The sequence below is a fragment of the Fistularia commersonii genome, chromosome 28 (genome assembly GCF_037954325.1).
Source record: "Fistularia commersonii isolate RoL2024-O1a breed Wild chromosome 28, RoL_Fcom_v1.0, whole genome shotgun sequence".
Lineage (NCBI taxonomy): Eukaryota > Metazoa > Chordata > Actinopteri > Syngnathiformes > Fistulariidae > Fistularia > Fistularia commersonii.
Genome location: NC_141311.1, coordinates 13,413,871 through 13,558,049, shown reverse-complemented (window position 1 = coordinate 13,558,049; position 144,179 = coordinate 13,413,871). Strand labels below are relative to the sequence as shown.

The window sequence follows — 144,179 nt, the reverse complement described above, 5'->3', positions numbered from 1 at the left end:
TCAAAATGTTGCAGGATCACAATGATTCTGACTTATATTATGCAGAATCAAGCCCTTTTCAACATATTTCAGCACCAGCAAGCTGCTAGAAAGGAATCTTTAGTTATTAACGCTCTGTTGCAAAAAAGCTTCAACTCAGTGAGATAAACACTTTTTGACCGTATGGCTATATCTTTTCAAAATGTTGCAGGATCACAATGATTCTGACTTATATTATGCAGAATCAAGCCCTTTTCAACATATTTCAGGACCAGCAAGCTGCTAGAAACGAATCTTTAGTTATTGACACTCTTTATCAAAAAAGCTTCAACTCAGTGAGATAAACACTTTTTGACCGTATGGCTATATCTTTTCAAAATGTTGCAGGATCACAATGATTTTGACTTATATTATGCAGAATCAAGCCCTTTTCATCATATTTCAGCACCAGCAAGCTGCTAGAAAGGAATCTTTAGTTATTGACACTCTTTATCAAAAAAGCTTCAACTCAGTGAGATAAACACTTTTTGACCGTATGGCTATATCTTTTCAAAATGTTGCAGGATCACAATCAATTTGACTTATATTATGCAGAATCAAGCCCTTTTCAACATATTTTAGCACCAGCAAGATGCTAGAAAGGAATCTTTAGTTATTGACACTCTTTATCAAAAAAGCTTCAACTCAGTGAGATAAACACTTTTTGACCGTATGGCTATATCTTTTCAAAATGTTGCAGGATCACAATGATTTTGACTTATATTATGCAGAATCAAGCCCTTTTCAACATATTTCAGCACCAGCAAGCTGCTAGAAAGGAATCTTTAGTTATTGACACTCTTTATCAAAAAAGCTTCAACTCAGTGAGATAAACACTTTTTGACCGTATGGCTATATCTTTTCAAAATGTTGCAGGATCACAATCAATTTGACTTATATTATGCAGAATCAAGCCCTTTTCAACATATTTCAGGACCAGCAAGCTGCTAGAAAGGAATCTTTAGTTATTGACACTCTGTTGCAAAAAAGCTTCAACTCAGTGAGATAAACACTTTTTGACCATAAGGCTATATCTTTTTAAAATGTTGCATTATCAAAATGATTTTTACTTGTATTATGCAGAATCAAGCCCTTTTCAACATATTTCAGCACCAGCAAGCTGCAAGAAGGGAATCTTTAGTTATTGACACTCTATTTCAAAAAAGCTTCAATTCAGTGAGATAAACACTTTTTGACCATATGGCTATATCTTTTCAAAATGTTGCAGGATCACAATGATTCTGACTTATATTATGCAGAATCAAGCCCTTTTCAACATATTTCAGCACCAGCAAGCTGCTAGAAAGGAATCTTTAGTTATTAACGCTCTGTTGCAAAAAAGCTTCAACTCAGTGAGATAAACACTTTTTGACCGTATGGCTATATCTTTTCAAAATGTTGCAGGATCACAATGATTCTGACTTATATTATGCAGAATCAAGCCCTTTTCAACATATTTCAGGACCAGCAAGCTGCTAGAAACGAATCTTTAGTTATTGACACTCTTTATCAAAAAAGCTTCAACTCAGTGAGATAAACACTTTTTGACCGTATGGCTATATCTTTTCAAAATGTTGCAGGATCACAATGATTTTGACTTATATTATGCAGAATCAAGCCCTTTTCATCATATTTCAGGACCAGCAAGCTGCTAGAAAGGAATCTTTAGTTATTGACACTCTTTATCAAAAAAGCTTCAACTCAGGGAGATAAACACTTTTTGACCATATGGCTATATCTTTTCAAAATGTTGCAGGATCGCAATGATTTTGACTTATATTATGCAGAATCAAGCCCTTTTCAACATATTTCAGCACCAGCAAGCTGCTAGAAAGGAATCTTTAGTTATTGACACTCTTTATCAAAAAAGCTTCAACTCAGTGAGATAAACACTTTTTGACCGTATGGCTATATCTTTTCAAAATGTTGCAGGATCACAATGATTTTGACGTATATTATGCAGAATCAAGCCCTTTTCAACATATTTCAGTACCAGCAAGCTGCTAGAAAGGAATCTTTAGTTATTGACACTCTGTTGCAAAAAAGCTTCAACTCAGTGAGATAAACACTTTTTGACCATATGGCTATATCTTTTCAAAATGTTGCAGGATCGCAATGATTTTGACTTATATTATGCAGAATCAAGCCCTTTTCAACATATTTCAGCACCAGCAAGCTGCTAGAAAGGAATCTTTAGTTATTGACACTCTTTATCAAAAAAGCTTCAACTCAGTGAGATAAACACTTTTTGACCGTATGGCTATATCTTTTCAAAATGTTGCAGGATCACAATGATTTTGACTTATATTATGCAGAATCAAGCCCTTTTCAACATATTTCAGCACCAGCAAGCTGCTAGAAAGGAATCTTTAGTTATTGACACTCTGTTGCAAAAAAGCTTCAACTCAGTGAGATAAACACTTTTTGACCGTATGGCTATATCTTTTCAAAATGTTGCAGGATCACAATGATTTTGACTTATATTATGCAGAATCAAGCCCTTTTCAACATATTTCAGCACCAGCAAGCTGCTAGAAAGGAATCTTTAGTTATTGACACTCTTTATCAAAAAAGCTTCAACTCAGTGAGATAAACACTTTTTGACCGTATGGCTATATCTTTTCAAAATGTTGCAGGATCACAATCAATTTGACTTATATTATGCAGAATCAAGCCCTTTTCAACATATTTCAGCACCAGCAAGATGCTAGAAAGGAATCTTTAGTTATTGACACTCTTTATCAAAAAAGCTTCAACTCAGTGAGATAAACACTTTTTGACCGTATGGCTATATCTTTTCAAAATGTTGCAGGATCACAATCAATTTGACTTATATTATGCAGAATCAAGCCCTTTTCAACATATTTCAGGACCAGCAAGCTGCTAGAAAGGAATCTTTAGTTATTGACACTCTGTTGCAAAAAAGCTTCAACTCAGTGAGATAAACACTTTTTGACCATAAGGCTATATCTTTTTAAAATGTTGCATTATCAAAATGATTTTTACTTGTATTATGCAGAATCAAGCCCTTTTCAACATATTTCAGCACCAGCAAGCTGCTAGATAGGAATCTTTAGTTATTGACACTCTGTTGCAAAAAAGCTTCAACTCAGTGAGATAAACACTTTTTGACCATATGGCTATATCTTTTCAAAATGTTGCAGGATCACAATGATTTTGACTTATATTATGCAGAATCAAGCCCTTTTCAACATATTTCAGCACCAGCAAGCTGCAAGAAGGGAATCTTTAGTTATTGACACTCTATTTCAAAAAAGCTTCAATTCAGTGAGATAAACACTTTTTGACCATATGGCTATATCTTTTCAAAATGTTGCAGGATCACAATGATTCTGACTTATATTATGCAGAATCAAGCCCTTTTCAACATATTTCAGCACCAGCAAGCTGCTAGAAAGGAATCTTTAGTTATTAACGCTCTGTTGCAAAAAAGCTTCAACTCAGTGAGATAAACACTTTTTGACCGTATGGCTATATCTTTTCAAAATGTTGCAGGATCACAATGATTCTGACTTATATTATGCAGAATCAAGCCCTTTTCAACATATTTCAGGACCAGCAAGCTGCTAGAAACGAATCTTTAGTTATTGACACTCTTTATCAAAAAAGCTTCAACTCAGTGAGATAAACACTTTTTGACCGTATGGCTATATCTTTTCAAAATGTTGCAGGATCACAATGATTTTGACTTATATTATGCAGAATCAAGCCCTTTTCATCATATTTCAGCACCAGCAAGCTGCTAGAAAGGAATCTTTAGTTATTGACACTCTTTATCAAAAAAGCTTCAACTCAGTGAGATAAACACTTTTTGACCGTATGGCTATATCTTTTCAAAATGTTGCAGGATCACAATCAATTTGACTTATATTATGCAGAATCAAGCCCTTTTCAACATATTTCAGCACCAGCAAGATGCTAGAAAGGAATCTTTAGTTATTGACACTCTTTATCAAAAAAGCTTCAACTCAGTGAGATAAACACTTTTTGACCGTATGGCTATATCTTTTCAAAATGTTGCAGGATCACAATGATTTTGACTTATATTATGCAGAATCAAGCCCTTTTCAACATATTTCAGCACCAGCAAGCTGCTAGAAAGGAATCTTTAGTTATTGACACTCTTTATCAAAAAAGCTTCAACTCAGTGAGATAAACACTTTTTGACCGTATGGCTATATCTTTTCAAAATGTTGCAGGATCACAATCAATTTGACTTATATTATGCAGAATCAAGCCCTTTTCAACATATTTCAGGACCAGCAAGCTGCTAGAAAGGAATCTTTAGTTATTGACACTCTGTTGCAAAAAAGCTTCAACTCAGTGAGATAAACACTTTTTGACCATAAGGCTATATCTTTTTAAAATGTTGCATTATCAAAATGATTTTTACTTGTATTATGCAGAATCAAGCCCTTTTCAACATATTTCAGCACCAGCAAGCTGCAAGAAGGGAATCTTTAGTTATTGACACTCTATTTCAAAAAAGCTTCAATTCAGTGAGATAAACACTTTTTGACCATATGGCTATATCTTTTCAAAATGTTGCAGGATCACAATGATTCTGACTTATATTATGCAGAATCAAGCCCTTTTCAACATATTTCAGCACCAGCAAGCTGCTAGAAAGGAATCTTTAGTTATTAACGCTCTGTTGCAAAAAAGCTTCAACTCAGTGAGATAAACACTTTTTGACCGTATGGCTATATCTTTTCAAAATGTTGCAGGATCACAATGATTCTGACTTATATTATGCAGAATCAAGCCCTTTTCAACATATTTCAGGACCAGCAAGCTGCTAGAAACGAATCTTTAGTTATTGACACTCTTTATCAAAAAAGCTTCAACTCAGTGAGATAAACACTTTTTGACCGTATGGCTATATCTTTTCAAAATGTTGCAGGATCACAATGATTTTGACTTATATTATGCAGAATCAAGCCCTTTTCATCATATTTCAGGACCAGCAAGCTGCTAGAAAGGAATCTTTAGTTATTGACACTCTTTATCAAAAAAGCTTCAACTCAGTGAGATAAACACTTTTTGACCGTATGGCTATATCTTTTCAAAATGTTGCAGGATCACAATGATTTTGACTTATATTATGCAGAATCAAGCCCTTTTTAACATATTTCAGGACCAGCAAGCTGCTAGAAAGGAATCTTTAGTTATTGACACTCTTTATCAAAAAAGCTTCAACTCAGTGAGATAAACACTTTTTGACCGTATGGCTATATCTTTTCAAAATGTTGCAGGATCACAATGATTTTGACTTATATTATGCAGAATCAAGCCCTTTTCAACATATTTCAGCACCAGCAAGCTGCTAGAAAGGAATCTTTAGTTATTTACACTCTGTTGCAAAAAAGCTTCAACTCAGTGAGATAAACACTTTTTGCCCATATGGCTATATGTTTTCAAAATGTTGCAGGATCACAATGATTTTGACTTATATTATGCAGAATCAAGCCCTTTTCAACATATTTCAGCACCAGCAAGCTGCTAGAAGGGAATCTTTAGTTATTCACACTCTGTTTCAAAAAAGCTTCAACTCAGTGAGATAAACACTTTTTGACCATATGGCTATATCTTTTCAAAATGTTGCATGATCACAATGATTGTGACTTATATTATGCAGAATCAAGCCCTTTTCAACATATTTCAGCACCAGCAAGGTGCTAGAAAGGAATCTTTAGTTATTAACGCTCTGTTGCAAAAAAGCTTCAACTCACGGAGATAAACACTTTTTGACCATATGGCTATATCTTTTCAAAATGTTGCAGGATCACAATGATTCTGACTTCTATTATGCAGAATCAAGCCCTTTTCAACATATTTCAGCACCAGCAAGCTGCTAGAAAGGAATCTTTAGTTATTGACACTCTTTATCAAAAAAGCTTCAACTCAGTGAGATAAACACTTTTTGACCGTATGGCTATATCTTTTCAAAATGTTGCAGGATCACAATGATTTTGACTTATATTATGCAGAATCAAGCCCTTTTCAACATATTTCAGCACCAGCAAGCTGCTAGAAAGGAATCTTTAGTTATTAACGCTCTGTTGCAAAAAAGCTTCAACTCAGGGAGATAAACACTTTTTGACCATATGGCTATATCTTTTCAAAATGTTGCAGGATCACAATGATTCTGACTTATATTATGCAGAATCAAGCCCTTTTCAACATATTTCAGCACCAGCAAGCTGCTAGAAACGAATCTTTAGTTATTGACACTCTTTATCAAAAAAGCTTCAACTCAGTGAGATAAACACTTTTTGACCGTATGGCTATATCTTTTCAAAATGTTGCAGGATCAAAATGATTTTGACTTATATTATGCAGAATTAAGCCCTTTTCATCATATTTCAGGACCAGCAAGCTGCTAGAAAGGAATCTTTAGTTATTGACACTCTTTATCAAAAAAGCTTCAACTCAGTGAGATAAACACTTTTTGACCGTATGGCTATATCTTTTCAAAATGTTGCAGGATCACAATGATTTTGACTTATATTATGCAGAATCAAGCCCTTTTCAACATATTTCAGCACCAGCAAGCTGCTAGAAAGGAATCTTTAGTTATTGACACTCTGTTGCAAAAAAGCTTCAACTCAGTGAGATAAACACTTTTTGACCGTATGGCTATATCTTTTCAAAATGTTGCAGGATCACAATGATTTTGACTTATATTATGCAGAATCAAGCCCTTTTCAACATATTTCAGCACCAGCAAGCTGCTAGAAAGGAATCTTTAGTTATTTACACTCTGTTGCAAAAAAGCTTCAACTCAGTGAGATAAACACTTTTTGCCCATATGGCTATATCTTTTCAAAATGTTGCAGGATCACAATGATTTTGACTTATATTATGCAGAATCAAGCCCTTTTCAACATATTTCAGCACCAGCAAGCTGCTAGAAGGGAATCTTTAGTTATTTACACTCTGTTGCAAAAAAGCTTCAACTCAGTGAGATAAACACTTTTTGCCCTTATGGCTATATCTTTTCAAAATGTTGCAGGATCACAATGATTCTGACTTATATTATGCAGAATCAAGCCCTTTTCAACATATTTCCGCACCAGCAAGGTGCTAGAAAGGAATCTTTAGTTATTAACGCTCTGTTGCAAAAAAGCTTCAACTCACGGAGATAAACACTTTTTGACCATATGGCTATATCTTTTCAAAATGTTGCAGGATCACAATGATTCTGACTTATATTATGCAGAATCAAGCCCTTTTCAACATATTTCAGCACCAGCAAGCTGCTAGAAACGAATCTTTAGTTATTGACACTCTTTATCAAAAAAGCTTCAACTCAGTGAGATAAACACTTTTTGACCGTATGGCTATATCTTTTCAAAATGTTGCAGGATCACAATGATTTTGACTTATATTATGCAGAATCAAGCCCTTTTCAACATATTTCAGTACCAGCAAGCTGCTAGAAAGGAATCTTTAGTTATTGACACTCTGTTGCAAAAAAGCTTCAACTCAGTGAGATAAACACTTTTTGACCATATGGCTATATCTTTTCAAAATGTTGCAGGATCGCAATGATTTTGACTTATATTATGCAGAATCAAGCCCTTTTCAACATATTTCAGCACCAGCAAGCTGCTAGAAAGGAATCTTTAGTTATTCACACTCTCTTTCAAAAAAGCTTCAACTCAGTGAGATAAACACTTTTTGACCGTATGGCTATATCTTTTCAAAATGTTGCAGGATCACAATGATTTTGACTTATATTATGCAGAATCAAGCCCTTTTCAACATATTTCAGCACCAGCAAGCTGCTAGAAAGGAATCTTTAGTTATTGACACTCTGTTGCAAAAAAGCTTCAACTCAGTGAGATAAACACTTTTTGACCGTATGGCTATATCTTTTCAAAATGTTGCAGGATCACAATGATTTTGACTTATATTATGCAGAATCAAGCCCTTTTCAACATATTTCAGCACCAGCAAGCTGCTAGAAAGGAATCTTTAGTTATTTACACTCTGTTGCAAAAAAGCTTCAACTCAGTGAGATAAACACTTTTTGCCCATATGGCTATATCTTTTCAAAATGTTGCAGGATCACAATGATTTTGACTTATATTATGCAGAATCAAGCCCTTTTCAACATATTTCAGCACCAGCAAGCTGCTAGAAGGGAATCTTTAGTTATTTACACTCTGTTGCAAAAAAGCTTCAACTCAGTGAGATAAACACTTTTTGCCCATATGGCTATATCTTTTCAAAATGTTGCAGGATCACAATGATTCTGACTTATATCATGCAGAATCAAGCCCTTTTCAACATATTTCAGCACCAGCAAGGTGCTAGAAAGGAATCTTTAGTTATTAACGCTCTGTTGCAAAAAAGCTTCAACTCACGGAGATAAACACTTTTTGACCATATGGCTATATCTTTTCAAAATGTTGCAGGATCACAATGATTCTGACTTATATTATGCAGAATCAAGCCCTTTTCAACATATTTCAGCACCAGCAAGCTGCTAGAAAGGAATCTTTAGTTATTGACACTCTGTTGCAAAAAAGCTTCAACTCAGTGAGATAAACACTTTTTGACCGTATGGCTATATCTTTTCAAAATGTTGCAGGATCACAATGATTTTGACTTATATTATGCAGAATCAAGCCCTTTTCAACATATTTCAGCACCAGCAAGCTGCTAGATAGGAATCTTTAGTTATTGACACTCTGTTGCAAAAAAGCTTCAACTCAGTGAGATAAACACTTTTTGCCCATATGGCTATATCATTTCAAAATGTTGCAGGATCACAATGATTCTGACTTATATTATGCAGAATCAAGCCCTTTTCAACATATTTCAACACCAGCAAACTGCTAGAAAGGAATCTTTAGTTATTTACACTCTGTTGCAAAAAAGCTTCAACTCAGTGAGATAAACACTTTTTGCCCATATGGCTATATCTTTTCAAAATGTTGCAGGATCACAATGATTCTGACTTGTATTATGCAGAATCAAGCCCTTTTCAACATATTTCAGCACCAGCAAGGTGCTAGAAAGGAATCTTTAGTTATTAACGCTCTGTTGCAAAAAAGCTTCAACTCAGTGAGATAAACACTTTTTGACCATATGGCTATATCTTTTCAAAATGTTGCAGGATCACAATGATTCTGACTTATATTATGCAGAATCAAGCCCTTGTCAACATATTTCAGCACCAGCAAGCTGCTAGAAAGGAATCTTTAGTTATTCACACTCTGTTGCAAAAAAGCTTCAACTCAGTGAGATAAACACTTTTTGCCCATATGGCTATATCGTTTCAAAATGTTGCAGGATCACAATGATTTTGACTTATATTATGCAGAATCAAGCCCTTTTCAACATATTAAGCACCAGCAAGCTGCTAGAAAGGAATCTTTAGTTATTCACACTCTGTTTCAAAAAAGCTTCAACTCAGTGAGATAAACACTTTTTGACCATATGGCTATATCTTTTCAAAATGTTGCAGGATCACAATGATTTTGACTTATATTATGCAGAATCAAGCCCTTTTCAACATATTTCAGCACCAGCAAGCTGCTAGAAGGGAATCTTTAGTTATTGACACTCTTTATCAAAAAAGCTTCAACTCAGTGAGATAAACACTTTTTGACCATATGGCTATATCTTTTCAAAATGTTGCAGGATCACAATGATTCTGACTTATATTATGCAGAATCAAGCCCTTTTCAACATATTTCAGCACCAGCAAGCTGCTAGAAAGGAATCTTTAGTTATTTACACTCTGTTGCAAAAAAACTTCAACTCAGTGAGATAAACACTTTTTGCCCATATGGCTATATCTTTTCAAAATGTTGCAGGATCACAATGATTTTGACTTATATTATGCAGAATCAAGCCCTTTTCAACATATTTCAGTACCAGCAAGCTGCTAGAAAGGAATCTTTAGTTATTGACACTCTGTTGCAAAAAAGCTTCAACTCAGTGAGATAAACACTTTTTGACCATATGGCTATATCTTTTCAAAATGTTGCAGGATCGCAATGATTTTGACTTATATTATGCAGAATCAAGCCCTTTTCAACATATTTCAGCACCAGCAAGCTGCTAGAAAGGAATCTTTAGTTATTGACACTCTTTATCAAAAAAGCTTCAACTCAGTGAGATAAACACTTTTTGACCGTATGGCTATATCTTTTCAAAATGTTGCAGGATCACAATGATTTTGACTTATATTATGCAGAATCAAGCCCTTTTCAACTTATTTCAGGACCAGCAAGCTGCTAGAAAGGAATCTTTAGTTATTGACACTCTTTATCAAAAAAGCTTCAACTCAGTGAGATAAACACTTTTTGACCGTATGGCTATATCTTTTCAAAATGTTGCAGGATCACAATGATTTTGACTTATATTATGCAGAATCAAGCCCTTTTCAACATATTTCAGCACCAGCAAGCTGCTAGAAAGGAATCTTTAGTTATTGACACTCTGTTGCAAAAAAGCTTCAACTCAGTGAGATAAACACTTTTTGACCGTATGGCTATATCTTTTCAAAATGTTGCAGGATCACAATGATTTTGACTTATATTATGCAGAATCAAGCCCTTTTCAACATATTTCAGCACCAGCAAGCTGCTAGAAAGGAATCTTTAGTTATTGACACTCTTTATCAAAAAAGCTTCAACTCAGTGAGATAAACACTTTTTGACCATATGGCTATATCTTTTTAAAATGTTGCAGGATCAAAATGATTTTGACTTGTATTATGCAGAATCAAGCCCTTTTCAACATATTTCAGCACCAGCAAGCTGTTAGAAAGGAATCTTTAGTTATTGACACTCTGTTGCAAAAAAGCTTCAACTCAGTGAGATAAACACTTTTTGCCCATATGGCTATATCATTTCAAAATGTTGCAGGATCACAATGATTCTGACTTATATTATGCAGAATCAAGCCCTTTTCAACATATTTCAGCACCAGCAAACTGCTAGAAAGGATTCTTTAGTTATTTACACTCTGTTGCAAAAAAGCTTCAACTCAGTGAGATAAACACTTTTTGCCCATATGGCTATATCTTTTCAAAATGTTGCAGGATCACAATGATTCTGACTTATATTATGCAGAATCAAGCCCTTTTCAACATATTTCAGCACCAGCAAGGTGCTAGAAAGGAATCTTTAGTTATTAACGCTCTGTTGCAAAAAAGCTTCAACTCAGGGAGATAAACACTTTTTGACCATATGGCTATATCTTTTCAAAATGTTGCAGGATCACAATGATTTTGACTTATATTATGCAGAATCAAGCCTTTTTCAACATATTTCAGCCCCAGCAAGCTGCTAGATAGGAATCTTTAGTTATTGACACTCTTTATCAAAAAAGCTTCAACTCAGTGAGATAAACACTTTTTGACCGTATGGCTATATCTTTTCAAAATGTTGCAGGATCACAATGATTTTGACTTATATTATGCAGAATCAAGCCCTTTTCAACATATTTCAGCACCAGCAAGCTGCTAGAAAGGAATCTTTAGTTATTTACACTCTGTTGCAAAAAAACTTCAACTCAGTGAGATAAACACTTTTTGCCCATATGGCTATATCTTTTCAAAATGTTGCAGGATCACAATGATTTTGACTTATATTATGCAGAATCAAGCCCTTTTCAACATATTTCAGTACCAGCAAGCTGCTAGAAAGGAATCTTTAGTTATTGACACTCTGTTGCAAAAAAGCTTCAACTCAGTGAGATAAACACTTTTTGACCATATGGCTATATCTTTTCAAAATGTTGCAGGATCGCAATGATTTTGACTTATATTATGCAGAATCAAGCCCTTTTCAACATATTTCAGCACCAGCAAGCTGCTAGAAAGGAATCTTTAGTTATTGACACTCTTTATCAAAAAAGCTTCAACTCAGTGAGATAAACACTTTTTGACCGTATGGCTATATCTTTTCAAAATGTTGCAGGATCACAATGATTTTGACTTATATTATGCAGAATCAAGCCCTTTTCAACTTATTTCAGGACCAGCAAGCTGCTAGAAAGGAATCTTTAGTTATTGACACTCTTTATCAAAAAAGCTTCAACTCAGTGAGATAAACACTTTTTGACCGTATGGCTATATCTTTTCAAAATGTTGCAGGATCACAATGATTTTGACTTATATTATGCAGAATCAAGCCCTTTTCAACATATTTCAGCACCAGCAAGCTGCTAGAAAGGAATCTTTAGTTATTGACACTCTGTTGCAAAAAAGCTTCAACTCAGTGAGATAAACACTTTTTGACCGTATGGCTATATCTTTTCAAAATGTTGCAGGATCACAATGATTTTGACTTATATTATGCAGAATCAAGCCCTTTTCAACATATTTCAGCACCAGCAAGCTGCTAGAAAGGAATCTTTAGTTATTGACACTCTTTATCAAAAAAGCTTCAACTCAGTGAGATAAACACTTTTTGACCATATGGCTATATCTTTTTAAAATGTTGCAGGATCAAAATGATTTTGACTTGTATTATGCAGAATCAAGCCCTTTTCAACATATTTCAGCACCAGCAAGCTGTTAGAAAGGAATCTTTAGTTATTTACACTCTGTTGCAAAAAAGCTTCAACTCAGTGAGATAAACACTTTTTGACCGTATGGCTATATCTTTTCAAAATGTTGCAGGATCACAATGATTTTGACTTATATTATGCAGAATCAAGCCCTTTTCAACATATTTCAGCACCAGCAAGCTGCTAGATAGGAATCTTTAGTTATTGACACTCTGTTGCAAAAAAGCTTCAACTCAGTGAGATAAACACTTTTTGCCCATATGGCTATATCATTTCAAAATGTTGCAGGATCACAATGATTCTGACTTATATTATGCAGAATCAAGCCCTTTTCAACATATTTCAGCACCAGCAAACTGCTAGAAAGGATTCTTTAGTTATTTACACTCTGTTGCAAAAAAGCTTCAACTCAGTGAGATAAACACTTTTTGCCCATATGGCTATATCTTTTCAAAATGTTGCAGGATCACAATGATTCTGACTTATATTATGCAGAATCAAGCCCTTTTCAACATATTTCAGCACCAGCAAGGTGCTAGAAAGGAATCTTTAGTTATTAACGCTCTGTTGCAAAAAAGCTTCAACTCAGGGAGATAAACACTTTTTGACCATATGGCTATATCTTTTCAAAATGTTGCAGGATCACAATGATTTTGACTTATATTATGCAGAATCAAGCCTTTTTCAACATATTTCAGCCCCAGCAAGCTGCTAGATAGGAATCTTTAGTTATTGACACTCTTTATCAAAAAAGCTTCAACTCAGTGAGATAAACACTTTTTGACCGTATGGCTATATCTTTTCAAAATGTTGCAGGATCACAATGATTTTGACTTATATTATGCAGAATCAAGCCCTTTTCAACATATTTCAGCACCAGCAAGCTGCTAGAAAGGAATCTTTAGTTATTGACACTCTTTATCAAAAAAGCTTCAACTCAGTGAGATAAACACTTTTTGACCGTATGGCTTTATCTTTTCAAAATGTTGCAGGATCACAATGATTTTGACTTATATTATGCAGAATCAAGCCCTTTTCAACATATTTCAGTACCAGCAAGCTGCTAGAGAGGAATCTTTAGTTATTGACACTCTGTTGCAAAAAAGCTTCAACTCAGTGAGATAAACACTTTTTGACCATATGGCTATATCTTTTCAAAATGTTGCAGGATCACAATGATTTTGACTTATATTATGCAGAATCAAGCCCTTTTCAACATATTTCAGCACCAGCAAGCTGCTAGAAAGGAATCTTTAGTTATTGACACTCTTTATCAAAAAAGCTTCAACTCAGTGAGATAAACACTTTTTGACCGTATGGCTATATCTTTTCAAAATGTTGCAGGATCACAATGATTTTGACTTATATTACGCAGAATCAAGCCCTTTTCAACATATTTCAGGACCAGCAAGCTGCTAGAAAGGAATCTTTAGTTATTGACACTCTGTTGCAAAAAAGCTTCAACTCAGTGAGATAAACACTTTTTGACCGTATGGCTATATCTTTTCAAAATGTTGCAGGATCACAATGATTTTGAATTATATTATGCAGAATCAAGCCCTTTTCAACATATTTCAGCACCAGCAAGCTGCTAGAAAGGAATCTTTAGTTATTGACACTCTTTATCAAAAAAGCTTCAACTCAGTGAGATAAACACTTTTTGACCGTATGGCTATATCTTTTCAAAATGTTGCAGGATCACAATGATTTTGACTTATATTATGCAGAATCAAGCCCTTTTCAACATATTTCAGCACCAGCAAGCTGCTAGAAAGGAATCTTTAGTTATTGACACTCTGTTGCAAAAAAGCTTCAACTCAGTGAGATAAACACTTTTTGACCGTATGGCTATATCTTTTCAAAATGTTGCAGGATCACAATGATTCTGACTTATATTATGCAGAATCAAGCCCTTTTCAACATATTTCAGCACCAGCAAGGTGCTAGAAAGGAATCTTTAGTTATTAACGCTCTGTTGCAAAAAAGCTTCAACTCAGGGAGATAAACACTTTTTGACCATATAGCTATATCTTTTCAAAATGTTTCAGGATCACAATGATTCTGACTTATATTATGCAGAATCAAGCCCTTTTCAACATATTTCAGCACCAGCAAGCTGCTAGAAAGGAATCTTTAGTTATTTACGCTCTGTTGCAAAAAAGCTTCAACTCAGTGAGATAAACACTTTTTGACCATATGGCTATATCTTTTCAAAATGTTGCAGGATCACAATGATTTTGACTAAATTATGCAGAATCAAGCCCTTTTCAACATATTTCAGCACCAGCAAGCTGCTAGATAGGAATCTTTAGTTATTGACACTCTGTTGCAAAAACCTTCAACTCAGTGAGATAAACACTTTTTGACCATATGGCTATATCTTTTCAAAATGTTGCAGGATCACAATGATTTTGACTTATATTATGCAGAATCAAGCCCTTTTCAACATATTTCAGGACCAGCAAGCTGCTAGAAAGGAATCTTTAGTTATTGACACTCTGTTGCAAAAAAGCTTCAACTCAGTGAGATAAACACTTTTTGACCGTATGGCTATATCTTTTCAAAATGTTGCAGGATCGCAATGATTTTGACTTATATTATGCAAAATCAAGCCCTTTTCAACATATTTCAGCACCAGCAAGCTGCTAGAAAGGAATCTTTAGTTATTGACACTCTTTATCAAAAAAGCTTCAACTCAGTGAGATAAACACTTTTTGACCGTATGGCTATATCTTTTCAAAATGTTGCAGGATCACAATGATTTTGACTTATATTATGCAGAATCAAGCCCTTTTCAACATATTTCAGGACCAGCAAGCTGCTAGAAAGGAATCTTTAGTTATTGACACTCTTTATCAAAAAAGCTTCAACTCAGTGAGATAAACACTTTTTGACCGTATGGCTATATCTTTTCAAAATGTTGCAGGATCACAATGATTTTGACTTATATTATGCAAAATCAAGCCCTTTTCAACATATTTCAGCACCAGCAAGCTGCTAGAAAGGAATCTTTAGTTATTGACACTCTTTATCAAAAAAGCTTCAACTCAGTGAGATAAACACTTTTTGACCGTACGGCTATATCTTTTCAAAATGTTGCAGGATCACAATGATTTTGACTTATATTATGCAGAATCAAGCCCTTTTCAACATATTTCAGCACCAGCAAGCTGCTAGAAAGGAATCTTTAGTTATTGACACTCTGTTGCAAAAAAGCTTCAACTCAGTGAGATAAACACTTTTTGACCATATGGCTATATCTTTTCAAAATGTTGCAGGATCACAATGATTTTGACTTATATTATGCAGAATCAAGCCCTTTTCAACATATTTCAGCACGAGCAAGCTGCTAGATAGGAATCTTTAGTTATTGACACTCTTTATCAAAAAAGCTTCAACTCAGTGAGATAAACACTTTTTGACCATATGGCTATATCTTTTTAAAATGTTGCAGATCAAAATGATTTTGACTTGTATTATGCAGAATCAAGCCCTTTTCAACATATTTCAGCACCAGCAAGCTGCTAGAAAGGAATCTTTAGTTATTGACACTCTGTTGCAAAAAAGCTTCAACTCAGTGAGATAAACACTTTTTTGACCATATGGGCTATATCTTTTCAAAAATGTTGCAGGATCACAATGATTTTGACTTATATTATGCAGAATCAAGCCCTTTTCAACATATTTCAGCACCAGCAAGCTGCTAGATAGGAATCTTTAGTTATTGACACTCTTTATCAAAAAAAGCTTCAACTCAGTGAGATAAACACTTTTTGACCATATGGCTATATCTTTTTAAAATGTTGCAGGATCAAAATGATTTTTGACTTGTATTATGCAGAATCAAGCCCTTTTCAACATATTTCAGCACCAGCAAGCTGTTAGAAAGGAATCTTTAGTTATTTACACTCTGTTGTAAAAAAGCTTCAACTCAGTGAGATAAACACTTTTTGACCGTATGGCTATATCTTTTCAAAATGTTGCAGGATCACAATGATTCTGACTTATATTATGCAGAATCAAGCCCTTTTCAACATATTTCAGCAACAGCAAACTGCTAGAAAGGATTCTTTAGTTATTTACACTCTGTTGCAAAAAAAGCTTCAACTCAGTGAGATAAACACTTTTTGCCATATGGCTATATCTTTTCAAAATGTTGTAGGATCACAATGATTCTGACTTATATTATGCAGAATCAAGCCCTTTTCAACATATTTCAGCACCAGCAAGGTGCTAGAAAGGAATCTTTAGTTATTAACGCTCTGTTGCAAAAAAGCTTCAACTCAGGGAGATAAATACTTTTTGACCATATGGCTATATCTTTTCAAAATGTTGCAGGATCACAATGATTTTGACTTATATTATGCAGAATCAAGCCCTTTTCAACATATTTCAGCCCCAGCAAGCTGCTAGATAGGAATCTTTAGTTATTGACACACTTTATCAAAAAAGCTTCAACTCAGTGAGATAAACACTTTTTGACCGTATGGCTATATCTTTTCAAAATGTTGCAGGATCACAATGATTTTGACTTATATTATGCAGAATCAAGCCCTTTTCAACATATTTCAGCACCAGCAAGCTGCTAGAAAGGAATCTTTAGTTATTGACACTCTTTATCAAACAAGCTTCAACTCAGTGAGATAAACACTTTTTGACCGTATGGCTATATCTTTTCAAAATGTTTGCCAGGATCACAATGATTTTGACTTATATTATGCAGAATCAAGCCCTTTTCAACATATTTCAGTACCAGCAAGCTGCTAGAAAGGAATCTTTAGTTATTGACACTCTGTTGCAAAAAAGCTTCAACTCAGTGAGATAAACACTTTTTGACCATATGGCTATATCTTTTCAAAATGTTGCAGGATCACAATGATTTTGACTTATATTATGCAGAATCAAGCCCTTTTCAACATATTTCAGCACCAGCAAGCTGCTAGAAAGGAATCTTTAGTTATTGACACTCTTTATCAAAAAAAGCTTCAACTCAGTGAGATAAACACTTTTTGACCGTATGGCTATATCTTTTCAAAATGTTGCAGGATCACAATGATTTTGACTTATATTACGCAGAATCAAGCCCTTTTCAACATATTTCAGGGACCATCAAGCTGCTAGAAAGGAATCTTTAGTTATTGACACTCTGTTTGCAAAAAAGCTTCAACTCAGTGAGGATAAACACTTTTTGACCGTATGGCTATATCTTTTCAAAATGTTGCAGGATCACAATGATTTTGAATTATATTATGCAGAATCAAGCCCTTTTCAACATATTTCAGCACCAGCAAGCTGCTAGAAAGGAATCTTTAGTTATTGACACTCTTTATCAAAAAAGCTTCAACTCAGTGAGATAAACACTTTTTGACCGTATGGCTATATCTTTTCAAAATGTTGCAGGATCACAATGATTTTGACTTATATATGCAGAATCAAGCCCTTTTCAACATATTTCAGCACCAGCAAGCTGCTAGAAAGGAATCTTTAGTTATTGACACTCTGTTGCAAAAAAGCTTCAACTCAGTGAGATAAACACTTTTTGACCGTATGGCTATATCTTTTCAAAATGTTGCAGGATCACAATGATTCTGACTTATATTATGCAGAATCAAGCCCTTTTCAACATATTTCAGCACCAGCAAGCTGCTAGAAAGGAATCTTTAGTTATTTACGCTCTGTTGCAAAAAAGCTTCAACTCAGTGAGATAAACACTTTTTGACCATATGGCTATATCTTTTCAAAATGTTGCAGGATCACAATGATTTTGAATTATATTATGCAGAATCAAGCCCTTTTCAACATATTTCAGCACCAGCAAGCTGCTAGAAAGGAATCTTTAGTTATTGACACTCTTTATCAAAAAAGCTTCAACTCAGTGAGATAAACACTTTTTGACCGTATGGCTATATCTTTTCAAAATGTTGCAGGATCACAATGATTTTGACTTATATTATGCAGAATCAAGCCCTTTTCAACATATTTCAGCACCAGCAAGCTGCTAGAAAGGAATCTTTAGTTATTGACACTCTGTTGCAAAAAAGCTTCAACTCAGTGAGATAAACACTTTTTGACCGTATGGCTATATCTTTTCAAAATGTTGCAGGATCACAATGATTTTGACTTATATTATGCAGAATCAAGCCCTTTTCAACATATTTCAGCACCAGCAAGGTGCTAGAAAGGAATCTTTAGTTATTAACGCTCTGTTGCAAAAAAGCTTCAACTCAGGGAGATAAACACTTTTTGACCATATAGCTATATCTTTTCAAAATGTTGCAGGATCACAATGATTCTGACTTATATTATGCAGAATCAAGCCCTTTTCAACATATTTCAGCACCAGCAAGCTGCTAGAAAGGAATCTTTAGTTATTTACGCTCTGTTGCAAAAAAGCTTCAACTCAGTGAGATAAACACTTTTTGACCATATGGCTATATCTTTTCAAAATGTTGCAGGATCACAATGATTTTGACTAAATTATGCAGAATCAAGCCCTTTTCAACATATTTCAGCACCAGCAAGCTGCTAGATAGGAATCTTTAGTTATTGACACTCTGTTGCAAAAACCTTCAACTCAGTGAGATAAACACTTTTTGACCGTATGGCTATATCTTTTCAAAATGTTGCAGGATCACAATGATTTTGACTTATATTATGCAGAATCAAGCCCTTTTCAACATATTTCAGCACCAGCAAGCTGCTAGAAAGGAATCTTTAGTTATTGACACTCTTTATCAAAAAAGCTTCAACTCAGTGAGATAAACACTTTTTGACCGTATGACTATATCTTTTCAAAATGTTGCAGGATCACAATGATTTTGACTTATATTATGCAGAATCAAGCCCTTTTCAACATATTTCAGGACCAGCAAGCTGCTAGAAAGGAATCTTTAGTTATTGACACTCTGTTGCAAAAAAGCTTCAACTCAGTGAGATAAACACTTTTTGACCATATGGCTATATCTTTTCAAAATGTTGCAGGATCGCAATGATTTTGACTTATATTATGCAGAATCAAGCCCTTTTCAACATATTTCAGCACCAGCAAGCTGCTAGAAAGGAATCTTTAGTTATTGACACTCTTTATCAAAAAAGCTTCAACTCAGTGAGATAAACACTTTTTGACCGTATGGCTATATCTTTTCAAAATGTTGCAGGATCACAATGATTTTGACTTATATTATGCAGAATCAAGCCCTTTTCAACATATTTCAGCACCAGCAAGCTGCTAGATAGGAATCTTTAGTTATTGACACTCTGTTGCAAAAACCTTCAACTCAGTGAGATAAACACTTTTTGACCGTATGGCTATATCTTTTCAAAATGTTGCAGGATCACAATGATTTTGACTTATATTATGCAGAATCAAGCCCTTTTCAACATATTTCAGCACCAGCAAGCTGCTAGAAAGGAATCTTTAGTTATTGACACTCTGTTGCAAAAAAGCTTCAACTCAGTGAGATAAACACTTTTTGCCCATATGGCTATATCGTTTCAAAATGTTGCAGGATCACAATGATTTTGACTTATATTATGCAGAATCAAGCCCTTTTCAACATATTTCAGCACCAGCAAGCTGCTAGAAAGGAATCTTTAGTTATTCACACTCTTTATCAAAAAAGCTTCAACTCAGTGAGATAAACACTTTTTGACCGTATGGCTATATCTTTTCAAAATGTTGCAGGATCACAATGATTTTGACTTATATTATGCAGAATCAAGCCCTTTTCAACATATTTCAGGACCAGCAAGCTGCTAGAAAGGAATCTTTAGTTATTGACACTCTTTATCAAAAAAGCTTCAACTCAGTGAGATAAACACTTTTAGACCGTATGGCTATATCTTTTCAAAATGTTGCAGGATCACAATGATTTTGACTTATATTATGCAGAATCAAGCCCTTTTCAACATATTTCAGCACCAGCAAGCTGCTAGAAAGGAATCTTTAGTTATTGACACTCTGTTGCAAAAAAGCTTCAACTTTGTGAGATAAACACTTTTTGACCGTATGGCTATATCTTTTCAAAATGTTGCAGGATCACAATGATTTTGACTTATATTATGCAGAATCAAGCCCTTTTCAACATATTTCAGCACCAGCAAGCTGCTAGAAAGGAATCTTTAGTTATTGACACTCTTTATCAAAAAAGCTTCAACTCAGTGAGATAAACACTTTTTGACCGTATGACTATATCTTTTCAAAATGTTGCAGGATCACAATGATTTTGACTTATATTATGCAGAATCAAGCCCTTTTCAACATATTTCAGGACCAGCAAGCTGCTATAAAGGAATCTTTAGTTATTGACACTCTTTATCAAAAAAGCTTCAACTCAGTGAGATAAACACTTTTTGACCATATGGCTATATCTTTTCAAAATGTTGCAGGATCGCAATGATTTTGACTTATATTATGCAGAATCAAGCCCTTTTCAACATATTTCAGCACCAGCAAGCTGCTAGAAAGGAATCTTTAGTTATTCACACTCTTTATCAAAAAAGCTTCAACTCAGTGAGATAAACACTTTTTGACCGTATGTCTATATCTTTTCAAAATGTTGCAGGATCACAATGATTTTGACTTATATTATGCAGAATCAAGCCCTTTTCAACATATTTCAGGACCAGCAAGCTGCTAGAAAGGAATCTTTAGTTATTGACACTCTTTATCAAAAAAGCTTCAACTCAGTGAGATAAACACTTTTAGACCGTATGGCTATATCTTTTCAAAATGTTGCAGGATCACAATGATTTTGACTTATATTATGCAGAATCAAGCCCTTTTCAACATATTTCAGCACCAGCAAGCTGCTAGAAAGGAATCTTTAGTTATTGACACTCTGTTGCAAAAAAGCTTCAACTTTGTGAGATAAACACTTTTTGACCGTATGGCTAAATCTTTTCAAAATGTTGCAGGATCACAATGATTTTGACTTATATTATGCAGAATCAAGCCCTTTTCAACATATTTCAGCACCAGCAAGCTGCTAGAAAGGAATCTTTAGTTATTGACACTCTTTATCAAAAAAGCTTCAACTCAGTGAGATAAACACTTTTTGACCGTATGGCTATATCTTTTCAAAATGTTGCAGGATCACAATGATTTTGACTTATATTATGCAGAATCAAGCCCTTTTCAACATATTTCAGCACCAGCAAGCTGCTAGAAAGGAATCTTTAGTTATTGACACTCTTTATCAAAAAAGCTTCAACTCAGTGAGATAAACACTTTTTGACCGTATGGCTATATCTTTTCAAAATGTTGCAGCATCACAATCAATTTGACTTATATTATGCAGAATCATGCCCTTTTCAACATATTTCAGGACCAGCAAGCTGCTAGAAAGGAATCTTTAGTTATTGACACTCCGTTGCAAAAAAGCTTCAACTCAGTGAGATAAACACTTTTTGACCATATGGCTATATCTTTTTAAAATGTTGCAGGATCAAAATGATTTTGACTTGTATCATGCAGAATCAAGCCCTTTTCAACATATTTCAGCACCACCATGCTGCTAGAAAGGAATCTTTAGTTATTGACACTCTGTTGCAAAAAAGCTTCAACTCAGTGAGATAAACACTTTTTGACCGTATGGCTATATCTTTTCAAAATGTTGCAGGATCACAATGATTTTGACTTATATTATGCAGAATCAAGCCCTTTTCAACATATTTCAGCACCAGCAAGCTGCTAGAAGGGAATCTTTAGTTATTCACACTCTGTTTCAAAAAAGCTTCAACTCAGTGAGATAAACACTTTTTGCCCATATGGCTATATCTTTTCAAAATGTTGCAGGATCACAATGATTCTGACTTATATTATGCAGAATCAAGCCCTTTTCAACATATTTCAGCACCAGCAAGGTGCTAGAAAGGAATCTTTAGTTATTAACGCTCTGTTGCAAAAAAGCTTCAACTCAGGGAGATAAACACTTTTTGACCATATAGCTATATCTTTTCAAAATGTTGCAGGATCACAATGATTCTGACTTATATTATGCAGAATCAAGCCCTTTTCAACATATTTCAGCACCAGCAAGCTGCTAGAAAGGAATCTTTAGTTATTTACGCTCTGTTGCAAAAAAGCTTCAACTCAGTGAGATAAACACTTTTTGACCGTATGGCTATATCTTTTCAAAATGTTGCAGGATCACAATGATTTTGACTTATATTATGCAGAATCAAGCCCTTTTCAACATATTTCAGCACCAGCAAGCTGCTAGAAGGGAATCTTTAGTTATTCACACTCTGTTTCAAAAAAGCTTCAACTCAGTGAGATAAACACTTTTTGCCCATATGGCTATATCTTTTCAAAATGTTGCAGGATCACAATGATTCTGACTTATATTATGCAGAATCAAGCCCTTTTCAACATATTTCAGCACCAGCAAGGTGCTAGAAAGGAATCTTTAGTTATTAACGCTCTGTTGCAAAAAAGCTTCAACTCAGGGAGATAAACACTTTTTGACCATATAGCTATATCTTTTCAAAATGTTGCAGGATCACAATGATTCTGACTTATATTATGCAGAATCAAGCCCTTTTCAACATATTTCAGCACCAGCAAGCTGCTAGAAAGGAATCTTTAGTTATTTACGCTCTGTTGCAAAAAAGCTTCAACTCAGTGAGATAAACACTTTTTGACCATATGGCTATATCTTTTCAAAATGTTGCAGGATCACAATGATTTTGACTTATATTATGCAGAATCAAGCCCTTTTCAACATATTTCAGCACCAGCAAGCTGCTAGAAAGGAATCTTTAGTTATTCACACTCTGTTTCAAAAAAGCTTCAACTCAGTGAGATAAACACTTTTTGACCATATGGCTATATCTTTTCAAAATGTTGCAGGATCACAATGATTCTGACTTATATTATGCAGAATCAAGCCCTTTTCAACATATTTCAGCACCAGCAAGCTGCTAGAAAGGAATCTTTAGTTAATGACACTCTATTGCAAAAAAGCTTCAACTCAGTGAGATAAACACTTTTTGCCCATATGGCTATATCGTTTCAAAATGTTGCAGGATCACAATGATTTTGACTTATATTATGCAGAATCAAGCCCTTTTCAACATATTTCAGCACCAGCAAGCTGCTAGAAAGGAATCTTTAGTTAATGACACTCTATTGCAAAAAAGCTTCAACTCAGTGAGATAAACACTTTTTGACCGTATGGCTATATCTTTTCAAAATGTTGCAGGATCACAATGATTTTGACTTATATTATGCAAAATCAAGCCCTTTTCAACATATTTCAGCACCAGCAAGCTGCTAGAAAGGAATCTTTAGTCATTGACACTCTTTATCAAAAAAGCTTCAACTCAGTGAGATAAACACTTTTTGACCATATGGCTATATCTTTTCAAAATGTTGCAGGATCGCAATGATTTTGACTTATATTATGCAAAATCAAGCCCTTTTCAACATATTTCAGCACCAGCAAGCTGCTAGATAGGAATCTTTAGTTATTCACACTCTGTTGCAAAAAAGCTTCAACTCAGTGAGATAAACACTTTTTGCCCATATGGCTATATCTTTTCAAAATGTTGCAGGATCACAATGATTTTGACTTATATTATGCAGAATCAAGCCCTTTTCAACATATTTCAGCACCAGCAAGCTGCTAGAAAGGAATCTTTAGTTATTCACACTCTATCTCACTGAGTTGAAGCTTTTTTGAAACAAACACTTTTTGACCATATGGCTATATCTTTTCAAAATGTTGCAGGATCACAATGATTCTGACTTATATTATGCAGAATCAAGCCCTTTTCAACATATTTCAGCTCCAGCAAGCTGGTAGAATGGAATCTTTAGTTATTTACGCTCTGTTGCAAAAAAGCTTCAACTCAGTGAGATAAACACTTTTTGACCATATGGCTATATCTTTTCAAAATGTTGCAGGATCACAATGATTCTGACTTATATTATGCAGAATCAAGCCCTTTTCAACATATTTCAGCACCAGCAGGCTGCTAGAAAGGAATCTTTAGTTATTGACACTCTGTTGCAAAAAAGCTTCAACTCAGTGAGATAAACACTTTTTGACCGTATGGCTATATCTTTTCAAAATGTTGCAGGATCACAATGATTTTGACTAAATTATGCAGAATATAGCCCTTTTCAACATATTTCAGCACCAGCAAGCTGCTAGAAAGGAATCTTTAGTTATTGACACTCTTTATCAAAAAAGCTTCAACTCAGTGAGATAAACACTTTTTGACCGTATGGCTATATCTTTGCAAAATGTTGCAGGATCACAATGAATTTGACTTATATTATGCAGAATCAAGCCCTTTTCAACATATTTCAGGACCAGCAAGCTGCTAGAAAGGAATCTTTAGTTATTCACACTCTGTTGCAAAAAAAGCTTCAACTCAGTGAGATAAACACTTTTTGACCGTATGGCTATATCTTTTCAAAATGTTGCAGGATCACAATGATTTTGACTTATATTATGCAGAATCAAGCCCTTTTCAACATATTTCAGCACCAGCAAGCTGCTAGAAAGGAATCTTTAGTTATTGACACTCTTTATCAAAAAAGCTTCAACTCAGTGAGATAAACACTTTTTGACCGTATGGCAATATCTTTTCAAAATGTTGCAGGATCACAATGAATTTGACTTCTATTATGCAGAATCAAGCCCTTTTCAACATATTTCAGCACCAGCAAGCTGCTAGAATGGAATCTTTAGTTATTTACGCTCTGTTGCAAAAAAGCTTCAACTCAGTGAGATAAACACTTTTTGACCATATGGCTATATCTTTTCAAAATGTTGCAGGATCACAATGATTCTGACTTATATTATGCAGAATCAAGCCCTTTTCAACATATTTCAGCTCCAGCAAGCTGCTAGAAAGGAATCTTTAGTTATTTACGCTCTGTTGCAAAAAAGCTTCAACTCAGTGAGATAAACACTTTTTGACCGTATGGCTATATCTTTTCAAAATGTTGCAGGATCACAATGATTCTGACTTATATTATGCAGAATCAAGCCCTTTTCAACATATTTCAGCACCAGCAAGCTGCTAGAAAGGAATCTTTAGTTATTGACACTCTGTTGCAAAAAAGCTTCAACTCAGTGAGATAAACACTTTCAGCCCATATGGCTATATCGTTTCAAAATGTTGCAGGATCACAATGATTTTGACTTATATTATGCAGAGTCAAGCCCTTTTCAACATATTTCAGCACCAGCAAGCTGCTAGAAAGGAATCTTTAGTTATTGACACTCTTTATCAAAAAAGCTTCAACTCAGTGAGATAAACACTTTTTGATCGTATGGCTATATCTTTTCAAAATGTTGCAGGATCACAATGATTTTGACTTATATTATGCAGAATCAAGCCCTTTTCAACATATTTCAGCACCAGCAAGCTGCTAGAAAGGAATCTTTAGTTATTGACACTCTTTATCAAAAAAACTTCAACTCAGTGAAATAAACACTTTTTGACCGTATGGCTATATCTTTTCAAAATGTTGCAGGATCACAATGAATTTGACTTCTATTATGCAGAATCAAGCCCTTTTCAACATATTTCAGGACCAGCAAGCTGCTAGAAAGGAATCTTTAGTTATTGACGCTCTTTATCAAAAAAGCTTCAACTCAGTGAGATAAACACTTTTTGACCGTATGGCTATATCTTTTCAAAATGTTGCAGGATCACAATGATTTTGACTTATATTATGCAGAATCAAGCCCTTTTCAACATATTTCAGCACCAGCAAGCTGCTAGAAAGGAATCTTTAGTTATTGATACTCTGTTGCAAAAAAGCTTCAACTCAGTGAGATAAACACTTTTTGACCGTATGGCAATATCTTTTCAAAATGTTGCAGGATCACAATGATTTTGACTTATATTATGCAGAATCAAGCCCTTTTCAACATATTTCAGCACCAGCAAGCTGCTAGAATGGAATCTTTAGTTATTTACGCTCTGTTGCAAAAAAGCTTCAACTCAGTGAGATAAACACTTTTTGACCATATGGCTATATCTTTTCAAAATGTTGCAGGATCACAATGATTCTGACTTATATTATGCAGAATCAAGCCCTTTTCAACATATTTCAGCTCCAGCAAGCTGCTAGAAAGGAATCTTTAGTTATTTACGCTCTGTTGCAAAAAAGCTTCAACTCAGTGAGATAAACACTTTTAGACCGTATGGCTATATCTTTTCAAAATGTTGCAGGATCACAATGATTCTGACTTATATTATGCAGAATCAAGCCCTTTTCAACATATTTCAGCACCAGCAAGCTGCTAGAAAGGAATCTTTAGTTATTGACACTCTGTTGCAAAAAAGCTTCAACTCAGTGAGATAAACACTTTCAGCCCATATGGCTATATCGTTTCAAAATGTTGCAGGATCACAATGATTTTGACTTATATTATGCAGAATCAAGCCCTTTTCAACATATTTCAGCACCAGCAAGCTGCTAGAAAGGAATCTTTAGTTATTGACACTCTTTATCAAAAAAGCTTCAACTCAGTGAGATAAACACTTTTTGACCGTATGGCTATATCTTTTCAAAATGTTGCAGGATCACAATGATTTTGACTTATATTATGCAGAATCAAGCCCTTTTCAACATATTTCAGCACCAGCAAGCTGCTAGAAAGGAATCTTTAGTTATTGACACTCTTTATCAAAAAAGCTTCAACTCAGTGAGATAAACACTTTTTGACCGTATGGCTATATCTTTTCAAAATGTTGCAGGATCACAATGATTTTGACTTATATTATGCAGAATCAAGCCCTTTTCAACATATTTCAGCACCAGCAAGCTGCTAGAAAGGAATCTTTAGTTATTGATACTCTGTTGCAAAAAAGCTTCAACTCAGTGAGATAAACACTTTTTGACCGTATGGCAATATCTTTTCAAAATGTTGCAGGATCACAATGATTTTGACTTATATTATGCAGAATCAAGCCCTTTTCAACATTTTTCAGGACCAGCAAGCTGCTAGAAAGGAATCTTTAGTTATTGACACTCTTTATCAAAAAAGCTTCAACTCAGTGAGATAAACACTTTTTGACCGTATGGCTATATCTTTTCAAAATGTTGCAGGATCACAATGATTTTGACTTATATTATGCAGAATCAAGCCCTTTTCAACATATTTCAGCACCAGCGAGCTGCTAGAAAGTAATCCTTAGTTTATTGACACTCTTTATCAAAAAAGCTTCAACTCAGTGAGATAAAAACTTTTTGACCGTATGGCTATATCTTTGCAAAATGTTGCAGGATCACAATGAATTTGACTTATATTATGCAGAATCAAGCCCTTTTCAACATATTTCAGGACCAGCAAGCTGCTAGAAAGGAATCTTTAGTAATCACACTCTGTTGCAAAAAAAGCTTCAACTTTGTGAGATAAACACTTTTTGACCGTATGGCTATATCTTTTCAAAATGTTGCAGGATCACAATGATTTTGACTTATATTATGCAGAATCAAGCCCTTTTCAACATATTTCAGCACCAGCAAGCTGCTAGAAAGGAATCTTTAGTTATTGACACTCTTTATCAAAAAAGCTTCAACTCAGTGAGATAAACACTTTTTGACCGTATGGCTATATCTTTTCAAAATGTTGCAGGATCACAATGATTTTGACTTATATTATGCAGAATCAAGCCCTTTTCAACATATTTCTGGACCAGCAAGCTGCTAGAAAGGAATCTTTAGTTATTCACACTCTGTTGCAAAAAAAGTTTCAACTCAGTGAGATAAACACTTTTTGACCGTATGGCTATATCTTTTCAAAATGTTGCAGGATCACAATGATTTTGACTTATATTATGCAGAATCAAGCCCTTTTCAACATATTTCAGCACCAGCAAGCTGCTAGAAAGGAATCTTTAGTTATTGACACTCTTTATCAAAAAAGCTTCAACTCAGTGAGATAAACACTTTTTGACCGTATGGCTATATCTTTTCAAAATGTTGCAGGATCACAATGATTTTGACTTATATTATGCAGAATCAAGCCCTTTTCAACATATTTCAGCACCAGTAAGCTGCTAGAAAGGAATCTTTAGTTATTGACACTCTTTATCAAAAAAGCTTCAACTCAGTGAGATAAACACTTTTTGATCGTATGGCTATATCTTTTCAAAATGTTGCAGGATCACAATGATTTTGACTTATATTATGCAGAATCAAGCCCTTTTCAACATATTTCAGGACCAGCAAGCTGCTAGAAAGGAATCTTTAGTTATTGACACTCTTTTGCAAAAAAGCTTCAACTCAGTGAGATAAACACTTTTTGACCGTATGGCTATATCTTTTCAAAATGTTGCAGGATCACATTGATTTTCACTTACATTATGCAGAATCAAGCCCTTTTCAACATATTTCAGCACCAGCAAGCTGCTAGAAAGGAATCTTTAGTTATTTACGCTCTGTTGCAAAAAAGCTTCAACTCAGTGAGATAAACACTTTTTGACCATATGGCTATATCTTTTCAAAATGTTGCAGGATCACAATGATTCTGACTTATAATATGCAGAATCAAGCCCTTTTCAACATATTTCAGCACCAGCAAGCTGCTAGAAAGGAATCTTTAGTTATTGACACTCTGTTGCAAAAAAGCTTCAACTCAGTGAGATAAACACTTTTTGCCCATATGGCTATATCGTTTCAAAATGTTGCAGGATCACAATGATTTTGACTTGAATTATGCAGAATCAAGCCCTTTTCAACATATTTCAGCACCAGCAAGCTGCTAGAAAGGAATCTTTAGTTATTGACACTCTTTATCAAAAAAGCTTCAACTCAGTGAGATAAACACTTTTTGACCGTATGGCTATATCTTTTCAAAATTTTGCAGGATCACAATGATTTTGACTTATATTATGCAGAATCAAGCCCTTTTCAACATATTTCAGCACCAGCAAGCTGCTAGAAAGGAATCTTTAGTTATTGACACTCTTTATCAAAAAAGCTTCAACTCAGTGAGATAAACACTTTTTGACCGTATGGCTATATCTTTTCAAAATGTTGCAGGATCACAATGATTTTGACTTATATTATGCAGAATCAAGCCCTTTTCAACATATTTCTGCACCAGCAAGCTGCTAGAAAGGAATCTTTAGTTATTGATACTCTGTTGCAAAAAAGCTTCAACTCAGTGAGATAAACACTTTTTGACCGTATGGCTATATCTTTTCAAAATGTCGCAGGATCACAATGATTTTGACTTGTATTATGCAGAATCAAGCCCTTTTCAACATTTTTCAGGACCAGCAAGCTGCTAGAAAGGAATCTTTAGTTATTGACACTCTTTATCAAAAAAGCTTCAACTCAGTGAGATAAACACTTTTTGACCGTATGGCTATATCTTTTCAAAATGTTGCAGGATCACAATGATTTTGACTTATATTATGCAGAATCAAGCCCTTTTCAACATATTTCAGCACCAGCAAGCTGCTAGAAAGGAATCCTTAGTTTATTGACACTCTTTATCAAAAAAGCTTCAACTCAGTGAGATAAACACTTTTTGACCGTATGGCTATATCTTTGCAAAATGTTGCAGGATCACAATGAATTTGACTTATATTATGCAGAATCAAGCCCTTTTCAACATATTTCAGGACCAGCAAGCTGCTAGAAAGGAATCTTTAGTTATTCACACTCTGTTGCAAAAAAAGCTTCAACTCAGTGAGATAAACACTTTTTGACCGTATGGCTATATCTTTTCAAAATGTTGCAGGATCACAATGATTTTGACTTATATTATGCAGAATCAAGCCCTTTTCAACATATTTCAGCACCAGCAAGCTGCTAGAAAGGAATCTTTAGTTATTGACACTCTTTATCAAAAAAGCTTCAACTCAGTGAGATAAACACTTTTTGACCGTATGGCTATATCTTTTCAAAATGTTGCAGGATCACAATGAATTTGACTTCTATTATGCAGAATCAAGCCCTTTTCAACATATTTTAGCACCAGCAAGCTGCTAGAATGGAATCTTTAGTTATTTACGCTCTGTTGCAAAAAAGCTTCAACTCAGTGAGATAAACACTTTTTGACCATATGGCTATATCTTTTCAAAATGTTGCAGGATCACAATGATTCTGACTTATATTATGCAGAATCAAGCCCTTTTCAACATATTTCAGCTCCAGCAAGCTGCTAGAAAGGAATCTTTAGTTATTTACGCTCTGTTGCAAAAAAGCTTCAACTCAGTGAGATAAACACTTTTAGACCGTATGGCTATATCTTTTCAAAATGTTGCAGGATCACAATGATTCTGACTTATATTATGCAGAATCAAACTCTTTTCAACATATTTCAGCACCAGCAAGCTGCTAGAAAGGAATCTTTAGTTATTGACACTCTGTTGCAAAAAAGCTTCAACTCAGTGAGATAAACACTTTCAGCCCATATGGCTATATCGTTTCAAAATGTTGCAGGATCACAATGATTTTGACTTATATTATGCAGAATCAAGCCCTTTTCAACATATTTCAGCACCAGCAAGCTGCTAGAAAGGAATCTTTAGTTATTGACACTCTTTATCAAAAAAGCTTCAACTCAGTGAGATAAACACTTTTTGACCGTATGGCTATATCTTTTCAAAATGTTGCAGGATCACAATGATTTTGACTTATATTATGCAGAATCAAGCCCTTTTCAACATATTTCAGCACCAGCAAGCTGCTAGAAAGGAATCTTTAGTTATTGACACTCTTTATCAAAAAAACTTCAACTCAGTGAAATAAACACTTTTTGACCGTATGGCTATATCTTTTCAAAATGTTGCAGGATCACAATGAATTTGACTTCTATTATGCAGAATCAAGCCCTTTTCAACATATTTCAGGACCAGCAAGCTGCTAGAAAGGAATCTTTAGTTATTGACACTCTTTATCAAAAAAGCTTCAACTCAGTGAGATAAACACTTTTTGACCGTATGGCTATATCTTTTCAAAATGTTGCAGGATCACAATGATTTTGACTTATATTATGCAGAATCAAGCCCTTTTCAACATATTTCAGCACCAGCAAGCTGCTAGAAAGGAATCTTTAGTTATTGATACTCTGTTGCAAAAAAGCTTCAACTCAGTGAGATAAACACTTTTTGACCGTATGGCAATATCTTTTCAAAATGTTGCAGGATCACAATGATTTTGACTTATATTATGCAGAATCAAGCCCTTTTCAACATTTTTCAGGACCAGCAAGCTGCTAGAAAGGAATCTTTAGTTATTGACACTCTTTATCAAAAAAGCTTCAACTCAGTGAGATAAACACTTTTTGACCGTATGGCTATATCTTTTCAAAATGTTGCAGGATCACAATGATTTTGACTTATATTATGCAGAATCAAGCCCTTTTCAACATATTTCAGCACCAGCGAGCTGCTAGAAAGGAATCCTTAGTTTATTGACACTCTTTATCAAAAAAGCTTCAACTCAGTGAGATAAAAACTTTTTGACCGTATGGCTATATCTTTGCAAAATGTTGCAGGATCACAATGAATTTGACTTATATTATGCAGAATCAAGCCCTTTTCAACATATTTCAGGACCAGCAAGCTGCTAGAAAGGAATCTTTAGTTATTCACACTCTGTTGCAAAAAAAGCTTCAACTCAGTGAGATAAACACTTTTTGACCGTATGGCTATATCTTTTCAAAATGTTGCAGGATCACAATGATTTTGACTTATATTATGCAGAATCAAGCCCTTTTCAACATATTTCAGCACCAGCAAGCTGCTAGAAAGGAATCTTTAGTTATTGACACTCTTTATCAAAAAAGCTTCAACTCAGTGAGATAAACACTTTTTGACCGTATGGCTATATCTTTTCAAAATGTTGCAGGATCACAATGATTTTGACTTATATTATGCAGAATCAAGCCCTTTTCAACATATTTCAGGACCAGCAAGCTGCTAGAAAGGAATCTTTAGTTATTCACACTCTGTTGCAAAAAAAGTTTCAACTCAGTGAGATAAACACTTTTTGACCGTATGGCTATATCTTTTCAAAATGTTGCAGGATCACAATGATTTTGACTTATATTATGCAGAATCAAGCCCTTTTCAACATATTTCAGCACCAGCAAGCTGCTAGAAAGGAATCTTTAGTTATTGACACTCTTTATCAAAAAAGCTTCAACTCAGTGAGATAAACACTTTTTGACCGTATGGCTATATCTTTTCAAAATGTTGCAGGATCACAATGATTTTGACTTATATTATGCAGAATCAAGCCCTTTTCAACATATTTCAGCACCAGTAAGCTGCTAGAAAGGAATCTTTAGTTATTGACACTCTTTATCAAAAAAGCTTCAACTCAGTGAGATAAACACTTTTTGACCGTATGGCTATATCTTTTCAAAATGTTGCAGGATCACAATGATTTTGACTTATATTATGCAGAATCAAGCCCTTTTCAACATATTTCAGGACCAGCAAGCTGCTAGAAAGGAATCTTTAGTTATTGACACTCTTTTGCAAAAAAGCTTCAACTCAGTGAGATAAACACTTTTTGACCGTATGGCTATATCTTTTCAAAATGTTGCAGGATCACATTGATTTTCACTTACATTATGCAGAATCAAGCCCTTTTCAACATATTTCAGCACCAGCAAGCTGCTAGAAAGGAATCTTTAGTTATTTACGCTCTGTTGCAAAAAAGCTTCAACTCAGTGAGATAAACACTTTTTGACCATATGGCTATATCTTTTCAAAATGTTGCAGGATCACAATGATTCTGACTTATAATATGCAGAATCAAGCCCTTTTCAACATATTTCAGCACCAGCAAGCTGCTAGAAAGGAATCTTTAGTTATTGACACTCTGTTGCAAAAAAGCTTCAACTCAGTGAGATAAACACTTTTTGCCCATATGGCTATATCGTTTCAAAATGTTGCAGGATCACAATGATTTTGACTTATATTATGCAGAATCAAGCCCTTTTCAACATATTTCTGCACCAGCAAGCTGCTAGAAAGGAATCTTTAGTTATTGATACTCTGTTGCAAAAAAGCTTCAACTCAGTGAGATAAACACTTTTTGACCGTATGGCTATATCTTTTCAAAATGTCGCAGGATCACAATGATTTTGACTTGTATTATGCAGAATCAAGCCCTTTTCAACATTTTTCAGGACCAGCAAGCTGCTAGAAAGGAATCTTTAGTTATTGACACTCTTTATCAAAAAAGCTTCAACTCAGTGAGATAAACACTTTTTGACCGTATGGCTATATCTTTTCAAAATGTCGCAGGATCACAATGATTTTGACTTGTATTATGCAGAATCAAGCCCTTTTCAACATTTTTCAGGACCAGCAAGCTGCTAGAAAGGAATCTTTAGTTATTGACACTCTTTATCAAAAAAGCTTCAACTCAGTGAGATAAACACTTTTTGACCGTATGGCTATATCTTTTCAAAATGTTGCAGGATCACAATGATTTTGACTTATATTATGCAGAATCAAGCCCTTTTCAACATATTTCAGCACCAGCAAGCTGCTAGAAAGGAATCCTTAGTTTATTGACACTCTTTATCAAAAAAGCTTCAACTCAGTGAGATAAACACTTTTTGACCGTATGGCTATATCTTTGCAAAATGTTGCAGGATCACAATGAATTTTACTTATATTATGCAGAATCAAGCCCTTTTCAACATATTTCAGGACCAGCAAGCTGCTAGAAAGGAATCTTTAATTATTCACACTCTGTTGCAAAAAAAGCTTCAACTCAGTGAGATAAACACTTTTTGACCGTATGGCTATATCTTTTCAAAATGTTGCAGGATCACAATGATTTTGACTTATATTATGCAGAATCAAGCCCTTTTCAACATATTTCAGCACCAGCAAGCTGCTAGAAAGGAATCTTTAGTTATTGACACTCTTTATCAAAAAAGCTTCAACTCAGTGAGATAAACACTTTTTGACCGTATGGCTATATCTTTTCAAAATGTTGCAGGATCACAATGATTTTGACTTATATTATGCAGAATCAAGCCCTTTTCAACATATTTCAGCACCAGCAAGCTGCTAGAAAGGAATCTTTAGTTATTGACACTCTTTATCAAAAAAGCTTCAACTCAGTGAGATAAACACTTTTTGACCGTATGGCTATATCTTTTCAAAATGTTGCAGGATCACAATGATTTTGACTTCTATTATGCAGAATCAAGCCCTTTTCAACATATTTCAGGACCAGCAAGCTGCTAGAAAGGAATCTTTAGTTATTCACACTCTGTTGCAAAAAAGCTTCAACTCAGTGAGATAAACACTTTTTGACCGTATGGCTATATCTTTGCAAAATGTTGCAGGATCACAATGAATTTGACTTATATTATGCAGAATCAAGCCCTTTTCAACATATTTCAGGACCAGCAAGCTGCTAGAAAGGAATCTTTAGTTATTCACACTCTGTTGCAAAAAAAGCTTCAACTCAGTGAGATAAACACTTTTTGACCGTATGGCTATATCTTTTCAAAATGTTGCAGGATCACAATGATTTTGACTTATATTATGCAGAATCAAGCCCTTTTCAACATATTTCAGCACCAGCAAGCTGCTAGAAAGGAATCTTTAGTTATTGACACTCTTTATCAAAAAAGCTTCAACTCAGTGAGATAAACACTTTTTGACCGTATGGCTATATCTTTTCAAAATGTTGCAGGATCACAATGATTTTGACTTATATTATGCAGAATCAAGCCCTTTTCAACATATTTCAGCACCAGCAAGCTGCTAGAAAGGAATCTTTAGTTATTGACACTCTTTATCAAAAAAGCTTCAACTCAGTGAGATAAACACTTTTTGACCGTATGGCTATATCTTTTCAAAATGTTGCAGGATCACAATGATTTTGACTTATATTATGCAGAATCAAGCCCTTTTCAACATATTTCAGGACCAGCAAGCTGCTAGAAAGGAATCTTTAGTTATTGACACTCTGTTGCAAAAAAGCTTCAACTCAGTGAGATAAACACTTTTTGACCGTATGGCTATATCTTTTCAAAATGTTGCAGGATCACAATGATTTTGACTTATATTATGCAGAATCAAGCCCTTTTCAACATATTTCAGCACCAGCAAGCTGCTAGAAAGGAATCTTTAGTTATTGACACTCTTTATCAAAAAAGCTTCAACTCAGTGAGATAAACACTTTTTGACCGTATGGCTATATCTTTTCAAAATGTTGCAGGATCACATTGATTTTCACTTATATTATGCAGAATCAAGCCCTTTTCAACATATTTCAGCACCAGTAAGCTGCTAGAAAGGAATCTTTAGTTATTGACACTCTTTATCAAAAAAGCTTCAACTCAGTGAGATAAACACTTTTTGACCGTATGGCTATATCTTTTCAAAATGTTGCAGGATCACAATGATTTTGACTTATATTATGCAGAATCAAGCCCTTTTCAACATATTTCAGCACCAGCAAGCTGCTAGAAAGGAATCTTTAGTTATTCACACTCTTTATCAAAAAAGCTTCAACTCAGTGAGATAAACACTTTTTGACCGTATGGCTATATCTTTTCAAAATGTTGCAGGATCACAATGAATTTGACTTATATTATGCAGAATCAAGCCCTTTTCAACATATTTCAGGACCAGCAAGCTGCTAGAAAGGAATCTTTAGTTATTGACACTCTTTATCAAAAAAGCTTCAACTCAGTGAGATAAACACTTTTTGACCGTATGGCTATATCTTTTCAAAATGTTGCAGGATCACAATGATTTTGACTTATATTATGCAAAATCAAGCCCTTTTCAATATATTTCAGCACCAGCAAGCTGCTAGAAAGGAATCTTTAGTTATTGACATTCTTTATCAAAAAAGCTTCAACTCAGTGAGATAAACACTTTTTGACCGTATGGCTATATCTTTTCAAAATGTTGCAGGATCACAATGATTTTGACTTATATTATGCAGAATCAAGCCCTTTTCAACATATTTCAGGACCAGCAAGCTGCTAGAAAGGAATCTTTAGTTATTGACACTCTTTATCAAAAAAGCTTCAACTCAGTGAGATAAACACTTTTTGACCGTATGGCTATATCTTTTCAAAATGTTGCAGGATCACAATGATTTTGACTTATATTATGCAGAATCAAGCCCTTTTCAACATATTTCAGCACCAGCAAGCTGCTAGAAAGGAATCTTTAGTTATTGACACTCTTTATCAAAAAAGCTTTCAACTCAGTGAGATCAACACTTTTTGACCGTATGGCTATATCTTTGCAAAATGTTGCAGGATCACAATGATTTTGACTTATATTATGCAGAATCAAGCCCTTTTCAACATATTTCAGCACCAGCAAGCTGCTAGAAAGGAATCTTTAGTTATTGACACTCTTTATCAAAAAAGCTTCAACTCAGTGAGATAAACACTTTTTGACCGTATGGCTATATCTTTTCAAAATTTTGCAGGATCACAATGATTTTGACTTATATTATGCAGAATCAAGCCCTTTTCAACATATTTCAGCCCCAGCAAGCTGCTAGAAAGGAATCTTTAGTTACTGACACTCTTTATCAAAAAAGCTTCAACTCAGTGAGATAAACACTTTTTGACCGTATGGCTATATTTTTTCTAAATGTTGCAGGATCACAATGATTTTGACTTATATTATGCAGAATCAAGCCCTTTTCAACATATTTCAGCACCAGCAAGCTGCTAGAAAGGAATCTTTAGTTATTGACACTCTTTATCAAAAAAGCTTCAACTCAGTGAGATAAACACTTTTTGACCGTATGGCTATATCTTTTCAAAATGTTGCAGGATCACAATGATTTTGACTAAATTATGCAGAATCAAGCCCTTTTCAACATATTTCAGGACTAGCAAGCTGCTAGAAAGGAATCTTTAGTTATTGACACTCTTTATCAAAAAAGCTTCAACTCAGTGAGATAAACACTTTTTGACCGTATGGCTATATCTTTTCAAAATGTTGCAGGATCACAATGATTTTGACTTATATTATGCAGAATCAAGCCCTTTTCAACATATTTCAGCATCAGCAAGCTGCTAGAAAGGAATCTTTAGTTATTGACACTCTTTATCAAAAAAGCTTCAACTCAGTGAGATAAACACTTTTTGACCGTATGGCTATATCTTTTCAAAATGTTGCAGGATCACAATGAATTTGACTTCTATTATGCAGACTCAAGCCCTTTTCAACATATTTCAGCACCAGTAAGCTGCTAGAAAGGAATCTTTAGTTATTGACACTCTTTATCAAAAAAGCTTCAACTCAGTGAGATAAACACTTTTTGACCGTATGGCTATATCTTTTCAAAATGTTGCAGGATCACAATGATTTTGACTTATATTATGCAAAATCAAGCCCTTTTCAATATATTTCAGCACCAGCAAGCTGCTAGAAAGGAATCTTTAGTTATTGACACTCTGTTGCAAAAAAACTTCAACTCAGTGAGATAAACACTTTTTGACCGTATGGCTATATCTTTTCAAAATGTTGCAGGATCACAATGATTTTGACTAAATTATGCAGAATCAAGCCCTTTTCAACATATTTCAGGACTAGCAAGCTGCTAGAAAGGAATCTTTAGTTATTGACACTCTTTATCAAAAAAGCTTCAACTCATTGAGATAAACACTTTTTGACCGTATGGCTATATCTTTTCAAAATGTTGCAGGATCACAATGATTTTGACTTATATTATGCAGAATCAAGCCCTTTTCAACATATATCAGCACCAGCAAGCTGCTAGAAAGGAATCTTTAGTTATTGACACTCTTTATCAAAAAAGCTTCAACTCAGTGAGATAAACACTTTTTGACCGTATGGCTATATCTTTGCAAAATGTTGCAGGATCACAATGAATTTGACTTATATTATGCAGAATCAAGCCCTTTTCAACATATTTCAGGACCAGCAAGCTGCTAGAAAGGAATCTTTAGTTATTGACACTCTTTATCAAAAAAGCTTCAACTCAGTGAGATAAACACTTTTTGACCGTATGGCTATATCTTTTCAAAATGTTGCAGGATCACAATGATTTTGACTTATATTATGCAGAATCAAGCCCTTTTCAACATATTTCAGCACCAGCAAGCTGCTAGAAAGGAATCTTTAGTTATTGACACTCTTTATCAAAAAAGCTTCAACTCAGTGAGATAAACACTTTTTGACCGTATGGCTATATCTTTTCAAAATGTTGCAGGATCACAATGATTTTGACTTATATTATACAAAATCAAGCCCTTTTCAATATATTTCAGCACCAGCAAGCTGCTAGAAAGGAATCTTTAGTTATTGACACTCTTTAACAAAAAAGCTTCAACTCAGTGAGATAAACACTTTTTGACCGTATGGCTATATCTTTTCAAAATGTTGCAGGATCACAATGATTTTGACTTATATTATACAAAATCAAGCCCTTTTCAACATATTTCAGCACCAGCAAGCTGCTAGAAAGGAATCTTTAGTTATTGACACTCTGTTGCATAAAAGCTTCTACTCAGTGAGTTAAGCACTTTTTGAACGAATGGCTATATCTTTTGAACTTGTAGCTTGATTACACTGAATTTAACATATATTGTGCAGAATCATGTCCTAAACAACATATTTCAACAGCAGAATCCCGCTTGATGAAATTCAAAAGTTATTATCACTCCTAATCAAAAACGCTTCAACTTGGTGAGATAGGCGGTTTTTGAAAGAATGGCTATATCTTTTGAACCTGTGAAGGGATTACACTAAATTTGAAATATATTGTGTAGAATCATGTCCTTAACAACATATTTCAACAGCAGAAACCAGCTTGATGAAATTCAAAAGTTATTTCCACTCCTAATCTAAAACGCTTCAATTCGGTGAGTTAAGCAATTTTTGACCTTATGACTATATCTTTTGAACTTGTAGCTGGATTACACTTAATTTGACATAAATTGTGCAGAATCTTGTCCTAAACAACATATTTCAACAGCAGAAACCAGCTGCCTGAAATTCATTAGTTATTTCCACTCCGAATCAAAAACGCTTCAACTCAGTGAGTTAAGCACTTTTTGACCTCTGGCTACAACTTTTGAACTTGTAGCAGGATTACACTGAATTTGACATATATTGTGCAGAATCATTTGCTAAACAACATATTTCAACAGCAGAAACCAGCTTAATGAAATTCACTAGTTATTTCCACTCCTAATCAAAAACGCTTCAACTCGGTGAGATAAGCACTTTTTGAATGAATGGCTATATCTTTTGAACATGTGAAGGGATTACACTAAATTTGACATATATTGTGCAGAATCATGTCCTAAACAACATATTTCAACAGCAAAAACCAGCTTGATGAAATTCAAAAGTTAATTCCACTCCTAATCAAAAACGCTTCAAATCGGTGAGTTAAGCACTTTTTGACCTTATGGCTATAGATTTTGAACTTGTAGCTGGATTACAATTAATTTAACATATATTGTGCAGAATCATGTCCTAAACAACATAATTCAACAGCAGAAACCAGCTTGATGAAATTCAAAAGTTATTTCCACTCCTAATCAAAAACGCTTCAACTCGGTGAGTTAAGAAATTTTTGACCTTAGGCTATATCTTTTGAACTTGTAGCTGGATTACACTGAATTTGACATAGATCGTGCAGAATCATGTCCTAAAATACATATTTCAACAGCAGAAACCAGCTTGATGAAATTCAAGTTATTTCCGATCTTAATCAAAAACGCTTCAACTCGGTGAGATAAGCACTTTTTGAACAAATGGCTATATCTTTCGATCTTATTGCAGGATTAAACTGAATTTGACATAGATCGTGCAGAATCATGTCCAACACAACATATATCAACAGCAGAAACCAGCTTGTTGATATTCAAAAGTTATTTCCACTCCGAATCAAAAACGCTTAAACTCGGTGAGATAAGCACTTTTTGAACAAATGGCTATATCTTTCGATCTTATGGCTGGATTACACTTAATTTGACATACATTGTGCAGAATCATGTCCTAAACAACATATTTCAACAACAGAAACCTGCTTGATGAAATTCATTAGTTATTTCTACTCCAAATCAAAAACGCTTCAAATCGTTGAGATAAACACTTTTTAACCAAATGGCTATTTCTTTGGAACTTCTGGCTGGATTACACTGAATTTGAAATATATTGTGCAGAATCATGTCCTAAACAACTAATTTAAACAGCAGCAACCATTTTGATGAAATTCATTAGTTATTTCCACTCCGAATCAAAAACTCTTCAACTTGGTGAGATACAAACTTTTATACCTTACGGCTATATGTTTTGAACTTCTATCAGGATTACACTGAGTTTGACATATATTGTGCAGAATCATGTCCTAACCAACCTAATTCAAAAGCAGAAACTAGCTTGATGAAATTCATTAGTTATTTCCACTCCTGATCAAAAACGCTTCAACTCAGTGAGATAAGCACTTTTTGAACGAATGGCTATATCTTTTGAACTTGTAGCTTGATTACACTGAATTTAACATATATTGTGTAGAATCATGTCCTTAACAACATATTTCAACAGCAGAAACCAGCTTGATGAAATTCAAAAGTTATTTCCACTCCTAATCAAAAACGCTTCAACTCGGTGAGTTAAGCAATTTTTGACCTTATGACTATATCTTTTGAACTTGTAGCTGGATTACACTTAATTTGACATAAATTGTGCAGAATCTTGTCCTAAACAACATATTTCAACAGCAGAAACCAGCTTGCTGAAATTCATTAGTTATTTCCACTCCGAATCAAAAACGCTTCAACTCAGTGAGTTAAGCACTTTTTGACCTCTGGCTACAACTTTTGAACTTGTAGCAGGATTACACTGAATTTGACATATATTGTGCAGAATCATTTGCTAAACAACATATTTCAACAGCAGAAACCAGCTTAATGAAATTCACTAGTTATTTCCACTCCTAATCAAAAACGCTTCAACTCGGTGAGATAAGCACTTTTTGAATGAATGGCTATATCTTTTGAACCTGTGAAGGGATTACACTAAATTTGACATATATTGTGCAGAATCATGTCCTAAACAACATATTTCAACAGCAAAAACCAGCTTGATGAAATTCAAAAGTTATTTCCACTCCTAATCAAAAACGCTTCAAATCGGTGAGTTAAGCACTTTTTGACCTTATGGCTATAGATTTTGAACTTGTAGATGGATTACACTGAATTTGACATATATCGTGCAGAATCATGTCCTAAACGACATATTTCAACAGCAGAAACAAGCTTGACGAAATTCAAAAGTTATTTCCACTCCTAATCAAAAACGCTTCAACTCGGTGAGTTAAGCACTTTTTGACCTTATGGCTATATCTTTTAAACTTGTAGCTGGATTACACTGAATTTAACATATATTGTGCAGATTCATGTCCTAAACAACATAATTCAACAGCAGAAACCAGCTTGATGAAATTCAAAAGTTATTTCCACTCCTAATCAAAAACGCTTCAACTCGGTGAGTTAAGAAATTTTTGACCTTAGGCTATATCTTTTGAACTTGTAGCTGGATTACACTGAATTTGACATATATCGTGGAGAATCATGTCCTAAAATACATATTTCAACAGCAGAAACCAGCTTGATGAAATTCAAGTTATTTCCGATCTTAATCAAAAACGCTTCAACTCGTTGAGTTAAGCACTATTTGACCTTATGGCTATATCTTTTGAACTTGTTGCAGGATTAAACTGAATTTGACATAGATCGTGCAGAATCATGTCCAACACAACATATATCAACAGCAGAAACCAGCTTGTTGATATTCAAAAGTTATTTCCACTCCGAATCAAAAACGCTTAAACTCGGTGAGATAAGCTATTTTTGAACAAATGGCTATATCTTTCGATCTTATGGCTGGATTACACTTAATTTGACATACATTGTGCAGAATCATGTCCTAAACAACATATTTCAACAACAGAAACCTGCTTGATGAAATTCATTAGTTATTTCCACTCCAAATCAAAAAGCTTCAAATCGTTGAGATAAACACTTTTTGACCAAATGGCTATTTCTTTGGAACTTCTATCAGGATTACACTGAGTTTGACATATATTGTGCAGAATCATGTCCTAACCAACCTAATTCAAAAGCAGAAACTAGCTTGATGAAATTCATTAGTTATTTCCACTCCTGATCAAAAACGCTTCAACTCAGTGAGATAAGCACTTTTTGAACGAATGGCTATATCTTTTGAATTTGTAGCTTGATTACACTGAATTTAACATATATTGTGTAGAATCATGTCCTTAACAACATATTTCAACAGCAAAAACCAGCTTGATGAAATTCAAAAGTTATTTCCACTCCTAATCAAAAACGCTTCAACACGGTGAGTTAAGCAATTTTTGACCTTATGACTATATCTTTTGAACTTGTAGCTGGATTACACTGAATTTGACATATATCGTGCAGAATCATGTCCTAAACGACATATTTCAACAGCAGAAACCAGCTTGCTGAAATTCAAAAGTTATTTCCACTCCTAATCAAAAACGCTTCAACTCGGTGAGTTAAGCACTTTTTGACCTTATGGCTATATCTTTTAAACTTGTAGCTGGATTACACTGAATTTAACATATATTGTGCAGATTCATGTCCTAAACAACATAATTCAACAGCAGAAACCAGCTTGATGAAATTCAAAAGTTATTTCCACTCCTAATCAAAAACGCTTCAACTCGGTGAGTTAAGACATTTTTGACCTTAGGCTATATCTTTTGAACTTGTAGCTGGATTACACTGAATTTGACATATATCGTGGAGAATCATGTCCTAAAATACATATTTCAACAGCAGAAACCAGCTTGATGAAATTCAAGTTATTTCCGATCTTAATCAAAAACGCTTCAACTCGTTGAGTTAAGCACTATTTGACCTTATGGCTATATCTTTTGAACTTGTTGCAGGATTAAACTGAATTTGACATAGATCGTGCAGAATCATGTCCAACACAACATATATCAACAGCAGAAACCAGCTTGTTGATATTCAAAAGTTATTTCCACTCCGAATCAAAAACGCTTAAACTCGGTGAGATAAGCTATTTTTGAACAAATGGCTATATCTTTCGATCTTATGGCTGGATTACACTTAATTTGACATACATTGTGCAGAATCATGTCCTAAACAACATATTTCAACAACAGAAACCTGCTTGATGAAATTCATTAGTTATTTCCACTCCAAATCAAAAAGCTTCAAATCGTTGAGATAAACACTTTTTGACCAAATGGCTATTTCTTTGGAACTTCTATCAGGATTACACTGAGTTTGACATATATTGTGCAGAATCATGTCCTAACCAACCTAATTCAAAAGCAGAAACTAGCTTGATGAAATTCATTAGTAATTTCCACTCCTGATCAAAAACGCTTCAACTCAGTGAGATAAGCACTTTTTGAACGAATGGCTATATCTTTTGAACTTGTAGCTTGATTACACTGAATTTAACATATATTGTGTAGAATCATGTCCTTAACAACATATTTCAACAGCAGAAACCAGCTTGATGAAATTCAAAAGTTATTTCCACTCCTAATCAAAAACGCTTCAACTCGGTGAGTTAAGCAATTTTTGACCTTATGACTATATCTTTTGAACTTGTAGCTGGATTACACTTAATTTGACATAAATTGTGCAGAATCTTGTCCTAAACAACATATTTCAACAGCAGAAACCAGCTTGCTGAAATTCATTAGTTATTTCCACTCCGAATCAAAAACGCTTCAACTCAGTGAGTTAAGCACTTTTTGACCTCTGGCTACAACTTTTGAACTTGTAGCAGGATTACACTGAATTTGACATATATTGTGCAAAATCATGTCCTAAACAACATATTCCAACAGCAGAAACCAGATGGATGAAATCCAAAAGTTATTTCCACTCCTAATCAAAAACGCTTCAACTCGGTGAGATAGGCACTCTTTGAACAAATGGCTATATCTTTCGATCTTATTGCAGGATTAAACTGAATTTGACATAGATCGTGCAGAATCATGTCCAACACAACATATATCAACAGCAGAAACCAGCTTGTTGATATTCAAAAGTTATTTCCACTCCGAATCAAAAACGCTTAAACTCGGTGAGATAAGCACTTTTTGAACAAATGGCTATATCTTTCGATCTTATGGCTGGATTACACTTAATTTGACATACATTGTGCAGAATCATGTCCTAAACAACATATTTCAACAACAGAAACCTGCTTGATGAAATTCATTAGTTATTTCTACTCCAAATCAAAAACGCTTCAAATCGTTGAGATAAACACTTTTTAACCAAATGGCTATTTCTTTGGAACTTCTGGCTGGATTACACTGAATTTGAAATATATTGTGCAGAATCATGTCCTAAACAACTAATTTAAACAGCAGCAACCATTTTGATGAAATTCATTAGTTATTTCCACTCCGAATCAAAAACTCTTCAACTTGGTGAGATACAAACTTTTATACCTTACGGCTATATGTTTTGAACTTCTATCAGGATTACACTGAGTTTGACATATATTGTGCAGAATCATGTCCTAACCAACCTAATTCAAAAGCAGAAACTAGCTTGATGAAATTCATTAGTTATTTCCACTCCTGATCAAAAACGCTTCAACTCAGTGAGATAAGCACTTTTTGAACGAATGGCTATATCTTTTGAACTTGTAGCTTGATTACACTGAATTTAACATATATTGTGTAGAATCATGTCCTTAACAACATATTTCAACAGCAGAAACCAGCTTGATGAAATTCAAAAGTTATTTCCACTCCTAATCAAAAACGCTTCAACTCGGTGAGTTAAGCAATTTTTGACCTTATGACTATATCTTTTGAACTTGTAGCTGGATTACACTTAATTTGACATAAATTGTGCAGAATCTTGTCCTAAACAACATATTTCAACAGCAGAAACCAGCTTGCTGAAATTCATTAGTTATTTCCACTCCGAATCAAAAACGCTTCAACTCAGTGAGTTAAGCACTTTTTGACCTCTGGCTACAACTTTTGAACTTGTAGCAGGATTACACTGAATTTGACATATATTGTGCAGAATCATTTGCTAAACAACATATTTCAACAGCAGAAACCAGCTTAATGAAATTCACTAGTTATTTCCACTCCTAATCAAAAACGCTTCAACTCGGTGAGATAAGCACTTTTTGAATGAATGGCTATATCTTTTGAACCTGTGAAGGGATTACACTAAATTTGACATATATTGTGCAGAATCATGTCCTAAACAACATATTTCAACAGCAAAAACCAGCTTGATGAAATTCAAAAGTTATTTCCACTCCTAATCAAAAACGCTTCAAATCGGTGAGTTAAGCACTTTTTGACCTTATGGCTATAGATTTTGAACTTGTAGATGGATTACACTGAATTTGACATATATCGTGCAGAATCATGTCCTAAACGACATATTTCAACAGCAGAAACAAGCTTGACGAAATTCAAAAGTTATTTCCACTCCTAATCAAAAACGCTTCAACTCGGTGAGTTAAGCACTTTTTGACCTTATGGCTATATCTTTTAAACTTGTAGCTGGATTACACTGAATTTAACATATATTGTGCAGATTCATGTCCTAAACAACATAATTCAACAGCAGAAACCAGCTTGATGAAATTCAAAAGTTATTTCCACTCCTAATCAAAAACGCTTCAACTCGGTGAGTTAAGAAATTTTTGACCTTAGGCTATATCTTTTGAACTTGTAGCTGGATTACACTGAATTTGACATATATCGTGGAGAATCATGTCCTAAAATACATATTTCAACAGCAGAAACCAGCTTGATGAAATTCAAGTTATTTCCGATCTTAATCAAAAACGCTTCAACTCGTTGAGTTAAGCACTATTTGACCTTATGGCTATATCTTTTGAACTTGTTGCAGGATTAAACTGAATTTGACATAGATCGTGCAGAATCATGTCCAACACAACATATATCAACAGCAGAAACCAGCTTGTTGATATTCAAAAGTTATTTCCACTCCGAATCAAAAACGCTTAAACTCGGTGAGATAAGCTATTTTTGAACAAATGGCTATATCTTTCGATCTTATGGCTGGATTACACTTAATTTGACATACATTGTGCAGAATCATGTCCTAAACAACATATTTCAACAACAGAAACCTGCTTGATGAAATTCATTAGTTATTTCCACTCCAAATCAAAAAGCTTCAAATCGTTGAGATAAACACTTTTTGACCAAATGGCTATTTCTTTGGAACTTCTATCAGGATTACACTGAGTTTGACATATATTGTGCAGAATCATGTCCTAACCAACCTAATTCAAAAGCAGAAACTAGCTTGATGAAATTCATTAGTTATTTCCACTCCTGATCAAAAACGCTTCAACTCAGTGAGATAAGCACTTTTTGAACGAATGGCTATATCTTTTGAATTTGTAGCTTGATTACACTGAATTTAACATATATTGTGTAGAATCATGTCCTTAACAACATATTTCAACAGCAGAAACCAGCTTGATGAAATTCAAAAGTTATTTCCACTCCTAATCAAAAACGCTTCAACACGGTGAGTTAAGCAATTTTTGACCTTATGACTATATCTTTTGAACTTGTAGCTGGATTACACTGAATTTGACATATATCGTGCAGAATCATGTCCTAAACGACATATTTCAACAGCAGAAACCAGCTTGCTGAAATTCAAAAGTTATTTCCACTCCTAATCAAAAACGCTTCAACTCGGTGAGTTAAGCACTTTTTGACCTTATGGCTATATCTTTTAAACTTGTAGCTGGATTACACTGAATTTAACATATATTGTGCAGATTCATGTCCTAAACAACATAATTCAACAGCAGAAACCAGCTTGATGAAATTCAAAAGTTATTTCCACTCCTAATCAAAAACGCTTCAACTCGGTGAGTTAAGACATTTTTGACCTTAGGCTATATCTTTTGAACTTGTAGCTGGATTACACTGAATTTGACATATATCGTGGAGAATCATGTCCTAAAATACATATTTCAACAGCAGAAACCAGCTTGATGAAATTCAAGTTATTTCCGATCTTAATCAAAAACGCTTCAACTCGTTGAGTTAAGCACTATTTGACCTTATGGCTATATCTTTTGAACTTGTTGCAGGATTAAACTGAATTTGACATAGATCGTGCAGAATCATGTCCAACACAACATATATCAACAGCAGAAACCAGCTTGTTGATATTCAAAAGTTATTTCCACTCCGAATCAAAAACGCTTAAACTCGGTGAGATAAGCTATTTTTGAACAAATGGCTATATCTTTCGATCTTATGGCTGGATTACACTTAATTTGACATACATTGTGCAGAATCATGTCCTAAACAACATATTTCAACAACAGAAACCTGCTTGATGAAATTCATTAGTTATTTCCACTCCAAATCAAAAAGCTTCAAATCGTTGAGATAAACACTTTTTGACCAAATGGCTATTTCTTTGGAACTTCTATCAGGATTACACTGAGTTTGACATATATTGTGCAGAATCATGTCCTAACCAACCTAATTCAAAAGCAGAAACTAGCTTGATGAAATTCATTAGTAATTTCCACTCCTGATCAAAAACGCTTCAACTCAGTGAGATAAGCACTTTTTGAACGAATGGCTATATCTTTTGAACTTGTAGCTTGATTACACTGAATTTAACATATATTGTGTAGAATCATGTCCTTAACAACATATTTCAACAGCAGAAACCAGCTTGATGAAATTCAAAAGTTATTTCCACTCCTAATCAAAAACGCTTCAACTCGGTGAGTTAAGCAATTTTTGACCTTATGACTATATCTTTTGAACTTGTAGCTGGATTACACTTAATTTGACATAAATTGTGCAGAATCTTGTCCTAAACAACATATTTCAACAGCAGAAACCAGCTTGCTGAAATTCATTAGTTATTTCCACTCCGAATCAAAAACGCTTCAACTCAGTGAGTTAAGCACTTTTTGACCTCTGGCTACAACTTTTGAACTTGTAGCAGGATTACACTGAATTTGACATATATTGTGCAAAATCATGTCCTAAACAACATATTCCAACAGCAGAAACCAGATGGATGAAATCCAAAAGTTATTTCCACTCCTAATCAAAAACGCTTCAACTCGGTGAGATAGGCACTCTTTGAACGAATGGCTATATCTTTTGAACCTGTGAAGGGATTACACTAAATTTGAAATATATTTTGTAGAATCATGTCTTTAACAACATATTTCAACAGCAGAAACCAGCTTGATGAAATTCAAAAGTTATTTCCACTCCTAATCAAAAAAACTTCATTTCGGTGAGATAAGCACTTCTTGATCTTTTGGCTATATCTTTTGAACACGTAGCTGGATTACACTGAATTTGACATATATTGTGCAGATTCATTTGCTAAACAACATATTTCAACAGCTGCAACCAGCTTGTTGAAATTCATTAGTTATTTCCACTCCTGATCAAAAACGCTTCAACTCGGTGAGATTAGCACTTTTTGAACGAATGGCTATATCTTTTGAACCTGTTAAGGGATTACACTAAATTTGACATGTATTGTGTAGAATCAAGACCTTAACAACATATTTCAACAGCAGAAACCAGCTTGATGGAATTCAAAAGTTATTTCCACTCCTAATCAAAAACGCTTCAACTCGGTGAGATAAGCACTTTTTGACCTTATGGCTATATCTTCTAAACTTGTCGCTGGATTACACTGAATTTGACATATATTGTGCAAAATCATGTCCTAAACAACATATTTTAACAGCAGAAACCAGCTTGATGAAATTCATTAGTTATTTCCACTCCTAATCAAAAAAACTTCATTTCGGTGAGATAAGCACTTCTTGATCTTTTGGCTATATCTTTTGAACACGTTGCTGGATTACACTGAATTTGACATATATTGTGCAGAATCATGTCCTAAACAACATATTTCAACAGCAGAAACCAGATTGATGAAATCCAAAAGTTATTTCCACTCCTAATCCAAAACACTTCAACTCTGTGAGTTAAGCACTTTTTGACCCTATGGCTATATCTTTTGAACTTGTTACTGGATTACACAGAATTTGACATATATTATGCAGAATCATGTCCTAAACAACATATTTCAACAGCAGAAACCAGCTTGATGAAATTCATAAGTTATTTCCACTCCTAATCAAAAACGCTTCAAATCGGTGAGTTAAGCACTTTTTGACCTTATGGCTATAGATTTTGAACTTGTAGCTGGATTACACAGAATTTGACATATATCGTGAGAAATCATGTCCTAAACAACATATTTCAACAGCAGAAACCAGCTTGATGAAAATCAAAATTTATTATCACTCCTAATCAGAAACGCTTCAATTCGGTGAGATAGGCACTTTTTGAACGAATGGCTATATCTTTTGAACCTGTGAAGGGATTACACTAAATTTGACATGTATTGTGTAGAATCAAGACCTTAACAACATATTTCAACAGCAGCAACCAGCTTGATGTAATTCAAAAGTTATTTCCACTCCTAATCGAAAACGCTTCAACTCGGTGAGATAAGCACTTTTTGACCTTATGGCTATATCTTTTAAACTTGTCGCTGGATTACACTTAATTTGACATATATCGTTCAGAATCATGTCCTAAACAACATATTTTAACAGCAGAAACCAGCTTGATGAAATTCAAAAGTTATTTCCACTCCTAATCAAAAATGCTTCTACTCGGTGAGTTAAGCACTTTTTGACCTTATGGCTATATCTTTTGAACTTTTAGCTGGATTCCACTGAATTTGACACATATTGTACAGAATCATGTCCTTAAGCACATACTTCAACAGCAGAAACCAGCTTGATGAAATTCATTAGTTATTTCCACTCCTAATCAAAAACGCTTCAACTCAGTGAGTTAAGCACTTTTTGACCTCTGGCTACAACTTTTGAACTTGTAGCTGGATTACACTGAAGTTGACATATATTGTGCAGAATCATTTGCTAAACAACATATTTCAACAGCAGAAACCAGCTTAATGAAATTCACTAGTTATTTCCACTCCTAATCAAAAACGCTTCAACTCGGTGAGATAAGCACTTTTTGAATGAATGGCTATATCTTTTGAACCTGTGAAGGGATTACACTGAATTTGACATATATTGTGCAGAATCATGTCCTAAACAACATATTTTAACAGCAGAAACCAGCTTGATGAAATTCATTAGTTATTTCCACTCCTAATCAAAAACGCTTCAACTCACTGAGTTAAGCACTTTTTGACCTTATGGTTATATCTTTTGAACTTGTAGCTGGATTACACTGAAATTGACATATATTGTGCAGAATCATGTCCTAAACAACATATTTCAACAGCAGAAACCAGCTTGATGAAATTCATTAGTTATTTCCACTCCGAATCAAAAACGCTTCATCTCTGTGAGTTAAGCACTTTTTTACCGAATGGCTATGCCTTTAAACTTGTTGCTGGATTACACTGAATTTGAAATACATTGTGCAGAATCATGTCCTAAACAAGTAATTTCAACAGCAGAAACCAGCTTGATGAAATTCATGAGTTATTTCCACTCAGAATCAAAAACGCTTCAACTTGGTGAGATACGAACTTTTATACCGAACGGCTATATATTTTGAACTTCTATCTGGATTACACTGAATTTGACATATATTGTGCAGGATCATGTCATCAACAACATATTTCAACAGCAGAAACCAGCTTGATGAAATTCATTAGTTATTTCCACTCCAAATCAAAAACGCTTCAACTCAGTGAGATAAGCACTTTTCATTAATACCTAATGATTCCTTTTTAGCTGTCATCTAGTGTTGAAATACACTTTAATGGGTTTTTTGATTCTGCACAATAAATGTCAAAATCACCGCAATGTTACTAAAGTTTCAAGAGATATAGCCATATGGCCAAAAAGTGCTTATTTCACCAAGCTGAAACATTTTTGGAACATATCGTAAGAAAATAATGAATCCATTTTAGCTGGTGTCTGGTGCTGCAAAATGTTGTATAGGACATGATTCTGCACATTATATGTCAAATTTACTGTAATCCAGCTGAAGTTTCAAAAGATATAGCCATGTGGTCAAAAAGTGCTTATCTCACCGAGTTGAAACATTTTTGATACACATTGTAAATAACTAATGAATCCTTTATAGCTGGTGTCTGGTGCTGCAATATGGTGTATAGGACATGATTTTGCACAACATCTGTCTAAATCACTGTAATCCTGTCACAAATTCAAAAGATATAGCCATATGGTCAAATAGTGCTTATCTCACTGAGTTGAAATGTTTTTGATACAAATTATAATTAACTAATAAATCCTTTCTAGCTGTTTTGTGGTGCAGATATATATATTAAAGGACATGATTCTGCACAACATATGTCAAAACCATTGTAATCCAGCCACAAATTCAAAAGATATAGCCATGTGGTCAAAAAGTGCTTATCTCATGGAGTTGAAATGTTTTTGGTACACAGTGTAAATAACTAATGAATCCATTTTAGCTGGTGTCTGGTGCTGCAATATGTTGTTTAGAACTTGATTCTGCACAACATATGTCAAACCGCTGTAATCCACCCACAAGTTATAAAGATATAGCCATGTGGTAAAAAAATGCTTATCACAGAGTTGAAGCGTTTTTGGTACACAGTGTAATTAAGTAATGAATCCTTTTTAGCTGGTGTCTGGCAATGCAATATGTTTTATAGGACATGATTTAGCACAACATATGTCAAAATCACTGTAATCATGTCACAAGTTCAAAAGATACAGCCATATGGTAATAGAGTGCTTATCTCATCAAGTTGAAATGTTTTGGGTACACAGTGTAAAAAAATAATGAATCCATTTTATCTGGTGTCTGGTGCTGCAATATGTTGTATAGGATATGATTCTGCACATTATATGTCAAATTCACTGTAATCCAGCTGAAGTTTCAAGAGATATAGCCATATGGTAAAAAAATGCTTATCTCACCGAGTTGAAACATTTTTGGAACTCAGTGTAAAAAAAAAAATAAAGCCATTTCAGCTGGTGTCTGTTGCTGCAATATGTTGTATAGGACATGATTCTGCACAACATAATTGCAAATCACTGTAATCCTATCACAAATTCAAAAGATATGGACATATGGTCAAAAGTGTTTATCTAAGTGAGTTGAAATGTTTTTGTTACAAATTGTAAATAAAAAAATAATACTTTCTAGCTGTTTTCTGGTACTGAAATGTATATTAAAGGATATGATTCTGTACAACACATGTCAAAACCACTATAATCCAGCCACAAATTCAAAAGATATAGCCATGTGGTCAAAAAGTGCTTATCTCATCGAGTTGAAACATTTTTGGCACACAGTGTAATATGCTGCAATATGTTTAGAACTTGATACTCAAAATATGTCAAACCTCTGTAATCCAGCCACAAGGTTTAGAGATATAACCATATGGTCAAAAAGTGCTTATCTAATCGGGTGGAAACATTGTTGGTACACAGTGTAAATAACTAATGAATCCTTTTAATCTGTCGTCTGGTGCTGAAATATATATTAGAGGACTTGATTCTGCACAATATATGTCAAAATCACTGTAATGGAGATGAAGTTTCAAGAGATATAGGAATATGATTAAAAAGTTCTTATCTCACCAAGGCGAAACATTTTTGGTACACAGTATAAAAAACTAATGAGTCCTTTTTAGCTGGTGTCTGGTGCTGTAATATGTAGTATGGGACTTGATTCTGCACATTATATGTCAAATTTACTGTAATCCAGCTGAAGTTTCAAAAGATATAGCCATATGGTCAAAGAGTGCTTATCTCACCGAGTTGAAACATTTTTGGTACAAAGTGTAAATAACTACTGAATCCTTTTTAGCTGGTGTCTGGTGCTGCAATATGTTGTATAGGACTTGATTCTGCACAACATATGTCAAAATCTCTGTAATCCAGCCAGAAGTTATAAAGATATGGCCATATGGTCAAAAAGTGCTTATCTCACCGAGTTGAAACATTTTTGATACACAGTGTAAATAACGAATGAATCCTTTTTTAACTGATGTCTGGTGCTGAAATATATATTACAGGATTTGATTTTGCACAATATATGTCAAAATCACTGTCATCGAGCATGAGTTTCAAAAGATATAGCCATATGGTCAAAAAGTGCCTATCACACCGAGTTGAAACATTTTTGGAACACAGTGTAAACAACTAATGAATCGTTTTTAGCTGGTGTCTGGAACTGCAATATGTTGTTTAGGACTTGATTCTGCACAACATATGTCAAACCTCTGCAATCCAGCCACCAGTTATAAAGATATTGCCGTATGGTCAAAAATTGCTAATATATGTTATAGGACTTGATTCTGCACAATATATATCAAAATCACTGTAATTGAGCTGAAGTTTCAAGAGATATAGCCATATGGTCAAAAAGTGCTTATCTTACCGAGTTGAAACATTTTTGGTACACAGTGTAAATAACTAATGAATCGTTTTTAGCTGGTGTCTGGAACTGCAATATGTTGTTTAGGACTTGATTCTGCACAACATATGTCAAACCTCTGCAATCCAGCCACCAGTTATAAAGATATTGTCATATGGTCAAAAATTGCTAATATATGTTATAGGACTTGATTCTGCACAATATATGTCAAAATCACTGTAATTGAGCTGAAGTTTCAAGAGATATAGCCATATGGTCAAAAAGTGCTTATCTTACCGAGTTGAAACATTTTTGGTACACAGTGTAAATAACTAATGAATCCTTTTTAGCTGTCGTCTGGTGCTGAAATATATATAAAAGGACTTGATTCTGCACAACATATGTCAAGAACTCTGTACTCCAGCCACAAGTTATAAGGATATAGCCGTATGGTCAAAAAGTGCAAAACTCAACGAGTTGAAACATTTTTGGTACACAGTGTAATTAAGTAATGAATCCTTTATAGCTGTTGTCTGGTGCTGAAATATGTTGTATAGGAGATGAATTTGCACATTGTAGGTCAAAATTGCTCAAATCCAGCTCTAGTTACAAATAATATAGCCATGTGGTCAAAAGTGCTTAATTTACCTGGTTGAAGCTTTTTTGGTACAAAGTGTAAAAAACTAATGAATTCCTTCAAGCTTGTGTCTGCTGCTGAAATATATTGTACAGGAGATGAATTTGCACATTGTAAGTCAAAATAGCTCAAATTCTGCTGTAGTTTCAAAAGATATAGCCATGTGGTCAAAAAGGACTTATTGCAGCCAGTTGAAGAGTTTACTGTGCAAGGTGGAAATAAATAATGAATCTTTTCAAGCTCGTCTCTAGCGCTGACATATGTTGTATAGGACATGATTCTGCAAAATATATGAAAGAATAACATTTATCCAAACACTCGTTCAAAATATATAGCTATATGGTCAAAAAGTGCTTATCTCAGCAAGTTAAAGTGTTTTTGGTACAAAGTGGAAAAAAACAAAAGAATTCCTTCAAGCTTGTGTCTGCTGCTGAAATATGTTGTATGGGAGATGAATTTGCACATTGTCAGTCAAAATTGCTCAAATCCAGGTCTAGTTTCAAATAATATAGCCATGTGGTCAAAAAGTACTTAATCCACCAGGTTGAAGCGTTTTTGGTACAAAATGTAAAATACTAATGAATTCCTTCAAGCTTGTGTTTGTTGCTAAAATATGTTGTATAGGATATGATTCTGCAAAATATATGAAAGAATAACATTTATCCAAACACTCGTTCAAAATATATAGCTATATGGTCAAAAAGTGTTCATCTCACCCAGCTGAAGCTTTTTTGTACCAATTGTAAAAAACTAAAGAATTCCTTCAAGCTTGTGTCTGCTGCTGAAATATGTTGTATAGGAGATGAATTTGCACATTGTAAGTCAAAATTGCTCAAATCCAGCTCTAGTTTCAAATAATATAGCCATGTGGTCAAAAGTGCTTAATCCACCTGGTTGAAGCTTTTTTGGTACAAAGTGTAAAATACTAATGAATTCCTTCAAGCTTGTGTTTGCTGCTGAATTATATTGTATAGGAGATGATTCTGCACAATATATGGCAGAATCACATTTATCTTGACACTGTTCCAAAAGATATAGCCTTGGGTCAAAAGTGCTTAATCCACCGGGTTGAAGCGTTTTTGGTACAAAGTGTTAAAAACTAAATTCCTTCAAGCTTGTGTCTGCTGCTGAAATATGTTGTATAGGAGATGAATTTACACATTGTAAGTCAAAATCGCTCAAATCCAGCTGTAGTTTCAAAAGATATAGCCATGTGGTCAAAAAGAACTTATTGCACCAAGTTGAAGCGTTTACTGTACTAGGTGGAAATAAATAATGAATCTTTTGTACCTCGTCTCTAGCGCTGACATATGTGAAATAGGACATGATTCTGCACAATATATGTCTGAATCACTTTTATCCAAATGGTGGTTCAAATGTTATAGCCATTTGGTAAAAAAGTGCTTATCTCAGCAAGCTGAAACGTTTTTGGTACAAAGTGGAAATAAGTAATGAACTCCTTCAAGCTTGATTCTGCTGCTGAAATATGTCTTATAGGAGATGATTCAGCACAATATATGGCAGAATCACTTTTATCTTAACACTGTTCCAAAAGATAGAGCCATGTGGTCAAAAGTGCTTAATTTACCTGGTTGAAGCTTTTTTGGTACAAAGTGTAAAAAACTAATGAATTCCTTCAAGCTTGTGTCTGCTGCTGAAATATATTGTACAGGAGATGAATTTGCACATTGTAAGTCAAAATAGCTCAAATTCTGCTGTAGTTTCAAAAGATATAGCCATGTGGTCAAAAAGAACTTATTGCAGCCAGTTGAAGAGTTTACTGTGCAAGGTGGAAATAAATAATGAATCTTTTCAAGCTCGTCTGTAGCGCTGACATATGTTAAATAGGACATGATTCTGCACAATATATGTCAGAATGACTTTTATTCAAACACTGGCTCAAAAGATATAGCTATGTGGTCAAAAAGTGCTTATCTCAGCAAGTTAAAGTGTTTTTGGTACAAAGTGGAAAAAAACAAAAGAATTCCTTCAAGCTTGTGTCTGCTGCTGAAATATGTTGTATAGGAGATGAATTTGCACATTGTAAGTCAAAATTGCTCAAATCCAGGTCTAGTTTCAAATAATATAGCCATGTGGTCAAAAAGTACTTAATCCACCAGGTTGAAGCGTTTTTGGTACAAAATGTAAAATACTAATGAATTCCTTCAAGCTTGTTTTTGTTGCTAAAATATGTTGTATAGGATATGATTCTGCAAAATATATGAAAGAATAACATTTATCCAAACACTCGTTCAAAATATATAGCTATATGGTCAAAAAGTGTTCATCTCACCCAGCTGAAGCTTTTTTGTACCAATTGTAAAAAACTAAAGAATTCCTTCAAGCTTGTGTCTGCTGCTGAAATATGTTGTATAGGAGATGAATTTGCACATTGTAAGTCAAAATTGCTCAAATCCAGCTCTAGTTTCAAATAATATAGCCATGTGGTCAAAAGTGCTTAATCCACCTGGTTGAAGCTTTTTTGGTACAAAGTGTAAAATACTAATGAATTCCTTCAAGCTTGTGTTTGCTGCTGAATTATATTGTATAGGAGATGATTCTGCACAATATATGGCAGAATCACTTTTATCTTGACACTGTTCCAAAAGATATAGCCTTGGGGTCAAAAGTGCTTAATCCACCGGGTTGAAGCGTTTTTGGTACAAAGTGTTAAAAACTAAATTCCTTCAAGCTTGTGTCTGCTGCTGAAATATGTTGTATAGGAGATGAATTTACACATTGTAAGTCAAAATCGCTCATATCCAGCTGTAGTTTCAAAAGATATAGCCATGTGGTCAAAAAGAACTTATTGCACCAAGTTGAAGCGTTTACTGTAATAGGTGGAAATAAATAATGAATCTTTTGTACCTCATCTCTAGCGCTGACATATGTTAAATAGGACATGATTCTGCACAATATATGTCTGAATCACTTTTATCCAAATGGTGGTTCAAATGTTATAGCCATTTGGTAAAAAAGTGCTTATCTCAGCAAGCTGAAGTGTTTTTGGTACAAAGTGGAAATAAGTACTGAATTCCTTAAAGCTTGATTCTGTTGCTGAAATATGTTGTATAGGAGATGATTCAGCACAATATATGGCAGAATCACTTTTATCTTGACACTGTTCCAAAAGATAGAGCCATGTGGTCAAAAGTGCTTAATTTACCTGGTTGAAGCTTTTTTGGTACAAAGTGTAAAAAACTAATGAATTCCTTCAAGCTTGTGTCTGCTGCTGAAATATATTGTACAGGAGATGAATTTGCACATTGTAAGTCAAAATAGCTCAAATTCTGCTGTAGTTTCAAAAGATATAGCCATGTGGTCAAAAAGAACTTATTGCAGCCAGTTGAAGAGTTTACTGTGCAAGGTGGAAATAAATAATGAATCTTTTCAAGCTCGTCTGTAGCGCTGACATATGTTAAATAGGACATGATTCTGCACAATATATGTCAGAATGACTTTTATTCAAACACTGGCTCAAAAGATATAGCTATGTGGTCAAAAAGTGCTTATCTCAGCAAGTTAAAGTGTTTTTGGTACAAAGTGGAAAAAAACAAAAGAATTCCTTCAAGCTTGTGTCTGCTGCTGAAATATGTTGTATAGGAGATGAATTTGCACATTGTAAGTCAAAATTGCTCAAATCCAGGTCTAGTTTCAAATAATATAGCCATGTGGTCAAAAAGTACTTAATCCACCAGGTTGAAGCGTTTTTGGTACAAAATGTAAAATACTAATGAATTCCTTCAAGCTTGTTTTTGTTGCTAAAATATGTTGTATAGGATATGATTCTGCAAAATATATGAAAGAATAACATTTATCCAAACACTCGTTCAAAATATATAGCTATATGGTCAAAAAGTGTTCATCTCACCCAGCTGAAGCTTTTTTGTACCAATTGTAAAAAACTAAAGAATTCCTTCAAGCTTGTGTCTGCTGCTGAAATATGTTGTATAGGAGATGAATTTGCACATTGTAAGTCAAAATTGCTCAAATCCAGCTCTAGTTTCAAATAATATAGCCATGTGGTCAAAAGTGCTTAATCCACCTGGTTGAAGCTTTTTTGGTACAAAGTGTAAAATACTAATGAATTCCTTCAAGCTTGTGTTTGCTGCTGAATTATATTGTATAGGAGATGATTCTGCACAATATATGGCAGAATCACTTTTATCTTGACACTGTTCCAAAAGATATAGCCTTGGGGTCAAAAGTGCTTAATCCACCGGGTTGAAGCGTTTTTGGTACAAAGTGTTAAAAACTAAATTCCTTCAAGCTTGTGTCTGCTGCTGAAATATGTTGTATAGGAGATGAATTTACACATTGTAAGTCAAAATCGCTCATATCCAGCTGTAGTTTCAAAAGATATAGCCATGTGGTCAAAAAGAACTTATTGCACCAAGTTGAAGCGTTTACTGTAATAGGTGGAAATAAATAATGAATCTTTTGTACCTCATCTCTAGCGCTGACATATGTTAAATAGGACATGATTCTGCACAATATATGTCTGAATCACTTTTATCCAAATGGTGGTTCAAATGTTATAGCCATTTGGTAAAAAAGTGCTTATCTCAGCAAGCTGAAGTGTTTTTGGTACAAAGTGGAAATAAGTACTGAATTCCTTAAAGCTTGATTCTGTTGCTGAAATATGTTGTATAGGAGATGATTCAGCACAATATATGGCAGAATCACTTTTATCTTGACACTGTTCCAAAAGATAGAGCCATGTGGTCAAAAGTGCTTAATTTACCTGGTTGAAGCTTTTTTGGTACAAAGTGTAAAAAACTAATGAATTCCTTCAAGCTTGTGTCTGCTGCTGAAATATATTGTACAGGAGATGAATTTGCACATTGTAAGTCAAAATAGCTCAAATTCTGCTGTAGTTTCAAAAGATATAGCCATGTGGTCAAAAAGAACTTATTGCAGCCAGTTGAAGAGTTTACTGTGCAAGGTGGAAATAAATAATGAATCTTTTCAAGCTCGTCTGTAGCGCTGACATATGTTAAATAGGACATGATTCTGCACAATATATGTCAGAATGACTTTTATTCAAACACTGGCTCAAAAGATATAGCTATGTGGTCAAAAAGTGCTTATCTCAGCAAGTTAAAGTGTTTTTGGTACAAAGTGGAAAAAAACAAAAGAATTCCTTCAAGCTTGTGTCTGCTGCTGAAATATGTTGTATAGGAGATGAATTTGCACATTGTAAGTCAAAATTGCTCAAATCCAGGTCTAGTTTCAAATAATATAGCCATGTGGTCAAAAAGTACTTAATCCACCAGGTTGAAGCGTTTTTGGTACAAAATGTAAAATACTAATGAATTCCTTCAAGCTTGTGTTTGTTGCTAAAATATGTTGTATAGGATATGATTCTGCAAAATATATGAAAGAATAACATTTATCCAAACACTCGTTCAAAATATATAGCTATATGGTCAAAAACTGTTCATCTCACCCAGCTGAAGCTTTTTTGTACCAAGTGTAAAAAACTAAAGAATTCCTTCAAGTTTGTGTCTGCTGCTGAAATATGTTGTATAGGAGATGAATTTGCACATTGTAAGTCAAAATTGCTCAAATCCAGCTCTAGTTTCAAATAATATAGCCATGTGGTCAAAAGTGCTTAATCCACCTGGTTGAAGCTTTTTTGGTACAAAGTGTAAAATACTAATGAATTCCTTCAAGCTTGTGTTTGCTGCTGAATTATATTGTATAGGAGATGATTCTGCACAATATATGGCAGAATCACTTTTATCTTGACACTGTTCCAAAAGATATAGCCTTGGGGTCAAAAGTGCTTAATCCACCTGGTTGAAGCGTTTTTGGTACAAAGTGTTAAAAACTAATGAATTCCTTCAAGCTTGTGTCTGCTGCTGAAATATATTGTACAGGAGATGAATTTGCACATTGTAAGTCAAAATCGATCAAATCCTGCTGCAGTTTCAAAAGATATAGCCATGTGGTCAAAAAGAACTTATTGCACCAAGTTGAAGCGTTTACTGTACAAGGTGGAAATAAATAATGAATCTTTTTAAGCTTGTCTCTCGCGCTGAAAGATGTTAAATAGGACATGATTCTGCACAATATATGTCAGAATGACTTTCATCAAAATGGTGGTTCAAAAGTTATAGCCATGTGGTCAAAAAGTGCTTATTTCTCCCAGTTGAAGCGTTTTTGGTACAAAGTGGAAAAAAACTAAAGAATTCCTTCAAGCTTGTGTCTGCTGCTGAAATATGAATACGCACAATATATGTCAAATTGCTCAAATCCAGCTACAGTTTCAAAAGATTTAGCCATGTGGTCAGCAAGTTCTTATCTCAACAAGTTGAAGCGTTTACTGTTCAAGGTTTTAGGATACATCTTGTGATGCAGTTTCTTGGACACATCGTCAGTGATAGTACCTGGGGTCACGGGGGGTTTCAGGTCTTTCAACTTCAGACCCCCTCACCCAGGCGACCCGGCCAGGAGTGATCAGTTCCCAACCTGTGTCCTAGAAGCGCTCATCCACTCTTTGTCCCTCTGGATCCAGAGCCATCTGGATGCCTTCTCAGCGGCCTCTGACGCTGAACAGATGGCTCTCCTTTTGCGTGCCCCTGTGATGCCCAGGAGACTGCAGGCCTTGCAGAGAGACTTCCCTGCATAGCCCCTTCCCCTGACCTCAATGGGCAAGCATCGTGCATGCCAACCCCTGATGCGGCAGTCTTCCACCAGCTCAGCATACTTTTCCTCCTTTCTTCTGCTGGCTTCCTCCATTCTCTCCTCCCAGGGCACAGTCAGCTCTAGCATGGTGACCTGCTTAGAGGACTCTGAATGTAGGGGCGATGTCTGGTCTTAGGCGGGTTTCTACGATGTCCTCAGGGAACCTCAGCTGTTTGCAGAGGTTTAAATGACTAATCAATTCTTTCAAGCTAGTCTCTGGTGCTGAAATATATTAAATAGGACATGATTCTGCACAATATATGTCAGAATCACTTTTATCTAAACGCTGTTTCAAAAGATAAAGCCATGTGGTCAAAAGTGCTTATCTCTCCGAGTTGAAGCGTTTTTGGGTACAATGTGGAAAAAGCTAATGACTTCGTTGTAGCTGGTGTCTGGTGCTAAAATATTTTGTATAGGAGATGTCTCTGCACAATATATGTCAGAAATTGCTAAATTCCAGCCATAGTTTCAAAAGATATAGCCATGTGGTCAAAAAGTGCTTCTCTCACCAAGTTGAAGCAATTACTGTACAAGGTGTAAATGACTAATAAATTCTTTCAAGCTGGTCTCTGGTGCTGAAATATGTTGTATAGGAGATGAATCTGCACAATAAATGCTTAAATTGCTCAAATCCAGCTTTACTTTCAAAAGATAGAGCCATGTGATCAAAGAGTGCTTATCTAACCGAGTTGAAGCGTTTTTGGTACAAAGTGGAAAAAACTAATTAAATTTATTCAAGCTGGTGTCTGGTGCTGAAATATGTTTAAAAGGGAATGATTCTGCACATTCTTATGTCAGAATCACTTTTATCCAAACACTTGTTCAAAAGATATAACCATGTGGTCAAAAAGTGCTTATCTCTCCGAGTTGAAGCATTTTTGGTACAAAATGGAAAAAACTAATGAATTTATTCAAGTTGATGTCTGGTGCTAAAATATGTTGTATAGGAGATGATTCTGCACAATATATGTCAAAATTGCTGAAATCAAGCCAAAGCTTCCAAAGATATAGCCATGTGGTCAAAGAATGCTTATCTCAACTAGTCGAAGCGTTTTTGTTACAAAGCTTAAAAAAACTAATGAATTCCCTCAAGCTTGTGACTGCTGCTGAAATATGTTGTATAGGAGATGATTCTGCACAACATATGTCAAAATTGCTGAAATCCAGCCATAGTTTCAAAAGATATAGCCATGTGGTCAAAAAGTGCTTATCTCACCAAGTTGAAGCTTTCTTTGTACAAAGTGTAAAAAACTAATGAATTCCCTCAAGCTTGTGACTGCTGCTGAAATATGTTGTATAGAAGATGATTCTGCGCAATATCTGTCAAAATCGCTGAAATCCAGCGATAGTTTCAAAAGATATAGCCATGTTGTAAAAAAGTGCTTATTCCACCGAGTTGAAGCGTTTTTGGTACAAAGTTGAAAAAAATAATTAATTCATTCAAGCTGGTGTCTGGTCCCTGTGCCGGTCCCAAGCCCTGCTAAATGCAGAGGGTTTCGCCACCCTGTGCCGGTCCCAAGCCCGGATAAATGCAAAGGGTTGCGTCAGGAAGGGCATCCTGCGTAAAACTTTGCCAAAACCAAACATGCGAGTCAACCAAAACTATACCATATCGGATCGGTCGCGGACCGGGTTAACAACGACCGCCATTGGTCTGATGACCTACAAGGTACTAATGGAAATTGGGCTACTGTGGGTCGAAGAACAAGAACAAGAAGAGGAGGAGTGCGTGTTCGGAAGCGGAGAGAGAGGAGGAAAGGAAAGAGTCTGGGACTGAGAGTAGGCACTTTGAATATTGGGACTATGACAGGAAAAGGTAGAGAGTTGGTCGACATGATGCAGAGAAGGAAGGTGGATATACTGTGTGTCCAGGGGACCAAGTGGAAAGGTAGTAAGGCTAGAAGCTTAGGAGCAGGCTTTAAGTTGTACTATTATGGTACTGACAAGAAGAGAAATCGAGTAGGAGTTATCTTGAAGGAGGAGTTCGTAAGGAACGTCCTAGAGGTGAAAAGAATGTCAGATAGACTTATGAGTCTGAAATTGGAAATTGAAGGTGTGATGCTCAATGTTGTTAGTGGCTATGCCCCGCAGGTGGGATGTGAATCTGAAGAGAAGGAGAAGTTCTGGAATGAGTTGGATGAAGTGATGCAGAATATTCCCAGAAATGAGAGAGTGGTCATTGGTGCAGACTTCAATGGACATGTTGGTGAAGGCAATAGAGGGGATGAAGAAGTGATGGGCAGATTTGGTATCCAGGATAGGAATGCAGAGGGACAGATGGTGGTAGATTTTGCGAAAAGGATGGAAATGGCTGTAGTGAATACCTTTTTCCAGAAAAAAACAGAAACATAGGGTAACTTATAAGAGCGGATGTAAGAGCACGCAGGTAGACTACATCTTGTATAGACGAGGTAACCTGAAAGAGATCAGTGACTGCAAAGTAGTTGTGGGTGAGAGTGTAGCCAGACAGCATAGGATGGTGGTTTGTAGGATGACTCTGGTGACGAGGAAGATGAAGAGGACAAAGGCAGAGCAGAGGACAAAGTGGTGGAAGCTGAAAAGGGAGGAGTGTTGCATGGTTTTCAGGGAGGGGTTGAAAAAAGGGTCTGGGTGGTCAGGGTGAGCTTCCAGATGATTGGACAACTACAGCTAGTGTTATCAGGGAGACAGGTAGAAGAGTACTTGGTGTGTCATCTGGAAGGAAAGTAGATAAGGAGACTTGGTGGTGGAATGAGGAAGTGCAGGAGTGTATACAGAAAAAGCGGTTAGCAAAGAAGAAGTGGGATACTGAGAGGACTAAAGAGAACAAACAAGAGTTCAGGGAGATGCGGCAAAAGGTAAAGAAAGAGGTAGCAAAGGCAAAACAAAGGGCTACGATGACTTGTATCCTCGGTTGGATAGTAAGGAGGGTGAGAATGATCTATACAGGTTGGCGAAACAGAGAGATAAAGATGGACAGAGGGAAATGTATTGACAGATGCTAGAATAGTGATGGGAAGATGGAAAGAATACTTTGAAGAGCTGATGAATGTGGAAAATGAAAGAGAGGCAAGGGTAGAAGAGGTGACTATTGTAGACCACAAAGTAGCACAAATTAGTAAAAGTGAAGTGAGGAAGGCATTGGTTGAGGAAGGTTCTACTTCCGGCGCTGTCTCGGGCGGCTGCCTGCCAGAGTTTCTCTTCACCTTAGTGTCTCTTTTTCATAAATTCTCTACTTCTATTTTTCTATTACTTCTTCTTGCTTTAGTAACTATTAAGTTAATTGAATTTACCAAAACAAGAGATGTTGCTCAATTCGATATTTCTTGTTTTCGCAGTGCTTGGAGCACTTTTTTCGAGCCACATCCCAGTCCTGGCGGAGCAGCGCAATGGCTCCATGGTTTACACCTGGGATCAGCTGATGGAGCTGAGATGCAGCGGCGGGATGGGGGAAAGGCACGAAATCCCTAAGGAGCTACGGAGGAAATACCGGGGCTGCCGAGCGGGGAGGAGACGGGAGCTGAGGAAGAGGAGATACAGACCGTATCTCCCCTCCATTGTGATGAGAAACGTGAGATCGCTGGGCAACAAGTTGGAGGAGCTAACAGCACTCACACGGGGCGACGGTGTGTTTCGTGAGGCCTCGGTGTTGTGCTTCACAGAGACTTGGTTAAACAGCAACATACCGGACTCTGTGGTGAGTTTACCCGGCTTTCAGTTGGTGCGAGGGGACCGGAGTTGTGCCGGCAGCAGCAAGAAAAAAGGAGGAGGTGTCGCTGCGTTTGTAAACAACAAGTGGTGCAACCCCGGACACATCACGGTAAAGAAGCATGTGTGCAGCCTGGACATCGAACTGTTGGCTGTGAGCCTCAGGCCGTACTATCTGCCCAGAGAGTTTCCCCACGCCATCATCTTAACGGTTTACATCCCACCGTCTGCCGTTGCACCACGGGCTAATGACGTCATCAGCTCAACGGTCGCAAGACTCCAGACCCAGCACCCCAGTGCCTTCATAGCCATCTCTGGGGATTTCAACCACGCCACATTGTCATCTTCTCTGCCCACTTTCAAACAGTTTGTGGACTGCAAGACAAGAGACAATAAAACCCTGGACCTGCTGTATGCAAACCCTAAGGACGCATACAACTGCACAGCTCTCCCTGCTCTGGGCAGGGCAGACCACAACCTGGTCCATCTAAAGCCTCGCTATGTGCCTGAAGTCCAGCGGCAACCTGTGACCACCAGAACTGTCCAAAGTTGGTCTCAGGAGGCAGAACTGACTCTTCAGGGATGCTTTGAGACGACTGACTGGGATGTGCTCTGCGAAGACCAGGGTGAGGACATTGGAAAACTCTCTGCCTGCATTACGGACTATGTGAACTTCTGCACGAACAACATCCTCCCCACCAAGACAGTGTGTTGTTTCACTAATAACAAACCCTGGGTGACTATAGACATTAAGGCCATGTTGAACAGGAAGAAGGCAGCATTCAGGAGTGGAGACAAAGAGGAGCTGAAGAAGGTGAAGACTGAGCTGAGGGAGAAAATTGCAGAGGGCAAGGACAGTTACAGGAGGAAGCTGGAGAGCAAACTCCAGCAGAACAACATGAGGGAGGTGTGGAGTGGGTTGAAAACCATCACTGGCCATGGAAAACAAGGAAGCCAGATGATGGTTGGAGACATGCACGTGGCCAATGAATTAAACCTGTTTTTCAACAGGTTTGATGAAGAAGCCTCTGTCCACCATCCCCCCAGCTCCGCTCAGGACTTTCCTCCGCCTGTGCCCTCACCCCTCACCTCTAAGTCTTTTCCCCCTCGCCCATGCACCTCTTCTGCTTCCCTGTACGATGTCTCGTCAACACCTCAGCCCCCCTGCCCCCCAATGGGACTCTCTCCACCCCCTCCTGTCACCTTCACCACTGAGGAGGTGAGGAGAGAGTTCAGTCGCCTTCATCCCAGGAAAGCCGCCGGCCCTGACGAACTTAGCCCCAGAGTGCTGAAAGGATGTGCCTCTCAGCTGTGTGGGATCTTCACATACCTCTTTAACCTGAGCCTAATCCAGATGGTTGTCCCTGACCAGTGGAAAACCTCATGTCTGGTCCCAGTGCCCAAGAAGAGGAACCCCAGCACACACAGCGACTACTGACCAGTGGCCCTGACATCACACGTCATGAAGCCGCTGGAGAGGCTCGTCCTGAGGCAGCTTCGTAATGTTGTCGGACCTTCGCTGGACCCCCTGCAGTTCGCTTACCAGCCCCGGATTGGTGTGGAAGACGCCATCATCTATCTGCTGCACAGAGTATACACCTACCTTGAGGAGGCAGGAAGCATTGTGAGAGTCATGTTCTTTGACTTCTCCAGTGCTTTCAACACCATTCGACCTGCCCTGCTGAACAGGAAGCTCCTGGACATGCAGGTGGATGCTCCACTCGCGGCCTGGATCAACAACTACCTCACAGGTCGGCCGCAGTACGTGAGGCTGGGAAACATCACATCGGACACCATTGTGAGCAGCACGGGGGCGCCGCAGGGGACGGTCCTGTCTCCCTTCCTGTTCACGCTCTACACCTCAGACTTCAGGTTCTCCTCGCAGTCCTGCCACCTGCAGAAATTCTCAGATGACTCTGCAATCGTGGGCTGCATCAACGGAGGCCAGGATGTGGAGTACAGGAGCGTGGTGGACAGGTTTGTGGAGTGGTGTGGACTGAACCACCTGCAGCTCAATGTGTCTAAGACAAAGGAGCTGGTGGTGGATTTCAGGAAACAAAGGACCCACCTGAATCCGGTCACCATCAGGGGTACTGATGTGGACATTGTGGACACCTATAAATACCTGGGTGTCCACTTGGACAATAAACTGGACTGGACTTTTAACACTAATGCCATAATCAAGAAGGGTCAGAGCCGTCTGTTCTTCCCCAGGAGGCTAAGATCTTTCAACGTCTGCAGGACCATGCTGCAGATGTTTTACCACTCTGTGGTGTCCAGCGCCATCTTCTTCGCTGTTGTGTGCTGGGGCAGCAGGCTCAAGACAGCTGACACCAACAGACTCAATAAGCTCATCAGGAGAGCTGGATCCGTCCTAGGAGTGGAGCTGGAGTCTGTTGTGCAGGTTTCAGAGAGGAGGATGATGAGGAAGCTCCTCAGGATCAAGGACAACATCCATCACCCCCTGCCACGTTTATGTCCTGTCGGAGCTCTTTCAGTCGTAGACTGATACCACCAAAGAGCTCCACTGAACGCCACAGGAGGTCTTTCCTACCTGAGGCTATCAGACTTTTTAATTCCTCTTCCCTCAGCCGTAGGGAATCTTCAATCTTTGTAGTTACTGCTAACAGCTAAGACAATTTATATTTCATTATATTTCTTATTCTTCCTCCTTTCCACTATTGTCTATTACTGTTATGTTTTTACTTGAAACTCTGGCACAACAATTTCCTTCGGGATTAATAAAGTTGTTCTCATCTCATCTCTCTCTCATCTCATTGAAGAGGGTGAAGAGTGGAAAAGCAGTTGGTCCTGATGATATACCTGTGGAGGTGTGGAAGTGTCTAGGAGAGGCAGCGGTAGATTTTCTGACTAGATTATTCAACAGGATCTTAGAGAGTGAGAAGATGCCTGAAGAATGGAGACAAAGTGTGATGGTGCCTATTTTTAAGAATAAAGGGGATGTGCAGAATTGTGGCAAGTATAGAGGGATAAAGTTGATGAGCCATACAATGAAGCTATGGGAAAGAGTAGTGGAAACTAGACGGAGAGCAGAAGTCAGCATTTGTGAAAAGCAGTATGGCTTCATGCCTAGGAAGAGTACTACAGATGCAGTATTTGCGTTGAGAATGCTAATAGAAAAGTACAGAGAAGGCCAGAGGGAGCTACATTGTGTTTTTGTAGACCTAGAAAAGGCATATGACAGGGTGCCAAGAGAGGAGCTCTGGTATTGTATGAGGAAGTCTGGAGTGACAGAGAAGTATGTTAGACTGGTGCAGGACATGTGTGCTAGCTGTGAGACACTGGTACAGTGTGCTGTAGGGGTAACAGAGAAGTTCAAGGTGGAGGTGGGACTCCATCAGGGATCAGCTCTGAGCCCCTTCTTGTTCGCAACGGCGATGGATAGGCTGACAAATGAGGTTAGACAGGAATCCCCATGGACCATAATGTTTGCGCATGACAATATGATCTGTAGTGAGAGCAGACAACAGGTAGAGGAAAATCTAGAGAGGTGGAGGTATGCTCTGGAAAGGAGAGGAATGAAAGTTAGTCACAGCAAGACAGAATATATGTATGTGAATGAGAGGAACTCAGGTGGAACGGTGAGGCTACAGGGAGTGGAAATCAAGAAGCTGGAGGATTTCAGGTACTTAGGGTCAACAGTCCAGAGCAACGGAGAGTGCGGAAAGGAGGTGAAGAGACGGGTTCAAGCAGGTTGGAATGGGTGGAGAAAAGTGTCAGGGGTACTATGTGACAGAAGACTTTCAGCCAGAATAAAAGGAAAGGTGTACAAGACAGTGGTGAGACCAGCAATGATGTATGGACTAGAAACTGTTACAATGACTAAAAGACAGCAGACAGAACTAGAGGTTGCAGAGATGAAGATGTTGAGGTTCTCTTTGGGAGTGACCAGGATGGATAGGATCAGGAATGAGTCTATCAGAGGGACGGCACATGTTCGATGTTTTGGAGAGAAGGTCAGAGAAGCCAGACTGAGATGGTTCGGTCATGTGCAGAGGAGGGATAGTGAATATATTGGTAGACGGATGCTGGAATTGGAGCTGCCAGGCAATAGGTCTCGAGGAAGACCAAAGAGAAGATTTATGAACATAGTGAGAGAGGATATGAAGGTAGTTGGTGTGAGAGAGGAGGATACGGAGAATAGGGTTAGATGGAGAAAGTTGACTCGCTGTGGCGACCCCTGACGGGAAAAGCCGGAAAAAGAAGAAGAAGAAGAAGAAGAAGAAGAAGAAGAAGAAGAAGAAGAAGAAGAAGAAGAAGAAGAAGAAGAAGAAGAAGAAGAAGCTGGTGTCTGGTGCTAAAATATGTTGTATAGGAGATGACTCTGCACAATATATATCAGAAATTGCTCAAATCCAGCCATAGTTTCAAAGGATATAGCCATGTTGTCAAAAAGTGCTTACCTCACCTAGTTGAAGCGTTTTTGGTACAAAATGTAAATATCTCATAAATTCCATCAAGCTGGTTACTGGTGCTGAAATATATTGAATAGGACAGGATCCTGCACAATATATGTCAAAATCACGGTAATAGAGCTACAGGTTCAAAGGAAATAGCCATTTTGTGAAAAAATGTTTATATCACTGAGTTGAAGCGTTTTTTGGTACGAAGTGAAAATAACAAATTAATTCTATCAAGCTGTTGTCTGGTGCTGACATAAGTTGAATAGGAAATGATTCTGCACAATATATGTCAAAATCACTGCAATACAGCTACAGGTTCAAAGGATATAGCCATGTGGTCAAAAAGTGTTTTTCTCACCAATTTGAAGCGTTTTTGGTACAAAGTGGAAAATAAACTAATGAATTCTTTTAAGCTGGTGTCTGGTGCTGAAATATGTTGAATAGGACATGATTCTGCACAATATATGTCAAAATCTCTAAAATCCTGCATTAGTTTCAAAAGTTATAGCCATGTGGTCCAAAGTGCTTATCTCACCTAGTTGAAGCGTTTATTTGGTAAAAAGTGAAAAAAATTAATGAATTCTTTCCAACTGGTGTCTGGCGCTGAGATATGTTGTATAGGAGGTTATTTTGCACAATATATGTCAAAATCGCTCAAATCCAGCCATAGTTTCAAAACATATAGCCATGTGGTCAAAAAGTGCTTATCTCACCGAGTTTTGGTACAAAATGAAAATATCTCATAAATTCCATCAAGCTGGTTACTGGTGCTGAAATATATTGAGTAGGACAGGATCCTGCACAATATATGTCAGAATCACTTTTATCCAAACGCTGGTTCAAAAGATATTGCTATGTGGTCAAAAAGTGTTTATCTCATCGAGTCAAACGCTTTTGGTATAAAGTGGAAAAAACTAATGAATTTGTTGATGGCCTGTGTCTGGTGCTGAAATATGTTGTATAGGAGATGATTCTACACAATGTATGTCAGAAATTGCTCAAATCCAGCCATCGTTTCAAAAGATATAGCCATGTGGTCAAAAAGTGCTTATCTCACCGAGTTGAAGCGTTTTTGGTACAAATTGTAAATAACGTATGAATTCTTTCAAGGTTGTATCTAGTGTTGAAATATGTTGAAAAGGCCATGATTCTGCACAAGAAATGTCAAACTCACTCAAATACAGTCACTCAGTCAAAAGATATAGCCATGTGGTCAAAAAGTGCTTATCCCACCAAGTTGAAGCATATACCGTACAAATTGTAAATGACGCATGAATTCTTTCAGGGTTGTATCTAGTCTTGAGATATGTTGAAAAGGCCATGATTCTGCACAATATATGCCAAAATCACTCAAATGCAGCAACTTGGTCAAAAGATATATATGGTCAAAAAGTTCTTATCTCACCAAGTTGAAGCGTTTACGGTACATATTGTAAATAACTTGTGAATTCTTGCAAGCTTTTGTCTGTTGCTGAAATATGTTGATTAGGACATGGTTCTGCACAATATATGTAAAAATCATTAAAATCCAACAGCTGGTTCGAGAGATATAGCCATTCGGTCAAAAAGTGCTTATCTCGCCGAGTTGAAGCGATTAAGGTACAAATTGTAAATAACTTATGAATGCTTTCAGGCTTGTGTCCTGTGCAGATATAAGTTGAATAGGACATTCATTTGCTGCATGTTTAAAAGATATAGCCATGTGGTCAAAATCTGCTAATCTCCCCGAGTTGAAGAATTTATAGTTCAAATTGTAAATAACTTATGAATGCTTTAAGGCTTGTGTCCAGATATTTGTTGAATAGGACATCATTCTTCACAATATGTCTCAAAATCACTCAAATCCAGCTACAGGTTTAAAAGATATAGCCATTTGGTCAAGAAGTGCTTATCTCACCGAGTTGAAGCAGTTATGGCATAAATTATAAATACCTTATGAATTCATTCTAGCCTGTGTCCGATGCTAAAATTATAGGTAAAGGACATAATTCTGCACAACATATGTCAAAATCACTCAAATCCATCTGCAGATTTAAAAGATATAGCCATGTGGTCAAAAAGTGCTTATTTCACCAATTTTAAGCCTTTTTATGGACAAATTGTAAATACCTTATGAAGTCTTTCAAGCTTATGTCTGGTGCTGATATATGTTGAATACGACATGATTCTGCACCGTATGTGTCAAAATCACTCAAATCCATCTGCAGTTTTAAAAGATATAGCCATGTGGTCAAAAAGTGCTTATCCCACCGAGTTGAAGCATTTATGGCATAAATTGTAAATAACTTATGAATTCTTTATTGCTTGTGTCTGGTGATGATATATGTTGAATAGGACATGATTCTGCGCATTATATGTTAAAATCACCCAAATCCAGAAGCATGTTTAAATGATATAGCCATGTGGTCAAAAAAGTCTTCTCTCACCAAGTTAAACCATTTATGGTACATATTGTAAATAACTTATGAATTCTTTCTAGCTTGTGTTTGGTGCTGAAAAATGTTGAATAGGACATGATTCTGCAGAATATGTCAATATCATTATAATCCAGACGTATCTTTTTAATTCTGTTCAATTTCTACATTTGTTTCTACAAGACCTGTGATTTTTCTTTGCAGAATGTATTTTTTTGTCAGTGCCATAGATTTTTGTATTTAATCATATTTTATTTAATCATATATATTTTTCATTTTTGACTCAGCGAAAATTGCAGATAAGAGGCCATGAGAAAGAATATAACTTATTTGATTTATTTATTTTTATTTTCTCATTTTACTATTTGACAGCAGTAATTGATATGATCATCCAGCAGTACAATGTTGCATTTTCAGTTTATAATGCATGCAATTTCATTTATGAATTTAGGTGTTGGTTCAAAAGGCTATGTTCAGTCAGTTCAATATGTTTTAATAAACACTGAATTAGCCCAGCCCTCGGCTTGAAACTAATTTGTTTTTTTTGGACCTCTGTGTTTTTGACTTTGACATCCCTATTGTCTAGGATGTGATACAATTTCATGTCAAAAGTACTGCAATCAGACTATTACTTTTAAAAGATATTCGCTGTGTGGTTGAAAAATGCTTATCTCGCTAAGTTGAAGCATCTGGAAAAATTGTGAATAACTTACCGAAATATGTTGTAGGGAATGTGATTTTACACAATGTCAAAACTACTGGGATCCAACAAAAACTGGAGAAGATATGGTGGTTGAGGTAGAGCAATCGTCTTTGGAACCAAACATTCCTGAGTCTATTCTCTTATGTGTTGAAGTGTTTTTGAGCAAGACACTGAACCCCTAACTGTCCCCCTGGCATTGGTCAGCAGCATGTCAGTAGGCGTGCTCATGGTTCATCCATGATGGGTTAATTGTAGAGAACGAATTTCCCCATAGGGAAAAATTGAACATGGTGAAGTTATATTGTTTTCCTTCTTCAATGACACCTGATGCAAATGATTGGAAGTGTTCAGTTTTATTTCACTGGCTTTTTGAACAGACACACCAATTTATTATCAGCAGAAATAAATAAAAATGTCGACTGGATCACACAAAAATGGATTGGGGCGGGTCCTTACACAGCTCCATGTAGGTATAGTGCCAGGAACCGCCTGAATGTCTCAGGCTTATATCCTGCCAGTCCAGCTGGAACCTGCAGTGAACATTGTTTCATGTTATAAAATATCTAGAGCATGTTAACATAGCCAATGTCCCCAATATCATCAGATATAGGGGACATTGCTCAGACTCTTTCCCTTGCCAGAGTGTCCTCTGCAGGGGAAAGAGTCTGAGCTGGTGCAAGAGGCTGAGAGGTTCTGGCTAGATAAAGCTGAGCTTGCTTAAAAGCAAAGCTTGCGTTCCAGGAATTGCACTACTTTTAGTTTTCCCCAGTGAAAGTAGCTAAGTGATTGTGAGCAAACTTATTGTCCTCTGGCTGTAAGTTCAGGTTCACCCCAGGGGAAACAAGGGTATCTTCCCTCTGCCTCTGGGTAGGGAAACAGGTTCAGTTCAGCAGAGCAGCTCAGAATACACACCTTTTCTGGAGTCCGGAGGGGAGGGGGGGTTGCTATACAGCACTCTGCCCATGCTGCTGGGGGGTTTCAATGCTCACATAGGCAATAACAGTGACAACTAGAAAGCTTGATTGGGAGGATAGGCCCTTCAATTGAACCACAGTTCAGGGACTGACTTTGTGGACATGTATCAGACTTGCAGTCGCAGGTCTTGGAAAAAAAAGGTCAGGACTTCCAACTGATCACCACCAGGACATGGTCATACCTGTGAGGCATGGCAGGCCCAAACATTTGTGAGAAATGTCTGGCAGAGTCCCCTGTCAGAGGGAACCTCGATTCCCACCTCTGGATGACAACGCTCCAGGGGGATCAGGGGACACTGAGTTCAAGATGGCCATATTCCATGTCTCTATTGTTAAGGCAGCCAACTGGAGCTCTGGCTGTAAGGCAGTTGCAGCCTATCATGGAGATAAATCTGGATGGCATCAAAATGAAGGACTTTTGACTTTTTGGGGAGGGAGCTGAAAGGTAATGACAGGCAGAGCAGAATGTAACTTTGGTGGTCACAAAGACAGAAATTCAAGCATGGACAATATTTGGGAAGACAATGGAGAATGAATTCTGGATGGCTTTAAGGAGATTGTAGTCAACCATCCCGCAGCTCAGGAGTGGGAAGCAGTGAACTGTGTATAGGGGGGGAAGATGCTTTGCTGACCTCAACTCAGGAAGCTAGGGGTTGGCAGTTTGAAAACATCCTCACTCTGCCTCCTCATTGTAAGTTGTGTCTGTTAGTCTGAGGACTCAGGTGGGTTCTCCTATCTCTGGTGCTTAAGTCACAGAGATGCTTAAAAAGCTCCATGATGGCAGAGCCCTGAGGGAGGATAAGATCCGCTCTGAGTTCCTCAAGGCTCCAAAAGTTGTGGGTCTGCCTTGATTGACATGCCTCAGCATCATCACTTTAAGATTCAAGAATCACGAGTTTTAATTGTCATTGTGTAGGCACAATGAAATTTTGCAGTGACAGCTCCCAGCTCGTGGATCACACCTCTCAGACTCCCTTGTAAGGTCTATTCAGAGGTTCTCAAGAGGAGGATCCATTAGCTAGTTGAAACTCAAATTCTGTGCCACATGGTTTTTGTCCTGGTTGCGGAAAAATGGATCAGATCCACACCCTGAGCAGGGTGCATGGGATCAACAATTATCTATATGTGCTTTGTGGACTTGGAGAAGGTACTCTACAGTGTCCCTCAGGAAGTCCTGTGGGCTATACTCCAGGAGTATGGGGTAGTAGACCCACTGATGCAGCCAATTTTATCCCTGTACGTCTGGTGTCAGAGCTTGATCCACTGGGACGGAAGTAAGTTTATGTTCTTCCCGGTGGGGGATACTCCAGGAGTATGGGGTAGTAGACCCACTGATACAGCCCATTTTGTCCCTGTACGTCTGGTGTCAGAGCTTGATCCACTGTGTCGGAAGTAAGTTCATGTTCTTTCCAGTGAGGATTGGACTCAATTTTCACAGATTGTCAAAGCATGTAAATGACTTTTTTCATACCCTGATTCAATGTCCAGATACCTCTCAAAGCAAACATGATGTAGCATGCCAAATTTACATCCAAATTACATTCAGTTACTTTTCTTTTCAAAAACCATCATAATTTGTCATTCTTGGCCTCCCCACCACCAAGATTTTTACCTTTACTTGTTTCTTCTTAATCAGAGGTTTGACTTTTGCAAAATCATACAGCTCTACATCTTCATCCAGCCACACCTGCAAGTGACAATATCATAAAAACAATGAATCAAACAGATCATAAAGAGCTTTCTGAAGTTCAAAACCTGAAACAGATTTGGATTGTGTTATTTAAAGTCTGTAACAGATTGGTGAGGAGTTTAAATATTATCTGTCATGTTAATTTGAAAAAAACGCGAATGAGTTATTTTACAAAAAACAATAATAATTAAGGATAAGAATAAGTTGATTTTTATACAGGGTCCTGAAGAAACATTGGTTGATATCTGGTACATGCTTTCCCACACATTTCAAGCTCTCCCCCACTTTTTGTTTGCAACACCTAAAGGATAGATAATTGCCTCTCTTGCTCAACACACACAACTACTCAAATGGAATTAGTCAACCTTTGACAGACTTTATACAGCTGTCAAGACACTTCTGGTCTTCCATGGGATACAGGTTCTCCAGAACTGTTCATCTTGATTATACAGTTAGTCCATGAAAAGGCTTCACTTTTACAGCATTAACGGTTAAAATTAACATGAATCATCACCTGCAGGAGTTGACAGGAAATATAGAACAGTGATGCATACTAATAAAATCAGGTCATAAGACATACTTTGGATTACTGTTGGTAATCTTTTGTTTTGTCTGTTAGTCTATGAAGAGAGGGTCTTTCTTGCAACTCTCGTCAACAACTTTATTATTAGTTACTCTTTCTGATGATTATGTTATTTGTTGTTAAATCTTTATTTCATCCTTCTTATAACTTTTAATCTCAAACTGAACCTTCAAAATTTGGATTTCAACTTTAATATCCTACATCCTGATAATTGTAACCCATGACAATCATGTTCACATAGCACTTCAGATTCCATGCTGTGGATGAGGATTGAATACCTGGTTCTTGATGCCATCATCTCTCGAGAGCTCTGTAGTGTTGAGCTGGAATACCATAAACTGAAAAACTCTACCATTGGTCCCCACTGCTCGAATAGTAATGGGCTGCTCCAGTATATGCTGAGTCTGACACACACCAATAAACAAACAAACACACACACGCACGCACGCACGCACGCACGCACACACACACACATACATACATACATACATACATACATACATACATACATACATACATACACAGAATTAGAAGGGGAACCCAGTTTACACAAAATAACTTAAGAGTTGTACTATTAGCTCACTCTGCTGAATATGAAATTGTCTTTGTATGACGTTGTCTGTCTCAGAAATAAACTGTCAGTAATAGTTATACAAAGAAGAAAAGCCTTTAATGTCATATACAGTTATACATAGAGCAACATCAGCAAAGTTTGACCACAGCATTTAACCCATCATGGATGCACGATGAACAGTAGGCAGCTAAGGGGAGCCAGGGGAGCAGTTCGGGGTTCAGTGTTTCACTCAACACTTTGAGAGGCTGGGAGGAAACGGGAATCAAACCAGGAATGGTCAGTTCCAAGGACGACCGCTCTAAGCCTCCGCGCCAGGCCACCCAGTAGCTGATTGAAGTCTGCATCATTAATAGATTAATGTTCTGGTAAATCAGACCTGGCCATTGTACAGCCCCCTGGCTACATATGGCCCTTTCGTTGACTCTAACTGGCCACATAAGGCGAATTGGAAATTACAAAATAAACATATTTTCTAACTTTACCTCTTGCATGGACTAAAGCTGCATTGCTTTTATTTTGAAGTAGTTTTTTATTCATGTGCATAATGACGCAAAACATATATCAAGACGTGCACATGATTGGATCCTTGTCACAAGACTACTTTAGCCCTCAAAATGTCCGCTAAAAAAGGACAGGTAAGTGTTGAATGCACGGTTTTCAACAAAAATTGGACAGCCAAGTATTTATTTACTGAAGTGAGAAGTAAAGCCATGTGTTCAGCATGCAGGGAGCAGATCACAGTGTTTAAGGACTCCAATGTGAGTCGGCATTACAAGATGAAACACACGGAGAAATAGAAAAACTTGACTGACGCTGCAAGGGCGGGGACATCCGATGCTTTGCTAGCTCTGCTGCAAAAGCAGCAAGGCTTTTTTACCAAGCTTCACATATCCAGGGATGCAGCAGCCAAGACCAGCTTTGTGATATCCCACAAAATTGCTAAAAACAGTCAGCCGTTCTCAGAAGGGGAGCTTGTCAGATTGCTTGGTGCACTCTTTCACAAACATATCCCCTGAAATATCCCCAAACACATGCCCTGAAAAAAAAAGCTGCATTTGAGCAAGTCCTGCAGTCCAGGCGAACCGTGACTAGAGGGATTGAGGACATTGCAGGGAATCTGGAGCTTCAGCTTTAACGTGAAGTGGAAAGTTTCCCTTTTTCTCCTTAGCTTTGGACGAGAGCTGTGATGTCCACAACACTGCCCAGTTACTCATATTTGTCCGCGGAATAACACTTCAAGATTACGGAGGAGCTGGAGGCAATGCAGTCAATGAAAGGAATGGGACGACAGGGAATGATCTATCCACGGAGGAGAGCGAGTGTATAGGTACACTGGGACTTAAATGGGACTGTTTGGCACGTGTCACAATGGCTGATTGTCCAAATCTTGCCGGAAAAAATTTCGGACTTTTGAAACTTATGCAAGATAAAGTTACTGAAATCGACGCGGATCAGAAACTGGTATTTTTGCATTGTATGTTACACCAACATGTGTTGTGCGAGTCAGTTTTAAAAACACCAAATGAGTTTGTTAGACTACAAATGTTGGCATGTAAAGGCACCAACTAGCAGTTAACTGGGACACTTTCTTTGGAAGCCTTTTTCTCAAAATCACAGTTCAGTGATATTAAGTGACAGTTCAATATGATATATTTTTCTTAATATTTGGACTAGAAAGAAAAATTTGAATGTCTTGAGAATGCTAAGAACCTCTTTCCAACAGTAAATGAAACTCGAAATGCATTTGAGTGAATGGGACTGAAAATGTTCATTAATATGAGTCACAAATGGTGAAAACGTTCATATTGTTTACCATTGTTTTGGGAAATTTGATTCAATAATGACATTTTTTGTAAGGAAAACTCACTTTGCCATCGCTTAACTATGACATATACTCTTGACAGCTTGTCAAAACAATGTTATTTACTGAAATACAATTAATATTATGCAGAATTGAGTTCAGCCTTATGGCATCCATAATATTTTCTCTTTCTGAGAGAAAGATGGCATCATGGAAAGAATAATTGCCCACCCCAGTGGTGAATGAATAATTTGTGTGTAATGGCCAAAGTATTCTGTCACTTGGATAACAGTGTAAAATAGAGCTTCAGAATTGTGTTTGTTCAATCAGTTACAGACAGGAAAGATAGTAGGGGCGTAGCCCAGGGGATTATGGCAGATGTCCTTGTAACTGAATATTCTTAGATCAATTCCCGATTCCTCCTAGCCTGGTGAAATATTGGTGAGCAGAATACTGGCTGCTGATGTTCAGTGGCTGCCTTCTGCTCCTGGTTCATCCATGATGGGTAAAAGGCAGTGAGCAAATTCCACTGATGATGTGCTCTATGTAGAACTGAATGTGACGAATAAAGGTCTTTTTTTCTTTTACAGCAGTGGTCCCCAAACTATGGTCCAGAGGCTGGATACAGCCCGCTGCCACATTTTGTCCAGCCCCTGAACAATACCAAAGATGCTTTCTGATTTTTTTTAAATTCTGGCCACGTCATAGTGACTTGTATTGTACATGCATAGACCGTAACATTCTATTCCACCCCTCTGCAGTCGGTGCCTCATCTGAAACCCCTCCCTCAAAAAAAAAGTCCTGGACACACCCCTGTCAAATCACAAAGAATAACGGCTAAAATGCAGGGTAAAATGCAGGGTAAATGCAGGGTAAAAACACCTACCAGGTTAAATAACCTGGTAGGTGTATTTAACTTGGTAGGTGTTGGTATCAGTTCCGTTTCATAGCCTGTTTGCTTTCTGGTTTTCAAAGTGAATTTGATATGAGAGAGCTGCAAACATATGTGTCTACAAGAAAGTTAATGCTCCTTGTTCTTTTTATCTGTGAAAAACCTAAAAGGGGTTATTTGGTCATTATTTATTTCAAAAATAGTGTTATTTGTTTCATTAATAATGTTATTATTTATTTTCAGATTTTTTTTTCCTGTCAAGATCCCAGAAAGGGTGAATTTCTGGTTAGGTGTGGCTTTCTGGAAAACAATAAATATTTACGTTTAGACACCTCTGCGATCGTCACTTTTTGTTACAAACTGGCCTGGCCCCCCGTCAGAGAAGGGAAAAGTAATTTAGCCCTCGCAGGAAAAAGTTTGGGGACCCCTGTTCTACAGTATGTGGATGGCTGTACTATGTGGAAGACATGTGAGGTAGTGCTCACTACATTGTTTAACTTTAGTTATTCATATTTTTACTGCTGCTCTGTTGTTCTTGTATACAGGTCAGTTTGGTCAGCCCAACAAGCAATGGTCTGTGTTGTGTTCCCCTTCTTAAGCACAATTTTAGACAATATCTTTGGTGAATTAATAATAATAGCTGGTTAATCACTGTTTAGCTACACACAAGTCCTGGTTCATGTTTTGTGTCTTTTTATTGAAAAAGTTTTTTTTTGTTTACTTGTTTCTTTTATTCAAAGGGGAGATCTAAAAAGCAACCACTGCCTTCAACCATGAACTCTTTGTTCAGTGTTCAGTATACTCACCCCAAACAGTGTTTGTGCTCGTGCCAGAGCATTTCCAAAGGCGAACATGATCATCTTGGCTTTGAACTGGTCTGGGCCAAGTCTATTATTTGAGTCGATTCCCTCCAAGAAATACAGGGAATGCGCATGGGGGTAAGCATAGTCATGGGTGAAACCTGATTGTACACAAAAGACTTTATTAGTTCATCATCCAACTATTTTCATATTTGTCAATATTTGTAAAATATGTAGTGAAAGGCTGAGAGATTTGTGTGTTTGATTCAAAAGAGGTATTTTTGAGTAACACATTTGTAGTTAACCTCTAAATCTACCAGATGTTAATCCATGAAATTTGCATTTCATCTGGCCAATTATGTAAAACCTAGTAATTTGACCTCTGTGGATAAAAGAAAGTTTTGTAGATGAAATTCGCTCACCTGTGCAGTTCTCCTTGTTGTATACATGTACTTTCTGTAAGTCAATGGTTGGGGAGACAGGATAGAAGGGTTCTAAAATATGATTTGCTGTTGTCAAAACTTCCTTTTTCCCATAAACTTCTGGGGGCAGGTCCATGCTGGAGAGCAATATACCATTTTGACCTCTAACTTGAAATAGGTCGTCCCCTGATCACCAACACACAGCGGAAATGTTTTCAGGTATACAAGCAATTATCAATCTGTCCAACACTGGGTATCTTTCCTTCAATTTCTTTTTCAACCAATCTCAAATTCCACCTCATATCCTTCAATTTGCATGGTTATACCTTTGGTATATAACTGTCTTGTGAACAAAATTATTTTTTAACCATATAAAAGGACAATCATACAGTGTGATAAGCTTAATTATGCCCTTCACCTTAGGTCACAGAGGAGGGGTGATTATACCTCTTTTCCATGATGCTACAAGTGAGTACTTCTCTGCAAAGAGTCTGCGTCTGACGGATGAATGGCTGGATTCCAGCGTCACACAGAGATTCAGCAGGTTCAAGAGCAGTGTGTTACTGAAGACAATATAGTTGTCACTCAACAAATGTTATACATTTAGTCCTTTAGCAGGTTCACTCAGATTTTCACTGACACATGATGAGTATTCTTATCTTTTCTACCATGTTCAAAAGTATAATTAGGTTCAAATCCGTGTAGATTGGCTTAGAAGATGTGGAACTGTGCTTCCACAATCTGTTTTCTGAAAGCAATATTCAATTTTTCTGGCTTTTACATAGTACCAATTGTTATTATGTAGAGTGGGGAAAAGCACCCCACTATACATACTATTCAAACACACACACACACACACACACACACACACACACACACACACACACACACACACACACACACACACACACATATTATGGTATAGTGAATAGTTTAACACATACCAGAAGTTGCCTTGGCTAGGACGCTCCCCTCTTGTGTCCCAGAAGCGGGCATGTTTGATAGCAAGCTGCACACGTTCATCCTTATCTGGTAAATGGCAGACTGGGCTCTTTGCCAGTGAGTCAAGTTGAGGGGGCAGACCAGATATTAAGTGACTTTTCGTCAACCACAAAGCCTGACGCACTCCTGTTGGGGAGAGGGGAGAAACCTATAGCTGTAGATCTGTAGATTTATAGACCTTTACTCCTTAATTCTAAACACAGCATGAAAATGAAAGTCACTTCTATTTAAATGTTTGTTGTATTGTCTATAAACTGAATTGCAGTACAAATGACGAAATTTACATGCTTTAAAAACAGAAAAGTGAGCATTAGTGTCAATAGGTCAGGCACTGGACAGTACAGGACAATAGGACAGGACAGGAGCTCATTCTTGGGTTCTGGGTTCTAGTGATTAGAAAATTTCATAATTGTGTCAGTCTCCATTAAATGTTGAAACCAACTGAAAGGATTCAGTGTTTATTATTTTTAGGACATTAAGGAAATATGTTTCCCTGTGTAATTAAAATTACTACTTTGTTGTCCGCAGTGAGTGTCAGATAGTTTGACAACTCCTCAAAGTGAATATAGTTGTTGTTTTTGGTTTGTTAAGGCATGAATTCATCTTCTTATCAATACAAAAAGTAGAATATAATGGCAATTTTTATTAAAATCAATTCAAATTAAAATGTCACTGATGAGTGCTAGGGTAGTTTATGTTGCTACTTCAAATTAAAAACTTTCAAGAAACATAAATGCACAATTTGATCGGTTTCTTTACTATGGATTATAACAAGTTGACAGATCATTATTCAAAGGGATTCAGCAATCAGTTTCTTCTACACACTGCAGAGAGGGCTAAGACAAGCAGATATCTAAAAAGAGAAACCAGAAACAAGCCTTGAAATAACAATATGAACATTGTGTAAATGCAGCCTTAGCTGTAATATCAGCCAATGAACAAAAGGAGGTATACAAAATCATGCCTTACAATGTTATCTTCATATTTAAGAACAAAATGAACATTCATCCATCTCTTACAGCTTATTCTGCACTTGGGGTCCCAGGACACTGGAGCCTGTTTCAGCTATCTAGCTGGATGTGAGGCGGCTCACGCCCTGGACCAGTTACCAAGCCTCTGCTCTCTCATTCACATTATTTTCAAATTAACCCTGCATGTTTTTTGGTCTGTGTAAGGAAACCAGACAACTAGGAGGAAATCCACACAGACAGGGGGAGAATATGTAAACTCCACACAAAAAGGCCACCTGCGGGACGCAAATCAGGTCCTTCATGCTTTGAGGCAAAAGTGCATCCTCTGAAAATTAACATGTCGTCTTTTTAAAAAAGTTTGACTTTTAATTTCGTATATGCCCTATCGTCATTTCCAATAGCTTCACTGTTATTATTTCTACCAATTTTCCCGCATTCTGGGTTCGAAGGGTTGATGGATCCTTCTTCTCAATTGTCATAGGGCAGGAGTCTGTCGTCTCTCAATCACAGGTCCAGTCAATCACAGGACAATGGGATCGTGCTGGTTGACTCATTTAGAATTGCAATTAATTAACCCGCAGCCTGCACTTTGAATGGGGGAGATTATGGGAGGAAACGCTCGCAAACACGGCGAGAATACGCAAAAGTCACGCAGACAAACCCTCTGCGCATCTCCTTCACCACAACATCTCGTGGTCAATTCCGACAAAGTACTGTGCTCCCTAGTTATTATTGTTTGTCAAAATAAATTATTTGAAATATATCTACAAACTTTGTGTAACATCCTTAAAAAATACATTTTTTCAAGAATACGTAAAAAAGTCCCCAGTTTCTTGTACGTGATAATTATACATTTCTAGCTTGGTTATTCGAGAGGATGTTACGCTCGTTTCACGTCATTTCCCCCTTATTTCCAGCTTGCTATTAGTTCGTGTCCAGACGAATAAGCAAGTTACTAAGTCACAGCTTTAGTCATTTCCGCATTTGCATTTTTTATGTGTTATTGGCTGTGACACAATACCTTCCAGTGCATTTGTCCTGGGATTATAAACGTAACACGGCTTATCTTTGTACGGAGCCATCTGACGAGCCGGGGGAGACCTATAGTGGCTTGCGTCTTGGTATGCTCGTTCCCATGGAGCGTACACGGACTTCATGAGACCCGGCACATAGTGCATCCTCTCCGCGTACGTGACGGTATCCAGTCCAGGGATAACCACTCTCTTCGGCGGGGTTTGCGCCATAGGAACTTTGCCAGTCATGCTGAAGTGTCTTCGGACGTTCAGACGGCCTCTTTCGCCGAGACAGCGTAACCACGGCATGTCACACACGAAAAATTTGTTAGAATACATAGACGAGGCGAAATTCAAAGACTGCAACATGTGATCAGTATGTTGAGAAATGTATCTGATCCTCCTAATTTCTGTCGAAATCGGTCTTAAAACTGGCACTACGTGGTATTAAATCTAGACGGGCGCAGACATTTTGAATATTTTCAACTGCACTGGAACTTAGCACTCTTTGGTGTATTACCGCCACCAACTGGTGTGGCGGATATGTACATCATAGTCTTCATATCGGTAGAGGGCTGCTGAGATCAGGGACTGCCAGGTAACCAAGAGGCAGTGACGTGCAATCAGTAGAGGCATGGGAGGCCGGGCTTCACCTGTCATCAAGGAAAGAAAAATATGCAAAATGAAAAAATAAATTAAATGGTCGAATTTATCCAGTGATTTGTACTCTGAAGTTATTTTCCACATAGCTTCACCATTTTTAGTTTTTTTTTTTTCAAAATCACTAAAAAAATTCACATATACCATTCAAATATGAAGAAGAGACATGTGATGATGCGGCAACCAGCTGAGACCACTATGGATTGCACAATGATTCTGCTAACTGTGCTGGCATGCTATGTACTGTCTCTGTGGATGTCACTATTAAAAAACACTTCTAATTTATGAACTAAATTTCCATAGTTTAGCTGATGTGTCTAATGTTTTTTTGTCAACAACTGTAGCATGTTTCTCGTGCTTCTTGTAATGATAAAACGACTGCGACGAGACATTAATTGAGGCAGGCAGTGACGTTGCCTCATGGTAGGGGGCACTGCTGATCCCAGGGATCCTTCTTACTACTTGGACACAGCATAATAGAATTAGCAGTAGCAAGCTAAAGTAAACAGTTAGCAAGTCAAGTGCAGCCATCCAACTATTTTTTTGCTGATCTCATCAGGCTGTATAGCTCACAAATGGTGAGGGATGAATGTAAATCTCCTGGGCAGCTTCTCAACTTTTTGGCCAAGAAGGAACTCATTCAAACTGTTCCTGACGGGACAAAGTTGCTCCGGCAGGTGGTCACTGTTCCGGCTACGACAGCATCGGTAGAGCGGTCATTCTCAGCACTGAAAAGACTCAAAACATACAGTCGGAACAGGACCGATCAAGGACGACTGTCTTCACTGGCAGTGATTTCCATTGAGACAGAGAGACTTTAAAACTGAAGAAAGATAATGAAGACATCTACAAGCAAGTTATTGATGCTTCAGAAGGAACGGTGCATGGACTTCATTTATAATAATAAGGTTTTTTTTTAACATGCTTTTTTCTATGCTACAGTTTGTATATGTAAAGATTGCTGATATGATATTTTAAACAAAACACATCAACTGCTGTCAACAAAATGGTGAATAAGCTACTCTGTAGGGTTCATATGTTTGTAAATCTGACAGTGATGACGTCAGTAACTCACCAGCCATGAACCTCACAGCACGTCACTGCCAAGAGGAGGACATAAAGTTAGTTAGTGCGAGAAGAGGATATTGAGAAGACAGTTAGATGGAGGGAGATGAATCACTGCGGTAGCCCCTGAAGGGAACAACTGAAAGAAAACTGGTATGGAATATTGTATGCCCCCCACGTCAAAACACCTTGATATTCAAAACACATAATTTTGCATATTTAATTAAATAAATAAAACACAATTTTCTTGCAATTGAGTGTTCATATCTACTATATTGTAGTTGTGTATATGGTGTACTTTTTAATCTTGATGTAATTGTTGTTATTGCTCCTCCCCCACACAGCTTTGTGCTTTCCCCTTGGAGTTCCCTCGGCGTAGTCGCCTTGTGCTTTGTACGTCCTCTCTCTTGTGCTCCCTTTGCTGTCTTTGCTCCTTCCCCAGAGCCAATGACCATTTTCCCCTCCGTGCCGGCCTAGACCTCACAGCAGTGTCCTGCCTGGCCTCTAGTTCCAACCTTTGCCTCCTCAAGATCCCAGCCTTATTCTCAATTTCCATTGCAGTATAGGGTTGCCATTTTTCCACTGTTAAGATGACATTTCGGGGTTTTCTTAAGAAAGATAAAGGGAATCTTCTTCACTCTTCAGTTCAGTTATGTCAAATACATCGATAGATAAAAGAAATTAAACATTACTGAATGTTTTTTTGGTTACTTGAAATAAATCTACATGATATCAGGGGTGATGGTGGCTCAGTTGGGAGAGCGGGCTTCCACCCAATCCGAAGGTTGGTAGTTCTTTTACTGGCTCCTCCAGTCTCCATGCTGAAGTGTCCTTCAGCAATAAACTCTGCTCCTGTTGGTCAGGCTAGGGCCCTGAATGGTAGCAGTGTTGATCCCAGTGTGTGTGTGTGTGTGTGTGTGATTGGGTAAATGTAATAGAGTGCTTTGAAACCACAAGGTGAGGAAAGCAACAATGAGTGAAGACCATGGATTTACAATTACATTTCAGTTAATCTGCTTTGGAGCAATATAGCTACCATACAACACTTCATTGACACTGTATTAACCCAATGTTTCATCAAACTTAGTAACAGATCTAACTTTACAGAGGACACTTGTAAAACACCTTGCTGGTACACTCTATATGTCAAATCAGAAAGTCTTGTCCCTCGTGGTCTAGTGGTTAGGATTTGGCGTTCTCACTGCTGCAGCCTGGTTTTGATTCCCAGTCAGGGAACATACTGTGTCGCAGGCAGTAGCGCAATCATCTTTGGAACTGAACAGTCCTGATTCAATTCCCAGCTCCTTCTAATATGCTGAGGTGCTGTTGAGCAAAACACTGAACCCCAACTGCTCTGCTGGTGGATGGCACCCTACAGCTCATGGTTCATCCATGATGGGTTAGTTGCAGAGAATGAATTTCCCCACAGGAATTATTAAATTGTTCTGAATACCGCTCTGATTTCAACACTATTATTATTTAAATAAATCTTTATCATCCACTACGCAGGAAGAAGCTGTTCAACATGCTGTTCAACATGCTGTTCAACATGCTGTTCAACATGTAGAACTGTTGTCGAAGATAAGCTGTTTCTAGTTTATGGCAAATCACTGGAAATAGCTACCCTGGCATTTATCAACGATATAATAAACACTCATCCAGTTCTCAAAAACAAAAATGTAATTAATTCTGGATTCATTACAAATCAACTGAAATATTGCAAGCCTTTTATTATTTTAATATTGCGGATTATGGCTTACAATATTAGAATATCATGAAAAAGTATTTTTTGTTTTTTTTAAATTGCATTACAGAAGATAAAGAACTTTATCACAATATTCTAATTTTCTGAGACAGTCCTGTATTTTCAATTTATGTCTTTTGTAAATACATATCTATCCAACTAGAACATAAGACGTTGCTAAATGTCACTTCCTGTGGCAATTAGGTGGTACTAGGTGGTACAATGTACTAGTGTAAATTGTTATTTTGTGATTCTTCAGACCTCATCCAACATGCAGAATATCAAAGACATCACAACAGCAGATCAGAGAATAATATTTGTTCCCTATCATCTTTTGTTGAGAAAAGGTAGGCCTCAGCAGGTGTATTTAAGTGTTGCTGTTGGTGAAATTTGTTAATAGATCATTCATAAGGTGCATTATTTGATAGAATATAATCTTGGGACATTAGAGCACTGCTTATGAGTGACACAGGGCTCCATTGCTATTCACTTCTGTGAGTTACACTGAAGATGAAGAATGGCCAATAGAAGATTACGTGGACTGTATTACCTTGCCACCAGCACATTCTCACAAAGTAATCAAGAGGAACAAGTAATATACGCACATTATTAAAAGGCTACCTGTATCTGTCATGTTGTTGAGAGAGCTAGTGTAAATTCACGTGGTGCTGTACCATCTAGACTCAAATCAAACACATGAACAATCAACATGACTTAACCACATAGAACCACCATTAATTTTTTGGTCAATATGCTACTATGCTTCCATCATATAATGAATATTGTCATTGTTTTAACAGCAGGGTGCCTTTGAGGGTCTTCTTCTCCTTTCGGATTTCGCCACAGCGAATCAACCATCTCCATCTAACCCTATTCTCTGTATCCTCCTTAACATCTTCATCTATGAGACCTTCAGCTCTGCTTCCTGTCTTTTCGTCATTGTAATTGTTTCTAGTCCATACAGCATCGCTGGTCTCACCGCTGTCTTGTACTTTTCCTTTCATTCTGGCTAATAGTCTTCTATCACAAAGTACCCGACACTTTTTTCCACCTATTCCAACCTGCTTGAACCCATCTCTTCACCTCTTCTTTTCCACACTCTCTACTGCTCTGTGCTGTACTGTACTGAGCCCTTCCTGTCTAACCTCATCTGCCAGCCTTTCCATCACTACTGCTAACAAGAAGGGGCTGATCCCTGATGGAGTCCCACCTTGACCTTCGCTGTTACCCCTACAGCACACCGCACTACTGTCTTACGGCTAGCATACATGTCCTGCACCAGTCTAGCATACTTCTCAGCCACTCCTGATTTCCTCATACAATACCAGAGTTCCTCTCTTGGCACTCTTATCATATGCTTTTTCTTGGTCTACAAAAACACAATGCAGCTCCCTCTGGCCCTCTCTACTTCTCTATTTGCATTCTCAAAGTAAATACTGCATCGGTAGCATGAAGCCATACTGCTGTTCACAAATGCTGACTTCTGCTCTCCGTCTAGTTTCCACTACTCTTTCACTTAATTTCATTGTATGGCTCATCAACTTTATATAGTTGCCGCAATTTTGCACATCCCCCTTATTCTTGAAAATGGGCACCATCACACTTCATCTCCATTCTTCAGGCATCTTCTCACTCTCTAAGATCCTGTTGGATAATCTAGTCAGAAACTCCACCGCTGCCTTTCCTCGACACTTCCACACCTCCACAGGTATATCATCAGGACCCACTGCCTTTCCATTCCTCATTCTCTTCAATGAGGGTGATAAAATAAAATGACTTATCAAAGAAATGGTATAAATGGTGGAAATCTGAAATCTAAACGGTAGACTTGACAAAATCTTGAGAATTTGGATAATCTATACAACAAACATTTGGTGCTGTCCTTGAGGTAATCCTGTTTCCTGTCAAGAACCCTCTGGTTTGTACTGACTAAACATCTGAATGCCCTCAGAGGAAAATATGAACTAAGGATAATTAGCTGAGGCTGTTCTTTCAGCCACCAATGGATATATCCATGAGTGACAAAGGGGGAAGGGGAGATGGAGCGGAAGGTGAAGGTAGAGGTTGTAAAAGCGACACAGAGGGAGGATAATGACTTGTATGCTGTGCTGGACAGTAAGGAGTGAGAGACTGAGTAATACAGGTTGGAAAGAGAGAGATAGAGATGAGACAGGTGTGCATCAAGGTTCAGGTGGTCAAGGATGAGAGGGAAATGTATTGACAGGTGCCAGAAATCGAATTGAAAGCTGGAAAGTGTAGTGATTAACAAGATGTGAGAGAGAACAAAGAGAAGAAGAAATAAACATTGTGGACCACAAAGTGGCAGAGATTAGTAAAGGTAAAGTGAGGAGAGCATTGAGGGAGCTAGAGTTGAAAGGCAGTTGATCCCAATAATATAAAAGCAGGGGGCCAAGAGAGGACCTATGAAACTGTATGTGGAAAACTAGAACGGTAGACATTGCTAGAGCGGTGCAGGACATGTATATGAGCTGTGAGACCATGGTGAGGTGTACCATAGGTATGACAGAGCTGGAGGTAGAATTTTATTAGGGATCAGCTCTGAGCCCATTATTGTTTGCAATAGTGAGAGAGGCTGACAGATGAAGCTGGACAAGTATATCCATTAAAAATGTTTGCTGATGTAATGACTGCAGGGGCAAGTGGAAGAAAATCTAGAGAGGTGGAGGTATGCCCTGGAAAGGAAAGGAATGAAGGTTAGCAACAGTACAGAATGTGTGAATGGCGGATGGCGAAATTACAGGGAGAAGGGATAAAAAGGTGGAGGATTTTAAGTACCTTAGGTCAACAGTACAGGCTAAGGAGTATGGAAAAGACATGAAGAAACACATTCAAGCAGGTTGGAACAGGAAGGGATAAAAGTGTTAGGGGTAATGTACAAGAATATTAGCAAGAATGAAAGATGTACAAGACAGTGGTAAGACCAGCAATGCTTTATGGATTAGAAACAGGACCATTGAACAAAAGACAGGAACAGAGCTGGAGGAAGCAGAGATGAAAATCTTAAGGTTCTCTTTACGAGTGACGAGGATGGATAAGATGAGGATTGAGACCATCAGAGAGACACCACGTTAAAAGTTTTGAAGTTAATAGAGGCCAAACTGCAAATGTTTTGGACATGTGCATAGGAGGGATAGTGAATACATTGCTCGAAGGTTGCTAGTCGGAACTGCCAAACAGGAGGCCTAGAGGAAAACCAAAGAGAAGATATATGGATATAGTAAGAGGACATGAAGTTAGTTGGTGAGAAGAGGATGCAGAAAATAAAGTTTGATGATGGAAGATGATGCACTGTGGTGCCTGTGAAGGTAGCAGCCAAAAGAAAAAGATGGGATAGGATAATCTAAGGCATATTACAATATATCATTTATTATCTGGAACATTTCTCAGCTTTCAGGAAATCTTTCCCTGCTTTAAGAAATCTTTTTTATTCATATATACTTTCATTGAAATACTGCCAGATGACACAATGAAACAGAAAATAATTATTTCATTTAATACGTTTATAACATTGTTTTGATTGGGAAAATACAGAATAGCTTCTCAAACTACTGAGTTAATCAAAATGCTGGATCAGTTAGGGAGCACTGGTATTCAACTTTTCCTGACAACTACGCCAGAAGTTCAGCAGCCTACTGTCCTTGTTAGAGCAGAAGTCTGAGAAGTCTCTGAGCAACCGTTCACCGAGCCTCTCATCACCCAGCACTCCAGTCCTCCACGCTTTGGTAAGCATAGTGTTGTAGGCCCAATAGTAGCCAGCTTGCTCCTCAACACTATACGGTCCCAGGTTATTTGAGGAGGTGGAATTCCTGCGTCTCCGTTGCTGCCCACTTGAGTACTTTCTCTTTGAGTATGGTAGCTGCAGGAACACGGTGCCTGACAAAAAAAGTAAGAGTGAAACGCAGCAATATCCAGAAAATATGGTCACTTGTTTTTGTGAGAAATGGCATACCTGTAACATGAATATACTGTGGCTTGTTGTCCAAGGGAAAATTAAAACTAGAGGCAGAAAACTTGTCTTGAATGAAGCCAAATCTATGAAAGGAACAGTTATTAAGTAAATATTAAGTATTAAGTAATATCTAATATGTGATGTCAGTGGCAGAATCAGAAGAAAATGGAACTCTTCACTCTTCACTTTTCTGGTACCTGAAAACTGAACTATATTGAAGCAGCCTCCAGATTTAAAAATAACTGTCACCATTTAGATGGGGAAAATGCTACACTTTTGAAATGGGCATACACACCAAGGTTGTCAATTACTGGCCTGGCATGTAAATGACTGCATTTCTGGTGTTTCCTGCAATCTCATGTGCACAGTGATAGTTTCAAATATTGTGGTCCGCAAATGGAACTATTTGAAATCAGTGACTGGAAACAGAACACTGATGTGTAAACAAGCCTTAGCAACTGGCCTATAGACATAATTGATGACACCATCAATCAAGCTACTAAGAAGCAATAAGCAATTAGCAAAGGAAACCTAGATAGAACAACCAAAATCAGGGAAAAGCAAGGCAGGATGCAGAACTGTGACTGAAAATTTTAAAGTAAGTAAAGCTTGTCAGTGTTTTTATTTATGTTTTTTTAATAAATACACAATTCAGTCATTCGCCTTTTGTGCTACTGGTACCAATCTTCTGTTTTTCAAAATATCCCCAGAATGCTTAATGTTACATCAGACAAACCTACTACAGAATTGCTATGGCGTCTAATTGCATAAAGGTAACTGGTTCTATGCTCCTTAATCCTTTTGAAATCTGAATGGGTAAAGGGAAAAGGCAAGAAAGCAGATACATTCGCAGAGATAAAATAAAATCTGTGCTTGCCAGATTAACTAAGATGGCTAGCTAACATAAACCTTTTCATTAAGTTATAAAGTCAATCCACCCATCTTCTAGAGCTTATCTCGGGTTGAGTTACAGGGGCAATAACTGAAGCAGAGTTGCCGAGACTTCCCTCTCCCTAGCCACTCCTTCCACCTTTTCCAAGGGAATCCAAAGGCAGTCCTGGGCCAGACGAGACACAGTACCTCCTCCCGGTTGGACAACCCCAGAACATCTCATTAAGGAGGCATCCACGAGGCATCCTGACCAGATGCTCGGGCCATCTCACCTGGCTCTTCACAATAAGAAGAGATGGCTCTACTCTGAGCCCCTTCCAGGTGACCAATTTTCTCACCCTATCTCTGAGGGAGAACCTTGACACCCTGCAGACATAACTTATCTCCACTGCTTGTATCTGTGATATGGTTCTTTTGCACTACTGACAGCTCTTGACCACAGGAGAGGGTGGGAATATAAATCGACTAGTAAATCAAGAGCTTTGCTTTTTGGCTCAGATTCTTCTTCCCCATGATGGGTTGAGGCAGAGTAGGTATTACTGCTGATGCTGCAGCTCCATTCTTCCCTCACTCGTGAACAAAACCCTGAAATATTTCAACTCCTCCACTTGGAGTAGACTCTCATCTCTGACCTGGAGAGGGCTATCCACCGTCATCTAGCCAAGGACCATGTCCTCAGATTAAGAGGTGCATATTTTCATTCAAGCTGCTTCACATTCAATTGTGAACCGTTGCAATTAATAGCTACAGACAGTCTGATAAAGGTTATGAAAATAATTGGTGAGAAAGGCTTGCCCTGGCAAAATCCAACCCTGGCCTGAAACTAATCAGACTAACTGCTGATAACTGCAGGTTACGGCACTGGCCATACAGAGAATGAATGGACCATATCCTGGGCCCCAGTTCTCATGTAGACTGGTTGGGAAAAATCCAGTGCAACCTCAAGGACCCTGCCAATGATATAGAGCTGGTCCACTCTTCCATGATCAGGACGAAAACTTATTGCTCCTCCTGGATCCAAGATTTGACTACTCAATGAACCCTGCTCGAAAATACCCCCAAAAAGACCTTTCAAAGGGAAGCTGAAGTTAGAATACACACCCCAGTAGTTGGATCATACCCTCTGATCCCCCTTTTTCAAGAGGGTGATCACCACCCCAGCTTGCGCTTCCAGGGGCACTGCCTCCAATGTCAATGCGATTTTGCAGAAGCATGTCAGCTAGGGTGTTCCCACAACATCCAGATCCTTGAGGGACTCAGGGCAGATCTCATCCCCCCTCTTGGCCTTGCCACCAAGAAAATTTTTAACTCTCTCTGCACCTTCAGCCCAAGAAATAGGGTAGCCCAACTCCAAGTTCCCAGACTCTGCTTCCTCACTGGAAGACATGTCAGTGTGATCGAAGTGGTCTTCAAAGTATTCCTTCTACCAAGTCACGATGTCTTGAGGTAAGCAGCACACTTCTTCTTCTTCTTCTTCCGGCTTTTTCCGTCAGGGGTCGCCACAGCGAGTCAACCTTCTCCATCTAACCCTATTCTCTGTATCTTCCTCTCTCACACCAGCTACCTTCATATCCTCTCTCACTACGTCCATAAATCTTCTCTTTGGTCTTCCTCGAGACCTATTGCCTGGCAGCTCCAATTCCAGCATCCGTCTACCAATATATTCACTATCTCTTCTCTGTACATGACCGAACCATCTCAGTCTGTCTTCTCTGACCTTCTCTCCAAAACATCGAACATGTGCCGTCCCTCTGATAGACTCATTCCTGATCCTATCCATCCTGGTCACTCCCAAAGAGAACCTCAACATCTTCATCTCTGTAACCTCTAGTTCTGCCTGCTGTCTTTTGGTCATTGTAACAGTTTCTAGTCCATACATCATCGCTGGTCTCACCACCGTCTTGTACTCCTTTCCTTTTATTCTGGCCGATAGTCTTCTATCACATAGTACCCCTGACACTTTTCTCCACCCATTCCAACCTGCTTGGACCCGTCTCTTCACCTCTTTTCCGCACTCTCCGTTGCTCTGGACTGTTGACCCTAAGTACCTGAAATCCTCCAGCATCTTGATCTCCACTCCCTGTAGCCTCACCGCTCCACCCGAGTTCCTCTCGTTCACACACATATATTCTGTCTTGCTGCGACTAACTTTCATTCCTCTCCTCTCCAGAGCATACCTCCACCTCTCTAGATTTTCCTCTACCTGTTGTCTGCTCTCACTACAGATCATATTGTCATGCGCAAACATCATGGTCCATGGGGATTCCTGTCTAACCTCATCTGTCAGCCTATCCATCATCATTGCGAACAAGAAGGGGCTCAGAGCTGATCCCTGATGGAGTCCCACCTCCACCTTGAACTTCTCTGTTACTTTGCCCCTACAGTACACCGTACCAGTGTCTCACAGCTGGCATACATGTCCTGCACCAGTCTAACATACTTCTCTGCCACTCCAGACTTCCTCATACAATACCAGAGCTCCTCTCTTGGAACCCTGTCATATGCTTTTTCTAGGTCTACGAAAACGCAATGCAGCTCCCTCTAGCCTTCTCTGTACTTTTCTATTAGCACTCTCAACGCAAATACTGCATCTGTAGTACTCTTTCTAGGCATGAAGCCATACTGCTGTTCACAAATGCTGACTTCTGCTCTCAGTCTAGTTTCCACTACTCTTTCCCATAACTTCATTGTATGGCTCATCAACTTTATCCCTCTGTAGTTGCCACAATTCTGCACATCCCCTTTATTCTTAAAAATAGGCACCATCACACTTTGTCTCCATTCTTCAGGCATCTTCTCACTCTCTAAGATCCTGTTGAATAATCTAGTCAGGAAATCTACTGCTGCCTCTCCTAGACACTTCCACACCTCCACAGGTATATCATCAGGACCAACTGCTTTTCCACTCTTCATCCTCTTCAATGCCTTCCTCACTTCACTTTTACTCATTTTTGCTACTTTGTGGTCTACAATAATCACCTCTTCTACCCTTGCCTCTCTTTCATTTTCCACATTCATCAGCTCTTCAAAGTACTCTTTCCATCTTCCCGTCACTCTTCTAGCATCTGTCAATACATTTCCCTCTCTGTCCTTAATCACCCGGACCTGTTTTACATCCTTTCCATCTTTATCTCTCTGTTTCGCCAACCTGTATAGATCATTCTCACCCTCCTTACTATCCAACCGAGCATACAAGTCATCATAAGCCCTTTGTTTTGCCTTTGCTACCTCTATCTTTACCTTTCGCCGCATCTCCCTGAACTCCTGTCTGTTCTCTTCAGTCCTCTCAGTATCCCACTTCTTCTTCGCTAACCGCTTTCTCTGTATACACTCCTGCACTTCCTCATTCCACCACCAAGTCTCCTTATCTACTTTCCTTCCAGATGACACACCAAGTACTCTTCTACCTGTCTCCCTGATAACACTAGCTGTTGTTGTCCAATCATCTGGAAGCTCACCCTGACCACCCAGACCCTTTTTTCAACTCCTCCCTGAAAACCATGCAACACTCCTCCCTTTTCAGCTTCCACCATTTTGTCCTCTGCTCTGCCTTTGTCCTCTTCATCTTCCTTGTCACCAGAGTCATCCTACAGACCACCATCCTATGCTGTCTGGCTACACTCTCACCTACAACTACTTTGCAGTCACTGATCTCTTTCAGATTACCCCGTCTATACAAGATATAGTCTACCTGCGTGCTCCTACCTCCGCTTTTATAAGTTACCCTATGTTCCTGTTTTTTCTGGAAAAAGGTGTTCACTACAGCCATTTACATCCTTTTTGCAAAATCTACCACCATCTGTCCCTCTGCATTCCTATCCTGGATACCAAATCTGCCCATCACTTCTTCATCCCCTCTATTGCCTTCACCAACATGTCCATTGAAGTCTGCACCAATGACCACTCTCTCATTTCTGGGAATATTCTGCATCACTTCATCTAACTCATTCCAGAACTTCTCCTTCTCTTCAGATTCGCATCCCACCTGTGGGGCATAGCTGCTAACAACATTGAGCATCACACCTTCAATTTCCAGTTTCAGACTCATAAGTCTATCTGACATTCTTTTCACCTCTAGGACGTTCCTAACAAACTCCTCCTTCAAGATAACTCCTACTCGATTTCTCTTCTTGTCAGTACCATAATAGTACAACTTAAAGCCTGCTCCTAAGCTTCTAGCCTTACTACCTTTCCACCTGGTCTCTTGGACACACAGTATATCCACCTTCCTTCTCTGCATCATGTCGACCAACTCTCTACCTTTTCCTGTCATAGTCCCAATATTCAAAGTCCCTACTCTCAGTCCCAGACTCTTTCCTTTCCTCCTCTCTCTCTGTTTCCGAACACGCACTCCTCCTCTTCTTCTTGTTCTTGTTCTTCGACCCACAGTAGCCCAATTTCCATTAGTACCCTGTAGGTCATCAGTACCAATGGCGGTCGTTGTTAACCCGGTCCGCGACCGATCCGGTATGGTATAGTTTTGGTTGTCTCGCATATTTGGTTTTGGCAAAAGTTTTACGCCGGATGCCCTTCCTGACGCAACCCTCTGCATTTATCCGGGCTTGGGACCGGCACAGGGAGACACTGCTCCGTGTCCCCCCAAGGCAGGCTTGGAGAGGCACGGGCCAGTGCTGCCCTGAGGCTGCATTTGAGGTAAGCAGCACACCATCCCCATTATATACAGTGTTGACAGTGCACTCCTTCCCCTCTCCGGACATGCCAGATGGTAGCCCATAATCTCCTTGAAGCCATCTGAAGTTGTTCTCCATGGCCTCGCTAAACTCCTTCTGGGCACAAGTTTTTCAGATAAGATCAGATAAATCTTCTTTGACTATTGTTACAGTAGAACTGTGTTTTTCAAACACCCAACATACATAAACTGATGAAAATACCAGGTGGTAACAAAAAGTGCAAGTGATTGCAGAATAAAAACAAGTAACCTACAGAGGTCCAATAAAAAGACACCATGACAGAAATGTGACATAAGCAACCAATTGCAGCTCTGTCCTCTCTCTTCAATCAAGTATTCAAAACATGCAGCCAGTCCGATGACATTACTACAAAGTCAATCAACGAACTGCACCTACAACACATGTGCACTCTGCCTGGTACAAAGGGCACCACTCTGGTTCAGATTTGGAGGGGTTGTTCTTGACCAGTCCCTCCAGTGACTCCAAAAAAACTGGAGGATGTGAACTACTGTTTGGTGCTTTGGCACAAACAACAATCAGGGCCCAACCCCAATCTGAAGCCAGAGCAACCATCTTGTCCACTGGGTTGAACCCCAACGTACAGGTGTTAAGTTGAGGAACAGAGCTGAAGCTCTGGTGCATACGGTATGGACTACTCCCACGCCTCCTGTGGCCACTAACCCTATATGAAGTTCAACTCTCAAAGGTAGAAAAGCTGGAGAGACTGGTCAACTCATATGGAAGGAGGTGGCTTGGCCTTCCCAGGTGCTTCAGCAGCACTGGGCTCTATTGCAAAGGGATGCTACACCTGCCCATTTCCAGTCTGGCAGAGGAGTACAAGTGCGCCAAAGTCAGACAGGAGATGATGCTATTGGATTCGAGCGGCCCATTCGTAGCCCAAGCGCCCCCCATCCTGGCAACTGGGAGGAAGTGGATCCCACTGGCTGCGAATGAACAGGCAAAGGCAGCCTTCAGACACAGGGACATCGTGGGTCGAGTTCAGGGGGGGAGGAGTAGACTTGGGCTCGGGGCAGTACACCAGCCTGGAGCAGAGCCAATCCAGCCCAGAGACGTAAGGTGGTGGCCCAGGAAGTTTGCCGGGAAGAGGAAGCAGAAAGGCATGCACAAGCTGTGTCACAGGCGAATCAAGGGCAGTGGATGATATGGGAGGGAGTGGACAAGCGGAAGATCTCCTGGAAAGATCTGTGGGAGATAGAGGCCTTCAGGGCGAGCTTTACCATCAGGGCAGCCTATGATGTCCTGCCTTCTCCTGCAAATCTAAACCAGTGGTTTGGGGAAGACCCTACATGCCTTCAATGTTCAAGTCCAGCAACTCTGAAGCACATCCTAGTGGGAAGCAAGACCAGCCTCACCCAAGGCCATTATACCTGGCAGCACGACCAGGTACTAAAGTGTCTTGCAGCCGTGCTGGAAACTCGCCAGACGAGCATGAACGCCCTTCCTCCCTCGTCATCCTGATGGCACGCAACTCCATTTGTGCGCGAGGGGCAAGCCAGCCCCGCCCCCATGAGAACTGACCTTGGGCAACTTAGCAGTGCACAGGACTGGAAGCTGCTGGCGGACCTGGACAAGAAACTTTGCTTCCCTGCTGAAATCGTATTCCACCAACCTGCGACCAGACCTCGTTCTGTGGTCATCGTCACTAAGGCTCGTCTACATCATAGAGCTCACGGTGTCCTGGGAGGCTGCAGTGGAGGAGGCCTATATACGGAAGAAGCTGAGATATGCTGAACTCGTTGTAGATGTTCGGCAACAAGGCTGGAAAGAGAAGGTTCGTCCAGTGGAAGTAGGCTGCAGAGGTTTCATAGACACCTCAACATCGAGGCTACTCAGAGAGATGGGAGTAAAAGGACACGCCCACAGACAGGCAGTCCTCTACACTTCCTCTCCAGGGCTGCTGATAACGGGAGCCAGTGGGTGTGGTTGAAGAGAAAAGATCCAACTTGGGCCTTTAAGTGAGCTGATGGCATCTAGGGAGTGAACCTGGGACTCTGGGATTCACTGCGGGACCCTCTGGAGATGTCGTGGGCCAATCAGCAAAACATCCATGAAGAAGGGCGCTCACTTGACAACCCAAAGGAAGCCATCGCTCACTTGAACCCCACAGAGTCTCCTCGGTGCCTTAGGTATGCTTTTATTAAGGGATATCAACACCTCGTTCTACACAACAGATCCAAACCCTGCCCACCTGTCACTGGGGGAAACTCCAAAGTAGAAAAGAGTCCAATCGATTTTGAGGAGACTGGTTTCATGAGCCCAAGCCATGTGTCAAGGCAAGTCCAATTATATCCAGCCGGATCCTATTGGCTCCACATTCCAGCTCTGGTTCCTTCCCAACCAGAGATAACATTCCAAGTCTCTACGGCCAGCTTCTGCGGCAGATGACTGAAGCGACATGGTCCCCTAATTTGGCCACTACTCGGCTCAATCTGCACCTGACCCCCTTAGCACCTCCTGTGGGTGGTGAGCCCACAAGTAATCTTAATATTGAAGAGCAAAAACAGCCACCACCTGTACAGTATGGCTTCCTGGAAGAGCTGCATCCTTTCCCAGTAGGTCTCCAGCTCAAAACCTAGTACAAGAACACAAACAGTTTTAAGTTATGACTAGTGAGCACAAGTGAAACTAACACACGCATGCAAAATATGTACCGTCAAATAGGTTGTCGCTGCCATTCTTCAGCAAGCAGTGGATATTCAGTGGAATGAAGAGTTGGGCTCTAAGTGGATCACCATACAGGTATGACGTCAAGGCAAAAGGCATCTCCAGAACAGGCACCAACAGGAAGCCACAAGATGCTGCTTTCCTGTGCCACCCTTGAACCTGACAAACAACTTGTTTAGTTCTATACATTTCATAAGATAAGAAGTTTGTACAATGTGTAGAAAAAGTATTCACTCCCCCCTTGGATGTTTTCCCCTTTTTGTTCCTTTTATAAATGAAACCATAGTCAATATATATTTGATTCTTTTGATAAGAATTTGCCAACAAAAGCCTCTTTAATGTCAAAGTGAAAACAGCTTTTTAGACATTATTGTTGAATAAAAGATATAGCAAAAAAATAAGCTTTTGCATAGATATTCAACCCCTTTAAAGTAACTGACCTAATTCAACAGGGGTCCAGCAAGTTGATGCCAACAGTATCACATTTAGTAAAATGGAGATCACTTGAGTGTAGCTGTTGTGTGTAGCTGTGATCAAAGTATATAAAGACCTGAAACAGTGAGACATATCTGAAAGGTCAAGTCTCTGGTTCAGCAGTGTTTCGGCTACAATTGCACCATGAAGATTAATGAACACTCCAACTCAGAGAAAAGATAATTGAAAAGTATGAGATTTGAAATGGCTATAAAAAGGTTTCTGTTTTATTGGGCCTCACACAGCTCAGTTAATCAATCATTAAGAAATGGAAAGAGTATGGCACTTACCTAGAGCTGGGTATTTTTTATAAGCTATGTATAGGGTATTTTTTCATAGAGTTATTTGTTTATTTTATTATTTATTATCGTTTCTAAATTAATATTAAAAGGATAAACAAAAGTCAGAAACAAGCTTAACAAAGGATTTGTTAAGTAAAGGATTGATACCATCAATCTGATCATATCGACTCCTCATGAGATTCAGATGGCCAATCAGTAGCAAAAAATCTATCAATAAATGTGTGTGTGCTTGTTTGTCAAAAACAGTCCCTAAATGACTCTCTCCTTGCTAGTGCCCCAGCGGTGACCATCAGGTCTCTGGAGCTTATTCAGAAAGCGGCAGCCCGCCTGGTGTTCAACCGTCCCAAATTGTCCCACACAACACCCCTTCTTATGTCCCTTCACTGGCTCCCGGTAGCCGCCCGCATAAAGTTCAAGACCCTGGTGCTCGCCTACCAGGCAGTGAATGGGACGGCCCCATCATATCTTCAGGATATGGTCAGGCCACATGTCCCTACCCGTCCCCTCCTATCTGCCACCTCTCAGCGACTGTCCACCCCATTACTCAGAGCCTCTGGCTGCCAATCAAACCAGTTTCGGCTCTTCTCGGTCTTGGCTCCTCAGTGGTGGAATGAATTCCCGGAAAAGGTCAGAACAGTGGGGGTGCTGCCCATCTTCCGCCATGAGCTGAAAACGGACCTCTTCACCAAGCACTACCCCACTAATCGCACTAAGCCCCCCCACGCCCCCCAAAAAACGAAGAAATTAATGCAGGTATGTATATGGTTTTGAGGTGGCTATTTGGTAGAGTGGTGACTTCTGATAAACGACTACTGATACTTTGGATCTTGGGTTATTGAATTGCAATTTTTGTAAGTCGCTATGGATAAAAACGTCTGCAAATGACTGTAATGTAATGAATCAGGTGAAATGGTACACCTGCAATTGACAAAGACTCACAAACTGTGGCTACCAAGTGGTTCCTCTCTCTATGAAGATTAGTATCTAAGGCTCTTCAGACATGAACTGCCATTAAATATGTTAACTATCAAAGACATAAGCCCTTGTGGGGTTGAGATAGATTATGATTATAATTATCATGATTTATCATCTATAACATCAGAATTAACTGCTGGGCTTCACAATAACTGACCTACTTCTCAAAGACACATCAATATGTCATGACATTTCCAAAAACAGACAAAGATTATGCTAACTAGGCATCACAAGCTGGACATCACAGGTTAAAAAATAACTTCCTGTGACAACCAGGTGGAATTAAAAGTCAGTTTAAATATAAAACCATCAGGCTTTTTTCTTTGCCTTGGTTTGCCATTTGACATGTTATATATCATAGAGAACACACCATGTGGAGTGGAGGGACAGCTCTTTAAGACATGGAGAATCATCAGAATTCATTGCCATACCATAGGTTCACGCTGTGAAGAAAAAAAGGTTTACGATAAAGGATTGCAGTTTATCATGGTCTTTCTCTAAGCAAGCTAGGCCCAGGTCCAGGAACTTTGGTCTAAGTTTGTGAAGTTAGTTATCCATCTTGCTTTCACATGATGGAGTTTATATAAAAAGAATGTGGGTGAAAGAAAATTCTATTGAGAGTCAAAACATGTGATCCGTGCCTCTGAGAAGCGGGAATAAGTAACTAGGCTACTTTAGGCTGAATGGCAACTGGCACAATTGTTGATTGAAGCACAATTTAAAGTGATTGGCGTTAAAGTGAGTGAACTGTTCTGTAACCAGTTTGCTGTGTTTGAGATTTTAGGGGGAAATGACAAAATCCAAGTTGGAAAGAAGAAAGAAGGAAAGACGTTTTAAAAAACTTGAACATTTAGTTTTATTTTAAAAGGAAATGATGGAATGAGAATAGGAATCTACACAGCTTTTTGTATTTAATTGAAAGCAGTATGACATTAATTCAAAGGAATGTAAAGAGTATGACCAGGGCAGTCAATTACCGTAATAACTGGACATGGCAAATGAGCACAGTCTGAAGCCCATTACTTGAGTATAGCAAAACTACCTCTAAATTGTGTGTACTGCTTCCATCACAAGCCACATCGCCAATAAAGAAAAGTAATCTAGGTAAGTTGGCATCAATCCATATGAAAGTCTACAAATTCTGCGACTGTCTGACACATGATGTGTTCAATTCCTCCGCTAAGCTTTCTCATGGAACACAAGCATGTTTTTGTTTCCATTGTAAACGGATAATGCTTGTAGATAATTCAAATATTGATTGTAGAACTTCATATTTATTGATCTGGTATTAAAAAGCTGTGCCATTTTGAATAATTGATATGTTTTAACATTGCATCCTTTGTCCAGCAAACTGTGGTCTGGAACATTGCTGTTAGTTTTCTCTCTACAGTTAATAATGGTTCCCCTGCTCTGTCATAATTTGTGTTGGACAACATGTCCCTATCTGACCTCACTGGATGCCAATTATGATAGGTCATCTGGCTATCTGAGGGATTGTCCAGCAGGCATGTAGGCCTGACTGTGAGGGATGGCAAAAGAATAACATGAAAGGAACAATATGGAACTTCTTGAAGCATTCTGATGACAATTTATGTATAAACAAAGCCATGTATAACTAGATGGATTTGTGGGACCAGTGAAAGCAAAGGGAGATGAGATGAAGAGTGAAGGAATGAGAAGGAGAATGGGGGAAGACAGAGTTCCTTCAGTGTGAGGCTTCCACTAACAGATCAGTTCCTTTCACGAGCCCAAAGACATTCAGTTGCAGCAAAGGAGACAGCCATTTAACTTACCTTTTATGTTGTCTGCATACCTTTAATGTGATTTGAAAGAAGTCCAGTCGCTACAATAAGTTATTTAGTAAGTTTAGGCTCACTGAGAAAAATAACGCACAGCAGAGGTGAAATCTCTACTCAAGAGAACCACAAGTACTGTGGATTTCTACATGTTGTTAACTTTAAGATCATTAATATTATCACCAATTAGGAGTGACTGAAAAGGGTCTCAAAAAGTAAAGGGCAATAGTTTGAAAATCTCCACAACAAAATCACTTTCAATATCAGTAGAAAAAAATTGAAAATTACCATGTCAAACAGTACAGCAGCAGTGACTGCCATCCAGTGTAGCTTGATCTCAAAAGCAACCTTAACGGAGAAATTGCCATGGTAATAAGAGCTGCACCACTCGCTTCGTCCACTGCGGTTATTAATATCCACATCCAGAGTGACTGTCTTCTGCTCTGGGACTGTGGCAGGTAGTCAACAAAGAGAGAGTAGAAGTAAATGAATGAAGGATGGATGAAACTTGTTTTCATATGCAGTCAAATGGTGAATTTGCTGTCATCACTTATTGGTTGTAAACCATTTGAGCCAATCAAGTCTATTCCTCCAAAAATATAATCTTCCAATGCAATGCAAGTTAGTCCATAAGATAGACATACCTGTAATTTAGTGGAATATAATCATTTAAATAATATGTTTAAATGTATAATTAATTTAACATTTTTTTAAAAGGTGCTACATCATGCAAGTTTTTTTTTTGAGGGTTTGTACACTTTCATTTTAGGTGTTGCTGGAAAATGACATCTCAGTCATGGTGGAATCATCTTCACACATAATGCGACCAACAGTGTTAAACCTAATTCAGTCTTTTCTCAACAGCACTTGAGTCCATAGCATTTTACTACTTACGAGCAAAGCATGTAAACTGTTTTGCAGCTGCATAGATCTGCAAAAATCTTCAGACTGACTACCCAACCTCAGACGGAACCTTGGGAAACTTCAGGATCAGTGAAACCGGGCATGGCAAATGATTGTCTCCTTAATATAAACCACTTGTGACACAACAACACAGAATGAAAATTCAAGTTTTCACTAATGGAATTCAGGAACTTTTAGAAGGTGGGTTGTTATCAATTAATAATAAATTATTATTTATCGTTCTTGTCTAGGCAGACATCAGCTGGACCCAGCATGTCACTAACAAGACCCTAAGAGATCGAATCCAGCAGCCACCAGCATCTCGCCTCGCAGCAATGCGGCGAGTTCGATGGTATTGCCACATCATCCGCTTGCCCGCTGAACATCCCACAAGCACCATCTTGGCCTTTAATCCCCAGCTAGCCAGATGGAGAAGACCCAGAGGTGCCCCCCGCACCCGCTGGCTTGATGTTGTGGCCCAGGACCTCAAGGCCTGCAATGTGAGCCTGGCACAGGCACAACAAATTGCCAACAATAGACCCAGATAGGGAAACCTGGTAGCCACGGTTGGCTCTACGCATCCCGTTGTGCAAGAGGACTAACTAAACTAACTAAACTAACTAACTCTTTAGTGAGCCATATGGGCGGCACGGGCCAGTGTCTCCCTGAGCCAGCCACGGGGAGGCACGGGCCAGTGTTTCCCTGAGCCGGTCCCAAGCCTGGAGAAATGCAAAGGATTACATCAGGAAGGGCATCCGGCATAAACTTTTGCCAAAACCAAACATGCGAATCTTCTTCTTCTTCTTCTTTCGGCTTTTCCCGTCAGGGGTCCCCACAGCGAGTCAACTTTCTCTATCTAACCCTATTCTCTGTATCCTCCTCTCTCACACCAGTTACCTTCATATCCTCTCTCACTACGTCCATAAATCTTCTCTTTGGTCTTCCTCGAGACCTCTTGCCTGGCAGCTCCAATTCCAGCATCCGTCTACCAATATATTCTCTATCCCTCCTCTGTACATGACCGAATCATCTCAGACGGGCTTCTCTGACCTTCTCCAGAACATCTAACATGTGCTGTTCCTCTGATAGCCTCATTCCTGATCCTATCCATCCTGGTCACTCCCAAAGAGAACCTTAGCTTCTTCATCTCTGTAACCTCTAGTTCTGCCTGCTGTCTTTTGGTCATTGTAACAGTTTCTAGTCCATACATCATCGCTGGTCTCACCACTGTCTTGTACACCTTGCCTTTTAATCTGGACGATAGTCTTCTATCACATAGTACCCCTGACACTTTTCTCCATCCATTCCAACCTGTTTGGAGCTGTCTCTTCACCTCTTTTCCACACTCTCCGTTGCTCTGGACTGTTGACCCTAAGTACCTGGAATCCTCCAGCTTCTTGATCTCCACTCCCTGTCGCCTCACCGTTCCACCCAAGTTCCTCTCATTCACACACATATATTCTGTCTTGCTGCGACTAACTTTCTCCTTTCCAGAGCATACGTCTTCCTCTCTAGATTTTCCTCTACCTGTTGTCTGCTCTCACTACAGATCATATTGTCATGCGCAAACATCATGGGCCATGGGGATTCCTGTCTAACCTCATCTGTCAGCCTATCCATCACCATTGCGAACAAGAAGGGGCTCAGAGCTGATCCCTGATGGAGTCCCACCTCCACCTTGAACTTCTCTGTTACTTTACCCCTACAGCACACCGTACCAGTGTCTCACAGCTAGCATACATGTCCTGCACCAGTCTAACATACTTCTCTGCCACTCCAGACTTCCTCATACAATACCAGAGCTCCTCTCTTGGCACCCTGTCATATGCTTTTCTAGGTCTAGAAAAACACAGTGCAGCTCCCTCTGGCCTTCTCTGAACTTTTCTTTTAGCATTCTCAATGCAAATACTGCATCTGTAGTACTCTTCCTAGGCATGAAGCCATACTGCTGTTCACAAACGCTGACTTCTGCTCTCAGTCTAGTTTCCACTACTCTTTCCCATAACTTCATTGTATGGCTCATCAACTTTATCCCTCTATAATTGCCACAATTCTGCACATCCCCTTTATTCTTAAAAATAGGCACCATCACACTTTGTCTCCATTCCTCAGGCATCTTCTCACTCTCTAAGATCCTGTTGAATAATCTAGTCAGGAAATCTACCGCTGCACCTCTTAGACACTTCCACACCTCCACAGGTTTATCATCAGGACCAACTGCTTTTCTACTCTTCATCCTCTTCAATGCCTTCCTCACTTCACTTTTACTAATTTGTGCGACTTTGTGGTCTACAATAGTCCCCTCTTCTACCCTTGCCTCTCTTTCATTTTCCACATTCATCAGCTCTTCAAAGTACTCTTTCCATCTTCCCGTCACTCTTCTAGCATCTGTCAATACATTTCCCTCTCTGTCCTTAATCACCCGGACCTGTTGTACATCCTTTCCATCTTTATCTCTGTTTCGCCAACCTGTATAGATCATTCTCACCCTCCTTACTATCCAACCGAGGATACAAGTCATCGTACGCCCTTTCTTTTGCCTTTGCTACCTCTATCTTTACCTTTCGCCGCATCTCCCTGAACTCTTGTTTGTTCTCTTTAGTCCTCTCAGTATCCCACTTCTTCTTCGCTAACCGCTTTCTCTGTATACACTCCTGCACTTCCTCATTCCACCACCAAGTCTCCTTATCTACTTTCCTTCCAGATGACACACCAAGTACTCTTCTACCTGTCTCCCTGATAACACTAGCTGTTGTTGTCCAATCATCTGGAAGCTCACCCTGACCACCCAGACCCTTTTTTCAACTCCTCCCTGAAAACCATGCAACACTCCTCCCTTTTCAGCTTCCACCACTTTGTCCTCTGCTCTGCCTTTGTCCTCTTCATCTTCTTCGTCACCAGAGTCATCCTACAAACCACCATCCTATGCTGTCTGGCTACACTCTCACCTACAACTACTTTGCAGTCACTGATCTCTTTCAGGTTACCTTGTCTATACAAGATGTAGTCTACCTGCGTGCTCCTACATCCGCTCTTATAATTTACCCTATGTTCCTGTTTTTTTCTGGAAAAAGGTGTTCACTACAGCCATTTCCATTCTTTTTGCAAAATCTACCACCATCTGTCCCTCTGCATTCCTATCCTGGATACCAAATCTGCCCATCACTTCTTCATCCCCTCTATTGCCTTCACCAACATGTCCATTGAAGTCTCCACCAATGACCACTCTCTCATTTCTGGGAATATTCTGCATCACTTCATCTAACTCATTCCAGAACTTCTCCTTCTCTTCAGATTCACACCCCACCTGCGGGACATAGCCACTAACAACATTGAGCATCACACCTTCAATTTCCAATTTCAGACTCATAAGTCTATCTGACAGTCCTTTCACCTCTGAGACGTTCCTAACAAACTCCTCCTTCAAGATAACTCCAACTCCATTTCTCTTCTTGTCAGTACCATAATAGTACAACTTAAAGCCTGCTCCTAAGCTTCTAGCCTTACTACCTTTCCACCTGGTCTCTTGGACACACAGTATATCCACCTTCCTTCTCTGCATCATGTCGACCAACTCTACCTTTTCCTGTCATAGTCCCAATATTCAAAGTCCCTACTCTCAGTCCCAGGCTCTTTCCTTTCCTCCTCTCTCTCTCTGCTTCCGAACACGCACTCCTCCTCTTCTTCTTGTTCTTGTTCTTTGACCCACAGTAGCCCAATTTCCATTAGTACCCTATAGGTCATCAGTACCAATGGTGGTCATTGTTAACCCGGTCCGCGACTGATCCGGTATATAGTTTTGGTTGTCTCGCATATTTGGTTTTGGCAAAAGTTTTACGCCGGATGCCCTTCCTGACTCGACCCTCAGCATTTATCTGGGCTTGGGACCGGCTCAGGGAGACACTGCTCCGTGCCCCCCCAAGGCAGGCTTAAAGAGACACGGGCCAGTGCCGCCCTGAGGCTGCATTAAAACCAAACATGCGAATCAAACCTAATAATCAAATCATACTGGATCAGTCGAGGCCCAAGTTAACAACAACCACCATTGGTACCAATGACCTACAGGGTACCAATGGAAACCGGGCTACTGTAGGTCAAAGGAGAGGACGGAGACGTTTTCAGAAGCAGAGAGAGAAGAGGAAAGGGAAGGGTCTAGGATTGAGTGTAGGGACTTTAAATAGAGGGACTATGACAGGAAAAGGTAGAGAGTTGGTCAACATGATTCAGAGAAGGATGGTTGTGTGTCCAGGAGACCAGATGGAAAGGTAGTGAAGCTAGAGGCTTAGGAGCAGGCTTTAAGTTGCACTACCATGGCAATGACAGGAAGGACCATCAAGAGGACAAGGGCAGAGCAGAGGACAAAGTGATGGAAGCTGAAAAAGGAGGAGTGTTGTATGGATTTAAGGAAGGAGTTGAGAAAGGCTATGGGTGTTCAGGGAGAGCTCCCAGATGATTGGACAACAAAAGCTAGTGTTATCAGGGAGACAGGTAGGAGAGTACAAAAAACAATGAAATGCATGTATGTATTTATGTATGTATGTAGTGTCTAACATAAGTATTCACCCCCTTGGAAGTTTTCCCTTTCAGTGCTTTCATAAATCAATCATGGTCAATAAAATTTGGCTTTTTTAACGCAAAAATTTATTGGAAAAAACTCTTTAATGTCACAGTGAAAACAGATTTCTATAGAGAAATGTCCATGAAACAAAAATATATAAAGAAATGTAATTGTTTGCATAATTAATCAACCCCTTCCAGTCAGTATTTTGTATATGGACCTTTGGATGCAATCACAGCAGTGAGTCTGTTTTTGGCAGTCTGTGTTTTTGGTGATATACAGTGTTTGGTTTCCGCCAAACATGACGTCTTGTCTGATGGCCAAAAAGCTAGATTTTGGTCTCATCAGACCAAAGAATCTTCTTCCACTTGACCATGGAGTCTTCCACATGCTTTTTGGCAAACTCTAGTCGAGATCTAAATTACCTTTCTTCAACAGTGGCTTTCTCATTGCCACTCTCCCATAAAGCTTTGACCGGTGAAGAACCCGGGCAGCAGTTGCTATATCCGCAGTCTCTCCCATCTCAGCAGCTGAAGCTTGTAACTCCTTCAGAGTAGTCTTAGGGATATTGGTTGCTTCTCTCACTAGTCTCCTACTTGCAGTCACGAGGGCGGCCTGATCTTAGCAGATTCACACAAGTGCCATATTCCTTCCATTTCTTGATAATGGATTTCACTGAACTCCGGGGGATGTTCAATGCCTTGGAATTTTTTTTTTGTATCCATCCCCTAAATTGTACATTTCAATCACCGTTTCCCTGAGTTGCTTGGAGTGTTCATCTGTTTTCATGTATTGACTTAAAAAGGGGGTGATTAATTATGCAAACAATTATATTTCTTTATAAATCTTTATTTCATTGACATTACTTTGTAGAAATCTGTTTTCACTTTAACATTTAAGATTTTTTTTCCAATAATTTTTTGTGTTAAAAAAGCCAAATTTTACTGACCATGATTGATTTATCAAAGCACTACAAGGGTAAAACATCCAAGGGGGTGAATACTTATGATATACACTGTATGTATGTATGATGAATGTATGTATATGGCTCTACTCTGCTGAGTGGTCACTTCTTCCTTCCGACTTCTGGTACGTCGGATCCACAGATCTTCGGTGACTGAATTGCACTTTTTGTGAGTCGCTTTGAATAAAAGTGCCTGCCAAATGACTGTGATGTAAAAATGTAATCTAATGTACTATGTGCTAGAAGACTATCGGCCAGAGAGAACGGAAAGGTGTACAAGACAGTGGTGAGACCAGCGATGCTGTATGGACTAGAAATAGTTCCAATGACCAAAAGACAGGAGGCAGAGCTAGAAGTTGCAGAGATTAAGATGCTAAGGTTCTCTTTGGGGTTGACCAGGATGGATAGGATCAGGAATGAGTCTATCAGAGAAAAAGCATGTTAGATGTTTTGGAGAGAAGGTCAGAGAAGCCAGATTGAGATGGTTACATCCTGTACAGGGCAGGGATAGTGAATATATTGGTAGAAGGGTGCTGGAATTGGCGCTGAAAGGTAAAAGGTCTTGAGGAAGACCAAAGAGAAGATTTATGGACATAGTGAGAGAGGAAATGAAGGTAGTTGGTGTGAGAGAGGAGGATACAGACAATAGGGTTAGATGGAGAGGGTTGATTCACTGTCGCAATCCCTGAAAGGAAAAGCCAAAAGGAGGAGAAGACGACGAATGTAGAAAAAACTTACAAGATAACTACAGTGCTGACATATTCAAGTAAATTATGAAGTTTGGCAAAGTTAACATCACAGAAGATATTTCAATTGCACCTTTGGACATATAACACTTATATAATTATGTATGATATATAACACTTTTTATGATACTACATAGTACAATTTATGAGACATTAGAAACCTCTAGCAATCTAAGATCTAGCTCTGCTGTGTGGGCTAAGTATACCTAGCAGTGCAGCCGCCTGGCTACGTCCTCCAAAGCTGCGGCTGAAGGAGCTGTGCCTACTTGTGTAAGAAGCTGGGCAGCTGGGCAGCCATGGAAGGAGGAATGTAGGAAGGTCACACAGTTGGTGCTCCTCCAACTCAAAAGCCACCTCAAACCACTTTCTTTGAAAGAGGCCTAAGTCCTCCAGGGAAGGTGTCCCTAAGCCTGCAACTACTGGGGATGTTGTGGGCAGCTGCGAGGCTAGATCAGTACAAAGAAGAGGTTACATCAATATGTCACATTATTTCTGTGAGTATTGATTATGAAGCATGGTACAAATGCCAGGTGTGCTTTTTAAAATCACTTACCATCTTTTTCCCCAACAATTCTATAGAAGTAGAAGCCATAGACAAAAGTGCGCATGGCATCTCCAGAGGCATGGGCAACAAGACCTTCATCCAGCATCTTCTAAACATACAAAAACAGAGTGGATCATGAGAGATGCATATATTCCTATACACAAATACACTTTCATCGCGCACTTTACTTAGTACACTTAGCAAGCACCGGGTCAGACCCCATTTTGCTTTCAGTACTGCCTTAATTCTTCATGGCATAGATTCAACAACAACAAGTGCTGGAGACAGTCCTCAAGAGATTCTGAGTGACAAGAAACTATCCTCAGCACCATTAAATCACCACCACCAGCCTGAATCGTTGATAAAAGGTAGGATGAATCTTATTGTTTGGACCAAATTCTGACTATCATCTCACTGTTGGACCAGGCAATGTTTTTCCAATCTACTGTCCAAATCTGGTGAGCCTATGCGAACTGTAGCATTAGTCTCCAGTTATTAGCTGACAGGAGTGGCACACAGTGTAGTCTTCCGTTGTTGTACCCAATCAGCTTCAAGAAATGGTGCTCGTAGCTGACTACCATAAAGACTGTGAAATAGTACTTTGTCTTTGTGTTTGTGGAAATGTTGCTCAGTAACAGCGTTCCTGACAGCATCGTCCAGCTTGATTGGCTAACATGCAACAGAGCATACTGAGCTGTCATTGAGGGAGGTAAGACCAACAGTGGTGGGCTTGGTGTTTACAAAAATGATGACTGGTGTCTTGACGCTGTTGTGGTATGTAAATACACCATATATAAATATCACCATTGGTGGAGTTTATGGCGATGAATTGATGGCTATTCTATTTACCAAGGAATGTCCATACTGCTTGTAGATGTTTATATCCCTCTGAGCCCCGGCAACAACACAAGGGTTGAGGCTCTAAATGAACTGAACTGTCATACCAGTGAGCAGCAGACAGATGACCCAGATGCTTTTCTCATCCCGGAATATATTGGGGAACCCAACGAATGTGTTCCCCAATATATTCCAACACATTAACCATCCTACTCAGGGAAAAGATACTCTGTACAATGTCTTCATAAACCCAGAGAGGAGTTTAACAGGCTCTTCCCCACTTCAACGCCTCTGATCATGTCACTGTATTGCTAATTCCAGCATACAGACAACTGGTCAAAGTCACCAGACCAGTTCAGAAAATAGGTAAAAGTGTGGCCAGAATGGTTTTCAAAGGCACTTCAAGACTGCTTCACTATGACAGACTGGAACATCTCTAAGCTGGCTGCCACATCAGACAACACAACAACCCCCCAGGAGTATATAGTCTGACACAGAAAACATCATTAAGTGCATGGATGATGTCACGGACACCAAGTTGTCAGAAACCTTGGCTAACAGGGGCAGTCCACAGGCTCGGAAATACAGCCTTCAAAGCTGTGGACCAAGTGGGCCTGAGGGCAGTTAGGGCCAGCTTCTTCTTTTTAATTATTTTTAATTCCTCTTCCCTCAGCTGCAGGGAATCTTCAATCTTTGTAGTTACTGCTAACAGTTAAGACAATTCATATTTCATTATATTTCTTATTCTTCCTCCTTTCTACTATTATCTATTACTGTTGTGTTTTTTATGTGAAACTCTGGCACAACAATTTCCTTCGGAATTAATAAAGTTGTTCTCATCTCATCATTTCTCATCTCATTCTGTGGTCTCAGGAAGGCTAAGAGGTGGTACTCAATGAGGCAACCCTGCCGTTTCAGTGACAGCAGAGACACACTGCAGTCTGTGGTGGGTGTTACAGACCGTTGAAGACTGCAAGCCGGAACCATGGATCTGTAACAGCCACACTACTCTGCTGAGCATATTCAGCTGAAGACTCCACACCCTCCCGTTAAACAGGTAATGATTATGTCCCTGGTTACCCCTTGGCAGGATCAATGCACACAAAGCTCCGGGTCCTGACAACATACATGGCCGTGAACTAAGAGACTGTACTGAGGAACTCACATATGTCACACTGTTGTGACAGTATGCCTGTGCTTTTAGCAGCGAGTCACACAGGACATCAAGTCAGCCGTCTGACACTCCATGCACTCACTGCTCAGATCAGCACAGTCTTGAATATGCACTCCCTTTAGAGCGCATGGCTCTCCAGTTACCCAGTAGTGCATGTTGTGCCTCAAGTAGAGACAGAAAACTTATTTTGGTTACTCAAACTTATTTATGGTACTCAACAACCACGTGTGGAACACTTTCTGGAGGGTAAGGAGCCCGACCTGGTGCGCGAAGCTGAGAGATTCCGACGAGATATAGACTTACTTCGATGCACAGTGTGGTGTCTGGAGCTAGGCCTCTCGAGAGAGATTGGACTCTTTTATTGTGGAGTTGCCTCCGGCACCAGGCAGGTGTGGTCATATTGATTGCCCCCCCGTCTCTACGCAAGCATGTTGGGGTTCAACCCAGTGGACGAGAGGGTAGCCTCCCTCTGCCTTCAGGTGGTGGGAGGGGTTCTGACTGTTATTTGTGGCTATGCACCCAACAACAGTTTAGTTTACCCACTATTCTTAGGAGCCCCAGAGGGGCTGCTGGAGAGCGCTCCAGCCATGGATTCCCTCATTCTACTGGGAGACTTCAATGCTCACATGGGCAACATTAATACTTCCGAGACCTCCTGAACCCGTTGAAACGCCTTCCAATGAGAAAGCAGAGCCGGGGGACTCTAGAGTGGAAACACCTATTTCCAGGGCTGAAGTAGTTAAAAAGCTCTTCTGTAGCGAGGCCCTGCAGCTGGATGAGGTCCACTCTGGGTCGGGGAAGAGGTCCTGCCCCAAGTGGAGGAGTTCAAGTATCTTGTGAGGGAAGGATGGAGCAGAAGATCGACAGGGGGATCAGTGCACCGTTTGCAGCAATGCGGACTCTGTACCGGTCTGTCGTGGTGAAGAGGGACCAGAGCTAAAAGGCAAAGCTCTCAATTTACTGTTTGATCTACGTTCCCACCCCAACCTTTGGTCACGAGCTGTGGATAGTGACCAAAAGAACGAGATTGCAGATACAAGCAGCCAAAATGAATTTCCTCAGCAGGTGGCCAGACTCTCCCTAAGAAATAGGGTGAGAAGTTCGACCATCTGGGAGGAACTCTGAGTAGATCCCCTGCTCCTCCCCACAGAGAGGAGTCAGATGAGGTGACTCGGGCATCTGGTTAGGATGCCTCCTGGACGCCTCTTGGGGGAGGTATTCCAGGCATGTCCATCTGGGAGGAGACCACGGAGAAGGCCCAGGACACGCCAGAGAGACTTTGTCTCCAGGCTGGCCTGGGAATACCTCAGGGTCCCCCCAGAGGAGCTGGACCATGTGCCAGAGGAGAAGGAGGGCTTGGCTTCACTGCTCCGGCTGCTGCCCCTGCGACCCGTGTGATTAAGCGGGGAAAGATCAATGAATGGATGGATATTTTAAAGGGGAGTTTCCTGATATTCTGTGTGCAGATATTGTGGCAAGACAGTGTGACAGTGTCAGTGCTCAAATTTATACCTAATTAATCTAAAATAGTATTGTTAAATATTGGTATTTTCAGAGAAATGCCCTTTTCTTGAGACTGTGTTCCATTATTTGTTATTTTCCAGCTTTGCTGGTGGTGCCCCAAACAAAGGTTAATACAATTATTGAGTTAATGCTATTCCGATAAATTTGATTAATAACTAATTCTAGCTCCACTCACGGCACAACAAATGGTGCCCTGTGTGAGGCCAGCATAGAACAGTGAACAACATGCACATTATGTGGCACGTCTCAAATGTCTCACGATGTCAACTCTGCAAGGTATCACAACCAAGTCGAGAAGGAAAACTGTTAGACTGAAATTGCAGAGGCTATGCAAATACCGAGTGAAAACATTGAATGGTGGAAAAAAATTGCAGAGTAAGAAAGAATATAGTTGTAGTCTTGCCAATAGTGTTGAGTTTGAAAAAATCCATACAGCAAAAGTGCTCCGAAAAGATTTATCAACATATAACACAAAAAATATATTCTCTCATGATGTTTTGGGAAAACATAGGCTCTTCCTCAGAGGAGCATCTCTGGTAAGCATCTGAGGAAGAGCCTGTTTGCTCGCAACGTCATGAGAGAATAATTTTCCTGTTATATGTAAAATAAATCATCTCTCTTTTTGGAGCTTGTTTGGGGGAATGTTGTGTTTACATAGACCAACTCTTTATTGTAAGTGACATGAGACATCTGTGTTGTGATTTGGTGCTTTAAAATCTGACTTGACATATAAAACAGAATTACAATGATCCTGTTACAGCTGTATTGGTAATGATGATGATTGTTCAACGTAATTGTGTTTTCTACACTTTCCATTAATTTTTTTGTTTCTTATTTTAAAGAGCTGTTGTTCTCAGGCAATTAAAAAAGACAACTCCTACCTGCATAATCTCCACAGCCATTCCTTTTGTGGCCAAACCCTCCACATTGTTAATGAGCCAATGAACAACCTCTGCACTGATAAAGCAGTGGAGTGGAAGGCCCTTCTGTTCTGGGAGTAGCTGCACACCAGTCCTAATACAATACACAGACCACCAGCAAAGTACATCATGGACAGAAAACCAAAAAAAAAAAACAGATTCAGTATTATTAGTTGCTGAGGATAAAGAAATGCTCTTTTGCCTAATGGTTTGAAACATTTCTGTCAAGATAACGAAAGAAAAAACCCAATAACATAACAGAGTGTACAATATTAAATTATGTGTAATTATTGAAAGGACACAAAACAACTAAATAGCAATATGAAAATTAAAAATAAAAACATATCAATATAATGACTGAAATTACTTGTTGGTTTACAGGTTCAGACCTGAATCCCATTGAATCAAGTCCCAAACACAGGAGTGCAAAACAATTCTTACGTTGGGTGTTTAATGGCCTCCAGGATCTCCAAGAAAGTTGAAGAAGAAGGCAGAGGAAACTCACACTCTGAACATGGCCCACTGTCAAGACATCACAATTTTTTATCAAATATTTTCGAACACTCTTTTATGTCCAAACAGCCATAGATTAAATTTATATATTTTTTATGTACAGTTAGGCCCAGAAATATTTGGACAGTGTGACAATCTACACGATTTGGGCTCTGCTCATTTCAGGTGCTCAAAAGTAATTGGACAAATAAAGATAACCCCAAGAAAATGTTACTTCTCAATATTTTGTTGAGAATCCTTTGCAGGCAATGCAAAGTCTGGAACCCATGGTCATCACCAAATGCTGGGTTTCCTCCTTTGTGATGCTTTGCCAGGCCTTTACTGCACCGGTCTTCATTTATTGCTTGTTTGTGAGTCTTTCTGCCTTAAGTTTTGTCTTGAGCAAGTGAAATGCATGCTCCATTCAGTTGAGATCTGGTGATCGACTCGGCCATCACAGAATATTCCACTTCTTTGCTTTAAAAAACTCCTGGTTTTTGCTTTTGCAGAATTTTTTGGATCATTGGTCATCTGTACTGTGAATGTTGTCCAATCAACTTTGCTACATTTGGCTAAACCTGAGCAGAATGCATATCCCTATATACTTCAGAATTCACCAGGCTGCTTCTGTCTTTTGTCACATCATCAATAAACACAAGTGACCCAGTGCCGTTGGAAGCCATGCATGCCCATGGTGTGTCATGGGCCCATGGTGTGCTTTGCATCATGAGCTATTCCAATTCTTCTCCAAACTTTCTTCTTCCCATCCCTCTGGCACAGGTTGAACTTAGTCTCACCTGAAACAATGCTGTTCCAGCATTAACCAAAATATCATGTCTTTCCTCTGTTTTGGTATAAAGAAGTATAAGGACATTAGGAAAATCTTGGAACATCCATGACATTTAATCCTTTTACAAAACATTTCATGAAACACCTCATATTTCCTTAGAAAAACATGCAGTTTACTTTTATCATTCACATGTATGCATTGCAACTGATCCCACTGATCATACAAAGGCGCAAAACTTTTAACAAGTTATTGGTATTGAAAAATATAGTAATGCACTTTAAGATTAAACGAGACTTATAAAGAAAGGGATTTTTAAACCATTTACACATGTCCATATAAAATCTAAATTGAATCCCTGCCTACACCCTTCTTCTTCTTCTTTTGGCTTTTCCCGTCAGGGGTCCCCACAGCGAGTCAACTTTCTCCATCTAACCCTATTCTCCGTATCCTCCTCTCTCACACCAACTCCCTTCATATCCTCTCTCACTACGTCCATAAATCTTCTCTTTGGTCTTCCTCGAGACCTCTTGCCTGGCAGCTCCAATTCCAGCATCCGTCTACCAATATATTCTCTATCCCTCATCTGTACATGACCGAACCATCTCAATCTCGCTTCTCTGACCTTCTCTCCAAAACATCGAACATGTGCTGTTCCTCTGATAGCCTCATTCCTGATCCTATCCATTCTGGTCACTCCCAAAGAGAACCTCAACATCTTCATCTCTGTAACCTCTAGTTCTGCCTGCTGTCTTTTGGTCATTGTAACAGTTTCTAGTCCATACGTCATCGCTGGTCTCACCACTGTCTTGTGCACCTTGCCTTTTATTCTGGACGATAGTCTTCTATCACATAGTACCCCTGACTCTTTTCCCCACCCATTCCAACCTGCTTGGACCCGTCTCTTCACCTCTTTTCTGCTCTAGACTGTTGACCCTAAATACCTGAAATCCTCCAGCTTCTTGATCTCCACTCCCTGTAGCCTCACCGTTCCACCCGAGTTCCTCTCATTCACACACATATATTCTGTCTTGCTGCGACTAACTTTCATTCCTCTCCTTTCCAGAGCATACCTCCACCTCTCTAGATTTTCCTCTACCTGTTGTCTGCTCTCACTACAGATCATATTGTCATGCGCAAACATCATGGGCCATGGGGATTCCTGTCTAACCTCATATGTCAGCCTATCCATCACCATTGCGAACAAGAAGGGGCTCAGAGCTGATCCCTGATGGAGTCCCACCTCCACCTTGAACTTCTCTGTTCCCTTACCCCTACAGTACACCGTACCAGTGTCTCACAGCTAGCATTAGTGTCCTGCACCAGTCTAACATACTTCTCTGCCACTCCAGACTTCCTCATACAATACCAGAGCTCCTCTCTTGGCACCCTGTCATATGCTTTTCTAGGTCTACAAAAACACAGTGCAGCTCCCTCTGGCCTTCTCTGTACTTTTCTTTTAGCATTCTCAACGCACATACTGCATCTGTAGTACTCTTCCTAGGCATGAAGCCATACTGCTGACTTCTGCTCTCAGTCTATTTTCAACTACTCTTTCTCATAACTTTTCTCATAACTTCACTTTGTCTCCATTCCTCAGGCATCTTCTCACTCTCTAAGATCCTGTTGAATAATCTAGTCAGGAAATCTACCGCTGCACCTCTTAGACACTTCCACACCTCCACAGGTTTATCATCAGGACCAACTGCTTTTCTACTCTTCATCCTCTTCAATGCCTTCCTCACTTCACTTTTACTAATTTGTGCGACTTTGTGGTCTACAATAGTCCCCTCTTCTACCCTTGCCTCTCTTTCATTTTCCACATTCATCAGCTCTTCAAAGTACTCTTTCCATCTTCCCATCACTCTTCTAGCATCAGTCAATACATTTCCCTCTCTGTCCTTAATCACCCGGACCTGTTGTACATCCTTTCTATCTTTATCTCTCTGTTTCGCCAACCTGTATAGGTCATTCTCACCCTCCTTACTATCCAACCGAGGACACAAGTCATTGTACGCCCTTTGTTTTGCCTTTACTACCTCTATCTTTACCATTCGCCGCATCTCCCTGAACTCTTGTCTGTTCTCTTCAGTCCTCTCAGTATCCCACTTCTTCACTAACCGCTTTCTCTGTATTTCCATCCTTTTTGCAAAATCTACCACCATCTGTCCCTCTGCATTCCTATCCTGGATACCAAATCTGCCCATCACTTCTTCATCCCCTCTATTGCCTTCACCAACATGTCCATTGAAGTCTGCACCAATTACCACTCTCTCATTCCTGCGAATATTCTGCATCACTTCATCTAACTCATTCCAGAACTTCTCCTTCTCTTCAGATTCACATCCCACCTGCGGGTTATAGCCACTAACAACATTGAGCATCACACCATCAATTTCCAATTTCAGACTCATAAGTCTATCTGACATTCTTTTCATCTCCAGAACCTGTCTAACAAACTCCTCCTTCAAGCTAACTCTGATTCAGCCTGGGTGACGCCACTATTCCATCCGTGTCTGAGAAATATGAAGAGCCTCAGAATGCTCTTCACCAGAGATCTGAAGGACACCGTTGCACGCCAAGCAACCACTGCTAATCTCAACCAGTGGCTCTCTGCTGTGGAAAACCCCCTGCTCGCTGCACCCGCAACCCTCCAAGAAGACACAAGGGGGCCTGCTTTCAACAGCAAGGGACTGGCAACTCTTGGCTGATCTGGGGAGACAGCTGCATTTCCCAGACAACATCGTAGCCACAGCACTCCATCCAGACATAGTGCTGATGTCAACTTCCAGCAGGCAGGTGGTGCTCTCAAGTTAACAAATCCCTGGGAGGACAGAATGGAGGAAGCCCAGGAGAGGAAAAGAGCAAAACACACAGAGCTTGTGGCTGAGTGCCAGAGGAACGGTTGGAATGCCCGCTGCAAGCCTACTGAGGTTGGCTGCAGGAGCTTTGCAGGCAGATCTCTACATCGTTTCATAGGACTCCTTGGAATTTGCGGACTGTAGAGGTGAAGAGCCAACAAGAACATTTTGGAAGAGGCTGAGAAAGCTTCACAGTGGCTCTGGTTGAGGAGGGGGGAGGCGTGGCATAATGCGCTACCTGGACACAAGTCGGGGGACTGATCATCCTCGGCTGGGCCACCCAAGTGAGGGTGTATGACTAAGACCCGAAACACCCAGTGATCCCGGGAGTCACTGAAGATGTGTCCAGGTTGCAACACCAGGTGTATTTTAGGTCTAACCTTCAGAACCTTTCTCACAAACTCCTCATTAAAGATAACTCCTACTCAATTTCTCTTCCTGTCAGTATCATGATAGTACAACTTAAAGCCTGCTCCTAAGCTTCTTGCCTTACTACCTTTCCTCCTGGTCTTCTGTCAGCATATCCACTTTCCTTCTCTGCATCATGTCTACCAATTCCATCTTTTCCTGTCATAGTCCCTACTCTCAGTCCCAGACTCTTGTCTGTCCTGTTCTCTCTCTGCTTCCAAACACAACTTCCTCCTCTCCTTCTTTGACCTACAGTAGCCCAGTTTCCACTGCTTCCCTGTTGGCCATCGATACCAATAGTGGTTGTTGTGAACGCAGGCCTCGACCGATCCGGCTTGATCTGGTTGTTATGGTTGATTTCCATGTTTGGGTTTGACAAAACTTTTACACCGGATGCCCTTCCTCACGCAACCCTCTGCATTTATCTGGGCTTGGGACCGGCACAGGGAGACACTGGCCCATGCCCCCCCGAGGCTGGCTCGGGGATACACCAGCCCTTGCCGCCCTGAGGCTGCATTTTCATAAACAGCTGAAAAAACAAAACTTGTGTCACTGTCCAAATATTTCTGGACCTAGTTGTGTATGTCATGAATTGGATGAATGCTCTAGTGGTGAGTGCACCTCTAGTATTGGAGTGCTAAATAACTCATATCTACCTCAAATATTTCAGCCTTCTTTGTGACTAATCTGTTTTGGTATCAGTCGAAGATTTTGGAGGTGTCAATAATATATATCCACCTACCCTCAAATATTACTGAAGTAACCCTGACCATGGGTAACCGATTATTAAGATGTATATTTTCCAGAATGTCTACCCAGTTACTCAATACAGTGGGGTTGGATGGGGGGGTTAATTTCTGACTCCAATTTTTTCTATAATTATAGTTACATCGAAAAAACGTTTATTGTATTCAAGAGAAGACAGACAATTAATAGCAGAGGGGCAGTGTGCAGATGGATTCAATTGTTAATAGATGGAGGTGTCAACAGTGGTAAATGAAGTAACAGGCTTACCTTGTGTCCGAAATACAGGCTGTTGTGTCTCCTGCAAGTGATGCAGGCACTCCAGCTGTCCCTCCTTTATCGATACCATCTGTAGCTTCAGAGGTTAACTACACAGTTTAGGAAATCAACGATCATAAACACTTCAGATCAAATGCTGCAGTCACCAAAGCAACATGTCAAACTTCCAATTTTCAATGAGCAACCACAGCAGCTGGCAGACATTTTGAATCATATGGAAGTAAATCTAAGGCCCCCTCCCGACCAAATTTGGTGCAAATTTATCCCCCCAAAAACTATCCGAAAAATCTGTGGTGCATTACTGCTGATTGTTACATTGAAGTTTTTTCTTTTACATTTATGTATCGTCATAATGATCATCATCATCATACATTTTGTGAGCCCTATCAACTCTATCAAGCTCAAAGAAAGTAACGCCAATTTTTCACCAATGAACTGCAATGAACTCTGAGTTAAAATGAAAAAAACAAACAAAAATAACTGACCAGTTTTATTGTGATTTCACAATGTAGTACATGTAGATAAAATCAGTAAAGAACTACAATTTGGAATTTAGTTCTCTTTGAGACTAAAGGTATTATATTTTGGCACAACCATCTCCTAATGGCAGCCCAAATTACAAGTGATGATGAAACAGTAAAAGAGGTACCAAAACACTTAATCTCACAAAGACACACACACAGAATCAAATTCATTTCTCCCTTAAGGTGGGACTTGCTTTGATTGACAATACTGTTAATAAAACTATGTTCAGCACAGTGAGCTTATGCAAAATGTTTGGGGGGTAACAGGACAGGAACTTACTGACCTGATAGTGGTAGATGTAGGAAGAGCGAGGGCTTCTTATAAAATCCAATAACAATGCAGAATCCTGTCAGCATAAAGACAGGAAACATTCAAGGATCAAGCATAGATAGCAAAGTAACAAGAGGATGGTGTGGCGCAGGAGGTAGAGCAATCGTCTCTTAAACCTCACATTCATCAGATGCTTTGGGTTAAGAATTCAAGTATTAACTTTAAAATACAAGACTACCTATATTAATACACCATAATCTTGTAAATTTAACATTTAAAAAAGTGGTTTATAAAAATGTCAACCTTCTAAACAAACAGATTAATAAAGATCATAGCTTTATCAAAGGTAGTAAATTAAAAGAGCCTCACTCTGACCATCCTATCAGACCGATGGCGCCGTCGAATGCGATTGAGACCTTCGAGGAAGCGGATGAATCCATCCAGTAGGATGCAGTCCCCATTGCTACCCATACCAGTACTAATTCCCTCTCCATAAACATCCCAGTGCCCTTCCCCATCCGCTACACGACGAGCTCCTCCGGCAGGCAGCAAAAGGAAGCGCGTCCTCCAGAATTTTAAAGAGTCAATCAATCTATGAAAGAGGAGGAAGGGTGGCACTTGAAATATTTTTGTTGGTTTTTTTTGTGTTTTGTTTTTTTTGTGAATGCTTGTGTCTGTGCATGTATACCTGAAATCCTCAGAGCCAACAGAGCAGATGTACTGGTCAAGGTAGTTCCACTTGTATTCCTCAAGTCTCTCGTGACCAAACTCCACCCAACAACACACAAATTCAGCCTCTGAATGTGGAGGACAGAGACTGTAGCTGTACTGGATCTGAGCTGACTCATAAGGGAACCTTAAAATACACAAACAAAAGAAAATCAAATAAAATATACAAGTGACTTTTGCACATTTAGGAGATTGATTTTTTTGGGACTGTTCTTTCATGCCTTGTCTTACAGCATGGGAGACTTCTAAGACTGCACTTTAGACTAATTACTTCACACACAACGAAGTCTTTGTTCAACAATGTTATGCATACAAACTTTGGCAGGTAGCGAGTAACTGTGATAATCTTGTCTTTTAGGCAAACTTTGTGGAAGGTCCGCCCCATACTAAGCCAGTAAATTGTCTCTTCTTCCTCTGTTCGTCGCAAAGAGACCAGACCTAAAAGCACAAGAGAAAACTTGTCTTCAAATTTTATCTTCAATATTATTCTTATGATTATTTGAATATACATCCATCAAAGTTATTGCAATTATTTATCCGACTTGAGTTTAAAATGTTTTTTACAATAACCTCTAAACAACCAAATTAAGTTCGTAATCGAGTTAATTCAAACACAATAATCACACAATAACCTATAAACACAATAACCTTCTATAGTTGTAATACGGCCTAAGTATTGGATGATGGACACCAAACTTTCCTAAAGGGGTTCAGAGAGGTGTCAGCGCATATCTGTTTTGGTTCATCCTTGATTTCAAAGTGCTAGAAGCTACTAATCGATATCATGAGATACAGGACTTCCAAGAACACAACAGACCTACACACTTTCGCCACCGGATATGAATGCAGCAGGCTTACCTCGGGAAGGACTGCTACCCATAGGGTTGGCCGCAGAGGGCTGTGTATTCCTGTTTTTTGATTTGACAATAATCTGATAACCCTGCATCAACCTTTGACAGATAAACTCTTCAAACACCTGAGCTGCACTCATCACTGGAGCTTCATCTTCCCGCCTGAGAGAAATATGTAGGGAATAAAAATAGCCATAATTGTTCCACTTTCACATCCAGAAACAAGCTTCAACTGTATGTTTCTGTGTACCTCTCCAGGTCACTGTGTGGGAGTAAGTTGTAACAGCCTTCAGTATAGTCATTTTGCAGAGTCTGGCGGTCAGGAAAGTAGTCTGTAGTGAGGGGCAGGCAGGCTGGTGTGGTCAAAGACTTCCAATCCACCCCAACTGTGCAACAGAAGCTGGGCACTGTCGGGGGTGCAGACAGCAGCAGGGCTTGTGAAGTACCCCCACCAGACAAACACAAAGATACCCACAGCAAAGACAAATGCATGTACCCAGAGTGAAGTGGTACATGTTTTTGGGTATGGAAAGATCAGAGAGCAGGGAGGTAGCCAGGAAGATGACAAATACAGAAAGAAAATAAGAACAAAAAGTGGAAGAGAAGAAGGAAAAGAAAACAAGAGGGAGTGTTACTTAAATTGGCCTGGTGATTCCTGAAAGTTTCTTGGGTTGTGAAGCAGTGATCAGGCATGCAGATTACAGCTTTATGATTTTGCATTTTTACAAGCTCAAGAATGGAGTCAACTGTCTAATGCCTAATATAAGCAGATAAAATCATGCCCCATATCATTCAGAAAATTGTTAAAAAAAAAGAAAAAAAACATTTCTAACTTACAGAAGTAAGTTCTCGATGTTTCTTTTACATACACAGCCATGCAAAAGTGTGTTCCAGTTTTGCGTAATGCAAACAGGTCATTGTGTATACAGAATTAAAGGAGGGCTACAGAATTGGTTTAGAGGGGGAAAGATAAAAGATATACATGAAGATGCCCACCGAGAGAGAGAGATGGTAAACCAAAAGTAGGGTTATACCTAGAACTAATTACGACACTTTGTGGAGAGGTAGCCTTCAAAGCTGAATGAGCCCTTTAAAGATTAAAGAGAGCTTCAAATGTTTTTTGGCATGATCAGCTGGCTGATTAAGCCCAATCCTGACCTATACCTACATGACACTATACATGACCACTGACAAAAGTACCTCATGTTTTCATATGGACAGCGCAGACTCACTTTGATTAGTCACGATAGGAGGAAAGTCATCAAACAAAGAGCCATGCTTCTTTGGACTTCCTACATAGATATAGAAAATAAGACAGAAAGAAACTTAATCATTAATGTTTTAGATGTGGCTGGATCAGTCAAGTCGTTTTTTAGTTTAAGTCTAGTGAAACGAGATAAAAGAAAAGGCAACCATCTAATTTTGTATATGGATACAACCTTTTTTGTTGCACACTGGACTTCCAGAGAACTCTTCTATCCCTTCAGCAATATAAAGGACATTCTCCCCAGCAAGGCGAGGGCCTGTTTGCCTTTAAAAGAAAAGATACATATTCATTATCGACGTCTTTGTCAGTGTTTCCAAGCCTATCTTTGTCCCTGAAAGGAGTCCATCCTAACCTTCCAGTTGCTTCATGATAGGCCAGTTCTAGCAGCTCAGCAGAGGTGTGGGAAGGATCTTTCTGTTGGCTACCCTGTAGTTCAGCTATATTTTGCCTGGTTTGGTGATGGATTTGTATAGCCTCTCCAGAGGGACCTAAAGACCAAGAGACATTTTCAGTCATTCTCTCTGTAGTTAGGGTCATTGAAGCTCAATTGAAATGCGTGAAACTTACATCAACATTGTGTTTAATGGTTTTAACTCTTTCAAAAGCACATACAAAACACAAAAGAACTTTGTAAGGCAAATCCTTTGTTGCAATATGAGTATCTCCCAGCTACCATGCTTCCTCCTTAACCACAACATGTTGCTGACCACAAGTGTCAGGCTCCAACCATAAATGCCCAACTCAGTTAGTGGGGTAACAACATACTTTGCCACAACACCACGGTAGCCCACCTCTACAGGGCGTAATAAAAACTGTGTGATGGCCAAAGTGAAGAGTTGCACAGCTCCAAAACCACCGCAGCCCACCTATACAGGCAATAATAAAAACTGTGTGATGGCCGCAGTGACCGACAACCATTTACTTCTGATGGAGGGTTTTGGAGAGGGGGGTATGTGGGCTTCCTTTTTTGTATTTGCTGCTGTGAAACAAGCTGTGTTACTGTATTCAATTTTTGACAGATGTAAAAATTTGAGTGCTTCCGTTTCCACTTTGGAAGAAAGGAAAAAAAAATTGTATTGATAAGATCACAACCTTCTGAAACAAAATGTAACATTTTGAAAAATCAACAGAGGCCTAATGTTGATAAACTAAAAATGTATTTGCATGGACCGTTTTCATTTAAGACAGGTATTACTCAAAGGATGTCTGAATTCTAAAGGGAATGAATGTAAACTCCAGCTTACCAACAGGGAAGGTGTGCATCCAGCGCCGACGGTTGGATGTAAGTTTCATGGGCATTCGAGATGGGGTGAAGGGATTAATGAGCGCCCTCTGTGGTGTGTAACCACCAGGCCGAATGTGCAGTGTGGACTCAGCACTTCCCACTGTAAACCTGCCAGGGGCGCTGGAGTCCCGTTGAGAGTCCATCAGCTTCTCCAATAATTCTAAAAAAAGCAACGAAACCTAGAAGGTGAACTGGGGGATAAGGCACATACTTTAGGTGTTGCCCTTTAAATTAGGGGGAAAATCACCTCTGGTGCTTGTATATCCCAGTGAGCTACTGACTTCATACTGGGCAGAGGGCATTCGGGGTATGAGAAGCATGTTGGACACAGGACCCAGACTATCATCAGATGCAAGGCTTCGTTGTTCCTCAGGACCTCCAGAACGAACAGGAGATGAACCTGTTCCAGTATCCACAGATCCCCAGCTCTTCCTCCCAAAAGATTCTTTTTCTCGACCCATCCTGAAAGACGCAAAGTCATTACTATCAGAAATAATGTAGAGGTAGTTCATCCAATCTTGAAAATGTCTAGTGCTGGTCATTCACGAACCTGAAGGTGGAACTCCTGTGAATTTGTGAAGGACCAGGAAGTCTGAAGACCTGAGCATCATGGGCAGCATAATCTACCTGTATTGGCAGGGTGTTTTCAGATTCCTTTGGTGCACAGAGAGCTAAAATGGAAGATGGAGAAGAGTGTTGGAAAGCAAGTCAAAAGCACAAAAATAAAAACTTTGCAGGAATATACATTCTCAAAACTTACAGTGCTCTCTGCTGTACTTGCATTTTTCAGCATGAAGCTGGAAACAACAGTTATTTCAATGAGATATTATGTCACAAAAATATTTTTGAGAACTGAAAGTAAAACCATATGAGATATTACATTATGGCCAGCAAGCTTGATTCGCGGAGTAAAGGAACCGGAAGGCATCTGACTTTTGGAAGTGTAGAAGCTGAAGGAATAGTCAAACACAAAGAAAAAAGTAACCATATAATCCATAGTTTCCCCTATCATAAGGATATATTGCTATTTAAAACTTTCCTGTGATTGATCCAGTGAGGTAAATTATAGTCATCCCCTTTGTGAGACACTCCAGTTGCCATTTTGTTGTGTAACTACAGAATAATTGTTAGACATCATCATTAATAAGTATACATAGAATTCCTTGCACAAATATCGTACATTACTATGTTACCTTGAATAATGGTACTGCATGTAATGGCTGCTCCCCCATACATACCAAATCCACACCAATACCTAAGTAAGAAAAGCTGTCATTATTCCATTAAAAGATAAAAAAAAAAAATATATATATATATATATATATATATAAATAAATAAACTCATTCATTCACTATCAATACAGCATATCCCACACTCACAGCTGCAGGCATGCTGGAGCCTAATCTAGCTGTCATTTGGCTAGAGGTAGGGTACACCCTGGACCAGCCGCCAATCGAGATCACCACATATAGAGACAACCAACCACTCACCATATCATTCACAAGTCTGGACAATTTAGGGTCTCCAATTAACCTACCACCTAACCTAACACCACACAGATAGGCCTTGCAATTGGAGTTAAACCAGTGACCTTCTTGCTGTGAGGTGGAAGCACTAACTACTGCGCCATCATGGCACTCTGTACAAAATGGATTTCAAAAAATTATTTTCAGCTGTAGTTCAAATATTTGCGGTGTAACACAGCTATAGAATGATACTGGAAAGAATGTTTGATAAATATGCATTGTCTATTTCTATGACTTACTGACATTTCCAGTGTTATCAGCTGGATAATAAATACTAAAAAGAGCATATATTAGTAATGCTGGCAAGAAAAACCTACACTAATGTCAACTTCCACCATTGATTAAGATCCATTGAAGTATGATTATGGAGGTGTCCTAAAGGGCACTTCAAAAATGGAAGTAACAGCTTGACGGTTCAATGGCTGAACAGTTGTACAGAAAATTCATTCTTGAAGCTGTACTAAGAGTGGACAGAACACATAAATCTGTAATAACCAGCATCCAGATTCAACTGTGTGTATGTAAATCTAATTACCTTATTTTTGACTGATAACGGTGATTAATTGTACATTCAATTTACAAATTTTGGTTACATTCACCCTAAACCCAAGACTGTTGAACTTACCATTGTCAATCATGCGTTGTTTAGTGAGAATCATGAGTAGTCGGTCAACTTCAAACACTCCAACTCCAGGTGTGATAACCACGGACATCTGCCCAGTGCGGTCAAAGTTACGGTTTATATAGTGCTTGTCAAACACTGTGGGAAGGTGAGATAGTAAACCTCTTTCTTGGAATTATGCAGCTATCTGTGAGTGAATGGCACATATTCCCAAAAACTTTTCCACGTAAATATTACATTTTGAGGCGCAACCCATGTACATGGGGTTAATTGATAAACATCCAGGGCTTCTGTTAATGTTAAAGGTCAATGGGTTTAATTTCAAGTGTTTAAAATAGCCTTACAAATAAAAAAAAAAAATGTGACAATGAAATAAAGGTGAGTCTGAGGGCAGAGATTTGAAGTTTTTCTCTTCAAAAGTAAATGTTGACAATGGGACAATGCGACAAAAAAAAGAAAAATCAAGGTTGTAGATATATATTTCTAAATTCTCTATAGAAATGATAAAACATAGCGCAGCCTAATATGACACAACAAAGGGTCAAGAATTTCTATTTTGTATTTATCTGGTCATCGGTGCCCTCCTAATATCTTGACATTATAATATTTTTTTTTTCTTTTGGTTGATTACCAAAAGATCTTCTTCTTTCTGCTTTTCCCGTCAGGGGTCGCCACAGCGAGTCAACTTTCTCCATCTAACCCTATTCTCTGTATCTTCCTCTCTCACACCAACTACCTTCATATCCTCTCTCACTACGTCCATAAATCTTCTCTTTGGTCTTCCTCGAGACCTCTTGCCTGGCAGCTCCAATTCCAGCATCCGTCTACCAATATATTCTCTATCCCTCATCTGTACATGACCGAACCATCTCAATCTCGCTTCTCTGACCTTCTCTCCAAAACATCGAACATGTGCTGTTCCTCTGATAGCCTCATTCCTGATCCTATCCATTCTGGTCACTCCCAAAGAGAACCTCAACATCTTCATCTCTGTAACCTCTAGTTCTGCCTGCTGTCTTTTGGTCATTGTAACAGTTTCTAGTCCATACATCATCGCTGGTCTCACCACTGTCTCGTACACCTTTCCTTTTATTCTGGCTGAAAGTCTTCTATCACATAGTACCCCTGACATTTTTCTCCACCCATTCCAACCTGCTTGGACCCATCTCTTCACCTCTTTTCCGCACTCTCCGTTGCTCTGGACTGTTGACCCTAAGTACCTGAAATCCTCCAGCTTCTTGATCTCCACTCCCTGTAGCCTCACCGCTCCACCCGAGTTCCTCTCGTTCACACACATATATTCTGTCTTGCTGTGACTAACTTTCATTCCTCTCCTTTCCAGAGCATACCTCCACCTCTCTAGATTTTCCTCTACCTGTTTTCTGCTCTCACTACAGATCACAATGTCATCCGCAAACATCATGGGCCATGGGGATTCCTGTCTAACCTCATCTGTCAGCCTATCCATCACCATTGCGAATAAGAAGGGGCTCAGAGCTGATCCCTGATGGAGTCCCACCTCCACCTTGAACTTCTCAGTTACCCCGACAGCACACCGTACCGGTGTCTCACAGCTAGCATACATGTCCTGCACCAGTCTAACATACTTCTCTGCCACTCCAGACTTCCTCATACAATACCAGAGCTCCTTTCTTGGCACCCTGTCATATGCTTCTTCTAGGTCTACAAAAACGCAATGCAACTCCCTCTGGCCTTCTCTGTACTTTTCTATTAGCATTCTCAACGCACATACTGCATCTGTAGTACTCTTCCTAGGCATGAAGCCATACTGCTGTTCACAAATGCTGACTTCTGCTCTAAGTCTAGTTTCCACTACTCTTTCCCATAACTTCATTGTATGGCTCATCAACTTAATCCCTCTATAGTTGCCACAATTCTGCACATCCCCTTTATTCTTAAAAATAGGCACCATCACACTTTGTCTCCATTCTTCAGGCATCTTCTCACTCTCTAAGATCCTGTTGAATAATCTAGTCAGGAAATCTACCGCTGCCTCTCCTAGACACTTCCACACCTCCACAGGTATATCATCAGGACCAACTGCTTTTCCACTCTTCATCCTCTTCAATGCCTTCCTCACTTCACTTTTACTAATTTTTGCTACTTTGTGGTCTACAATAATCACCTCTTCTACCCTTGCCTCTCTTTCATTTTCCACATTCATCAGCTCTTCAAAGTACTCTTTCCATCTTCCCGTCACTCTTCTAACATCTGTCAATACATTCCCCTCTCTGTCCTTGATCACCCGGACCTGTTGTACATCCTTTCCATCTTTATCTCTCTGTTTCGCCAACCTGTATAGATCATTCCAACCCTCCTCACTATCCAACCGAGCATACAAGTCATCATAAGCCCTTTGTTTTGCCTTTGCTACCTCTATCTTTACCTTTCGCCGCATCTCCCTGAACTCCTGTCTGTTCTCCTCAGTCCTCTCAGTATCCCACTTCTTCTTCGCTAACTGCTTTCTCTGTATACACTCCTGCACTTCCTCATTCCACCACCAAGTCTCCTTATCTACTTTCCTTCCAGATGACACACCAAGTACTCTTCTACCTGTCTCCCTGATAACACTAGCTGTTGTTGTCCAGTCATCTGGAAGCTCACCCTGACCACCCAGACCCTTTCTCAACTCCTCCCTGAAAACCATGCAACACTCCTCCCTTTTCAGCTTCCACCATTTTGTCCTCTGCTCTGCCTTTGTCCTCTTCATCTTCCTTGTCACCAGAGTCATCCTACAAACCACCATCCTATGCTGTCTGGCTACACTCTCACCTACAACTACTTTGCAATCACTGATCTCTTTCAGGTTACCCCGTCTATACAAGATGTAGTCTACCTGCGTGCTCCTACCTCCGCTCTTATAAGTTACCCTATGTTCCTGTTTTTTCTGGAAAAAGGTGTTCACTACAGCCATTTCCATCCTCTTTGCAAAATCTACCACCATCTGTCTCTCTGCATTCCTATCCTGGATACCAAATCTGCCCATCACTTCTTCATCCCCTCTATTGCCTTCACCAACATGTCCATTGAAGTCTGCACCAATGACCACTCTCTCATTTCTGGGAATATTCTGCATCACTTCATCTAACTCATTCCAGAACTTCTCCTTCTCTTCAGATTCACATCCCACCTGCGGGGCATAGCCGCTAACAACATTGAGCATCACACCTTCAATTTCCAGTTTCAGACTCATAAGTCTATCTGACATTCTTTTCAACTCTAGGACATTCCTACCAACTCCTCCTTCAATGTAGAATATTTGATTCCAATTAGCCATCATGCCCTACAATCTTAAGTTTAATTTGTGTGTTATCAGGTTAATTCCAACAAGTTCCTGTCCAAATCTCTTGAAACTGGACATGAATTTTAGAAGATATTTCACCTGACATCCGACAGGCTTCTTTAGGTGCAACTGAAGAGAGCCTCTCAAAGACTTAAACTGCTTAACTTTTAGGGACACACAAAATAGCTGACGAAGGATGTAAGTCAAAGTTGATGTGGCCAAACCAAACTCTATTGTATAAAAGTATGACAACAACAACACAGGATGTTAATTTTTCTGTCATCAGCTTTGTTACAAAACTCTGGTCAGTTAAACATATCATGTGATGCAGCCATAAAAAAAAAGAAGAAAAAAAAAAAAAAAAAAAAAAAACTCAAATCTTTTGCATTACAGCTCTAGCCTATGATGATCTTTTGAAAATACAATATGTGAAACTGTACTCTACATTTTTAGAGCATCTAAGAGAAACTGGACATAACTCCCTGGATCTCCACCAAGGGATTGGAATACTCACCATTAAAAGAGAGGTTAATGGCCTCGAGATAGTTTCCTTGAGAGGCAGTTGAGTTATAACCAACAGTAAGACCATCTGCAATGTAAGTAAATGAAGACATTTTGGTTATAACAAATATCCAAAGATTTTAATATTGGATAAACGCTAAAAGCCACAGTCACCTGCTGCTTTCAATCGCACCAGGACAGGATACTGTATGAACAGCTTCTTGATAGTAATAAGTAAAGACGTCCACTCATCCCGTCTCTCATTCTGAGCCACAACCCTGTGTACAGTATAGTATGACTGTTAACAACCTACCTCATGCTAATTTTAAATAAATACAAGTAGAAAAATACAGGTACCTGTAGAAGTCTTCATAGAAACGCCCCTCGTGATCTTGCCTGATTAATGCTCTTCGATTCTCGGGAAGTTCGCCTGTTGAAATTTCCACTGCATTGTCATTAAGATGCAATAATAAGACAGGGCTCAAAGTCATGGTGGACTACTCACCTGATGTTTTAGCACTGTAGAATGTACGTGAAAAGAGTACAACTGTCACCTCATGACTGCAGTTCTTATCCTATTTTGATAACAGTAACAATACAAATTAAATATAAATGCATAACCTCTGTTGAAAATACAGACTAAAAGCAGACAAAGACAACGCAGTAACCTTCCACTTGGCAAAAAGGTCAGACAGGAAGCCATTCACAGCCTTCTCAAAATAGAGGTCACCTGAGAGGGAAAAAGCAGCACTCTTACTGTGATGGGAAAACACAAACATTTCAAAATGAGAGACTTTGTTTGGCTCCAGAAACACTAACCATAGATGTCAAAGTCCCACATTTCACAGCTCATTTGAATGAAGATGTATACCATTGCAGATGTGGATCTAAACACAACCTGTATGAGAGTCACAGGAACAACTTTAAGTATTCTGTCCTTCAGTATTTATACAGAAATGATGACCCTGCCAACATATATCATGAATCAAATACTATCTTGTTTTAGGCTAAAGTGTATGTCAGAATCAAGTATGATAATTATTACATATTTGTTAGTACACCAAAGAAAGTCAGTATTCAATTATGGCTTTCTGCATCGTTTTGACCTAAAAATCTGATTTTCTTGAAAAGGTAATTGTGAAAAGTTAAAATTGGCAGCACAGAGGCTATCGCTTCCGCCTCACAGCACAAATTATAAACAGAATCAGAATTACTTTATTCGCCAAGTAATTTTGCAACTATAAGGAATTTGCTTTGGTTGACAGTGCTAAACACAACATCTAACAGTAAGTGAGATCAGGCCGATCATGGTTGGTTGTGCAAAATAGCAAGATGTGCAAAGCAGTTCAAGGACCCTGGTTCCATTTCCACAGGGAGCCTTTCTGTGTGGAGTTTGTCTCCCCTTGTGGGTTTCCCCCAGGTTCTCTGGTTGACTTCCACAGTCTGAAAACATGCAGGTTAATTGGAAAAAACGCTGTGTGGATGAGGGAGTGAATGGTTTTGTCTCTATTTGTGCTAACTGGCCGCCAGCCTAGTGTGTATTCCGTCTCTTGCCCAGTGACAGCTGGGAGAGGCGCCACCATCCCTGCAACCCTAAGTGCAAGGTAAGCAGTCGACAATGAACAAATGAATTGATAATCATTGTGGTGTTTATTAGAGATGTCCACAGGTATTTATCGAAGTTAATTTGCAAGAGAAATTTGGGGAAATTTAAGCTGTATTAAAACTACATGTGCAAAAACATCAGGCTTTAAGAAAAAGCTTTTTCCTTCAACCTTAATGAAAAGTGCGCAAAATGCAACAGTAAGGGGATTCAGACATCACTGTTGACATCCAGAAAAATGTGGTATAAATTAAGCATATTCTTCCTCTTCTCCTTTCAGCTTTTCCCTTCAGGGGTAGCCACAGTGAATCAACCTTCTCCATATTCAAAACGTGTATTTTTTTAAACACAGTAGTGACTAGCAAGCATTGATGGATGACGGCTAGATTGTCTGTCATACTGAGCTTAGAGGAGACTACAAATAATGTGTAGGAAATCTGAAGCCATTTGTTCATAGCTCAAATGAAAACGCCCAAATGGAATCGCATGACAGTGAAAGACTGACACAAAAAAAAAACAATTTTGTCAATACCTGCAGACACCTTTTCTTTTCAGAATGATTCTTTTTGTAAAGGAATCATGTTGTAATGCTCAGTGCAGAGTGGAATTAACATCTATTCTTGCTAGCCTGAGAAAATCATTCTATCAATCTATCAGAAAAGCTAAAAGGAGCAGAGACATTGTAGCATGATGAATGAAATAAAGGTGTGTCTTATTCTTAATAAAACTGTAAATATATAAGTAAAGCAAATTGTAAGTCATTTGTTCAAAATTACATCAACATCTATCTAAACTTCTGATGTAATACAAAAGTATTCAGAGAGCAATATAATGTTAATCCCACCTTCCTAGAACTTTTAACAAACCATTTAAAACGCTGAAGCCTGTACCATGGGTGTAATGGAGGCATTTCTTAATCATTGTATTAGTTTATACTAAGCAGGATCCTTATTGAGAGTCGGTGCTCTCTTAATATTCCCATTTAACTTATGTTGAAATGGAAAAATAGTAAATGTCTCATTCAAGCAAAAATACAGGAAAAAATGCCATACATTGAAGCACCTGTGCATGTGTAACAGCCCAGACCTTACCCTGGTGTCTTCACTGATGTAACCACATGTCACTTTTTCTCCTTTCACCCATAACTCACTGGCCTGGGCTCTAGATTATCCATAACATGAGAAACATCCTATGACATCAATAATATAAAGTATATAGTATATATATTGATAATACATTGAAATGGAGAAAAGAGAATGTAATTAATGCTTAAAGTACCTAATTCCTGCAAATTCCACCTTTTGTGTCAAATAGGCACACGTGCCCACCTAAAAGTAAAAGAATACATGTCAAATGGTTGTATGATGAGCCGATGAATTCAAATTTTGATATGTCTCACCAGACTCTCCTTTAGTCTCCACATGTCCCCTCGTCCAATGTACTGATCCTTGAAAGTTAGATCTACCAGGTCCAGTGTGACATCCTGTAAGTTCATTAAATATTTTATCGGGCTGACTTACAAACAAAAGTCGTCACAAATAGCATACCTCTGGATTGACAATGTTGATGATGACATCCTGATAGGCACGCAGTTTAAAGGCTTGTGCTACAGTCTGATCAACACTAATTGTTTCTAGATGAGAAAGAAAATTACAGTGAGCAGATAATCTATCTCAGTCTCTAACTATATATCAATATACCATGTCTGAATTGTGTCTGAATTAATATGCCAAATCAGGTATGCGTCTATCAAATGACATTGAGGCATTTTTACTGTGACTGTTTGAATATGTCATCCCAATGATACAGTTTTAGGGGTTTAGACTCTTTAAACAGTCTTTCAATCACATTTATAATTTCTGTGACAGAATTAACTCCTGCAACATTAAGACAATTTCCATCATCTGGTCTGCTCTACTTCAAACATCAAACTTTGTCAATTCCTGCATGACTCACCTTTTTGTAAGTCTTCCTTCAGGCTTTTTACCTGCAGTAGGAGAGGACTGTGAAGACAAAAGGGTTAGGATCACTGAGGAGAAGGAATAGTGAGCCATGCTTTCACTGATTTAAGTATTTTCACCTGTACTCGTCTGTGGGGTGTGCGATTTCGATTATATCTCCCAGACTGACATGAGGAAAAGCTTTCGGGTTGACCACCAACTCATCATCTGTTCAACGATAGATTACTTTGAAAATTAGTATTTACACTACAGCATTACTAGCATTTTCGGCATCAATAGTTTTAGCTCACCACTTCCGCCAAAACCTTTCTTGTGCAGCACAAGTTTGTATGATTTGTTTGTCTTCATGCTGAATAAGCTATGGAAAAAAAATTTACAGTAATTGCAACAGAAGAGAATCGCAGAGCATTGAAAGCTGTTTATTCTCCTTTAACTGCATTTTTGTAAAAGCACGTTCGATGGGTTAGCAGCAGCTAGCAAGGTACGAACTGAAAACGTTTAATACGTTCTCCAATCGATGGCTCAAGAGTATGTTAAGACAAGACATACATTCGTTATCAAAAATTTAATATAATAAATTGATACTTTAGGTAACGGGGGGCAAACATACGCAACGCAGAATACCATAGACGGTTAACGAGTTCTAACTGCGCTTGGATTTAGTCACTTGACTATTTTTTGGCCGTAAATATCGAGACAAAACGATCGTCTTGTCCGTGCGACGATCTTTCGACCAAGTATCCTGGTATTTTACAAATTAGACTTTATACATGCCTATCAGTTTACCAGCCACCTAGCACAGCATTAGAGGGGTACTTCCTCCTGGACATGGAGACGGGTGTTGGGATTGGTTCACTTAGGTTCAGAGAGTAGCATGTTGATGCAAGATAGTTCTCAACCCAGTCTGTCGTATGTACTTTGGCAGACTAAATACAATATCCAACTCGTGAAACGTAAATGGAAATCAAAGTTTACCTAAGATTGATATTTGCAATTGTTTGGGCATATTGCATAATAATAGGTTGGGCATATTGCATAATCAGATGTCTAGACATTTAGAGAGCTAAGTTTGTCAGACATCTCATGGATAAAAGGTAGTAATTTGTCAAAGTATCTATTATTTTATTATTAGAAAGACCCCTTCATCACCTGGACACATTCCATTTCATGCACAATTCAAAACTTTCATTAGTTCCACCATCACCCTAGTCTTAGAGAGTGCAGGTCAGTTGCCTTCACCTCAATGACCATGAATGTTCTTGTGCTTCTTTATATCCACAGTCAGGAATATGTTATATCATGACAAAGGTATTTGGTGAGTGCATTATTGGGACTCGATCCTACAATCCCTGAAGTTCAGCACATTCCTTTGGGTGCCCCTCTCAGCCACGACCAGAGAGAGAGAGACCAACTACTGTCCCTTCATCAGTTGTGCACCTCAACTTCATTGGGTCTTTCAGCCCATTATCACAACACACCCTCAGTTGAGGCAGGCCCATCACAGGCTGATCAAGTGTGTGTCAAGTGGTTGGTTCCTGCTCCAGTCCCCCAGCAACAAAGCAGGTGACTGGTGACCAGACAGGATCTTCTCCAACTACAGATTCAAATTGGTAGGGAAAGACCAGATGTCGTATGTTGCTTTGATCATGAAGCTCAGCACATTTGACTCCATTCCAAATAGCTTTGACCAAGTCATATTTCTCATCTCAACAATATCCAAGCTCATCCAGGTGCTGTTTGCCTTAAAATATGGCTTTGGCACATCTCTTGTTGGCATACCTTCTCTATCACCAAGCATCGGCATTCTGAGGGATTTGCTTTTCACCAAGTGGCTTGTGTTCCCCCAAATTCCCCTCTGCCTTGCTGGATGTGACCCGCTATGTTTGCGAGGTCCATGTTTTACCTGTGGTCAAGGTTGGGGAAATACCTCTTACCACAGGGTCTCGAGATTGGGTTAGTGTCATCTCCAGTGTTGTTTTTTCTTCAGACTGGAAATGGACAATGACAGGGCTTCATTCCCAAATAGCCCAATGCTACTGAGGCATCTTGGTAGCCCAAGCCTCTTCCTCCATGTGCCTTCACAAGCCTTTCCAATCTCTTGGCGTGAGACAAACATAACTCATACATAGTGATGGGCCACATGAGTAGGAACAGCTAGCAAAATTGGAAACACCAGAGCATCAGCTTTGCAGGGAAGGCAGTTCAGTCAATCTGTTAGAGGCCTTTGATGTGTTCTGCCTCATCTCCTCCACTTGCTGAGTGTCTTTAAGCTGAGTGTAACACTTCCAAGACTTTTAACGGGCTTCCCTTGCACCATTGATATTGCCTCACCATTGATGTTGAAATTTTCATCAGAGAGCCACCCTCTGTGTCTCTGGGACACAAACTTGATCTGAGTCAAAGATATGAAACTCTCTTTTGGCTCGATTTGGGGCCATGCTACCTCTTGTGAGAATGGTTGGGCTCTGGAATCTTGTTAGTTGGCTGGTCTTTGTTGGGTCTGTACTCATACCCTGCAGACTGCATGACTGTGGTCATTGCTCTACTGCTGGTCTTCAATTGACTTATTTGGCCGTTTTCGCAACAGATAGTGGTCAATTTCAAGGACCCCTGCCAAGCTCCTCCAGATACTTTTTCCTGCCTTGGTGAACCCTAAGGCCATTTTCTGATGTTACTTTTGCCCAACCACATGGCTAGCTTTGAATACTTACGCATCATCCACAGAGGCGGACTGACTGCATTTGATCTCAGTTGCCAAAATTTCCCATGTCTCATATATACTGTATTTGGCAAAAAAAAAAACAGTGTCCTACTGGGTGGTGCTTAAATGAAAAATGTTACTTATTTTGGAAAAAAAAAAAGAGTAACAATAAACAAAATAAAATCATAGGAATTGTACAAATGCATCCCCAGACACCCCTCTATAGGGACAGCAATTTAATCAGAGAGGGAGGATGGTGGTTCCCAACTCATGCATTGTACAACCCATGTCTATGAAGTTTCATATCAATCAGAATCATTTATTTAGGCCACGCAACAGTGTTGGTGGAATTTGTTTACGGTACAGCGCATAATGCTCACATCTCTCCTGTGTCAGTTCCATCGTCAACAATACACTACAGACAGAAAATCAAGCCAAGCAGACGGGACACATCACACATCAAGACAGTGATTTGTTCAAAGTCTGTATAGCTATTGGAAAAAAGCTGTTTTTAAATCTGGGAGGCGCTACAGGTCTCTCAGAACCAAATCTGTCAGAGGGCATGAGTGTAAACAGGTGGTGTGCAGGGTGTGTGTGGTCTGAAGAGATTTTGATTGAACGTTGTATGATGCGCCTTCAAGCCACTCCATTCAAAATTGTTGTATCCTATCCTGTACAGTTGGAAATGGTCATCTCCCTAATTGCCACCACAGCAGATCATCTGTTTCCATCTTGCCCTGTCCTCTACACCTCCTTGTGTCACACCTTCTACTGCATGTCCTCCTTGCAGTCCACAAATCCACAAGTCTCTTATTTGGTCGTCCCACTTTCCTCCTACCTGGCAACTCCATCTCAATCATCCTTCTACAAATATAGCTTACTTATTCTCGCTCCTCTTCAAATGTCAAAATCATCTCAGTCTTGACTCACTCACTTTGTCTCCAAGACATCCAACTATAGGCTGTCCCTATGTTGGGCTCTTTTCCAATCCTGTCCATCATAACCACTCCCAAATCTTGATATCTTAAGCTTTGACACCTCCATTTGTCCCTACCACATTTTGGTCAGAGCCAGCATATCCAAGCTGAACAGGAGGGATGGTCTTGAAAAACATTTCCCTCGCTCTGGCTGCTACCTTTCCATCAAAGATAACCCTTGACACACTTCTCGTTCCCCCCAACTGGCCTACACCTGTTTCTTCACTTCTCTTCCACACTCCCGTTGCTCTGAACAGCTGACTAAATATTTAAACTCCTGCACCTCCCTAACCCCCTCTCCCCACATTTGCACCATTCCACTAACTTCCATTTCAATTACACACATGTACTCTGTCTTACTGAAACTAGCATTCATTCCTTTTCTCTCCACAAGCATATGTCCACCTCCCAAGGTTCTCCTCAAACTGCTCCCTGTTCTCGCTCCAAATTGAAACGTAATCTGCAAACATCATAACTGACGGAGACTCCTGTCTGATCTCATCTCACAGCCTGTCCATCATTTTAGTAAATAAAATACAGGCCCACTTCCATCTATCTGTAACTCTTACTGCACTCTTCACCTCCTTCATGCTGCTGTCATACATATCTTGGAACACCAACATATTTTTCTGTCCCTCCAGAGTTTTGCATGCTTTACCACAACTCCTCCTGAGCTTTCTCTAAATCCACAAAGAAACAATGCAACCCCTTCTAACCATCTCTGTACTTTTCCACCATCACTCTAATCCTTTCCATCTCACCATACTTGTGCTAACAGACAGTGAACATTTTTGTTAACTAGCTTTACTACTATCTCCCTGAGATTCATTGTATGGCTCATCAGCTTTGTATCCCTGTAGCTGCTGCAGTGCTGAACATCACCCTTGTTCTTGTTTTTTTCCGAGGACCCTCTCATCCTCCTTAATATTGTTGAACAATCTAGTTACTGTAAATACCAAACTTCATCATCTCCAAGACACTTCCATAGCCCCACCAGTGTGTCATCAGGACCAGCTGCCTTTTCATTCGTCATTCACTTCAAACCTGCTCTAACTTTACCCTAACTGATTGTTGCACACGTGAATGATGATGATTCAGTGTGTAGGTTTTGCAGGTTTTATTGTCAGCTGTAACACAGACATTAGCCACATTACTGGCGTCCAACCTCTTTGCCGCCGACACAGCACTGAACTAGTGCTGTGACAGCGTCTGGCAAACTAATCACAGTTGGTTTCACGCCATCCTGTGGTGGACTGTGGTACTACATACTTACAAACAGTGAGTGAGAGGAAAGGAGCTAGTTGCTAACTCAGGAAATAAAATAAATTGAATATCAAAAAAAAGGGAGGGGGATGTCTGGTCTTTGCGCTCTCACATGATCATGGGGACTCTCTGATTTACTCATCTAAGAGTTCTCTACCTACAATTTCTTTAGTCATCATTTATTCAATCTTTCTCACATTCTCCTCATTTGTATGCACGTTTTCATCTCTATCCTTAATCATTTGAAACTGCTGCACATCCATTCCACCTCAATCCCTCTGCTTTGCCAACTGGTCTCCCCCTTCTTCCTCGCTGTCCAGTTTCTCATTCATCATTAGCCTCCCTTTTCTACCCCCTCTTCACTTTATGATGGATCTCTTTGAACTTCTGCTAACGTTCTTCATCTCTATTGTCACATTAAATTCCATCTTTAAAACAATTCTTTAGTATATATCCAGTATACTGTAGTCTAAATTCTTTATCTCCTGTCTTGGTCATCCTGTAGGACCCTTGCATGACACCACATTGTGCCTACCCAAGAGGATCAGCTCTCCTTAGCCAAGGACAGTCTGATGGTAGCACCTGGCTCCTTCTTATCTTTATCATCTGTCTTTGTGCCCCTGAGGCTTTGACCTCTATTCCCACTGATGATGTTGGACCATGTTACAAGGACTGGAACTTTGGGTCCGCCTTAAATACTCCTCGCTTGATTAGCTGATTGTTCCCTGGTGAGGCATGGTCACCTGGTGCGGAGGATAATTGCCATGATTGCTGTGCTTTCCATGTGGTTGGGACAGGACGGCTCCCACCCTGGTAGTCGAAGAGTCAACCTCCACCATGAAGGGAAGATCTGGGTCAGGGTGGCACAGCAGAGAAGCGGTCGTGAACTATGAACTGTCAGTAGAAGTTAGCGAACCCCAGAAGCCTCTGGAGTTGCTTGATGGTCTGGGGTTGAGGCCATGAGCGGACGGCACTGACCTGGTCTCCATCCATACTCATTCCCCGAGGATGAAGGCGGTAGCCAAGGAACTGGACGGTGGAACAGGCATTTCTTTGCCTTGAGGAACAGTTGGTGTTCGCGTAGCCTGATGAGGACCTGGGTGACCTGGGGAATGGGACTGGACAGATCTGGGGAGTGGATCAGGATGTCATCTATATAGACCACTACAAATTTTTGGAGGAAGTCCCTGAATCTCATTCATGAAGCCTTGGAACACAGAACGGGCATTGGCTAGGCCATATGGCATGACCTTGTATTCCCAGTGACCAGAGGGGGTTACGAAGGCTGTTTTCTACTCATCCCCTCTTCAGATGCGCACCAGGTTATAGGCGCTCCGGAGGTCCAGTTTGGTGAAGATTTTGGACCCCGGAGGGACTCCAAAGCAGCTGGCACCAAAGGTAGAGGATAACGGAATTTTATGGTGGCCTGGTTCAAGATCCGGTAGTCCACACAGGGCCTTAACCCTCCATCCTTCTTCGCAATGAAGAATGGCAAGGCCGCAGGGGATTTCAACGGTCGGATATAGCCCTGGCGCAGGGATTCCTCTATATAGGTCTCCATGGCCGCCTGTTCTGGGAGAGAGAGAGGGTAGCTCTTTCCGTTCGGCAGAGGATGGCCTGGAAGGAGATCAATCGCACAGTCCCAGGGACAATGTGGAGGAAGCGGAGCGGGTCGTAGGAGACTGAAGACGTCCTGAAAACCAGCATATTGAGAAGGGATCTGGGCCTGGTGGTCTTGCTTGGGGCTTTCCACTGATGTGGCATTGAGGGGCACTACTCTTATTAGAGGGAGCTGGGGAAAACATTGCTCCTTGCAAATCTCACCCCAGCGCAGGATTTCCCCAGTGGCCCAGGAAACAGAAGGCTCATGCGCCATCAACCAAGGTCTGCCTAACACCAGATCTATCTGTGACTCCTCCAGGACATGAAACGAAATGTTCTCAACATGTAGAACCCCTATTTTAAGCTGAAGGGAGGAGGTCTGTGAGTTGACTCGCCTGGGAGATAGAGGTTTTCCCCATCACTGATCGTAAGATGAAGGAGGGGGAACATGGGAGATTAAGTTCCCTGCCGAGTCGGAGTCTAGGAGAGCATGCAGAAGATGGGTAGAGTCAGACACTAAGCTGGGCTGGGATAGTCCATGGACGTCAGAAGTCACAGCGCCCACCTGGGGTTTTGGAGGTCTCATGGGGCAGCGGGATATCTGGTGAACCTTATTTCCACAGTAGAGGCGGTTGTCTATGCGGCTGCGACTCTCGGTGGTTGATAATCGGAGGGCATCCACCTCCATGGCCTCTTCTGCTTGCTCCGGCTGGCACCGGGATGGCCCTGTGGCCGTGGTAGACCTTCCAGGGCCAGAGAATTAGGCCTCCCTCCGGTGCGATACTTGGATGGCCAGCTGGATGAACCTCTCCAACCCCATGGTGTCATCATACACCGCCAAGTGGAGGCGCAAGGAGGTATTCAGGCCTTGTCGAAACTTGGCCAGAAGGGCTGGCTCATTCCATCCACTGGCGGCTGCTAGCGTCCGGAACTGAAGGGCATACTCCGCGATGGACCCTTTCCCCTGGCGGAGGTTGAACAGTTGGGTCTGAGGGGAGGAATCCCCATCGGGAAGGCTGAAGACTTCTAGGAAGTGCTCCATGAAGCTCTGCGCCATCATTGTCACCGTGCTTAGGGTATTCCATATCGCGTCAGCCCACTGGAGTGCCTTACCCAACAGGAGGGAGATGATGTAGGCAATCTTGGACTTCTCAGTGGGGAACCAAGTGGGCTGCATCTCAAACATCAGAGAGCATTGTAACAGAAAGCCCTTACAACTTTCTGGGGAGCCGGAGTAGGTGGCTGGGCGAGCCATCGGGGCAGCATGGATAACCTGATGAGGTGTGGAAGAGCTTGTGGGCTTCATACCGGGTCCAGTCTTCTGTTACGCTTAGCTCCCAGGAGGACAGACACAGGTACGTTGATGTGCAGGTTTGTTTATTCAAGCATTCAAAAGGAGACTGGAACTTTGGGTCCGCCTTAAATACTCCTCGCTTGATTAGCTGATTGTTCCCTGGTGAGGCGTGGTCACCAGGTGTGGAGGATTATTGCCGTGATTGCTGTGCCGCTTGCCCAGGCACCCGATGAGTCATGACAGACCACAGGCAGTACAGTGCCTTGGTCTCTGATAGCTGGCCAGTGGACTGGATCCTGTTGCTGAGGCTGCTTGTTCTATTGAGAGTTGAGGCACTCCAGGTCATCACTGATGTCATCAGGTGCCACTGCAACCTGCAGTGTGGCAATTCTGGGGCCCAACATAAATTCTCTTCTCCTCTGCAGCATTGGCTGTCCTCGGTGCCTTCTCTGTTTAACTCGGCTGCCGGGGCTAGGCAGTTGTGAGCAATGTAATAAGGAACCCGTGTTTCCTTTACTGTGGTGGGGTAGCATGGCTGAACCCCATTGAACTGGCTGGTTAACTTAAGGTTTCACATACTGTAAATGAACACCTATGACATATTTGACAACACAATTAAAACATAACAAAGCAGTAACTGAATGCCACCAAAAAAAAAATTAATTGCAATAGTCCTTCAGTATATATCCCATATATATATACCAGATTTTCCATATCTCACCTCTTGGCCATTCAAATTCCTGAGGACCCTTCCAGCAGCTGGTTGCAGATTTAGATTTTGCTCCTTTTTTTAACAACTGAATGGAGTTCGTATGGTATCCTGAAATTATCACACCTAGATCATGCCCTGATCCAAGCATTGTTCTCTCCAGACATGGAGATATTTCATCTCTTGGACTGACTTGTCCAAACAGAATATGACACATAGACACAGAGTAAACAACGCATGCCTATGCTGTGTTAAGGTAATATTCCAAGAAGACTTCCAGACTGTGGGATGTTCATATTATGATGAACCTTGGAGGATGATATCCCCTTTGTGCTACGCATACCATGGGTCACCTATTTCAGTATTCACAATTGTACTATGCCAGCAGTTGTCAAGACGTACAGGAGGGCTACTTTATATTTTTCCATCCGTATCCAAAGAAAGGGTTGTCACTGCTGGGCCTCCTTGCTCACTATATTGGTGTTGATGGACCAAGCGAGGTCCTTTTAGATGTGGACTCCAAGGGTTTAAAATAGTGGCCCTCTCTCAATATGATCCCTGCTGATGTAGAGAAGTTCGTGAGCAACCCTTTTTCTTCAGGAGTCTATTGTCTCCTTCTTGGTTTTTGTAGCATTCAGTTGCAGTTTGTTCACTGACGATCATGCTGTCAGCTGTTGCACCTCATATGTGTAGGCTGTTTCATCTCCCCACAAATTAGTATAACTATGGTGGTTGTTTTATGATGTGGTTAGAAGGGTGTGAGGGGGCACAGTCATGAGTGTACAGTGCATATGTGTGGATCTGGCACACCAGCTTACGGTCAGTAGTGTGACAAACGAGGACCAGTTAGGGGCCAGGTTTAATACGTGGTCTATTTGAGAGGAAGCCCTTTATCAGGGCACAGATGGAG

At 39.2% G+C, this 144,179-nt stretch overlaps 2 protein-coding genes across 12 annotated transcripts; both read right to left on the bottom strand.

Moving 5' to 3' along the window:
- Positions 1 to 72,896: 72,896 nt before the first annotated feature.
- Positions 72,897 to 83,791, bottom strand: mrpl37 (mitochondrial ribosomal protein L37). 2 transcript variants are annotated; one of them, XM_086176242.1, is made up of 8 exons: positions 83,340 to 83,791; positions 81,243 to 81,428; positions 80,746 to 80,861; positions 80,299 to 80,484; positions 79,883 to 80,037; positions 76,088 to 76,213; positions 75,149 to 75,223; positions 72,897 to 73,092 (listed from the first exon to the last, which is right to left on the bottom strand). In XM_086176242.1, the coding sequence occupies exons 1-8, from the start codon at positions 83,651 to 83,653 to the stop codon at positions 73,015 to 73,017; spliced, it is 1,236 nt and encodes a 411-aa protein (XP_086032368.1). In that variant the 5' UTR covers positions 83,654 to 83,791; the 3' UTR covers positions 72,897 to 73,014. The 2 variants fall into 2 exon arrangements, with proteins under 2 accessions (XP_086032368.1, XP_086032367.1); XM_086176241.1 differs by having other exon boundaries at positions 81,243 to 81,426; positions 83,293 to 83,786.
- A 6,468-nt stretch (positions 83,792 to 90,259) lies between these two features.
- Positions 90,260 to 135,562, bottom strand: depdc5 (DEP domain containing 5, GATOR1 subcomplex subunit). 10 transcript variants are annotated; one of them, XR_015108906.1, is made up of 42 exons: positions 135,498 to 135,562; positions 135,014 to 135,081; positions 134,843 to 134,930; positions 134,719 to 134,765; positions 134,310 to 134,395; positions 134,162 to 134,245; positions 134,041 to 134,090; positions 133,854 to 133,923; positions 131,979 to 132,057; positions 131,828 to 131,889; positions 131,665 to 131,734; positions 131,517 to 131,589; positions 131,334 to 131,437; positions 131,173 to 131,247; positions 127,358 to 127,492; positions 126,399 to 126,460; positions 126,248 to 126,318; positions 126,086 to 126,158; positions 125,966 to 126,002; positions 125,756 to 125,876; positions 125,453 to 125,667; positions 125,165 to 125,365; positions 124,273 to 124,408; positions 124,093 to 124,184; positions 123,886 to 123,945; positions 122,904 to 123,105; positions 122,661 to 122,815; positions 122,120 to 122,240; positions 121,762 to 121,929; positions 121,443 to 121,665; positions 121,087 to 121,149; positions 120,270 to 120,367; positions 115,149 to 115,229; positions 114,669 to 114,801; positions 110,262 to 110,361; positions 109,915 to 110,154; positions 102,826 to 102,986; positions 101,112 to 101,184; positions 98,978 to 99,149; positions 98,838 to 98,898; positions 90,724 to 90,806; positions 90,260 to 90,647 (listed from the first exon to the last, which is right to left on the bottom strand). XR_015108906.1 is itself a non-coding variant. In XM_086175402.1 (41 exons), exons 2-41 carry the CDS (start codon positions 135,069 to 135,071, stop codon positions 90,349 to 90,351), a joined length of 4,509 nt encoding a protein of 1,502 aa, XP_086031528.1. In that variant the 5' UTR covers positions 135,072 to 135,081; positions 135,498 to 135,562; the 3' UTR covers positions 90,260 to 90,348. The 10 variants fall into 10 exon arrangements, 8 of the variants coding, with proteins under 8 accessions (XP_086031528.1, XP_086031532.1, XP_086031529.1 ...); XM_086175402.1 differs by lacking the exon at positions 101,112 to 101,184; XM_086175406.1 differs by lacking the exon at positions 101,112 to 101,184 and having other exon boundaries at positions 109,975 to 110,154.
- Positions 135,563 to 144,179: the final 8,617 nt, after the last annotated feature.

Bases quoted from the DNA above. Each gene is read 5' to 3' on its own strand.
- depdc5 (XM_086175402.1), bottom strand. From the start codon at position 135,071: ATGAAGACAAACAAATCATACAAACTTGTGCTGCACAAGAAAGGTTTT. The intron at 134,246-134,309 runs GTATGCTATTTG...ATGAACTTACAG, and splicing joins TCAACATTGTCAATCCAGAG to GATGTCACACTGGACCTGGT. The intron at 90,648-90,723 runs GTATGCCATTTC...TTTTTTTGTCAG, and splicing joins ACAGTATATTCATGTTACAG to GCACCGTGTTCCTGCAGCTA.
- mrpl37 (XM_086176241.1), bottom strand. From the start codon at position 83,653: ATGTTGCAGTCTTTGAATTTCGCCTCGTCTATGTATTCTAACAAATTT. The intron at 80,485-80,745 runs GTATAATCACCC...GTTGGTGATCAG, and splicing joins TGTAGCATCATGGAAAAGAG to GGGACGACCTATTTCAAGTT. The intron at 76,214-79,882 runs GTGAGTATACTG...GGTGTGTGTCAG, and splicing joins GAGCACAAACACTGTTTGGG to ACTCAGCATATACTGGAGCA.